Here is a 121,509-nt window from a genome sequence, read left to right as displayed (position 1 = left end):
TTGCTATTGCTATTGCTACTACAGCAGAGTGAACCAAAATGCAAATATTTTTTTTATTATTTAATTGAAAAGGAACAGATCAGAATTAAAATGTAAACACTGATTGGCTTTCACAACTTAATCTCAAGCAAAGTTGTTGCTTGACTTCAATTTTTTTTAACCCAATCAAAATGAGAATAACTCAATAACTTTGACATATTGGTGTCTTTCGATGAAAATACATGTCACCCACTGCAAATTCCTGCATGTCATTCTGTTGACTTTATAGTCATCTTTGTTTTGTTGAAAGTTCACTGTAAGCCTTTTGTAGTCTATATGTTTATCACTCTGCTACAGGTGTTATAATTATAGCATTAATCAACAGTGTGATTTATGGTTTCTGTCTTGATTGATCATGCAGGTATCTCAGAATTAACTGAGAACATTATTCCATAAGAATTTAGTTTAAAAGAAAAAACTTTGAAAATTTAAAGTCACTCACAATATTAAATTGAAATGTTCCATTAAAATAATTAAATCAATGTATGTCTGATCTGTGTTTATGTGCCCCTTTGTATTATTATTATTTTAATTGTCTGGTCTGAATCGAACAACCAATCAGAGTTAGCATGCACTTTAATCGACTGTCACAGTAACCCTTTACAAACTTGCTTCATCAAGCTTCTCATGTAGAACTCCCTTTAACCTCACATGCTCTCCCATCATCTCAGTGGTGCTGAGAGCAACACACCTGTTGTTACTTCTTCACGTTTTGAAGTGTGATTGGCTGTCAATGTGTCTGTCCTCAGAGGCTGACATAGTGAAACCGACAGTTTTGAGTGACGGGATGACTGACGTGCATCATTCAGTTGGTGGATAGGAGAGAGAGAGGCGGAAAGTTTTATCCATTGGAATGCCCATGTTTTACTTCCACTCATATCCATCATTCACATATACTGTACATATTAGCCTTTTAGGCATCACTTTGATATTTTTGCTTCTGTTGTTTTATGCCAATCTAATTCTTAAACATATAGAAAGGCAGAAATATGGTGTGCATAATATTTGACATGGCCAATCCCATATTCGGTCCATAAACAGCAGAAATGAATCTATAAGGAGTAACATGTGTTCCAAGGTCTTTTCTAAAATTGTGCTCCGATGATTAAGAAAAGGCTGTGCATTCACAGTATAGAACATAAACAGCCAAAATAAAAAAGAAACCAAAGAAACAGACGTATTATAAAAGCAGAAAATTGACAATAGAAAGTATTTATGTGTGATGTTTCCTCCGCAGTGTTACCTGCAAAGGCAGTAGAAAGTCAGGCAGAGCATGTCTTCACATCAATAATCACACTTGTTTTATTTATGTGTTACTTTCTCATGGATTCAGTTTGATTCAGAGAGCAGTATCTTGAGTCTCTGCAGCACACCACAGAGAGAGTCTGAGTGCAACACCATCATGTGTTTTCTTTGCTGCAGGCCTTGAAGGAAAAGAAAGAAAATGGATCAATTATTCTGTCCTGAAAGAGCTACCCAGTCCCACAGACTAAAACTTCCGAAAGTTGTAGTGTACTTCTCTGATCGTGAACAGGATTGGACGTTTTCTTTGTGCTTAGCCCCACATTTTCTTTCCTCTCCTTTTGCTGTATCAGAATTCAGACTTTGATGTGGAGCACACCGCGTTTCAGTCCCACAGTTCTTTACCACCTACTGAGATGTCAGTGTCACCCATCCCACCATGTTCTTTCAGACCAGTACGCGACCTCAACAGGGGGCTAATTAAGATTAATGTAGGGCCTGAAAAGGGTATTATTGCTGACTGTGCTGACACACACATACTGTACACACACTTTCCTCTCCAAGCTGGTGAGCGGAGATAACCAATGGGTTGTGAGTCAATGCAGAATATAATTATATGTATGCATGAGAGAGCAATTAAGGACAATAAAATAAAGTTTAAGTGTAAGATTTCAGAAACTTTATTTTCATGACTGTTGGAAAAGGGTTGGTAATTAAAGGCAAAGCGAGGTACATTAGACCCATAAAATGAATTGAATTTTGTATCATGTCTGCACAACCTTTCTCACTACTGAAATGTTACTTGAAGGGAATCTGGGGCTTTTAATCAAATTTCAGTGATAACCCATTTTTACTACAGCTTTGCTCCATGTTACAATGCAATGTTTTAAGAGTCATTGGGTAACAGTCATAGATTACTCAAAACTTTACACTGAACCTGAACTGTGTCTGTTAAAACACAAGGTAATTGTGCCCTAATGAAAGGATTATAGACACCCCTCAACCCAAATATGCCCCTGTGCCCACTGATAAGTTGCATAACCAACCCTATGGCACTTAGTTGCCACAGCAACCTAAACAGCACTGCCACCTTCAGCAGACCCAGGCTCTGTTGATACAAGCTCTAGGTAGTGACAACTCAGATACAACCTGAACCTACCATACCACATGGCCCCGTCTGGCCCCCACAACTCAACCATGTACACTGATGGGCAGCAGAAGCATCACTGCGGTTGTTAAGTGGGAACCTCCTTTAACCGGTGTTTGTCCTAACACCTCCAGAAAACCGGACATTGAGCTCCCTAATGGCCCCCATGAACAAATGAACTATTCCTGGTGCTAACACTACACATAATAAAGAACCACGAATAATATACATCGTACTCCAAATCTCCGAAATAAAGGTAAGAAAAGTCTCTGACTGATATGAACATTCATACATGTGGAAAACACATTTCAGACTTTTGTCTTAGCGGAGGATGGTTTATCACGATCAAAGGGCAGAGAATTGAAGCTCTAAAGTAAACCAGACAGCGTAGACTCTTACCTATATTAACCAATGACTCTGCTCTTTTCAGCCTTTTCTTCCTACAGCAGAATGCAAGATTATTATAGGATCAGCACTACCTCCTGTCACGAAGAAAATAAAGAGTTTTTCCTCAGGGGTTGTTTGTTTGACAGGGTGGTTTGCAGAGTGCCAGCTTACACACACACACACACACACACACACACACACACACACACACGCTCACACATGCAGAAAATGATGACAGCAGCAGTGATAAAACAACACATGAGCTGAGCTTTTGAAATAATAGTATTCTCGGTGGGAGTTAGGCTATTCATAAAACTGACAAAATGACATATGTATCTACTGACAGTAAATGATATCTTTAACTAAGACAGTATCTTTGGAGCTGAAAAGTGATGGGTTTAATCATTTTCTCCAGCTCTTTGACTTCACCCACTATATTTGACTCTTTTAGGATTATACACACACGCACACTACACACTTACACATGGAAGGATTTTCTTTGATTTCAGCGCACACCATGCCTGAGAACAACTCAGTCTTCACAGGCGAGTGACACACAGTGGGCTGAGACAGCGACAGACAAATCAATATACCTTTGAGAGATGAACTGGACAATCCATACAAGGGGATTGGGTTCTCATATTTAACTCTCTCCAGTCCAGAAACAGTCGTTGTTGTTGTAGAAACAGATAGCTAATGCATATTAGCAAATTTCAGGGGAAACTGTTAGTATTTTTTCACCTTTCTTTTAAAACATTTGTAACAAGCTCTTGCCTAAATACATTAGTATATATGGTGGACTTTGATAAGAAAGCAGCATCCATAAAAGCCTCCCTCTTGCTGTCGCATTGACTTTGTTGTTTTCCATTTCCCAGTTGAAGCCTTCATCCAACAGCAGCGGAAAAGCTCATTATCTGTTGGATAACACGCTCATCTACTATACATGGAGGACAGTATATTCTTATTCATTTATGTGCAATTTTGTTTCGTCCTTCCTCAATCCACACCGCATCTTAGAAGATGATGTTTTAAAATGAGCTGAGAGAGTTGTGCAATTCCAACTTGTGCTGCGGCAAAGACCAGACAGTTTTATTGTTGCTTTTTAAACATGCACTTCAAACAGTCATTGTGCTGCACATCAGTGAGATGAACAATGTGGGTGTTGGGTCACAGCGCTCCCTGCCATGCGCATCACAGCAGATATAGCTTACTGTGTCACACAGCCAGAAACAACGAACAGGAACAAGAGCAGTGTTTGCAGTTAGTCTCCTGGCGTGGTCTAGTGTTGTTGTGTACTCACTGTTATCTCGTTTGAAACAGGTGCCGTCTGTGTGGAAATTATACTGGTGTGGGTACATGGTATAAATGTATGCATGAGGCAGACATCAAAATGTATGCTGATGATGCTATCATTTATATACATGCAACAACAAAACAGCAAGCTGTATCTTAGCTAACAGCAGTGGTGGCCGATGTCACACAGTAGCTGAATAACTCCTGTCTTCACTTAAACATAAAGAAAACACTTTGCATGTTTTTCACAAAGACGTCAACAGATAATTCAACACCCAGTGCTTTTGTCATGGAGGAAGAGTTAGCAGTTGTATCTGATTTTAAATATCTTGGTGTAACACTGGACTCTAAACTCATATTCAAAAAAAACAAACTAAGATGGTAACTAACATAGTAAAGTTGAATTTGTCCAATTTCCGCCATATTAGAAACTGTCTATCTACTGAGGCAGCAACACCATGATTATGTCATAATTGTCTTACTGTCTGACTAGCTGGACACAGGCCTCCTGTACAACACTAAAACCACTCCAGTCATTATATCACCAGGCTCTTGAAGTGCTTGGCAAGAAACCAAGCACTTACCACCATTGTCACTGCCTCAGAAATCAAAATCTACTGAGCTGTAATAATCTCATTACATTTTTAGATACCTGTCTGGTCTATAACATTCTGCATCTCCTCTCCCTCAGATGAACTGATTTATTGTTACGTCTGATTGCTGCCCTTTAAGTGCCCTTTATGTGCCCTGCTAAGTGTACAGTCGTGCTGCTCTGTTTTAACGTACCTTGTGTCTATTGTTCCGTCTCTCACCTGCCCATGCAGGGACTACAGTTGAAAATTAGCCATGATGGTTAAACTGGCCCATTACAGAAATGTTATGAATGTGCATTGTTATACTTTATTGTGCCCTGGGAAATTCTCCTTGCACTCCGTCCGGCTGCAATGTACAAGCAGTACAAACAGTTCCCCAGATTTAAAAAATGAGTAACTGCAGGCAGTTTGCAGCAGACAAGGGAAAAATAAACAATTTCACCGAAGTAGAAGTCGGTGCATAATCTTGTCCACACATACATATTTACTTCAGGCTGAAATAAAGCGACCAATCAGGGTTGCTTTGCACATAACTAGCCAATCACAGTGAGTCTGGAAGGAGAATGTTCGGGTTGCAGTGACAACGATCGGCTGCTTTCCATTGCAAAGTGTCTCCTTGCTTGAATCAAGCAATAGTAGTTTTTCTATTTTTACATTAAATCTGTGTAGGTGTAGGTGCAAAAAAGAGAGAGAACTACTGAGATATAAAAAATGAAGTCATTGTCTTCCAGTGTTTGAACAGACTTAATAAAAAAACAATAAAAACAAAAGTGGAAAAAAAAAAACCCCTGTTGAAATGGGACTACATTGGTTTGCCTGTCTCCGAAGAAGGATGCTATCACATTGCTGTGACACTGCATTTGGTAGCATCATATTACATTATGTTTTAATTGGTAGAACATTCAGAGCTTCTGCTGTTCATATATAATTTATTATAATAGGATTGTAAAGGAGAAAATTGTCTAAGCCAAAGCCTAAAGCTGATATCTCACAATCACATTTTCCGTCTCATTTTATGGCTTCTGTTGCACTGCTCTGTTCTTTCAAGTGTTTAGTTTTCAAATGTGAAGCTGATTTGAAGAGCGGGGAAAGGCAGGTTAAGTGTTTGAACCCTGACTGTCTGACCTGTGTTTTCTCCTTGATGAGTCAGGCGTAAAAGTAAGAAGAAAACAACACAATTAGCTTCTGGCAACTGAGAGCTTAGTCTTGCTTCTATATTACACAAACACACACCGTAAGAGTTATTCATTTAAAAAGGGCTTTAACACTGGATCTGATTGCACTTTCCAAAAGCTGTTCCCTCCTCTTTTCTACATGGTATTTTCCACCTACCCAAGAAGAAGTCAGGACATTACTACTGAACCTTTCGAGGGGCGGATCCAGAAGGATGGCACCGGCATCCCAAAACTTGTGGCAGGTTGATTTCTTTTTTACGAGCCAAACTCAGATTTTCCGCAAGTGAATGCACCACATAATGACGTTTCCTGTACCTTTCTGTGTGTTCAGTTCCATTCGTCGTCTATGTACCATCCTCTCTCTCATTAAACTACTCTCCCCCTACAGAAGTATCAGCAGCAGGGGAGGATGAAGACTCAGCCTTCAGACTACATGTTCTCGTGGGAAAAATACACACATCAGTCTCTTGTGATTGTTCCAAAACAGTGGTAAATGTAAGACGTTAGACCCTGAATTAACTTCTCCAAAAATGACAGATAATGTTTGCTCCCCTTCAACATGATTGTAGGTCGCGTTGTTAGCGTGCCTTTGTTGTGTTTCCACACAGCATGCCTTTGTGTGATACAGACACACAGACAGCTATACAGACAGCTGCAAATGGAAAATAGAGGAGAGAGAAACACCAACAGAAGACAAAGAAAGAGAGAAGACAGAGACTAGCAGCAGACTGTAACAGGAAAAAAAAATGCAGACACTGCAGTGCATTAACTTTGGGATAATTGAAAATGTATAGGTCTAGACCTTTAATAATAGACCTAATATTGGTTCGCATCAAATATGAGATACATCTCAAATGATCTTCAATGACAAAGATGAGTAAATGAATTTAAATAAGCTGCCCAGTGCAAAAAGCATCAAAACAGTAGTTAGCCTAATTATCCCAAAAATTCCATATGAAGGACCCCTAACTCCACTATGAGGTTCCAGCCCCCTCAAAAAGCCACACTTTATATCCAGGCAAATTAAAGTTAAAACATTCCACTCAATGAAATAGTTGATTGTGTGGTAAGATGGTATAAACATGTTTGTTTGTCATAAAATAACTGATATAACACTAACATGGTGAACATAGTGACCCTAAATATGTTTTGTTTTAATGAGTTACACCCGGCCTAAAGACGTGTTACACTATTTAGATGAGGTGACTTTGAGTTGTTAGTCTTCAAAGATGTACTGTTGGGTATGTGTGGATGTTTATTAATAATAATATTATACAGTTGGGACTATGTAGTTCTGTTGCTTTGTCGTTTGAAAAGAGATGACTCAAAATATTATTGTTCAGGAGCTGTTCTTTCCTGAAGAAAAATGTGACAGGGTCTTATGTTGGTCTTTACCTGGCTCCTCCAAATGACTGAAACCTCCTCTGCCTACCACAAGGTGTTTACCAGCTAAGTGGCTGAAGGTTTAAGTGAGGCATTTTCCCCCCATTGTTGAAGTGTTACATGACTGCTGTGCTGATGGCCTGTCTCCCATAAATTGTGTGTGTGGGTTTCCGACTTCAACAAAGAGCAGAAATATAAGGCTACACTTGTCATTGCATTGTAGTTGTTGTGTTTGCATCACAAAGGGTTTTCAGGTTGAATAGCTTAAACACAAAACATTTTTCTCTAAAGAGTTGACCATTTCTCTTTGATCAGCAAGCAGACATTTTTGTTCCATGTGTTTCTGAACTAGCAGTGTCTGCAAAGAGGATGGATTGCTTGCTCTCACAATCTCTTCTCAGCACTGTGAAGCAGAAGTGCTGATGTGAGATTGGGGGGGGGGGGGGGGGGGGGGGGGGGGAGATGTGTTGATGTGTTGCCCTGCTCCTAGAAAAATGAGACTGCTACTTTAATCTGTAAATCCAAGTGAGCTTTTTAAATTTAAGTTTTCAATTATAATTCCAAGTCCACATTTAAAACTGCACATTTGAAATATATTGCACATAGAGGGATTTTTTTTACGTAATTTTGTGCAGAGATGAAATACTGTTGAAAAATAAAAGATGGAAAATTGTACTTCAGCTTTTTAAAAAGGCAAGAAGTGAAAATGCCAACCATCCCAAAATGATTTGAATCCCTCAACACGTAAAGACTTTGTTAAAAAAAAAAAAAAGTCCATTATAGATTATTCCTGTTGGCCAGAGATCTCTTTTATTCATCAATATTTATGATCCAGACTATATGAGACGGTTTGCACCAAAGATACTATGCACCATAGACTCAGTAAATAATTGCCACTGTAATGGAACCCATTGGTTTATCCACTAAACAACAAGGTAAAAGTTGGTTTCCAGAGCCAAAAATGACCATAAATGGACAGGATGTTAGTGGACAGGAGAAAGAGGTTGGCAAGTAATCAAACCCAATCTGCGTCCGTGATTAATTCTTTAGCAGATGAGTGATGTAGTTTACCATCCTGTCTCTGACCCAATAAGATCTTATTGAATATTAATTTATTTTACATCATGGGAGACACAAGACGTGACCTATGCACCATAGCTATAATTGTGATTTTACTCAACCACTTGATTAGACTGAAGTAATAGTGTAGTTCAGTTTAACTCAAAGACATCTTTTTCTGAATTTAACCACTTAATTTGGTGCCTACTCTTTCCAACCTGCAAATGATTAACATGATAATCAAGTGTAATGGAAGAAGAGGTGTTTATTTTAAAACACTCCTTTAGGTCGTATTAGAGGGAAGAAAAGTGAAAAGTGTTTTTCCCTCATTACCATGATCATGGCACTGTAGTTTATTTTGAGTTCGACACGTATTGACCTGCTTACCTACAGTATCAACCAAATGTTTATAAATCTGCTTCTAAAAATTGTCCAAACCGTTCAAATACACAATATAGTAGTTTTTTCTGTCATTTCAGTTGAAAGCCAAGTATCAAGCTGTTTATGGAAAGGGACAATTAATCTGACCTTCCAAAAAATCAGAAAAGTTAAGCAATGAAAGGAAAATCAGAGGGCAGCATCAGCAGGCAAACTGATGGATATATAAAACAGAGAGAGAGAGAGAGCGAGACAGAGAGAGAGAGAGAGAGACAGAGAGAGAGAGAGAGAGAGAGAGAGAGAGCAATTAGAGTTAGATGTAAGATGTTTGAATTATGAAAAGAATCTCATCACTTTGGATACATAAGCATTGGATTCAGATATCTTGAATAACAACACACACTGTGGTACACAAGCACACACTGATGAAGGGAACATGCAGTAGCGGCAATAAAAAATGTGGCTTTTCCTGATATGTGTTACGTAATCCTCTCCCTGTATATGCACACTGTTCACATGACAGCCACTGTAATGAAGAAGACAGAAAGCCTTTCTCACTGACAGTTTATCAATATTAACAAGCTCTGGCTATTCTTAATTAAGAACAGACACAGAGCACTTATCATTCTTTTATCCGTTATCCCAGCATCTACTAACACATTAGAGCAGCTAGGAGTCTACAGGGAGATAAGAGACTTGCCCCGAGCAGAGATTTCCTGTATTTGTTACCACAAATAACCCCTGCAAATGGATAAATTAAATAACACTTCTCATCTGGCTGAAATATATTCCTTGATTTAATTCACAAATGCAATTTTCATTATTTTTGGCTCAGGTCTAAGGCTTTCAGACGAGGAGGGAGACTCGCTGTCTTGTACAATTTGATGAAAGCAAAATGAGCACGAACTCTGAGACTAAATGACAACACACATTATGTGAATCCTTGTCTCCTCTGTGACCTTTGATATCTTATCAGTATAACTGCAGGCTAATCATCAAATGCTGCCACTGTGTCATTTTAAAGGCATCCCGCCAGAATGTTGTTCCACATAGTGAAGTACAGATGTCGACTTTGTGACTAATATATAATCATTTTATGAAACCTTATCTGGGATACGTTTGATGAAAGATGATCAAGAATGATTTTATTGAGAAGACAGGGACGCAGCCAAAAGCTTTTTACTTTTATAATGTTCATGGTAAATAAATATCCATCACCCAACCCTGTCTTCAAAGAGCTGAATGGTCCTCAGTGACTACAATTCCTTCAGTGAATTCAAACTTTTCATCAATCACTTAAAGTACACACTTAGACTCAGCTTAAGCCCTGTACATAGCTTCTTGTAGCTGTTGTTCTGCCAGCTAATGCAAACATGGATTTCAGGATGTTATCTTGCAATAGCAGGTCCTCTTACTATGACCTCATTCATTTGAGTCAGGGAATTTGGTAAACAACTGTTTCCTTAATCTTTATTTTTTTTCTTGGGAATTGAAAAGGCGTTGAATAATCCAATATACAGTGTGTAAGGCTTATCATCCAACAATTTGGCAAACTTGTGGTCTGATCTGCTTTGTTAGGCATATAGCTGATAGCATGTCTGGGCAGTCACTGGAGATATATTTCATCTTTGATTTAGAACTAGGTTCAACTCTGAGACAAATATATTGAGGCGTGGGAAGAAAGTGGGCAATGAAATAAATGATAGAATCAGAAGTAGCGCTCACCTCTCCTGATGGTTAACAACATCTGTCTGGGCTCGAGCGACTCCTGGTTGACGTCTCTTTCGGCATTGATATTAACATCATGCTCTTCAACGTCCTTGTCTGTGCAGTTAACACAAATTGAGTCATTAACATTCACTTCATTGAGTGGTGGTGCTTTCTCTTCCTCTTACCGTGCATGTTCTCTATCTATGGATCTGTCTCTCTGTCTTTGTATAAACATGCAGGTTATTCCAAACGGCTGTGTAAGAGTTACTCTCCTTCTGTGTGTTGAAAGAGCAACGTAGCTATTCATTATCTTTGACAGTTTGAATTAAATTAGCACCTACTCGTTAATAATTATTGCTGCAATGTGGATAGTGTGGCACTGTAAACTGATGCAAATGTAGCTTATTCTTTTTAAACCAGCAATTGTGTGGGTAGAAGTTTGTCTGAAATGGAGCAGCTGATTGTTTCAGAGCTCATTTTCCATGTTGGAAACTTATGTTAAGTATGTATATGTATAAGTATGGAGAAATATTTGACCTCTGCATGTGTAAGATGGGTTACTGACCTTCTCTAAAACCTGCATTAATTACACTTCTAGGGATTGATGATATGATCCGTATGAAAATGAGGTGATGCACCAAACATATTGAAGGGTATTATCTAAGGTTAGCATGACTCTGACAAGATTCTTGTAACACATTTAATTATGGTTTTAGCCACAATTTCACACCTGTCTATATTTACATGTGTATACCCAATGACCAGAAAAAGTGACAAGCCCATGAGTCATCGAAACACCTTCAGGACATTTTCTCAACTTGAACTGATCCCTTGGTGTATCTGTAAGAAACAGTGGGAGTAAGTGTGAATTGAGCGGAAAAGGTGCCATGGGCCTGATAATATTCAACTCATCGCATTTGTTTCTGTATGCCAGCTGCACCTACAGAAGCTTACAATAAACAGATATCCATAGATCACATTTCATGCTTCCACTATAAACAGAACTCAAAAAGCTACCTGCACAAGAAGCTATTTTTTTTTTTTTCCCTTTCTGGAACTCAGAGCATGTTCCGCTCAATGAATAAAACATGAAAAATAATGACCATTGCATAGAAGAAAAGGACAGAAGTGACCTTGCTTGACACAGGCCAAGCTCTGACTTAAGATAATAAACATTGAGAACAGTTGGAGTAAAGGTCTTTGATCTGATATCCTAATTTAAATTAATGGATTCAAGAGAACTTGTTTTTCTTAAATCTTAAATCTCATTAGACATAAAATATTAGAGATCTATGTTTTATCCCTTACAAATCCAATGTTTAGGACGGCAAAGAACTAGACCTAGCTGATTGCTACTGACTTGTAACTGCTATCACCTTACTCCTTCGCCATCCAAATATAGATTCACTAAATTCCCATTCTAAAACCGGTATTTGGTCACTTGGCTATTCTGGAAAAATCCCCAGATAGGACCGGCTTGCCAGGTCATCAGTTCGGTTTGACATAAAATCAGTGGTTTTGTCCAGCACTTTCTCCTTCTAATCTATATGATGGTTTGCATTTAATTTGGTTGGTGGTATTTGTGGTTGCCAGAGAATGAAACCTTTTAAATGTCCTCTGTATCTACTAAATAAATGAATGTATGCAACATGTTATTCAGGCAGTCATGGTTACAAGATGAGGTATCACAAAGACTTTGTTGATTCTTTGACTTTCCGTTATGTTGATGTTGGTGGATTGATGAGTGACAGTGAGAGTCTTAGCAGCTATTAGTTTTATTGCCGTGAAATCTGGGACAGACATTCACAACGTTCTTGAATAGAGCTTTTAGAACTTTTTAAATCCCTACTGCACAGATTTTCATCTTAGGGTCATCAGAGTCAAATTCTTTACTACAATGTTTGAATAAAATCCAGCATTTACGCACACACTTATCTGCCCTTTGTGTTCAGTGCTATTTGTCAGATGTTAAAAGGCAAAAAGGCCAAACTAAAGGGAGCCAACACGGCAATAAATATCTGTTCAACGTCAGTATATCAAAAGTGTGATTTGCACTTAGTACAAATCACATCTTTTGCCAGGTATGCTTACACACGCACACGCACACGCACACACGCACACACACACACACACACACACACACACACACACACACACACACACACACACACACACACACAAATAATTTAACTTCAGTGAACTTTGTTTGTTCTTTCTGTAAAAGTTCTGTTTGTGATTTGTGTTGGAGGTTGTATTGACTTTTCTTGAATTGGACCTGAACCAAATAAACCAAACTCCACTAGAGAAAGTGGATATTAATATATTAATATGATATTTTAATATTTTCTATATACTGTTAAAACCTTGTATATTTGTTCTCCTAGTTAGAGATGTTTTAGGATTACCACAGGGAGGATGATATCATTCATTTATTTCCACTTAAAAAATTGCATATTAAATCAGTGAAGTTAATGAATGATGAGTCATTCATGATTTCCAGCTTTAAACAAGTAATTAATCCTTCATCACTTCAAACAGGGAAGCCCAGACTGCTACAGTAAATGCATTATTCTCATTAACATTATTCAAATTAATATAAAAAAAGAGGTCACCCCACTCTGATTGGCACACAAGGTGGGCAGAGAGGTAAAGGCCAGAGTGGGAGGATTGGAGTTATGGTTTCATATACAGTCTGAGGGATTATGGAAATGCGTCACTCTGTCAGTAATAAGAGCAGAAAGCTAACATCCATACTTCATTTTTTAATTTTGTATCCCTTGTTTTTTCACCCTCATCTCGCTTGGAATGAGACTCTTTTCCCCTCCACAAATGGCCATGCTTTGTTGCCATGGTTACCAAGTCAAGTCAGGAAAAAAAATGTATAAGTTGCTTGATATTGCATTTATAAACTAAATAAATAAATAAAGTTTTCTCACTGATACATTTGGGATTGTATATCATATTTGTGAATGTTCTGTGTAACTGTAATTATAAATAATTTATTATTAGATGAAAGATGTGACATGGTCAATTTTCTCTATAGGTCAGATTGTTTTAACATGCTTCTTATAAACACATAAACATTTGTGATGGACTAATATATCATGGACTAAACAGAAGTAGAGTGAACTGGACTGAACCTTTGATGATGTAGCTTTTGTGAAAGTCTGCAGAATGGAAAACCAAACAAAAATGTGCCAGTGTCCAGTCACATCTGTTGCACCACAAAACAATTCAAAGTTTTTTGCATTTTAAGTCTTAATATTATTTGTATATTGCAGAGAGAGCTTGTTATTTGACGCTATGTTATTGAACAAGACAAATGGTAATTGATTAATTAAAGGAGCAATAATTCGATTCATAGATTCTACATAAAATAATGTAGAATCTGTACTTGGGCGTCTGGGTTTTAGTATGACAAGTTTCACGTATCAGCAGGCTTTAGTGTATGCAGAAAAAACAAAAAACAGTTGGTACGGAGAGCAACAAAAGGAAACTGACACTGATTTACTCAGCTCTATGAAACGATATCAGCATGTAAGTGGAGACATCACCAATAAGCTAATTCACATCACTCTTTCAGGACACTAAATCTTACATCTGCTGTCTGCAATTAGCAGCTTATTTGGCCCACAGAGAATCTACTGTTGCTAATACAGCTGCAGTAATTCAGTGTGAAAAACAGTGAAGTGTGGTAAGGCGCTTTCAGTGTGTGATTAAATGCACGATTAAGCTTTTTCCTCCGCAGTACAAACAAGAACATGACACTTGATAACATAAGGGTAGTGTGCGTCAGTAACGCGTTTACCTGGATGACTCAAGAACAAAACTAAAAGTGGATTAAACACAACAAGTGTTGTTTGGGGATTTACAAGGTCAATGAGAGATCTTGAAATTAGTGAAAAACAGAGCTCAGCATGTGATAATAGACCAAATACTAACAATTTTAAAGCTCCTGTGAGCTTGCCTGTTTTCACAAATGCACTCATGAAAATATCTAGATAATTTCAGGAGGACTTCTCCGAGTCCAGATATTCTCCTGATGTGGCTGTTCATGTATGCACCACACAGCAGGAAACTATAGCTATAAGACGGGAGGGGGAGGCAGGGGATCTGCTCAGGTAAGACATGACATAAATAAAATGATGTGGAAGTAGTAGTGAACGAAGCAAAAGAGTACCCTATACAATACTACAATGAGAATATCTGCCTTTATATCACTGACTCCAGTCACAGTTTATAAACGTCACCACCCTCTCCTACTGGCTCGAGGTGAATCCTCCAGATGATATCCTGCTGCGTAGGGTCTGGCAGGAGAAATTCTGGGTAAAGTCCGAGTGAAAAATGTAGCTGTTTCCCAACTTGAATCATTCTCTACGTATGTCTACTTAAAACTTGAACTTATCGGTTGCTTTTGAAAATCTTCTGGTGCATATGAATGTTCAGGAGTATCTTTATTTTATCTGTGAAAATGATAATGAACTTCTTGTACATTTTCCCTCCTATTACACGGCTACTCTCTAAAGAAAACAATAATTCAACACCACATTTTTAATTGGTTTAAATGGGTTTAAAAAAATAATTGTGGGTGTTGATGGCCTAGCAGTATACGTATGTAAGCTTTTTGTACCCCAAGCGGGCGGCCCGGGTTCAAGTCTGTTCCTGCGTGTCATTACCCCCCCTATGTCCCCTATTTCCTTCTCTATCCACTGTCCTATCTAAATCAGACAAAATCCCCCCAAAATAAACCTTTAAAAAAATAATCACACTTCTTCTGTTTAGGAAATATTCCAATAGAATATATGGTTGTAACCACTTTGATTTGAAGGGTAAACTCTGCAGCATTATTAAATTAAATTAAACCTTTTCAGTGGAAACTGTTAAATATTTCATGACAGTTATTAGTGGAGTGTGTCGCTCTTTGTGAATATTGAAGCCCCCTCTCCTCCGTTTCCTTCCTCTTGCCTCTCTTTCCCCCGGCAGCAGTGAATCTTTGTGTGCATTTGCTGGGATTGGAGGCAGCCTTTCCTTATCTCTACTATCAGGAGCAGCACGGGCAGGCGCTGAAAGAGTCAGAATGGATAATGCAATTGTCGGAAAAAAACCACAGTCCCTTTTTACGTCATCAGCAGGGAGAGAGAGGAGGAACACGAAGACTCAACACATTCATAAAACATTCATTCAGCACGTCACTGTGCTGGAGGGTGGCCACATGCTGTGAATGAAGATGTCAGAGACAGATTACGGGGTTAGTAGGGCTACAGAAGTATTCATATCAAGTAACTTACTCTGAGTTTAGCTAAATTCTAAAGACATGACACAAAGGAGGATCAGCTTTTACGACATCAGATCACTAATGTATTGTGACTCACTGATTTGACCGCTGTCGTTAAGACCTTGAGGGCCTCGGCCTTAAATGAAGCTCACATATCAAGATAACCTCTCTTGTGCTTTAGGTCAATCTGTTTTAAGGTCTTGTGCAGGCAGGGTTTGTGTGCACAATTGTTTGTGAGTATAGTGTTGCCCTTGCCATAATGTTGGTCCATTACTGTCCACGTGCTGGCCCTAGGGCACGAGGACACACTGAGACATAAAACAACAGCCACCTCATTTAATCAGGAGTCTTAATCTTATTTTAGAAAGGAGCAAAAAATAGCAAGAGTAAATATAACCCACTTCCAAGAAACGAAGAACAAGTTGGGTTGTTCATGTGTTGTTGTTGTTGTTGTTGTTGTTGTTGTTGTTGTTGTGGCTAAGCTAACCATGTGGCTATTAAGATGGAGATGAAACTGTATTAACAAGTAATAAATAGATTTCAATAAAATGAATCCCCAGAAAATTAACCCTAATATATTTGTTGACACGTTTACAAAGACTTGAGTATCACGATTTTTATAAGGTTTTTATATACAGTTTTTGTGCATTTATCATATCTCGATTTCAGAAAAACTGGGATAAGCCCTTCTAATATTCAAGTCTGTGGTGACTGAAGAAACAGTACGTACGCAATAAGCCACATTGGTCTCATTTTCTCAGATTAAAATAAACATCACAGGAGTCTGCGCAAATAAGATACACTGATCAGAAACTGTTAAATAGTACTAAACATGTATACAGGGGTATGAATAACCAGGTTTCTCTGTGTGCCACACCATATCATGAATATGATCAAACTGAAGTCCATGTTAACGCACTCATTGATGGTTCCCAGTGGATAAATCCCACCATGAGGTGAACATTTGTGGTTTTCGACCAAAAGAAGGAATCTTCATGAAACTGGAATAAATATGTGCTCCCCTGAGAATGACTTGAAATCACTTTTATGAACGTTCATTTCTTTACTAGTACCACAAACTTAATCCATAAATGATGATTTTCCCATCAACCTCTGCTGTACTTTGAGTTATGAAGATGTCAACCAAAGTTAGCTTGCTGGGTGAGCATGTTAGCATGTTAGCAATGGTATCTAGAGCTGTTAGCATTGGTCCTGTTTCCTGCTTTCTGTCTCTGTGCTGATCTTTATTTTTACATGTCTTCCTGATGTCTACCTTGAAAAACACAGAAGCCCTTATTGAAGCCTTACTTTGCAGAAGATTCAACAGCTGCATTTTACAAGAAATGCCAGTTGTTATGCTTGGGTGCATGGTGAAGCAAATATTAAGGCTTCTGTGAAACATGAAGATGAACATCTGGATTGTAGTTCAAACAACAGATGGTCATCCGCTTGCTTCTGTTTTGGAAAAAGTAAGCAAGCTTGCTTATTCACTGAACACATTAGGATGCAATGAGGCAAAGAGTCTACCAAACATGATTTTGGATTTTGTAACTTTTTTAAGCTAAAATGTAACAAAGTACAATCATTCACACTCAGTGACTTTAAGGCACACTATCTGTGTTAAAGAGAAGCTCCAACTATATAAGACATGCTAATAATATATCATATACAGTACTGGAGTGTACTTGTTCATGAAGAGTTATAGCCTACTGATGGGCTAGCTGGCATAAAACCAGTGTTGCTTGTATGGCTGAAACACTTTTGTAAAAACGGTCCCATTGGTGTGCATCACACTGACACACTCTCCCACTGGCCTGCTGGCCTGTCATTTCAGTAAGAGTGCAACTGCATGTGTGAAAAGCTGTTTTTGTCTCGTGAAGCAGTGGTGAAGCCAGGTGGTCCTCACACAAAAAGCACAACCAGATTCACAGGGAAGATGGACAAATCAAGAAAGAGATACGCTGGGTGTATGATGTGTCTGTCATGTAAACGCCTTAACTGCAAGAATCAGAGAGAGGGAGAAGGAGTGCACAGATACACATGTACAGCGCAGAAGCAAACAAAAACAGGTCATTTGATTAGAAAGCCTAGCATATTATTACTCCTGTGATGGCAATGAAGCACACTTCAGTCTGCAGTCTCTGTCCACAGTGACACAGAGTGACAGCTGTCTCATATGAACAAGTCCTGTCCAGGTTCAGAACGTTTTGGTAGATCTGTGCAGATGCCAGATGGGCACTTCATGTCAACACTGCTGACATATTCGCTTGTTTGTGTCGCTGTGAATGGCATCTAAATCTTAGATCAGGGCAGAACCAGATATATTTAGGAGGACCAGCCAGTCACAGATCATAGCCAAACAGTTTGAAAATCAGCTAATTCAAGTAACGTACCGGTTAGTTGGTGCAGGGCTAATTTTAAGGGACATACCACAAATAATGATCATGTAAGAATGCATTTTCAAGTTATTTGTTGTCTGTTTCACAACTTCATTATTTTTTATTTACTCTCATTACTCTAATTACTGAAAAGCACCAAATGACTCAGCAAAAATAGTTCATGAACATAGTGTAGAATTAAGCCACTATATATCCAATCTCCCTTAGAGTTGGTGGGGACCAAAACTGAGCTGAAGGGTTGACTATTAACCAGCTGGAAAGAGTCAGAGCTCAAAAAATCAAGCTAACAATGCGACACATGATCAATGTGTTCAAAGTAGCTACAGTAGCTAGTTACTACAAACAGAAAGCGAGTCGTGCTGCCTGACTCGGCAGGTAACTAGTTAAGGTTAATTAAGGAGTCTTTCAATCAAACCAGAACTCCACAAGGTTTATTTATTGAACGGTATACCAACGCTTTCTTTGAATGCATGATTATGACCTCATGATGGAGAAAAGTTATTTATAAAAAAGGGCGCTGCCAGTCTAGTGTTCGTTGCACAAATTCTCATGTTTCTGGCGTCAGGTCGCATGCTTTGGGTGATGGTGTTGACTGCACAAGCAGTGGGTGTCAACATTTTATATCGGTCTATTGGTCACACAGGTATATAGGACGCAAGCGACGTTTAAAGGGGTCATATTATGTCCTTTTTGGGGTTCACATATTTAATTTATGTGCCTACTAAAGTACGTTCACAATCGCTCATGTTCAAAAAACGTGTCTGTTTTCATGTACTGCCGCTCCATACACCAGCTCGCTTCTGACTCTGTCTGCAACGCTTGTAGTGCCCACATTCCAGGGTCCCCATGTGTTCCAAGTCTGATCTGATTGGTCGGCTGATTTGCTCTGTCGTAATTGGTCAGTCTCTCTGCACGCTTCTCGGAAATGTCAAATTTTGTATTTTACGATAGATTCATGTCCTCTGCACTCCAAAGACTAATACATTACTATTACATTACAAGACTTATCGTAGGTTTTAATTTGTCATCATTTTTAACATTTTGTCTGCAATCATTTGCATTATTGAAATACATGTGAATGAGAAAATAACTGATTGAGTGATTGAAAGCTGTCAAGTTTGGTATACTCAGAGCATGAAGGAGCAGATTTTTTTTAATATAAATTTCATAAAAACAAAGAAAAAAAATCAGAAGTTACTGTATCAAAGTCCAAAGCAAGGATGAAAAAATATTAAGACAAAAATCAACAAAACAACAAGGTCCAGCAAAAAGGGTAAAAACACAAATAGAGCAATGTTGAAACATCCACACAAGGTGTCAATTTTGGGGGGTTTAATTGGAGACAGAGGAGACAACCGGAGCCCAGGTTAAAAAAATTCAGGGTGGTCAATACAATCAAACAAGTGAGGAAATAGAAGCAACAGGTGAAGGAGGAATGAATGACAAAATATTACATATTTTTACTGAACAACATAAATACAGAACTAAACAGCTGAAACATGACAAAATCTTATTATGTAATAATTTAGTATTTTTCTTGTTTGGAATTAGAATATTATTTCCTCAGAGAAATTTAAAGTATATTTTATTGTAGGGGGGAAAGAACTGTTTCCTTACTGAAAGGCATGTATTAACAAACTCCTCCTCTCTGCTGTGAAGAAGAGTATAGATTAAGTCTCCCCACAAACAAGCCACTGAGACTAATGCAGTATTGTAATTGATGATTCCGCTAACACATGACATGGTGCCATGCTAAATGAGGGTCAGCGATGTTTCTGAAGTAATTCTCTCTGTAATTAGAGCTAGCTGCAGAGGAAGGTGAAGCCTTCAGGTCGTCCTGATAAATCATTCATACTCAGACTTTAGCAGAGAATATACTGATGAAAAATAATATCACGGATGCATTAAGTTTAAAGTACCTCTATTTTTTTTTTTTTTAGTTAAATGCATGGCTAATGTTGCTTTTACAGTAAGGGCAGTTAGACCTGCCTTTTACTTACTTACTCACTTTAGATCAAGTCTGGCGTGTTGCTCTAGTGCATTTCTGTAATAAAGGTGACATGATGCATGAAACCAAAGGGAACCACTGACAAATAGAGCAGATTAACTCTGGTGTCTCCTCAAATTTATTACAGCCAAAAGGCTAAACTAGACCTTGAAATCTCCCTGTGTGTGCGTGCGTGCGTGCGTGCGTGTGTGTGTGTGTGTGTTTACAGTATGAAGGAAACTGAGGGAGAAATGTGATGGATACAGTTGTATCAGGATGAGTAACGGTGTAGAGTAGTGGCATGCAGCCAGGATAGATATCCCTGCAGGGAATGGTGCAGACGAGTGATGCATACTGATTGGTATTGACATATTGATTGATACAGATACTCCGAGGCTCCCTCTGCTTTCATTTCTTCCAAAACAGGTGACAGGACCTGTGATCTGTGTTTAAAGGGAAGCTGTAGCCACAAAGGAATCGTACTGGACAGCAATAGATTTAAGTGCAGGTCACAGTGCGGGTGGCTCATGGAAACAATCCATCTGTGTTTAAGCAAGGAAGTGGTTCTCTTTAGTGCTGAAGCACATTCACAAAGACTCCTCTCTCTCTCTCTTACTGTGTGTGTGTGTGTGTGTGTGTGTGTGTGTGTGTGTGTGTGTGCGTGCATGCGTGCTGCTAATTCGTACCTTGTCACATTGTTCCTTTAAAGAAAATGTCACCCAGTCAACCAGAGCTCTGGAAGGACCATTATTCACTAACAACAGTGACAAATAAACCGAGTCCGACACTCTTTTCTGGAGAGATACTGCGCTGAAGAGACATCATTCATTAAGCTGTAAAAACAACACAACCTGCTTGTATACCTGTATTATTACACTGATAAATATGTGGGTCTTAACATCTTTGTCAATCAAACATGCTTTCAAGTGTAATTTGTATTCTTTTGAAGTTTCAGGTTTAATAGTTTAATTAGATGTAACAATCTACATGCAAGGCATTAAACTGAACTATACACACTGAAATGAATTCATTTAATCTGCTTGTAAAAAAAAAAAAGTGATTAATTTGACCTATTTAAGAATAAGTGAGAAAGTTCAATCCATAGGCTACTCAACTCACACATCAATCACTACCAGTTATCTGCCATTATAAACATGTCAGATCAGCTGAATGGTTAAACAACACATGTGTTCCTGTAGGTAAGTATTATTCACTTGTGTTTATCTTGGCACCATTCTCAAGGACAGCTCTCTTTTAACTGAAACTGAAAACTACTTTCCAATGATCTTTCCAACTAACGTTTAAGACAGCTATCAGAAGCTTTTATCTCTACATTACAATTTGTGGAGATTTAAATTGAAGCACTACCTATTAGTTAGACTCTTGAAACAACAAAACACATAACTAAGAGGATATATAATCTGTATGGAAGCAAATAAAGGAATTTTGCGCACACAAACATAAAACACATGGGTAACAAATAATAATTAGCCTATTTATCAAACATAAGGTGTTGGGCCACCGAGGACAGTAAGAGCAGCTTTAACGCTCCTAAGCAGATATTCTCCCGCCCCATGAAATGCTACACAGGGGAAGAAACACCATCCTTACTAAATGAAAACCGTTCATTTGGTGTTTTTATGAAGGTTGTTATGAGAGACTCATTTTGATTCACATCACATTTTCATATAATCCGAGACATTTGCTGGAGCTCTGAATGTTTCTCCTGGTAAAGAGGATTTGTAAAATGTCTCATTTCATACAAAAAATAAAGAGCAAACTTTGTCAGATCAAAGGAGCTACAAGCTGTGTTCCACTTCTTTCTCACTTGACAACATGCACATACACGTGTTCATGATTCTTCCTTTCCAGGAACAGGCATTTCTTTGAGCCAATTTACATCAAATCCAGAGTTTGAGTAAGTACAAACTCTGCGTTCTAAACCCGTGCAGAGCAACAGCTGCTTCCTCCTTACAAACCGTTATATTTCACCTCATCTGATGGGACATTCAATCCCTGGTTGAACATGAACAGTATATTCAAAAACACACCTTGTGAAAAGTGGACTGAAACAGCTTCTGCTGTGATTCGGAACTGGATAAAAAAAATGGACTGCAGTTCTATGCAGGTATGGTTAGACTTTCAACAAAAGGTACTATTGTTATGAAATCAAACTCTTGTACATGTGTCATTTTGCCAACACAGGAAATGAAATACCTCCCACTCTGAACTCCTCTGCTTCCACCTCCTTCTTAAAACCTGTCCTTCATCCTGTCAGTGTGTCACATCACTCAGCCTTAGCTTTTGGTGCCTGTCAACATGCTGAGGAAAGCCATAACTTCATGAGGAATGTTACCCTTTGCTTTTAAAAGATGAATAATTCAGCATATTTGCAAACTATTTTTTACATTTTTATTTCTTATATCTGTGTAAGACAGCCATGTACTGTAAGACCAAAGAGCTGGTGGATGATTGATGTTATTAATTTTGCACCCCTAACACATCACATGCAGCAGGTGAGCATATGAGAGAGAGAGAGAGAGAGAGAGAGAGAGAGAGAGAGAGAGAGATGTCCTCTGTCCATCATAAGTCTCTCCTGTAATGCATTGGTTGCAGTGCAATGTCTCAGGATTTAATGATACAGTAGGCTTGGGAACCACTGATTTAGAATAACAATTTAGCATGCACCGTGTGATATAGGTTCAAGATAACATGTCATTTGACCCAACTTTATAGCCTATAGCTCTTCTCTTACTGCTACTGTACATTTTAGAAACTAGGTCTTTAAATGAGACCGACTCAATATCTATCTACATTCATTTTTCTTTGTTTGACCCTAACCCTAATTTTCTGGCTTCAATACCTTTGATCAACTGTTGTTTTTTGTTGCCTGTCCTGCTTCTCTGGATAAGTTCACTGTGAAGGCACAGCAGCACAGGGAGGGCCAGTCCATAATGAAGTTGTTACATGCTGCCACCATGTGGCCTTTCTCATAAACTTACTCACACAAGCGTTCAACACACAGCATCGGGGACCACAGCAGAGCTTTCTTGTGAGGGGCATTTTAAATCCCTGAGAGTCGGTCTGTGGAATTCAGTTTGCATGCATTAAATAAGTCATGCTTATGCACTGTGCAGTCTTCAGTGTGATGTTTAGGATCCCTTCACATAGCGGATAGATGGCTGCAGGGCCTTTACTGTATACTGTATGTGCAAATTTCAGCATTTTTAGTGTTTTGACAAGTTTCTACAGTTACATAAAACAAACAAGTAATAAGGTCTTCGTTAGTGTTCATTAGTGTTTATTATTTACAAGGATCTGTGCAAGCGAAGCCAAAGTGGAGGGTATAAAGATGTAAAAAGCAGCTTTGCAACTGTAATAGGATCAGCCCCCTCGTACTTCCACTCACATCAGACTTCATTACTGCTTCCTGTGAGCAGGATTACCCTGCCTGTAGATGATGCATATATGCGTTTTGCTGACGCATGCATTCAATTCCAGAGAAATGCATGTGCCCAATTCCTACCTTTCTCTATATAGAACAAATCTGACTTTCCTATAGCTGTGTCGACTCTTTTTCTATGATAAATCCTTTTCATGATCAATTTCTCACTCAAAATATGCAGCAAAAGCTTTGTTTCAATAATTGCAGTTCCGTCAAAAAAGGTACCCAAGACAGCAGCAAAATTGAACCATGAACCTTTTCTTTAAAAAGTACAAATACTTAAAGACATTTTTTTTTTTGCACCTTTTTTTCTCCTGCTTCCTTGATAATTTCATTATTGCTTCCCTAGCGGTGTACCTCCCTCGATCCCTCAGTTGTTGTGAATCCTCTTAGAGGTGGATTATGGGACTAAGATGTCTGCAATGAGAGCGAGAGCGAGGGAAAGAGAGAGCATGAGGAATACAGACTGAAAGAGAGAGCCAGAAAGGAAAAAAAAGGGAGAAGGAGAAGAAGAAAATGGAGGGAACCCCTCAGCCTGAAATGGGCCAGGAACGGGGTAGTAGATGGTCTGTAATCAGGGTATGTACAACAGAATGAAAAAGTATATATGAGCAGCATAGTGCATAGTTCACATTTTATGGCTTTACAGATACTAAAAACTGTTTATTGCATGTTTGTTATGTTTCCTGTTGAGTGTTCATGTGACTAAGTTAGAAAGATAGAAAACTCAAATTCTGAGTGTGGCTCATTTGACTTGGGCACGCTTGTTTGTGTGTTTAGCCAGTTACCTGAGGACAAACTAGACTAATGTGATAGACTGAGGGCGTCACCTTCTTCCTAATTAATCTCACGTCCCAAATATTGTGTCAGGTTTGACAGGGTGAAGAAGCATGACTGTATGGGCGAAAAGGTGTCTATGTTTCTCTCTTTTTTCCCCAGGGAGAAGCAGCAGAGCCTCACATGGTGAAGCACACACGCCCGTGTCCCACCCCCTCTCTCACTGACACAGCAGGAACAGAGTAACCAGATGCAGATATGTCTCTCCTGTCTCAAGGAGGCCCTCCCAGGTGGGGCTTGTGCTCTGCTCTTTGTTTCCTCATCGTGTTGCTTCCAGAAGCCAAAGCTGACTTCCAGAACACAACCACTCAGCGCAACGGTGGGGGAGCTCAGTGTGGGGAGTATACTAACCAGGTGATCACACTCTGAATACTCGACGAACAGTTTACCTCCTTGTGTTTTCACCTTTAACTCCAGAGATGGGACAGCTTTTTGAAAGAGCATCTCAGCTCTGCAGTAAACAAGTTTCATAAAAGAGAAAAAAGTGCCTTTATGAATGTAGTCAAATATATGTTAAACTACTCAGAGTACAGAATTAATAGGGATATGTCCTCGTATACACTTATACTATACAAATGTGTTATACTGATTAATCAAATATAATTTCAATTTGCAACTAGATGTATTCTGATGTAGTTTGGTGGCTCAGTCCAATGGTTACAAACCTAGATGTCTAACCCCTCCCCCTAAGCCCTTGTGGGCCTTAGACTGTAACCTTTGGTTGGTTGAAACTATATCATTGCATCTTTCATTAATTTGTTCATGGATAATATAGTAAATCTAAATCTTAAGAAGAATAACTGTTAGTTACTTTTGTGGAGTAAAAAAGCAGATGATTTCCTTCTGCAGTGTATCTCAGCAGTACAGGAGCATCAAATTGAAATGACACAACAAGTAGCCTCAAACTACATTACAGTACCTTAGTAAATGTTATACCTTCCTACAAAACCAACAAACAAGCAGGCCTACTGCATCTGCAACTAAAACAGAAGAACCACCACACAAAAATTCACTAGTGAAAAAAATCTGGAAAGTTAGAATTATGCAAACTTTTATACGAGTGTGCAGAGAAACAGAATACGCAGCTATAGGAATGTGTTTGATTTGGTATCACTTTACTTTTTGTGTTCAAATGTCAACAATAGTGACTTCTACTGGAGCCCAGAATAGAGCCTTAAATTAGCTGTCGCAGTATAATATTGACAGCACTAGATTCCTTTATATTGTTACTGCCAAAAAAAAGGTTAGTGATGTAGGAAAATAAATGTCTGTTTGAAATGTAACGGCCATCCCTGGAGTCTTTCCACTTAATTAGAACATCTAATATTTATTAATGAATGAATTCTAGCCGCACGTATCCAGGTTGAAAATAAAGAGTTTGACCTACTAAAGTCCTCTCTGTATGTCATGTAAGAGGATGAGGTCAGCGTGTGCCTGTTTTGTAAGGACATGACATTGAAGCACTTTTTTTTTTTTGCTACCAGTCGGAAAAAAATTCATGCAATTAAAACTTTGTTCTAAAAGTTGATTCCTGAATCTCCTAACAGGTGATGGATGACGGGATGTGTCGCCTGGTGGCCACGCTGCCGCAGCTGAACGAGCAGAAGTGCCCTGACATGTTCCGTTGCTCGGACGAGGTTTCCTACTGGCTGAACGAGAACGAGGAGAGGAAGCAGCAGATTGTGACACTGAAGGAGACCATCTCTGAGCTGCAGGAGGAGCTGAGGAACCATCGCCACCGCATCAAAGTCCTCGAGCTGCAGGTGACACTTTACATATCGACTTAGCAGACCTGGGTCAACTTTCAGCAACAATCCTTTCAACTGCTTTGAGTGCTTGCTTTAGGGCTCACTGGGTGTTGTGGCAATGTGACAGCTACTTGGAACAGACTGAACATGAAAACAGCTCACTTATTTGGACAGTAAACTTGGTGTTTTCTCTGTCTGTGGCACTAAATCTATCCTTTAGGGGGGAAACTTTAAATCACTTTTTTAATACTTTCCCTGCCCCATCTTTTTTTAGTTTAAAGCCAGTGAAACATTAACGTTTTTCAGGGGGTCAAACAGCTGACTCATACCCTGACTTCCTGTTTGCATTTTGGCGCCATGATCTAGTCGAGAAAACACATTACATTAGTTGTGCAGGGTTCTGCAGTGTAACGTCATGACTGGTCATCAAGCTGGCTTCCCCCCAACATGTCCTTGACCTCAGTTGCTAACAGGATTAGCCTCCTACTCCTCCACGTGTTGCCTCATGCATCTCAGGCAGTGATCTATATGCAAAACACACCCAGCTGGACCAAAGTTGGCCAGTGGAAAGGGTTCATGTGTCGAACACGAGAGCAGGAAGTGCTCCAGGGTTTGTGTGTTAATGAGTGTTAATGTTATCCTCAATGTCCAGGCTAGGAATAGAGCACATACTGAAGAGTCCAGCTTTGAGTTTGAGAAGAGAAGGCCCATTCTATTTCCCCAAAGAGCCTCAGGAGAGGTTCCATGTTTTACTTTGTATGCATCGAGAAAGACTAAAAAAACTCAGCGTTCATTTGTATGTGTATTGAGCTGCCAAGTTAAAGACAATAGAATAAAAACTACAAAGATCGATTCATAAGCAGCATTTAAGCCAGGGTATATTGATTTGGGGCGCTATGGGCTCTATGTTTAACAGATTTACAAAATGCCTCAGCTGTGAGTAAAAGCAGCTACAGCTAATCTAGGTTTTTTTAATAGGGGTGTGCATCTCTCTTTTCATAGGCTATCTGATTCAAAGGCTATGATTCATTAAAATATGGAATAATTCACTCCGTTTATTATTTGATTCAGTACATTTTGATTAAATCGCATGCCACTTGATTATGGAATCTCCCTGTTTTTTTTACTTTATGAAACATGAGACAGAAGACTAGGCCTCCTGTATGAAGTATTTTAGCATCATGTATATGGACTAAAGTCATTATCACACAGCCACGTCTGACTTTTACGGTTAGTCAGAGGGAGAAATATGATTTTTGCACTTTAAAATCAAGATTGTTTACTGTTTTAGATCAGTTCATCTTTACAGCCAGATTAAAATAAAAAATCAGATTCATTAAATGTAACTATGCAAAACACAACACTAGAACACAACTTCAGCCAGCCAGCAGCTAACATTAGCTTGAGGCGCACAGCACCACTTCATCCACTTTTTCTCACAGTGTGGCACGGTCCATAATCAGCTGATTAGCACAGATTAATTGTATCTTAGTAAAACTATTCGTAACTTGTTGTAATGTCTACGCTAGAAACTGTGCTAGTGATGTTTGTTCAAAACATGCAACATGGAATCTGTACCGTTCCCAAGCACGTTTGAACAATTAAGTCCAGTTTGTTTGACTCGTGTGAGTGCTTTGTAGCGTGGCACGGTTGAAAGCCTGGTGTGGTTGCTCATGAAAGAGCTAAAGCACAAGCACGGGCGTAATCGTTAGCCGCATTGCAAAATCGAGAAATTCAGGAGTGTTAGAGGGACTCATGAGACCAAAACAACTTAAAATAAGCCACAAAGTCAGTAAAGTTGCAGTCATGTTCTCTGGGTTGTGTTCCATTGTGCTGACCCTGAGGACACGCTTACTTGTGAACCAAAGGACGCGTCATGATGCCGTGAAGTGATGCATGTGTTGTACTATGACATAGTGACGTATTGCAAGAGGAAACCATGCTGAGGCTAGGCCAGCAAGGGAATGGGGAGGGGGGGGGGGGGGGCATCGTGCACGGTACAGGGCAACTGGTCCTAGTGTGGGTGAGCCTTTTGGACTTTCAAAAATACAAGTGAAATGTTTCAACAAGTAGAAAAGGTCAACGTTCATCATCATTTGCGTCACTGGCACATCATAACAAAACTGCAGAACATGATTTTATACATTCTTATGGTCTTCTTAGCACATTTTGGCCAATGTATTAAGTGATGTAAAAAAAAAAAAGTAAGAAGAAAAAACAGATCTCACATTGTTTTTCTTTTTTGTCTGTGCTTGTGTGATTGGGTACTTACATGTCTGGGACAGAGTGAAGAGAGGAACCACTTGAATATTTCTTTGGAGCAGCGTTTTCATGAGCTGGAGATTCACTATGTTGAAGCAACCACCCTGCTGCATCTACAGGGCACTTTGATCCTAGACCTCCAGGTAAGAAACACTGTGACACTTTTTCTTTTAGGCAAGTAACAGTGTTACAACAATTTTATTTCACAGAGGATTTTTTTCTACAGCAACGTAAACCTGAGAGTAAATAACGTTGTTGCTAGCTGTTAAGGAATTATGAAGGAATAAAAACATGAAAATGTATGTGCACTGGTTGGTATTCAATAACTTCCCTTCATTTTACTTTAGAGCGAGCTCCAAAATCTGACACTCATGGTGGACAGAGTGAAAAGAAGCCCTGGTTGCATGGTCAACATCGTCCGACCCAACTCTCTGATGAATACTCAAGAAGCATCACACCCAGGTATGCTCACAGACACATGCACATCAAATACTACAATCACCCAGCAGAGGGCACCAAGCTCAAGGTTCCTCCTACTCATTCATGTCTCACGTTTCCTTCCTTCAGAGCTTCATCATGTTAGGAACTGTCCCATTGACTGTGCTTCCATCTACTACAATGGAGTGAGGAGGTCAGGTCTTTACACAGTGGTGCCATCACTCGCAGGCATGCCTGTGGAGGTCTACTGTGATATGGACACAGAGGGTGAGTCACATGGTAGAACGTTGGTTAAGCACTGATTGAATTTTGGCAGGATTTTCCAAAGCTAGAGCCAACGTGTTGGCCAAAATTCAATCAAGTTTCATGTTATTAAACTCTGCAGGTGTGCCGTGCAGTGTCCCTGAATTCTGCCTTGGCCAAATGGAAACGATATCATCTGATCCAATACGATACAATAATGAAACCTCTATGTCTGTGTGTAAAACAAAACAATACAATACAGTAGGAAGAATTATAAAAAAAACAATGACAACTCAAAGAAAATTATACTGAACAACTGATATTATACTGCATGAAACAATGCAATATAAGATAAGATAATACTTGATCCCCAGTGGGGACATTCAAGTTTTGCAGCAGTAAAAGACAAGAAGAAGAGCATGCATATGAGTACAAATAAAATAAGAATATATAGGAATCAAATAAAAATAAAGATAAATGTACTGTTTACAACTATTGTAAGTAATAATTCAGTAAACTATAAACTAATTAAAATCTTAACTATACACTAAAAATTATACAGGACATTGAGACATATTTAGTGGCAAGTTGAATTTAAAGTAAGTAATTTAATTTGGTAAGATAGGCACTATAAGATAGGATACCCTATCATGTAACATACAATAATGTATACAAACCTGTCCAACATGATACTATTTGATAGGAAACAACATTATAGAAAGAAAATCTATATAAAAGGATCCAATACCATATGGTATACAATTAGAATTGATATAATTCTATAAAAAAAGCACACACTAATGAATGAAAAAACACAATATAGGGGATATATGATATGACACTTTAAGATCATGTTACTATACAACACTGTCCAATAAACCACACGATGGGACACTGTACTTTATCATACAGACCTACATAACTGTGTGATCAGATACATAACTTAATGATAGGAAACGATCCTGAACAATACTGAATGGTAAAATATGTTTATATATGAGGCAATTATATGTTAGGATCCAACAGAATAGGACCATTCTTTACAATATGATACTATGTGTTTCAAGTATCATAACCTATATGACATTACATAGGCTCACCCTTAAGGTGCAATGCCTTCTTTTTGTTGCAGGGGGTGGCTGGACTGTAATCCAGCGGCGCCTGGACGGCTCAGTGAGCTTTGACCGCAGCTGGAGGGATTACAGGGACGGCTTTGGTGACCTGCAGTCAGAGTTCTGGTTGGGTAACGACCACATACACGAACTGAGCACCCAGGGAGAATACACCCTCCGCATCGACCTGGAAGACTGGAGCAACAAGCACAAACATGCCGTCTACCAGAGCTTCAGGTCGGTGTCAGAAACACATGCACAACCATCTGTATCTCTAGAATATTGTTTCCAACTCTTCTTCTTTATGTGTGTTCAGTGTGGAGGATGAAGAGCATCAGTACCGTCTCCATGTGACAGGATTCAGTGGGACAGCCCAGGACTCTTTTAGCTGGTACCATGATAAGCAGGGCTTCAGCACGCCTGACAGTGGGAACATCTGTGCTGAAATCTCCCATGGCGGCTGGTGGTACAACCAGTGCTTCTATGCCAACCTTAATGGCGTCTACTACAGAGTGAGTGCTAACAGATAAATCCCTTCACATTATTCTTTTAAAAAGTCAGAGAGAGTGTTTACAACTCCCTCATCCTGCAGGGAGGCCATTACACACCGAGAAGCCGGGGGCCGCTGGGTCCTGATGGGATCGTTTGGTACTCCTGGAAAGACTCGGATTATTACTCCCTTCGCAAAGTCAGCATGATGATCCGGCCACGCAGCTTCCGAAGCCGTTTGTCACCCTGACCTCCTGCATGAACCAGACAGGCGATAGGGACTCACAAGGGCAATCTCACGGTGACATTGAGGCGATGATGACACCCACTCATCCTTTCAATTGCAGAGGAAGTGAATGTCAATTTTGTAAACAAGAGCAACAACTCCAGCTGTAATTATGAATGACATACTTGATCTTTTTAAAACTGCTGAGTCATATTTCAGCTACATATTTTTGGGAAAAAACACTTTATAAATAGATATATTTTTCTGTCAGTCAAGGGAAGTGAGTTCTTTATTTTCTACTTGTATTTTGTACGTTTAGTTTGATACATGACGTCGGATGCACTTTTAGAAACCCAGCCAAAGGAAAGGGATGTGTGTATGATGTGTTGAAGGACTTACAGTTTTCCAGGCACATCATGGAATTTTACCGCCTACATATTTTATGCTCTGCAAGCGTTGCATGCTTATTGAATATTCATTATTCTATTATTTTGAATTTCAGCCAAGTAAGAATTTAATGTGTTATGAAATATATTTTTGAATTAAGGAGATTTTAATATTGTTACTCAAACAGTGAGGACATGAGAATATTCAGAAAATTCATATAAATATATAACCCAGAGTCCTTGACCCTTTGATTTGATTAGTGTCTAACAGAGTCAGGCACAGTGGACTGTGTATACATGCATACACTCTGTGATCTGTACAATAAAAATCCAGTATATGTGCAAAACATGGCTCAAAGAATATCATTTTTTATAAAAAAAGAAGCATCTCAAGTGAAAGGAAATTTCTGACTGACATGAAGAAACAACTTGATAATTCTTATAAAGAAAACGCCTTTGTTTATCTGTGGCATCCAGAAAGTGATGCTCAGATTCAAATGACTTAACGCTTGGGTTACCAAAGACCTTCAGCCCATTGGCAGGTCAGTGTGGATATAGCAGGCATGTGTTGGGAAGAGGTGAAGTCTATAGGGCAAAAATGAGAGAAAAAAGTTGCAGATGTATACTCAGATATCTTTACACTAGAACACAACCTAATAATGAAAAAAAAAACCCTGATGTTTTACAAGGTATTTAAGGCAGAGTAAAAGGCTGTTATTAACTGCAAAAGATCACTTTAATGATCCTAAATAATGCTCTAAATACGGCAGTGATCAAACACTCTAAAATAACTAAAAAGATAACGCATGTGTCGTCTGGGGTGTAAGGTCTTCCTGACTGGCTACTTTATGTGGCTGACACATCCAGATGCACCTAATTGGAGCGCGAGCTGGAACGTGAGGTAAAAGAGCTCTTTCACTTCCTCCACAAACACACTCTTTGACCATTCGCACAGCCTGCCGACTCATTCTCATTCCTATCCATCTCTACGCAGAGAGCCTGCCGAAGTGAATAAGGGCTTTACTGTGAGCGCAGTCAGAGAGAGAGAGAGAGTAGTAGTGTGTTGTTGTTGTACACTCTGAGCCTGCAAGCTTAGAAGAAGTGGTTGCTTTCACACACACTCACACAAAGAGATAAATAAAGTCCCAGATGAGTACAAATCATTGTTTAATAAATCAAACAGAAATTTTGCTCCTCTTTGAGTTACACTGTATTGCAAATACTTCTATACATAAAATAGTATCTGAGTGACAAGAAGCACCTGATAGCTCATATAGAATATATATATAAATGTATATTTTTTTCATACTTCAAGTGATAAGAAAACAAAGGGTGTAGAAGATTAGAGACTGATTGAAAAGTGGGCAGTGAAAAGCGAAAGTTAAACTGCATACGTGACATAATCCATGTCTCCACCCTAAACTCTCCTTATAGTATAAATTCTTACATTAAACATTGATACTACGCCTTCATATAGAACAACATCTGGTTGTAAAAAAAAGGACAAATATTCTTCAGGAGAACCGGCAGGACAGAAATCATGTTTGGTAATGAAATAGCCCCAGCTTTGAGTATCCGACATTTTTTGTCTTCTCTTCTGAAATGTAAACTACAGTGTCACGGTACACAGGCTGGGGATGGCAAAAAACCAAGTCAATGATTTCAAATTTTTCCCTCAAAGGGATAAGGCACGCGTGCAAGACAAGGAAAGGGTGGTGCTTCCTGTTAGCTTTTGAAGAAGTGCAGAAAAGAAAAGAGGGGGCTAAGGACTGCCAGCAGTTTACATACAGAGGATACACACTGTTGCAAGAATTAAAAGAGCACTTACTGAAGATGTTTGGGGTCTAAAATGTTAATGATACTTACTTGGAGACAAAAATAACCCAAACGGGAATAAAATTAGTTCACGAAAAGACTCTTGAGAGAGCCCTTGTTTTTTTTGTCAATGCTGCATCTGGAAATCCTCCCCTGTGCTCGAGGAGAGCATGGCTTTGGTTTTTGGTGTCTGTGTGTTTTGCATGATGTGTAAATCCTCTCCTTTACTTTCGTTTTAACATAAAGATCATAACCTGCCAATATTGCTTAGATATAATGCAAGAGTGTGCATATTTGCATTAAGTGTTTGCAACACATTAAAGAACTCTGGGTTTGACTCACATCCATACACTGTGATTTAGATGTTTACTTCCTTCATCTCAAGCTGCAGGTATTGGGCAGAAGAAAGAGGGTTGGTTAATATTGTGTCTTGCTCTTTTATCATTGCTGGCCCTTCTTGTTTCAGCTGCTGCACATGCTCTTCTGCTGTCCATAAACATCTGAGAGCAACAGATAACAAGGGCAGTAGAGGAAGAGATGAGGTACGTATGAGAGAAAAGGAGAAGTGAAATTTAATTTAAAGGGAGGGAGCAGAATGCAGAAAAGCAAAAATCTTTTGGATGTAGAGCTGTCTTTCTTTTTTTTACTCTTCTTGTCTTGTAGTGGAGACTGAAGGCAGCTGCTTTCACATCGTAGTGAACTGACCGTGTGCTTGTCTCAGTTTTTCAGCGATCTGTCGAGTTAAGAAGAAGAAAAACATGCATTATAACAAAAGCAGCAGGTGGTCATGTAATATCTGAAAGCACAATGGAGCTCACCACGTTACATAACAGACTGATTGTTACAGATTTCAGTTAACTCTGATAGATGGTGGAGAAAAAGTCTTTACCGTCTCATAAAACTTGACTTGCTCCTCCAGGTACAACTGCATGACCCTGTTGTAGTCATAGATACGGTTGCTATGGAAGTGGTTCATCTCAGCTGTGGGAAACCAGAGGGGAAGCTGTCTGAATCAGATATGGTGTTATCATGAACACAATCACTTCCATATTTCTAAGTGAGTGTTTTACCTTGTAATGTGTAAGACATGGTGCTGACTCGTTTAGCCATGGTGACTTTCTCCTGAGCGGTAATTTTACTCGTAGCTACCAGCTTGTCGCCCTCTTTCACCTTGTCTATGGCTGCCTGCAGAATGTAAAAACCTGACATCTTAACAACAGAAGTCACACATGTTCAAAACATCTTGCCTCTTCTTGACAAAGTCAGAACAGCCTTTCAGCCTCCACACTCTTAACACTCACATACCGTTACATACTGTTAGTGTACATAACAGCACATTGAAATGGAATTCAGACACAGCATACATTTGTGTTTTAAGTTCCTACCAAGTAGCAAGTATTTAAACTCTGCTTTCGGTGATTTATTGCATTAAGTTGCATTTTACACTTTGAGAATGTCACTAAAGCCTTTAATTGGCAGCAGTGCAATCCAATTAAAATCAACCAAAACATCAGGAAATCCCTGTAGCATCATTAGCAGTAACACTACTGCCGTACATACTGGTAATAGTTGTGTCTGTTGAAATGTGGATATAATTATAATATTAAGTGTAAAGAAGATATTCACAAGAGTTAACCAACATGTTTTGTAGAATGAGGTACAGTGTTTATTGTTGTTTACTGTAACTAAAAATAATTAACATCGATGTTGAATATTATTTTTCATGTTATCAACAAGGCGATGTGTAAGCTTAGCACTTAACTAATGATAATGAAGTCTAAAACTGAACTTAGTAAGTGGGTGAATCTTCAACTTCAGTATGGAGGGGGGGGGGGGTTAAGGGTATATAAATGAGACATCCCATTATATCATTTTTTTTATCAAACCTTTGAGTAACTATTTTCCTGTGTACCTTATGAACTCCAATGGTGTCTGGGAAGCATCCCAGAAGACCCTTATATTCATTGTTAGTCTCCATGAGGAAGTGGAGGTCTTTCTTGGGCTAAAAAAAAAAACAAAACAGATGGACAAAGTCAATAAAAAGATAAATGTTACCTAAACTTGGAACACAGATGGATCCAAAACAGGAAACATCACACAGGAAAAGAGTTCAGGAACACAAAAGACCTTTTTTTAAAAACAAGAACAGGGGGTTACAAGTTCAAAATAGTGTAGATAACCATTTAACCACAGGAGCCTCCAGCAGACGGTGTTTCTGCATATAGCATGTTGTATGTACATTCTGCAGTACATACATCTGGTTATATTTATATAAAACACCTACAATTGTCCCTTAACATTCAGTTAACAAGAGAAAGCTGTATGCAGCCTCTGGGGATGAATACACACTGCAATCACAGGTGAGGCTAAACTCAAGCTAATGTCCACAGGAGAGAAGGTGTCTGGAGCAGCACAAGCTTACCAGATGAATCATCCTCCTGGAAGCTGCTGGAACATCAAGAAAAAAAATGCCTAGGTTTGATTTGAGCATTGCAACGCCACACTGATCAGACTCATCAAGACAAGCCACACTTGGAAATACACGAGATAAGTTTCCCTGTGGCTTTTTCCTGATACTGATACAGACTTCACACACAGGATGCTTGGTTACAAGGGTCACTGAAACACCACATCACGGATGTACACACTGACGTAAGCAGGAAATGTTCACATACTGTCTGATGTTGTGATTATTCAGAGTGAACACGTAAAAAAAATCAGCTCCTTTGCTGTGTTTATGAGGGGAAACGAGTGCAGGTGTTCAAAACCCCCGAACAGGATCTTTGTAGAAGTTTAGGTCAATGATAATAAAATAGGTAATAACATGCAAAGTGCCTACCTGCTCTGCCACCATCTGAGCTATCTCTTCATAGGTCTTTCCGGCTGCTGTCATGGCATCAGTCAGGGTTGACTCACCTACACGAGCAAAGGGTTTCAATTGTGTCACGGCCGTGTTTCTCAATAGCTTTCTGTTTGCCAATTTGTTTCCTGACAGATTTTGCACGTAAAAAATGACAGCAACTGCATTTTGAAGGTGGTACCAAGTAAAAAGCCAATTAGCATGAAACTTAAACATGTTGGTGTACCTTGGTATCCACTGCTGGTGAAAACAGATGACAGGTTTTGGAAGGCCTTTCCGATTCGCTGGTACTCTTTTGGCAAAGCTGTGGAGATAAAAAAAAAAGAAAAAGAAGCAACATTAATAAAAAGCTGCAGTGTGAATGAAAAGTTCCTTCAGATGACGCTCAACACAATGAACCACTGTATTATATAAACAATAATTACAGCACAAAGTAAAGGGGAGTCCTCTTTGTGTAGTAAATCATTTATTTAGCCTCAGTGCTGTGTTTACTTACGGCCTGTGCATCTCTTCCAGTGCTCGTTGCCAACAGTGAGGATCTCCTTCACTCCGTCATCCATGGCTTTGGTAAACCTGCTGAACTGCTCGCATTTCTGTTCCCTGTGGACACATTTTACAAACAGTCAGGAGGTGCCAGGTAGGTCCTTTTGTAGCCAAGTGTTTCTTGTACTTGAGTATATTTGCTTCACACTCACACTTCCACAGGATCCAGGTCTTGACCTTCAGGTTCTATCGTGCAGAAAATCATGACTCCGACTGTTTCGTCTTTTTCTGCTTTTCTCTTTCCCGTCTTCCAGTCCTGCACCAAGAAGTTATATATTTGAATAAGGTCTGGACTTTAGTGACTTGACACAGCTGCTTGAGCCCAAGTAAGATCTACACATCATCAAATATTACATTTTAATAATATAAGCAGGAGCTTTCAGTCCTTGCATACATTTTTCCAAAGCACAGTGTATTCAAAACCTTCAAAAAGGGGAGAGGAATTGGAGGAGGACTCACACACCTTTTCATCCTTGTAGGTGAGGAAAGTCTGGAATACTTCACTGCTGGAAACAATCGGATGCCTGCACATCCTGGTCATCCAGCCCTGCAAACGCTCCATACGCATCTTAATAAACTCTTCCTCAAACCGTCCTGAACAGAGGGGAGGGTACAAAGAAAATGCAATGTCGATGTGAGCAATCTTTATCTTTTTTTGTATCATACATTTTGTGCAACCTGGCGCTTACCTGTCACCTGCTTGTCTGGTAAAGAGGGAATGGGGATGGCTGACCCAAATTTGTCTAGGAGCCTCTCATACAACCAATCAAAGTGCTTGTACCTGTGATTGACAGGTCGATTTGTGGTCTGCAAAACAATAGCAAGGAGTTACAGAAAATGTGAGTCAGAAGAAATAGGGCAAATCCTTTAATACATTATCATAACCTTATTGAGCATATCAACTTCAATAAACAAAACACAATTCAGACAGGGCTTTTTATCTCTAACAGACACATGAAAAAACAAGGGTCAACAAGGTTTGGATGTTATGATTTTTTTTTTTTTTTAAAGATGACGTCATTGCAGTTATCAAGTTTCAGCATAGTTCAATCCCAGACTTAAACTACTGACGGCTAAATGAACTACTGGATACTCACGTTGGGTGTGATTTGGTACTCGATGTAGCTCTTGAGGCCGTACATCTTTGAGCCTTTCTTGGGATCAGCGACCACGCAGTCGAGTTGACCTTCAGGGTAAGACCACACGGGACCAACTTCTCCAATCTGAACAAAACACATAAAGGTTTCAAAATCTGCCACTCAGCAGTTTATGGAATCGGAACGATCCAAAGAGATGGAACCATGTCCAACCATACTGTAAAACGATTTAATATACTGTAGAGAGTTTAACACCAATAACTGCAATCATATAAAGAGTACCTGGATCTACCTGTACGTGGGCTCATCATTAATTTATGTGCTATGATCATCATATTTTCAGTCGGGCAGGTGAAACTAGTGCTATAACAAGTAAACACAGCTGTCAAAAATCGTTAGGATGTTTGGAAATCACCTACATAGATCGGTAACTTTTCTTTGCTCTTGGCGAGCTGCTTGCACAGGAGGTAGAGCTCTGGACCGGACTTGGAAAACCCAGGAAACCTGCTCAAAGAAAGACAAAAACGTGATAAGTGATGCACACTCGTTCAATCTTTCATTAAGTAGCGAGGGCAGCTCCCTGTGGCTAAGACGTTTTTTTCAACTCTTGTAAATCTATGCAGCAGTGTGTTCATGACTGGTTGTCGATCATATACAAAGCTGATGCAACACACTCTCCTGCAAACAATTTCACAATGTTAAAACTGATCTACAAGTGATGGCAACACAGCAAGAGATGCAACAACGCAACGGCAAACACAGGGAGGAAGAAGACTTCTTGTCAGTAAGCGTGAATCTGAACAAAATAAGATTCAAACCGATGGTCTTTGAAGAAGGAAATCCATCCATCCCTTTTGATTTACCCCCTCTTTTTTTAAACAAGGGTTAGGGTTAGACAATGACATGACAACCGTCCTGCAGCTTACATTTTCGAAGAAGATTATTATGTTTCCTGCCAACTTCTTATAAAATACCTACTTGTTGAGGGATATTTTCATGGTCGATGCATGAGCTCCTCCTCTCTGCATCGCTCCGCCATCTCCAGATTCTGACTCGGCGTAACCTCCAGTAGACTTCACGTCATCCCATTCATCGTCCCATTCATCGTCCTCGGCTCCTGAGGGCAGATATATAACATGAGTGCATTGTTGTTGTTGTTTTATTTAGAAGTACAGAAACACTTCAGCTAAAAAGTTTACAACCCACCTCCCCAATGTGATTTTATCAGATCTGTTCATCAACCAACTCTTAAATGACTCAATTACCCATCATCAAGAGACAGCTACATGTTGCAGGAGCGTCTACCCATTGTTATCTTAAGCATATAAAAATGAAGAATATATTTGAATATCAATGTCCTTAAAATGTCTTAATTTCTAAGAGTCTCAAACTTTTTTTAATAAATTGAAAATAGGCACCTAAGCCGGACTTTGTGGTTCTAAACATCCAATTTTCATAGGTAACAGATGCAACTTGAGAACATGCAGTACTCCCATGTCAGCTGACCAAAATACATTTCATTATGTGAGTAAACAGCATGCATCTCTAACAAATGCTTAACATGTCTATCCGTACATAATGCACACGCACTTGCAATAACACGTATTTAAATGCATGAGACTCCTCAAAGGAGGGCAAAATAATCTGACTGCAAGGCACATTAACAATTCCTCCTCCTTTTACAAAGTTTGGCTAACAAGCCTGTCGGGCAGACAGAACCCAAACTCATCATTACATAATAAAAACTGAAACAAGAGTATGCAGGACGTCAACACCTTCATAATGGGATTCTAAGAATACACACACACTAATCCAGCAAGTTGCCTGAAACGTTTCAGAGGTTAGTCACACAATTTGATCTTTCACTCGTCACACAATACAGTTAATAAAATGTCAATAGCAAACTACAATGAATGATTCACAGACATGCTTTCAAGACTGTTGATGATTCCCTACAACTCTTCATAAGTATTCATTCCAGTCCACACACAAACATTAGGGAAAAAGCTCCACCAGGCGCTGAACGGGATACCTGTGTAATCGATAAGGTAAGGATACGGGTAGATGTCTTTGGCAAGAGAGAGAAAGGAAAGTCTGTTAATTCTTCTTGTCATTGCCATTTATTCCCCAAGTCTTCTTATTACAATAACAACTGGAGGATTTAAAAAACAGGTCCAGTAATCCATCCTTCTGAGTCATTGCATGAGGCTAGCTTTTCCATAGTCTGACTAAAACAGAATCCTGACATGATCGTCTGATGCCACGTGCTGGAGCATCTGTGGTAAGGAGAGGCAGACGGAGCTGAACTGCATCTGGGAAGTCACTCTACTCCACATCTGTAGGGAGCTGGGTGAACTAGTGTTTGTAAATATACCACCGGATAAGAGGGTTATTATATAACCTCAAAGTATTTGAATTAGTATCAGTTTTAGCTAGGAAACAGGAGGACATAAAACTCTGTCCTCAGTGTAAAGAATAGTTTTTCTAATGCTGTTTAATGAAGCTACCCGTAAGTGACACTTTCTAAGCTCAAAACATCACCATCCATTTCAGCTGCACTGTCTATCCAGTAACCAAAACTACAGGTTAAAAAGTAAAAAGTGTTTTGTGCCAAAAGCTCAAAACAGTGTGACCGCCCCATGCCAATGGGACATCTTCATTTATAATCTCTCTAAACTGTTTTAGCACCTCATTTTCAGCAATGCTGCCTGCTATTTCAGCACTTCAATATATACAGAAAAAAAACTAATATGATACCTAAACCAAATAGCTGGCCCTCATTTTTGAACTTAGGTTATCCTCAGGTTTTTAAAATAGCATAACTCAGTAACCTCAGTTCAATAAGAGCATAGTGATTTGAATGTGCTGACATAAGACTGTGTTTACATCATCAAACATCGTTGCTAACTAAATAGTTGTTCCTACCCGGGCCCTGGTAAGCCTGAGGGTGGCCCTGTGGTACGGAGCTCCAGGGGTCAGCAGCGCCCTTTCCAGTCTGGGTGCCCTCTGGATTGGACGCCCAGTTGTTGTTGTTGGCTCCCGCTGAAGGGTCTGCGTTCCACACCGACCAGGGATCGTTACCGTTACTAGCCTGGAAGAGACGACACAAGAAAGTGAGTGATGAAAGAAGCAGAGAAATCACAGTTGCGCTATTGGGAGTAGCGTGCCAACCAGTTTTAAGACGAGACTCTGACTTTACTCATGAAACAACATGCTTTTTCAAAACACATGATGCAGACCTGGTCTTGAGCGTGAAATCTGTTGGGATAATCAGCTGTACGGTAGCAGTGTGGCTGCTAAATGCTAGCAAACATGTGCAGAAGCTATACATTTCCAGATAGCACAAAATACTGCTTATTTGAAAAAGTCACATGCGTGTTATGTGTACACTCAAACACGGACCATTCTTAGGTCTGAGCACAATTTCTTTTCTCTGCAATACTTAAGAGCTGCATGCCATGCTTCTAAGGCATACATACTGTTTAAGACTTCCATTAAAACAGCGGAACATTGCATGCAAGAAACTGTATGTGTGCCTTTTGTAAGGTGAAATTAGCTTCATGCTAACTAAGCACTGAGGTGCCTGAACACAAAACTATTGCAGGGTCACTTAATGCAAAGAGACATAAGGACTGTGAATGAATGAGATGGGCTTTTCTTTTTTTTTTTTTTTTTTTTACAAATTGACTGCAATGACATGCAGCAAGGCATAACACTTCAACATTTCAGCATTTACCTGCAGATAAACGGGTTAACATTTTATACAGCAGCAGGTCACAGTGGCATCACACATTTCTGATTTTATTTGAGCGATTGTAATCATCACCTGGAGTACATTTTTGTCTTCTGGTCTGATTATTTGTCTGTGACATTATTGAATTATATGTGAGATAAAGAATCGTAGGCTTCACAGTGGCACTGATTCATACAACTGTGATCATTTGTAGGTGTGGATTGGTTCCATGTGGGTACAAAGTGTGTTTGTACGACAGTGCAAAGTGAGGTTGAGATCATGCTTTCTGCAGGCAGGAGGAGTAGGGGTAGGAATTTGCAAATCAGAGCAGAGGTTGCTACAGTAGGGTCAGCGATTTGGTGAGGGTGGAGGGCTTGGTTTCATGCCCCTGGCCTCCACCTCCCCTGATTTGTCGGTTACCTCATCAGGGGATGAAAGATAAGGGGAAACGGGGGTATCAGGGGTCTCCGGCTGGGGACTTAAGCCCCTAGCATCCACCTTGAGAGGAAGAAAGGGTGACATCATCACAAAGCGCCAGCAGTGAAGGTTCACACTCAGCAGGTAATGGGTTAAAGTGATGCCAGATATAAATGTGTGTGAGAGAAAAGAGCTGAGGGATGAAGGCTGACACATTTCCTGTGCCCACATTTCTACTGATCCAGCAGGACAGCTCATAGTTGAGGAACTTCCTGCCTGCTGCCTGAGATTTCACTGCGCTTATTTCCTCTTGGTTCTATTTTCTTTTAAGCTAAAACCAGAGTCCGTTACAAATGACATGGCCGTGATGAACATCTTCCACAGCAGCTGCTCTCACTTCTGCATCTCTGGGATTCGCACATGCCGAATGAACGTCAGCAAAAACACTAGTTTCACTCACTTCTGCTTTTTCTTCAACATCAGCCCACGATACAGTGTTTCGAGTGGGAGAATGCAGCCTCTCTAAATTTCCAGGAGAATGCAGCCTCTCTAAATTTCCAGGAAATTAATCAAGTCTGTACATTAATTTACCGCTCTGGTGACTTAAGGTCAGTAAACACCACACTAAAAAACTCATTTGATTTGATGCTTGTATAGGATTTAATAAACACTGTCCTTCATCCAGTGAGTCCATTACCTGGTTTTGTGCAGGTGCAGATGGGGGAGCGTAGGCATCGAAGATGGACAGATCTGGAGCGCCAACATTTCCTAAACTTGGAGTAGGTGCTGTGGGTGCTGCTGCTGCTGCTGCTGCTGCTGCTGGGAACGATGGAAACTGCAAAAGACAGAGAACAGTCCCATTAGAAGATGAAATCCAGATATTCATGTTCAATTCAATTCCTTTTAACAGGTACATTCTTCTGTGGTAACGTGATCATGTCTTTGTGACATCCCCTGGTTTTGCAACCTGGCTTTTTAATTTTCTCTGTTTATACAAGGTGGGTAGAAACCGACTGGTTGCACATTTAAATCTGCTTCCTCATTTTAAAATATGAATATGTTTGAACACATCTGGCATTCTTTTGGTTCCACAATCTTCTCTATTTTTTGCAGAACTTTTTATCCAGCAGGGTAAAGCATAACAGAAGATAGTTTTTTGAGAATCAGACTGTGCCCCTCTGGTTTTCATTAGATATTACAAAAGCTGTGAGTGAATACGTCATCATTGGGTTTTTAAGACTCTGCAACACGATCAACACCGTGCAGGGACAGCTGGGGAGGTAACTTCAGGTCAAACAAAGACACACATCTACATGAGCTTGTTAGCCAAGTGAAGCAGATGGATAATATCAACTTCTCTCTTGTTTACAAATAGTCTGCACAAACTTTTCTTTTAATCCAACTTTCTGTGCCTCTTTCTGAATGTCTTCAGAGTGAATCATATCCCCACGATGAAGTCACAGTTACAGGATAAAACTGGACACAAACACAAAAATACCCTGAAGGAGGCACATCCTGTTGTCATTTAAATTCAAAGAACGAGACAACACCGCAGGCTGCAGTCGTAGCATAAACACATCCTTTTCTAGTTCAAATATCTCACTGATAGAGACACAGAGAGCACAGTGTTTCTTATTTGTTCGCACTTCTGTCTACTTAGCACATACTGTTCAACCTGTTAACAGAGGATGATTGAAGATGCTTTTCAGATTTTACAAAAAGGTAAATGTATAAAAAGAATAATGCTAGGGTCGGGAGATGTAAGCGGTTAAAACACCATCGAAAACACAAAGTGTATCTCACCTCGATGTAGTCCTCTGGCACAAGTCCAAGTTCTCCTCTGGAGTTCTGTGCTTCAATCCAGCCGCCTCCTATACCCTGAAATAGAAGGAGAGCCAGAAGAACAGAAGAAGCATAAACAGCTTAGACCGACCAAAACCTGCGGAGAGCTCAAATAGAACCATGCTACTGAAAATTTCACATTAATATACAGCTTTTTGAAGTACTGCTGCAGCTTAAAAAAAACTGTACAAATGTAAGAAAACATTTTTTTTGTTGCCCTACAAACACGTTTTACATCAATTCAGAAATCAGACTTAGTAAAGTAAGTTGAAGTCACATTTATATATTCAATATTGTGTAGACACATAGCTGCTTTGCTGCCACAGCAAATCTTGTAACTGTATCTGTCTAATCTGTTTAAATCTAATAAGTAACTGTAATGTAAGTTTTTGTACAGCTAATGTGACATGGATTTTGCAGAAATGCTCGAGGAATCTGTCTCAATGTAACATTGTCTACATTGTAAGTTTCTGCACTTTAATGTAATTTAGGAGTCGAGTAAAAATGCTGACAATAACCAGGTGACCAAAGTATCTGTAAACACATCTAAGGCTCACAGGAAAAATTCCTGCACAGACAGTTTATTCAGTGAGGAAAAAGTACATGCTGTTGTTGTCCTTACACAGTAGGTCCCGATTGGCTTAACACAAACTTTGATTAGAAAACTATGTAGGTCAGCACACAGTGAGTGACCTTTGAACTGCTGTGACTCGCTTTAATGACATCATGTTCGCTCCTTCCTTCCTCTCTACATGTTCTTCACTTAGGGACAACCTAAGATCATGTGATCTGGGCCTGTAAAGGACTGTTAGTTATCAAGAGCTATATGTAAGAAGAGTCACACGTCAACAGTTAACTTTGAGGTTAAAACACACAGAGTGTTTTACGTTTCTTGTAGAAATACAACAATTTAAAAGTTAACGTAGTAAAAAGGTAAACAGGTTTCTACTATGAGGCCACTTCTTTTTGTCATCCTTTAAAGTGTCACACTCATGGGCCAAACATGAATCCCCAAGAAAAGATCCCAGTGATAAAACGTTATCAACAAGTTGAATACAAACCACTTACTATCCTTGGCGGTTATAGATTAAAAAAAAAATTATGAGTGTTTGTGTGGGTTTACCTGATTAGTGATAGTCACTGTCTCCCCTTCTTTCACTGTCAACTCGTTGTTTCCTGGCTCAGCAATGAAGTCATATAGAACTTGTGCCTGAACACAATCAAGAGAAAACACAAAACTACTGCATGTTTAATAAACACTTTAACGTAGACAGCACAATACGTGCACATGAAATGTATGAACACATTGAAAAGAAGCCCCATTATTTGAAAGCTAGTGGAGTCAAACAAAGGCTCAGGGAAACAGGACAGACTAGTTATTCAGGCCATGTTAGGCTGACTCTTTATTTGGGACCAGTATTAACCAAAAACAAGGCCAGAATCATCATGTTACCTGATTCACTTTAATACAACCACCTGCAGTTCATCGCACACTGACCCACATCTACTGCCCTCAACATCGGCCGCCCAGAAACAAACATGCACACAAACACACTAAACACATGCAAGGTAACAGAGGGGAAACAAATATGGCTTCACTTTTCATTGTAATTAACAAACCTTACAACTATCATCTTTTCAGAAATATGACTATTCAAATGAGCTGTGATTGCCTTGCCAGTCCTGCATGCCATGTCAAAACAGCATCAAATTCACTGTGTTTGAGTATTTAACTAACAAGTTCATTAACCAATGACATTGACAACAAGGCCATTTGTTCTCCCCTGAACAATCAACTATTTTTAGTGTCGGCATGCCACCTCCCAGGAGTTAAGGAAGCTGGATGGTTGTTTTTTTAACGGGAACTCTGGCATGTTTCTTACCACAACTCTGCTGACACAGATGTTATTTGTTTGTAGTGTAAAGTACTTTGTTTCTGTTACTAAGTCTGCATGACAGAATGATGAGTCTTGTATAAGTCTTATTTAGATGTAAAGTCTCCCTTCAATCGAAAAGGGTCTAAATTATGCTCATTTCACAAGCTGCTTTGACTAGAAAAGCTGCACACTCCAAAAGTCTTCTGTGCCTACCTGAAATCCGACTTCAATAATTCGTACCAACAAACTTTTTGACAAAGCAGCTAGTTAGAAGCTACCAAGCTTTAACTAGATACATGATAAACATGATATCTATATTTTCTTCTATGAAAATAAACAACACAAAATTGGTGCAAGTGTTTGTATTTGTCACTAAGCATTTCTTGAGGGTATGTTAAACATCAATGGAAAACCCTTCGCCCTACTGCAATCACAAACCTATTTCCTGTAGAAATACTCATGTGCTGCTATTAAAATTCATGCTTGGTTACTCAAATAACTGTGTGAATTATATTAAAGCCAACTGTGTCAATAATAGATATATAACGTTGTCAATGATATCTCTAATTCACAATTATTCTGTACAGACTGAATTAAATACTGAACGCACGCAAAAGACTACATTTCCCAGCATTCCACGGAGGTACAATGACCCGCACTGGAAAGGTAGTAAAATGTCACAAGACACTTTCTTATGAGGCACATTTTCCATGTACACAAAAAAAACATTGGCTTTGCATAATCTGAAGGCAAAAACAAGTCTCGTGTGGCCATTTCATGCTGTTAAACACAGTATTAAATGTTTTTTTTTTCATTTAAATCTGTAGCTTATCGAGTTGGCTAACTGTGAAACTCTACAACTACACAAACACGTACTATTCGTAAAATGGATACAAGTGTCAGGGGAAATTGAAGGAAGTCATACGCTCGGTTGACGTTAAAATAGCACAGCAGAGTAGTTTGACTTACCTTTACCGCCATTATCGAAGCATTGATGTATCATTAAAACACAGGCCCTGTGGTTTTCAGGAGTTTCAGTCCTCAGCTGGACATTTCCCCCCCACTGCCTTCAACTAAAAGCCAAGATCTACGCGGTTATTCCTGCTGGTAGACAGCAACAACTCCGACGACTTTAACAGGTTACTAAAACCACTAAAACGCACAAAAACTCAAGAAAATGAAAAACAGGCGGTAGGTAGGAACAGACGAGTTCGGTAAGACTGTTAAGTTTTGACCGCGTATTGAGCTGCTGTCAGCACGGAGGGAGTGACCTGCACCGCCGAGACAAACCGGAAAGGTAGTCTCGCTCCGACAAGACATGACTTACGTTAAACAAATATGACAATTTAGAAACGGGCTCACTTCAAGTAAACTTACTTATTAAACTTGTATCATGAAGACCTTTTTACGTAGCCTGTATATTTATAGCTAAAAAAAATTTTTTTTTTAAAATAACATAGGCCTAATAAGTCATTGAAATAGGCTATGTCAGTCAAATTGCAAATGTGCAACAATATAGCAGCCATTCAAATTAAAATAATATTTTATTTTTTACATAACTGTATTTTAATATTTTTTTCCAGAGGTATTTTGCAAGGATAGACAAAATACGATGACATCATGGGTTTTTTTTTTTATAGGCTACAGAGTCCAAACCATAACCTAGTTAAAGTTCCGGTGTAGCTTATTATGATGATTATTATTATCTAAGGGCAGCTTCTATGGTATGAAAGTTGACGGTACACATCTGACTCAACGGATGAAAGGGAGGGACCCTGAATGTCTTTGTTGTGGGCAAGTCGGCCTCTGCTGGAGTCAGGCTGCTGTTACATTAATGTGCCATTCACTGTTCTTGAATATCAAACGTGTTATTGATGGCCCAGTTTTTAGAAATCATATCAAAACACAGTTAATTATAGCCTTTCAGTAATGATACAGTATTCATAAATGCGTTTCCTCTGTCTTTATCTTCAAGGATAACTTGAACTTTAAATATTTCTTCTTAGTGCCCTAATAAAGTTTTTTTTTTTGATTAAATTAAATGATACTTAGCAAATACTAAAAAAAACAAAATGTAATGGCATTTCAGTGTTCTTTTAAAATGAAGTGTGTTGTTTAAATGTAATGCAGAAAGAGTGTGTATCACTGAAGGTGACTTGGCGATGTCATGCAAGAGGGAGTGCTGCTGTTGGGCTGCATGCCCTCTGAATGAAATTCACAGCAGTGTTGATATTTGATGTAAAAGCACAGCATTGATTGTGAAGTTGTTTTAACAGTTCTCCAAGCAGCACTTAGTTGTAAACAGAATAATCAACAACAAAAAATAATTAATAGCCTACATGTGATTCCATTTATTGTGCAACCAGTGAAACAAGGGTCAGTCCAGTTGTTTTGGTGCATAATGAGCATACAGGCTAGAGAAAGACCTACTGCTATGATGTAAATGAATGTCAGAACTCCTGAGGTGGAGTAATATAGTTAAAATTATAAATGCTGTTGTACTCAGCGCTCTTGGAATACCTCTTATCCAATCAAAAACAATGGTCAGAAATAACTCTGTTAGTGTTAAACCGCTAAACATCTGAATACAGCCCCATAAGAGTGATCACAACATTCACATTGCTATGAGATAACATTGTTTTGATAAGAATGAAGCGTTTGATATTTGAGACAGTTTGAAAGTAACAGAGAAAAATAAGTATTTAGCCCATTTTGTCCAGAGTCCATACACTGAAAAACTTGAATTTGGCCAAATTGAGAGATAAAACCTCATTCCTGATCCCTCCTCGCCACGTCCTCATATATCAAACACCTGAGTCCAGCAGCAGTCTCTCTTTTCTGTCAGTGGGAAAGAACCGGTGGAACGGGTTGTTATCAATGGGCTGAGAGGGGGATACAGTTAACTGTTAGTAGGTGAAGTCCGCAGGCCACCTGACCACAGCTTTTGGAGAGAGAGTCTCACATCAAAGACAGTGAGACTGCAGATTTAACACTCTCAATTTCTTAGAAGAAATCCGTACATTTTAATGTATCTTGAAATTTAGCATAAAATAAAAGAGGATCCACGGTATTGGTTGCTTCACAAATGCAAATTCTAAAGGCGTGAGTACTCTGCCTGTATCACTTCAGTTCATCTAGCAACACAGGTGTGTCGTAGCAGGGTGGGAGGGAAAGAGGCAGGTAGGGTATCAGACCGCTCCTCACACAGTAAGCTCAGTTTGAAGATCTCCACCGTCACACAAACAACATGCGCTCTCTTCAGCCTTTCCTCTATCTGGTTATTTTCTGGACAGTAGGAGCGGAAGCGTCAGACCCTAACTTACCCTTCATGGAGTACCTAGACCAGAACGAGTTGGTCTGCTTGAAGTGGGGCTTTGATAGCCTGCAAGGGGACATAACATTCAAACTGGTGGTCAACACTACAGGCTGGGTGGGCTTTGGTTTAAGCCCGAATGGAGGAATGCAAGGAGCAGATATCGTCATGGGCGGACTAGGACCAAGTGGAAGCTACTTCCAAGTAAGTTTTTTTTACATTCGCTCCATTCTAAGAAATGTTTGAATATACCCTCCATGTTCAAAAAAGAAAATATCAAGCATACTGAAAGTTTCTGTCTTTTGTCCAAAGGACTATCATGCCACTGGGAACTCCATGCCTTTGGTGGACAAGCAGCAGAGCTACACTCTCCTCTCCGTAATTGAAAGTGAAGGTCAAACCATCATGACCTTTAAGAGGGCGATTCAGTCGTGTGATGAGCAAGACTTCCGCATCACTGTAAGAAATTCACTTGTAGTTTTTGAAAGTGTATTCTACAGGAGTGGTAGGAGATACAGAGATGTGAAGCACCTGCAGCATATTGCAAGCGTCATTTCGACTTTGTTAAGTTTAAAAAAAAATTGCAAGTTAAAAAGTAAAAAAGAAAAAGAATGTAAAATGAGGAAGAGGTTATAATGTGAACTTTAATTTAAGTAAAAATAAAAAAAAATTAACAGTTTAAAGTAAAAGAAGTAATCATCTGTTTTGAGTACAAATGTATTGAAAAGTAAAACAGCCTTTGCTTTACGTAAAAGATGAAGTTGAAAAGTCCAATATCAACTGTTTTGAATAAAAACAACTTGAAAGGTTTTCAAATCTTTTTTTTTTAAACTACGACTTTAAATGACAAGTTCAAAACAAATGTCAACCCCATTTTCAGATAAAAAAATAACTTTATGAAGTAAGCCTTTATCTAAAACTAAAAATATCAATTTTAGGTCTGTGACTTAAGGAAAAGGGTTTTAAAAAAGGGAGAAACTAGAGTTACCACTGTAACTGTTAGAATATTACTCAGTTGTAAATCTATTACCAGTATAGGCTTATTAAGTTTTGATCACCTTTTATTTTAAGACTATTTACTGCTCCCTGAATGAGTGACAAAATTCTGTCACTCTAAACTAAAATGTCAAAGGTTTTGATGTCAGGCTGCTTTTTAAATGTACAGAAAAGATAACATTATCTAGGAGGCTGCTGTTGCCATGATAACAATGCCATGCCAATGCGTACCGTTAATTATATGACTACTCACTCTAACACTGTTTGCATAACACCATGGAGCTTGAAAAGAACTGAACGCTTTATGCATTTTCTTCTTTATGTGGCTCATTATTGGTAATGCTATATTCTTTTGTACTGTTGCTCTAATTCTTCCTGGAAAGCTCAAGTTTCCTGCCTGTCCCCATGTTATCACTGCTATTGACGGTCTTTTGTTTGGTTCCCCTGACAGTCCCTGTACATTGCTGTGAAATGGGTGTTTTCAGGTGTGAAGACAATGGCAACAACAAAGAGGGGCGCACAAGATTTAGTTTTACATTGAACACCTGAAATACTATATGGTTTTGGTAATAAAACCTGCCACATGTTTTGACTATTATGGTTGTTCAGCAATCTGCAAAGTAGGAACATGAAACTGTCTCTGGTTATTACTTGAATCGTTATATAACTGCAATATATAACTTTAAAAATGGCGCATTATTATAAAAAAAATCTCTTCTCCAGGCTCAGGCCGCTAAAGTGATCTATGCGTATGGAACGACAGATGACATCCAATATCATGCATCCCGTAGAGGAACCAAGGAAGTCAACCTGCTGAACTACATGCCCAAGTCAACGATAACAGGCCCCAACTACTTCATGGCCAGGGTGGATAATGTATGTACACATTTCCTATCAGGGAAGAATGAGAACATTTGATGAGTCTGTTTTGTTTTTCTATTACTGTAGAATATCTTACAGGAGAACTTTTACTGTGTGGAGTTTGGATGATAATTGCAATTGTATAACATGTTCTGGTTTGAGTACTGTAGTCATCCAAATGACATTTTTTACCTTTATTTTCATCGCAGATCTCTGTCCCACAAAATCATACCTACTACCACTGCAAGGTCATGAAGCTTCCAACCTTAATTAAAAAACATCACATATATCTGGTAAGTATCATTTCTTTATTTGTCATCTCTCTTCCGCCACATTTAACTAGAGAAGTCCAGATAACATCACTCTCCCCAATACTGCTCCGACATCTTGTGCAAAGTTACGGTCCTTTTTGGTCGCCCCGGGCATGTAGTTCAGCAGGTTTAATTAACTGGTGTAGTGGCCTACTTGCTTGTGACCTGATACAGCATTTTAGGCAGAATCTGACTGTACCTGTCTCTACCTGTAATCAAAATCGGCATTTAAAAACAGCTTTTCGCTTGCTAGCAATACTATGGTCAGCTTTTGAGTAAATTGGGGTTTTAAATGAAAAACAAGCCACCCAAATCTTCAACCAGTCCAGTTGCCATTGGATCAAGCTTCAATTTTTCTATTTTAACCTTTGTTCACAATTCTTGTACCAAACCTCTTCTGACTTGTTCTCAGGTTGAACCAGAGATTGAGCACCCTGACATCGTTCACCACATGCTGCTGTACGGCTGCCCCTCCTTTGTGACAGAACCGTATGACAACCCGTGCTTCATTGGCGACATTGGTGACGCCTGCTTCCACACTGTGGCCTCATGGGCAGTGGGAGGAGGGGTGAGGGACATTTATGCATCCATCTCTGATTCTTTGATCTATATTCCAGTCTGTGTGCTTCAGTATTTATATAGTTCAGTGCATGTTTAGGTTCAGTGCAAAATTCATTTTTCTGCAACCTCAGGTGTTCGCGCTTCCAGAAAATGTGGGGTTGCCTATTGGAGGGGAGGAGAGTGATGTTTTTTACAGGCTGGAAATCCACTACAATAATCCAAATGGAGTAAAAGGTTAATACTGTTGATCCAATTACATTGTACTGTATATATTCAAGAATTGTGATATTACAGAAGCTACATACATCATTTACAGATTAGACTTTTTTATGCAACGATAAGTCTGTCACAGTTTTGCTAAAGGGCTGCATAAGACTTTATCAGTTCACATGATATCAAAGGAATATTGAGGTTTATATAGTCCGGTTCATTCCCTTTTGACAAGGGGTCTTATCAACAGGCAGAGACAAAAAAAATCCCCTGGATATTACAACCAAATGGAACAACAGATCAATCAATCAATCAATCAATCTTTATTTGTATAGCGTCAACTCATAACAAGTGTTATCTCGAGACACTTTACAAAAAGCAGGTAAAATACCTTACTCATTGTCTGTTAACATTACAAAAGAGCAGGTAAAAAGACCTTACTCATTGTTATGTTACAAAAAGCAGGTGAAAGACCTTACTTATTGCTATGTTACAAAGATCCGGCCTATCCATCATGAGCACTTTAGCAAAGCAGCAAAAGTTACAGTGGTAAGAAAAAACTGCCTTATTAAAAGACAGAAATCTTCGGCCGGATCCCCGGCTCATGACGAAACAGCCTTCACAGGCCTAGACTGCGCCGGGCTTGGAAAGGGATAGGGATAAGCAGATAATCAGCTTTTTACAACATCAAATTCATACATGACTTCATTCTCCACAACACTCAGACATTCGGCCGACATGAAAACACTTGTCACTTGAACAACAAAAAGCTCGAACAAATTTTACACAACATCCCATTTTTTTAGGAATTGGTGATGTATATTCAAAGTATTTTACCTTATCTGTTATTTTGTTCACTCTGTAATCTATTCATTCATGATCAATATGTATTCTTTTATCTCGTGTTCTATGTGTATAGGAAGGACAGACAGCTCAGGACTAAAACTGTATTATACAGACCAGCTCCGGCAGTATGATGGGGCCACCTTGACTACAGGTGTGCTGCAATTTCAGAACATGGAGTATATAATCCCCCCAAAAGCCACTAATTTCCACACCTACGGCGTGTGTAACACCAATGTCTTCTCTCAGGTCTGTAGTGGTTCAGTCCAAATTCCATACTGCAACAGTGACTTTTGATCTAACAGGTATGTTATCGTTAATAACTGTGTTTACTTTACTTTGCACCCATAGCTTTTGAATCCTCTTCCTGACCTTCAAGTGTTCGCTGTGATGCTGCACACTCACTTGGCTGGGAGGAAAGTCAGAGTTGGTCACTATAGGTAAGAATGACAATGTCAATGACGAAGCTGGTTTGAGAAGAGGTTTATATTTGATGATTTTATGTAAAATCTCAGTCAAAACTGGTAACTGGAACATAAATAATAACTTGAGGGAAGTGTTGTTTTGGAATGAAATCCTAATGTTTTGAATAGAGGTTTCTTGATTATTATAGATTGCACCTTTTTTTCCAATATAAATGGTTCATCTTTTATACTTCTTGTTCTCTGAAGAGATGGAGTGCAGATAGACTTCTTGGCTTTGATTGAAAACTACAACTTTGAGTATCAGGAGATAATCAGTTTGGGAAGCACAAAGACCATCAAGTCGGTGAGTTTCCATTCAGTCCATGCCTAATTCAAATGCTTATTTCCTAAACACTAAAGTGAAAAACTACATGTTAGTAATTTTTAAATATGTCACATTACCTGTCTCCACATTACAGGGCGATGAGATCGTAGTGGAGTGCACCTACAGTACGAGCACCCGCACCAAGACCACTAAAGTGGGTAAATACTGTACAGTAAGATCAGTGCACCTGCATGTATAAGTGTTAATATCTACCATGTTCCACATGTTCTTCCCTTAGATGGGGCTAGGAACTACTGATGAAATGTGTCTGGCCTTCCTCCTCTATTACCCTGCAATCAAGATCAGCTCATGCATCAGCCACCCAAATACAATGCATCCATCACTGAGCACCAGCAACCAGTAAGACCTGATGCTTTCCTGGTTTAACCAACAACGTACAGGTTTCATACAGTATGAATAAACTTCCATGCAGATGTGTCTCGACATGCTGAGGTTTTAATAAGCTCTTTGTTGTTTTCTCACAGGATGATTCAGGGAACCACAACTTTAAGCGAGGAGGAAATTGTTGAGTATGAGCATTTGCTAAAGACCGTACCACAATTTCAGTTGGTCACGGATGTCGAGGTGTGTAAAAGTCTCAATTTTGCCTTTTCATTTCTCCTTTAAATCAATATGAACAATCAATATCTTTGGGTGGAGTTTATTTTTCTAAAGGCCTTCATGTTCCTCTGTCATTGTTTCAAGTGAGTTCCTCACAAGGTTAATCACCTGTCCTTAAGCTATAGCTTTACAGAGTAGACATATAGTTTAGACATATTTTTTTACTATTTATATTGAGCATAGAACCTCAATACTTTAAGAATAGTTGATTCCTGTGTGCTGTTTTGTTCATTAGCAATCTGTATTTTACAAAGATAATCTCAGACGCACTGTTTGGACTTCAAGAGTTCACTTTAAATGTGTCTTTTCTTTTCAGTCTCTCAATTCTGCCTCTTGTATTTCTGCTTTGGTTCTTTATGTTGAAGTGTATTTTGGCTTTTGTATAGCCTTGTTTCCTGCTTTTCACATGTCCACTCCATTTACCTCTAGTTTCAGTATCAAGTGTTAATGTATTGATCTAATAACAATGAACACAAAGTGTAATTCGTCTTTTCTGCTTTACAGTTTTCTTATTTGCTAATTTGTGTAATTTTTCTTGTTCACAGAGTAACTTCTCATTCGATAAAAATGGCATTATCAGAGACATGAAGACCACACCAACTGTCATTTGTCAGAACACCAATAGGTCAAGCAGACTCTGCACTACCTGGATCATGAGCGCAGCAGGAATCCTACTTTTCTTAATTGCAATAATGTAGATGATTGAATAAACAACAGAGCCACACCATCACAATCTTGGCACGGGTGATACATTTTAGTTCTCTACTATCCACTTAAATATTCAGCTTAGACATGTGATGTAGAATGTTCTTTGTTTTGATTGACGCTGTTTTAGCATATCTTACCTCTTTGATATTCATTATTGGACAACAAATGCAACTGTCATTTTAATGATGACCCATATGTACATTGTTGGCTAACTGTTAAGTCTGTTTTATAGAGGCACAAAAAGCGTCACCAAACTACTGCACTCTCAGTTTAGATTTTTTAAAAGTAGTTTACCTACATTATTTAGACTAAGATCAAATGAATTCCTGAACAACTTTAGCACTATACACCTTAATATTAAAGTAGCTAAATAATAGTTAGACATTTATAATGATTTTATTTAAACCTGTTATATATACAAGCAGATACACAATTTAATTTTCCTCATTCTGTCAATATATGCAATGATTATGTATGCATTTTTGACACTTGCACGTACGCACTTATCTGTCCCTCTGTTGTGTTGTTTACATGCACTATGAGCCTTATTCCTTATTTTGTTATAATAGTTGGAAAAAGCCAATCATTTGATACATCTTACTTAATAAAGTATATCCAAAATGACATACTCGTCTGATGTTGTAACAATTCTTCAAAGACAGGATGTAAATTGTAGTGGCATGTAGTTTTGAAGTACTTCCACAGGGGGGCGCTCTAACATATTTGCCTGACTGCTTCTGCTACCAGGGAATGAATGTGTACGGCTAGCCGGCTGGTAGCTTTGGCAATGTTGTCATTATCAGAATGATATCGCAGCGGGACAGAGGAGAATTTGCTCGGTTTTATACTGTCACAGATCCCAAAAAGCATCAGAAAGGATATACAGTCTACAAAGTCACCGCAAGGGTAAGTAAAGAGGAAGACGGGCACTCTGACAGCAAGGCTAATGCTATGTGTTATTAGCTCGCTAGCTATCCAGCTTGAGCTAATATGATGTAAACAACACTTACGTTACTTCCATCTTATTAGACAATGATAACTGCTCTGGTTAACACAGAAGTTGTAGCAGGAAAAACACCTTCAAATGGCTATCTGAAAATAGCTGTTTTCTTATCCAACGCTGCTAATTTAGATTAGCATTGAATCCTCCATAAACGATGTATTAACAGTGAGCTAACGAGCTAGCATTGTTATTGTTAGAAGATGGTGATAAATTAACATTATGTTAGATTAGATTAGATTAGATAAGATAAACGTCATTGTCTGTCCCAACAGTGACAGAAAATCTCTTTTGACAAGGCTCAAACAATAAACACAACTTACATTAAAATCACATTTAAATAATATAATTTATTATTATTATTATATAATAATATACCCTAACACATGTGCAATACTGTACAGGATCATGGCTTTCACATGCTGTCTAAACATGAATGGAAATGTGTCAAAGCCTGGATTTACTCTATGACTTAGCAAGATTGGTGTGACAGTGGTTTAAATCCCAAAGTAGTTTGAAATTCTTTACAAGGAATAACCCCCTGAGATGTGTCATCCAGTTTTAGAGTACAGAAATGAACAATGCACAGACAAAAGTAGACAGGACGTTTGACAGCACAAGACAAGAAAGAAAAAAAACAACAACAAAGTGCTGTTTTATACTGAAAACATTTTATATAGGGAGATAAAACCCCAAGTGAATCCCTTTGCCGTATCAGACACATGGCTTTACTTGTAGTGCTTTATTTTGAAGTTGTCTGCCTGCCACTCTGCTTATTTTGATTGTTGGTGATGTCTCGTTTCTACTCTGAAGGCTTCCGTCATTCACTATAATAATACACTCATTGTCACTCTCAGAGCTGTGTCCTTGCTCATTCATGTGTCAGCAGCACAAGAAATTCCTTGCAGCTAAACCAGCACTGAAATCTTGTACTTTTAGAGAGGAATCACCGACATACAATATACCAAATCGTCTCTCTTTGCCACACAGATAATCTCCAGGAAGAGCCCAGAGGATGTCCAGGAGGTAAGGAGTCAGTCATTGTGTATCAAATACAGTGACTCTGTGATTATGCAAAGTAGGGGTTGGCTGGAATACTTGAGATTAATTTTTTCATTTCTGTTTTTAGCTTGTTGGAATATAAGCACTTCTACGCTTACAGCTTTATGTCTTTTATTTTAATTGGTTGGGGCCTTCTGTTACAAAATTAATTTTTCAAAATAAAATTTTGCAAAAAAAAATAAAAAATACGAGTGAATGGTGACATGGGTAGTGAAATTATTATTATTAAAGAAAATGTAACCGCACATTTGACTTTTCTATTTTCCCATGAAACTTTGATTACCATACTGGTAAACACGCATGCATACTCTGTTCCACACTGAGGAATGCAGTCCAGCCTGTAACCAGCGCAAATGCAGCAGGCATGATGTCAATTACTGTCTGGAAACGCACGCATACCTCCCTTATTGAACAGTGGTCCTGTTTGGGAGCTCAGTCCACTATTCTCATAGTGACTGGCTGGCCAGGATTTTAGCAAAGCGCACTGGAATCTCAGCATTATGAGAAAGTTTTTGCTTTATCCGAGAGGAAGTGCTTTGTTAAGGTTGGTGTGTGAATGTTACAACTTATGTCGGTGTAAAATGAAGTTGTTGTATGTGTTAGTTAGTTTGTGTTCGCTTTGGAGCATAGTGGATTTTCCTTTGAATGTTGTTGTTGTGGTTTTAGTTGGAAGTCTTTCAAATTGTTTTTTCTTTAACAATGAAATAAATGTTTTCACGATTTACATACTTCAAAAAATTTATAACAGTAATTTTTAACAGACGGTTATAAAGTCAAGTTACAAAATGAATTCAAATTCACAAAAGTATTGATTCTCCATTACACTCTCCTATCAGTCTTCATCCATTTCTCCTCTCTCTCTCGCTTCCTATAGATAACAGTATGGAAGAGGTACAGTGATTTCCGCAAGCTTCATCAAAACCTCTGGCAGCTGCACAAGAATGTATGTAGCCAGTCGGAGCTGTTCCCTCCGTTCGCCAGGGCCAAAGTCTTTGGTAAGAAACCAACCCTCTGATTCCACTTATTTTAACCAAAAAAAAAAAAAGAGACAACATGTTTATCTTTGATTGATTGAAAATGTTTGGGTCATCTGGTGCCTTCAGATGTCCTCGTTAGTGTGAGACACTAACAGCAACTATAAATCCTGATCCTGAATAAATGGAGGAGTGATGACTCTGCCTCCTGGTGGCAGCTCAGTGTTATTGTTCAGTCATCAAGCACTACCTTCTAATTGATCTGCCTCTCCATGTATGCAATGTGCAGGGCGTTTTGATGACTCAGTAGTAGAGGAGAGGAGACAGTGCTCTGAGGATCTCCTTCAGTTCTCTGCAAATATCCCTGCTCTCTACAGCAGTGAGCACATACAAGATTTCTTCAAGGTACACAAACATACATATTAAAAAAAAAAAAAAAAAAACATATTCTCAGACAGACCACTGAACCCAATGTTTTTTAAATTCTTTACAAGGGTGGCGAGGTGCACGACGGTTCAGAGCTCATCGGACCAGCGGAGCCATTTTCTGACTTCCTGGCAGACAGTTTATCGGACTGCAGCTCTGACGGTACTCTCACACACATTAACCCTCTCTCTGACTCGGTCTCTCTCTTCATTTATATGAACTGTTCATCCTCGACAGCTCAGACATTTTGAACATGTTTTTCAGTGCAAAGAGACCTAAGTGGTGCAGATGATTTGACTATCACTTCTGAGTATGGAGGTAAGGTTTCTTCAAACATAGAAAAAAATTAACAAAATGACAAAAAAAAAACCTCTGCAATCTTCTGTTCAAATATTGGCTTGTTACGATGTCTATATATTTATTTTTCTCATGACCCCTATTTCCTCCCTCAGGCCCGTCTAGCGACAGCGACCTGACCTCCCTGGCTGTGGATTCAGACTCTCTAACTGGGCTGGATGATGGCATGGCCTCAGGCCGCACCTCCCCAAACCAGCCACAGGGGGGAGCCACCAACATTAGCAGCAGCTGCAGCCCTCGCTTGCCCTCCCTGCACGAACCTCGCACCTCATCTCCTGCCCCGGTTCCTGCCTCCTCAGCCCCAAACCCAGAGGTCAGCTGGCCAGGCCGAACGCCGCTCTTCTCCAGCAGCCTGAAGAAAGCCCCTGCTGGCAACCCGAGAGACGTGAAGTCAGATTACTTAGACGGAGCCAGTGAGCTCATTTGTTTGGCTGTACAAAAAGAGAAGGAGCAGGACTTCCAAGCAGCCTTCTCCTGCTATCGCAGCGGAGTGGACCTGCTGCTGCAAGGAGTACAAGGTCAGTGTGGAGAAGAGCGGGGAAACTGTGCTGTGCTCAAAAATGAAGATCAGAAGGTGTTAAAGTGCTGATGCAATATTGTGAAAATCACACACAATGCTCTTATTCTGTTTTTATAGCTACATCCTAATCTGCTTTTAACTTAACTACACATGCTGAATAAAAAAAATCAGCATATGTATTTATTTGATCAGCTAGTAGTGTAGAAATTGACTTTTAGTTTGGCACTCTTACTTCACAACCCAATATGGAGGGGACAAGCTAAACTGTCACTCTCAGTTTTGTATTTCAAAGCTTGTCACTAAAAACCAAATATTTTGTGTCAGTAAACAATCGCCAGAACAGAAACGTTTAACTCTGCACTTTAAAATCTGCTTTCTATAGACAAACTCACTGAACTTGCTCACCTCTCTTCAGGTGAGCCCAGTCCCACGCGGCGAGAGGCCGTGAAGAAAAAGACTGCAGAGTATCTGATGCGAGCAGAGCAGATATCCAGTCAGCATCTGAGAAGCAACATGGGTCAAGGGTCAACGCAGACAGTGGTGAGTGGGAGGCCTGTACGCTGCCTGTGTTAGATTATGCTAATATATTTATATGCATGCATCCACCAGGGTCCTCAAACCACTTGAGGGAGTACACCAGAGTGCTTCTGGGTTTAATACAGATGAAAACTTTGCTGCAAGTCTGTATAGGAAAATCTCATCACACTTTATTGTATAAAGAACATTTGCTGTGTAAAATTATCAATATATTTATCATCACAGTGTATTGGATGATAACTTATAAGGCAGTGAGTAGGGAGTTTTTGCTCCTTAAAGGGGCTTCAAAGTGAGCTTCACTTTACTAATGCATGCTTTCCTTTAAGTTAGATTCCTTGTCAATAGACATTGTGTGTCATGTGATTCTCACAGAATTTATTTGTTGGTGTTTTTACTAACCCTTGCTGCTGCTCTATTCTACACAAAGATAATATTATGTGTAATTGTATTACATTTACATTTCTTTCCCTCTAAGGCTTTGGGGGCACAGTGCTGCTCGTCCAGCAGCAGAGGAAGCCAGCAGAGTCCGTCTGAGGAGCTGAGAGCTTACAGGGTGCTCGGGGTCATAAATAAGGTCAGTTTACTGTAAATCTTACAACTTGCAGCCGAGTGTTGGGAGTCTGCTCTTACGATGTTGTTCTTTTCTTATCATAATAAAAACAATTCTGCAAAGGTGCAGATTTAAAAATCAGAAAATGCAATTTGATGATTGTTAAAATTCAGTATTTCACTCAAATGTTAATGGTGAAGAAGGGAATTCTCAGGATGTAAACAAATACAGTGAAACTACACAGTGGTGCGGCAGACGCTCGATAGTCACCCCAGACGAGATACATTTCTCCCCCTCGTGTCCTTTCCGTCTTCAACCCTCACTTTGATGAAGCTATAAAACATAATAGATTTACTAGCTGGTATGGTAAGAGCTGAGTGTGTGTATGTTTAGCATCAGTTATGACGACCCCAAGGTCAGTTTAGGTTGCTGGTCCTCTCAACCAGCTGCCGGCGAAGCAACTTCACCACTCAGCCATGAAATGACTTGGCAAGCGACGGGGAGAGCGGCACACAAAACACTGAATCAATGATGCTCGTCCTTAACACACACACACAAAACCCCAAGGAAAATGTTGACACAACACTAACATGTGTTTCTCAACAGAGGTTCACGCAAAATCCACAATATGTCCCAAACGAACCAGACACACAGCAGGAAAACTCTACAATAAGTGGATACTGCGCTGAAATGACCCAGCTATCCTCTCCACCTCCTCCTTCCTCCTTTCACTTTTAATGGGGACAGAGGGGACAGATGGAGAGAGCTCCTCACCCTGATGGCCCCGCCTGCGCCCTCCACCTCCCCCTTCCCTGATGTTTGTGTCTTAATTATATTAGCGCCCTGGCCGGCACCGCCACTCTGTTTACTCACAGCTCCATTCATATCCATTTAGCCTGCACCTGTTTGGTCCCCGCCAGGGTCACATGGAGAGAAGGCACTCAACATAACATACTCATGCACACACGCTGCGCTACCCCGCACACAGGCAGGTTCACGCACATATGTTCAAGCCCTTCCCCGGAGACCGTGAGGCAGCAGAAGAGCAATGGAGACGTCCGAGAGAAAGAGGGAGTGAATCAAGATGTCAAATAGAAAGAGAAGTGGAATTAGAGATGTTGAAAGCTTTACGCTAACTTTATGTTTTGTAGTTTAGTTTGTTTAGTTTGTAGTATGTTTCAGATTAGAAGAGATGGGGATTTAGAGATGGTACTACTGCTAGCAGCTTCTTTGTCTACATTGAAGCATTGAAGGTGACATATTTTATTATTATAAGAGTATTAGAGGAGAATAAATGCATCTGTAATAACCTACAGTGCATATTTAATGTGGCAGTTTGGATTTCAGATTCATGTAACTACTCTATTTTGTGTTATTTAGGGTTGAAAACTAAAGATAAAAACTCATTTTTTTTCAATATTTAAGTGCAGTGATAATCAAAAGATGTTCACCTTTACCGTCTCTGTAGGATTCTTTTTTTCAAACTTTAACGTTTACAATAAATGGTGGTCATGTGGACTATTGTATTAACATTTTTTCCTGTTGTGACTTTAAAACGATTTGAGAATCCAACAACACCTCAATTATTTCCATTGTCATCACCACTATTACTATAATACTTTTTAAATAGTAAGGTATTCCCTGTTTTTATTGAAGAAATACAGACATTAATGAAATTTTTAAAAAAAATTAAAGAAATCTCTGCACATATCAAACATTTAAATGAGCCGGTGGGAAGACAACCATGTACCTCTTTGGCCCTAATCAAACTAATCAGGGAACCCTGGACTGGTTAAGAGACTCAGTCTTCAATGATTCATCTCAGTGTGAAGAAAACTTTCATGATATAGAAAATGTCAACCGATTGATAGATTAATAAATGACTTGCATTTAAGATTACAGTATTTGTCTTGATTTAATTTTCTCCGTTATCCAATTAATGGAAGCATCAGGTCAGGTGTGATGTATTTGTAAAGATATGTGTCATTTTGTCAGCTTTACTCTAGTCTTTGTTTTGTTTTTATAGTTTTTGGCAGCTGGTATTTCATTTTACTCCTTTTTTATGCTGATAAACTACAGCGTTAATATTCCTTTATGTCATTGTTATGTGACTGATTTAGTTTGCTCCACACAGCAGGATCTGATGTGCTAATGCCAAATTTTTTTGTGTGTATAATTTAAGTTCCTACATTTATCTTGCAGTGACCTTTATGTGTGCCCTGACCCTGTGGTTAAAAAACTCTGCTCTGGAGGACATAACCACTACATCATGTTAGACCTTGTATGTCTGTTCATGCCCATTAATGGCAATCTTCCATCACAGGTTCTTCTGGTCATGGACAAGAGAACGCAAGAGACGTTCATCCTGAAAGTAAGTGTAAAATACCCATGTGTGTGTGTGTAACTGTTAGTGTGAAGTGTGCCAGAAGCCCCTGTGTGTGACTGGTGTAATTGATTCTAATGGGCCTGTCCCTGTCAGCTCCTCTGCTCTCAGGTGTGAGACGTGTGCCAGATGCCAACACACAGCGCGGGCACAGATGACTACACACACACACACACACACACACACACACACATGTACGCACATACTTGCACACACACTCTGTTGGCCAATGTGAACTATACGTGTAGCGCTGATAGATTTGTGTGGCTCTGTTAAAGTCACGCGCTGTATGTGGCTTGATGAATCAAGTGACTTTGAGTTGCCACGGGGCATAGCTGGCAACTCTTTAATGGGAGGTTTCTCCTTTGCCACACTCTCCTTCATCATTTTTCTTCACTACCTTTATCTTCACGCACACACACACACACACACACACACACCTTCCTTTTCCTCCTATCACACCTCCTTAAATTCTCTTTTTAATGACTTTAATTACTCACCTGCTTCTTCCGTCTTATTGCAGGGTTTAAGGAAGAGCAGCGACTGTGGGCGGATTAAAAGGACCATCATGCCTCACTCCGTGCCCCACATGGTGCAGCTGAGGAAGTTCATTGTTTCTGAAGACGTAGTTTTCCTCCTGCTGCAGTATGCTGAAGGTAAAACACAAACCCATATCTCACACTCATCACCTTCTTCTTCTCATTTGGCTTCCCCCACCCCCCTCCCCTCTTCCCCTGCATCTCTTCCAGCTGTCTCTCTGCCCTTGTTTCAGACAGATGTTTGATAGAGATGGGTGTGTGTCACAGGTCGTTATTCTGAATACCAGGTGGCACCATGCTTCATTAGCTGTGCCAACACCTGGGCCTCCTTACATCCCACTAACTCCAGGATGTGTGTGTGTTGCTTATGTGTGGGTGTGGGTGAGTGCGTACAATGAAATGCAGCCATATTTTTTAATGCCCTGTAACCTTTTCAATCTGGTGCACTCTATAACCACCCTGCGCTAATATTAGTGGACAGTATTAAATATCATGTGGGGCTGTTCAACATGATCTAATAAAGCCAATCAAAAGCCAGAGAAAGCGTGGGTGAAACACAGTTACACCTGGATTCAAAGAATACAGGTTTCACTTTATGTTTGTTTAGTGATGTAGAAGTATATATATATATATATATATATATAGTCTACAGCAGCTGATGTGTTAAATGAGGATAGTCAGGCAGATAGAGGCGAGGCAGTGACCTGAGTGACATTGGACAAAACAACATGTGGATGTTTTACTTTCTAAGCCATCGAGCTGCCCTGCTATCATTATCATCACTGCACACTCCCTATCTGTTCTCATCACACACAACAGATGCTGGCTTCCAATTGCTCACACTACAGCTGTGTGTGCGTGTGTGTGCGTGTGTGTGTGTTTGTGCATGTGTGTGAGCAAGACAGAAAAGTCAAAACACGAATCCAATCCCTGATAGTCCAAATTGAGTTAAATAATAACTCAATAATAATAACCCAATTTGGACTATCTGCAAGGTGTTTGTTTCCCTTGGTAAACAAACACCTTGGTAAACAAAACTTGGTAAATAAGTAAGTGATGAGTCTTTAGAGTTTTCCAAATAGTGCCAGTAACTAAGGAGCTGCAGAACCCAAGTGGACTGTCTTCTCTGCATTTGGTTGTTCAGAACATTTCTAGTGTTAATTGCCCACCAGGTGGCGCAGCACTGGAACTGGCCAGTGGCCTCTAGACATTAAGGAGGCTTCAATGGCACCAAGGTTTTAATGTAGCATGTTTTGGGACTTTGACTGATTACAAATCCATGCACTAGTTCAAAATTGAAATCACAAGGTCCTTAAGGTGCATTTGTCACCCTCTTTAAAGTGCAGAACAATCCAAGAAATCAATGACTTCAAGACATGATTGTTGTTTTTGTGTCTTGAAGAAAAGTATTACAAACTCACAGATTTTCACATCTGTGATTTTGTATTAATATTTGTTGTACACAAATGTACATACATGATCCGCTTTGAGACTTGTGTTTTCTAAAGCACACGTTATTGATGGGTATAAAACACAATGAGCCACATTTTCGAAAAAAAGGTTATCCCAGTTGAAATAATGTTTAAAGTTGTATTCATGAGATAAACTTATTTTTGTTTAATGTCCTTTATCTTTAGGTGGAAAGCTGTGGTCACACATTGGAAAGTACCTTCGTTGTTCAAGCCCAGAGGAGAGCTTTGATATTCCTTTCATCCAGAAGAGCCACACAGCAGCTGTTCATTCTCCGAGACACGCTGTACCAAAGCTGGATGCAGGATCGGCCAGTTCTGGTTCTGTGCTGCCTGCTGGTTCTGAATCTGCTACAGGGCTGCAGAACGAAGAGGAGAACCTCGACAAATCTCCTCAGAAAAGTGTTCTTCCATCCAGGCTTACTAAACAAACCGGGGCCCACTCGGACTCTGGAGCCACCTCTGAGGAGGAGTGCACCAACAGTTATCTTACACTTTGCAATGAATACGAACAAGATAAAGTAGAACCAGATGCACTAGAAGAGGAGGAAGAGAAGAGCGAACAGGAAATGCTGTCGCTAGAGGTCCCCAACGCGACAACCACTACGTCCTCACGCAGCCGCTCGCTGATTAGCAACGACAGCCTCTCTTCTCCCATTAGCTCTCAGGATCTCAGCTTTTTTACAGATTCGTTGGACAAAAGCGGCCACACTGCAGACACCGAGCAATACTGTGGGGATGCCCAGGACAACAGTGAAGTCTTCAGTCCTCTGCCATCCCCTGCTGCACCTCTGTCTTTGGACCAGTCCAAGCACACACCAATGGAGTTCTTCCGTATCGATAGCAAAGACAGCGCAAGTGAGGTGACCTGTCTCGACCTAGGAGAGCAGCGTCCCTCTCACAAGCAGGTCTCTGTCTTTTCTACATCCGACCTTGGCTCAGACGTCACTGAGGATCTTCCTGAGCTGGCTCAGGAGGTCAAAAGCCAAGGCTTGGAGCTTTGGGGGTTGGACTGCAGTGATAAAGGCTCCAATGAGTCGGTGCCAGTTATTTCATTCAAAGAGGCTGTGGTTGAGGATGAGGGTCACCCACCAGACCTTTTGGTCAACCTGCCTGAATTGAGCGGGACGGAGGATTCTTTACAAGAAGAGTTAGAGTCTTCAGGGGTGTGTTTGGGCCTCGAGGTTACAGCTTCTCCTCAGAAATGTATCCAGCCCGACGTCTTACAGCTTCACAGCCAGCCTGAGGCAGAGGAGGAGGAGCAGACGCTGGAGCAGGAGCTTTCATCTTACTGCACAGCTTCTGCAACCTGTGACATCAGTGTTGCATCTTCCTCCCCCTTTAATTCGCTGTGGGATGACTGCAGCTTGGCGTTTGCACAAGAGGCCTCTGAAAAGATGGTAGTGGATCTCGCATGCCAAAAAAATAGCGCGCCCCTCGACCTCCCAGACATCGACTCACTTAATAAGAAACTCGAGACCAGTATGGGCGTTAATAAAGACTTGATTCCAGATCCCTGTGGTAGAAACACTGATTCTATCACAGCCAAAAACGGGAGTGAGGCCTGTGCAGGGGTTGAGAGTTTACCAGGGCTTAGTGGTGAATCACAAAGAGTTATTAGTATTAAAGGTGGCAGCGAATTCGACAAAGACGTATCAAGGCTGTTCAGAGAGCTGGACGAGCTGTCGTTGGCTGCATCGCAAGCTCGCATCCCCGAGGAGTTTGTTCGATGCTGGGCCGCGGAGATGGTGACAGCCCTGGACTTTCTGCACCAAGAAGGCATCATCTGTCGAGACCTGAACCCCAACAACATCCTGCTCGACCACCAAGGTGAGACATCAGTTATGAACAGAGGATTACCCACAACACTATGTCGATTCAAACTTAAGATATTTACCCACCGAGACAAAAGAATATGTAAATGTTTGTGGAACAAGATCTGAAAATTCAAACTTTTAACCTAACTCTTTTAATTCAAATTGCAATACTGCTTACTAAATATAATATTAGAGCCGCATTATAATACAGTTTATTTACAGAATGGTTAGACAAACCTGTGGATGAGCTTAAAGCAGAATACAGCTGTCTCTTTAATGTTCAACCAGGTAAGCGAAAGCAAACATCCTCTGTCTGTTACACGCTTACACATCATTCCTCTCACTGCCACAATGACTTCATTGAGACTTTTTAACAATAAATACAACGTGTTTTTAAGGAAGGCAAAAAAAAATGTACTCATACAAGAAACCCAGTAGCTTTAGATCAATTTGATAATGGCTAGTGAAACTTCCAAGACACAAGATGTAAAAAATGTATGAAAAAGTTGCTGTAGCAGAAACATTAGTTGTAAACTGAGTAAAGTATCTCTGATGTGATACTTCCGTAAAGACTCAAAGTTTTATTTCATAGAACTTTAATCCAACCCAGTGCCCATTTGGAATACCGGTAAACCTTAAATTGCAAAAACTGGATGACTGCAAACCATCTCAGAAAAGTTCTATAGGGACCTAAATTACATTTTTGCAATGCGTTGCTTTTAATCATCATTTCAATGATAGGACGCGAAACATCCTGTTAATCTGACTCTCCAATAAATTGTGGATGTCATTTTTTTTCTTTACTTTGTTGTCAAGAAAAAAATGAAACTATGGATTCAAGTTTTGTATTCCTTCCTTACAGGGTAGATCCCTTTTGGGCTGTCTCTGTCAATCAAACATGATGTAATGTATTTCCTTCAGCGAATGCTCCTCAAGAGATAACAGTGTTGTTGTACCAGGAGGTCACAGATCCCCTCTCAACTTCTTCTTTTGTCATCCTACAATCATCTCTCCCCACCTCGTTATCAACAAGCGTCTAATTAGCTGAGTGGCTGTTTTCGTCTCCCTGCCGGTAATTATTGTTCTAAAGGGCCCATCAACGGTGTAGTGTGGTGCATCAGTCTGGCTAGCCTGGGCTAATGGCCACGGCTACCTAATGACACCATTAGTTCTAATGATAGTGTTAACGGGTAGCCGCTAAACAGGAGTAATCGGTGGGGCTGTGTGCTTGAAGAGCTTGCAGGGGGATGTACAGAGGCGGAAAGGAGCAGAGGAAGGAAATGTTGGAAAGGTGAGTAAACAGTTTGAGAAGCAGCGAGTCGGAGCGACGCTTGACTGCGCGGGGTTGACGAAAGGAGGATTAGATGATCGCATTTTGAGATGTCTTCCTTTCTGTCTCCCTAGGTCATGTTCAGCTTACGTACTTCTGCAGCTGGAGTGACGTCGAGGAGTCCTGTGACAAAGAGGCCATTGCCAATATGTACTGTGCACCAGGTACGACATCTACAACTGTACTAATCCATTTTTTTAAATCTCTGATTACTCTTATGCACTAATTCTACACTGATTAATTCAGAGCCTATATTCATACGTGTGTTTGTGTGTCAGTCCGGATGTTTGTGTGGGGTTAATTCTATGCAGGCATGCAGGGCCATAAGTAGGTTACTTTCCCATGGTCACAAACCCCTCATTCATGAACAGGCATGAATAAACAACCCAAGTGAACACAAACCCCTCTGGAGATCAGAAAATGAGTATTCTTCCTGCCTCTGAAACAAAGAAATCTATAGTTTCATGTCCTCTTTAGTTTTTTTTTCTTTAATACGTTGCCTTATTGTTGCTAAAGGAACCTCATCAGGATGCATGCAGTACTCCTGTTGTTAGGTTTGACGTTTTCAATGAACACTCATTTGGTTGCTAATAGTAGTGAATACACATTTAATCAAATTTTCTTAAAATCTTCCAGCAACATTTTGGTGATCTTGTAGTTCTCTAATTGTCCTGTAGAGTTTGCTGTTGTGCAGCTGTGAAGCCCGTAGTGCAGTAACGCTGTGCATTGCCCCCAGCAGGCTTGTGGCAGCTCTGGCATGCTGTTTACAAGCTGCCGAAAACAAACTGCTGCTAGACTACAGCACCATGTCCCCACTTAGCACGTCTGTGTGTATGGGGCCTGTGTTTGACATATAGGCGGATACGTATTCTAGTAACTACAGCTTCACAGTTGGGTTGTTTCTTACATTATATGTGATTGGCTGGATTATTCTTTCTTAAATATGCAGGATGTAGAACTGCTAGCTGGAAACACTCGGACACACTCTGAGACATATACGATGGCCCCTTATACCCATTCTCTCTCCCACACACTCATATTAAGCCACTCACTCATATTCCTCCTCTCTCTTAAGCCAGAAAGGTCACTTCAGATTGAAATCCTCCTTGTGACTACAACATACATATGCAACTATTATAATTAATCTGAAAGCAACAAATGCTCTATCTAATATTTCAAGTATGCATATATATATATTTTTTATTCCTGGAGCAACAGTCTGTTTAAAAGCCTGATAATGGAAGCACATAGAGGCATGTGTGGTTGTGACCGGCATGAGGTGACCTAAAGACACAGAACGAGGATCGTAATGCTTTATGAGGCTGGAAATGTTAACTGCAAAGCCGAGATAAGTTTTCTGCTTAAGTTACTGTGGAATTATTTTGTTAGGAATCTTGTTATGAGCATCAAGTGAAAACTGTCTTATCGTGTGGATGGTAGGTTTGAATATAACGTGTAATCTTTTGAAAAATCCTCTTTAATGTAAATTTTATTTTCGGATTTCATAATGAATTCTTTTTGAACGTATTTCAGTTTCAGTTATATATTTAAAGTTATATTTATAATTTCTCCAGTTTTTCCTTTTTTTTGTCTCTTCTTATTTTTTACAGCTGTATCTGTACGGTTAATAGAAAATGAAAATGAATGAAAGCTGGATTTTACGATGTTTTCTCCAGTTATAATTACTTATTACATCAAGGAAATGTCTTAGTTTTGGCTGCAACCATTATCTATTAATTGTTTATTTGCTTTAAGTAATTTTCTGACTATGTGCAATTTAAAAAAAAAAAAAAAGAAGTTAGTCCATCCGGCATTGAAAAGAACTCGAGGGAAATCACTTTAAACCCATATAAATAAGAAAAAAATAATCAAACAATTCCAATTGGTACAACTATAACCAAAAAGACAAATGAGTACATGATTTAGTGACAATCAAAGTTGTTGTTGTTGAACGTCTCTAAAAGCTGATGAATTTGTCTTTTAAAGACGGCATGGTTCAGCTAGAGGCTGTGTCTAAATGTTGACCACAATGTCTGCGAGTGAGTCACACAAGAAATGTAATTGTTTTTACAGCAAAGTATTTCAAAAGGGTTAAAAAAAAAAAAAAAAAGCATCACCTTTTTGTCAAATGAAGTGGACATGATTCGACCTCAGCCCAGTTGTTAAAGGTCTTGTTAGTTAAATGACTGCTGGGCCTGCGTGGACCAATCCATGTAATACATAGAAGCTGCCAGCAGGGGGTGTATTACCCTTTAGTTGAGCGATAGGAACTCATACACATCCGTAGACAGTCCTAATCAACCAGTGGCAACTTTTTCTCTTTTTTCTTGCTTGTCTTTAATTTCCAACATCTCTGTTGTTACCTTTTAATTTTTAATTTTTTTTTACAAATGATACAAACTAATATTCCCTATTTTTTTGGATTATATTTGTTTACAAACCTGCAGGACAACTACCTTAAGTAATGCGTGTGTCTGTAGATGTATGTGCTTGTGAAAACACACACACACGCTAACACAGAGGTTAGTGAGTGTGTGTCTCTCTTGCCCTTGTTATGTATTGCTGTTTATCCAGACAGGGTCAGCTCTAGCGATGGCTTCATTCCTGATGACAGATTTATGACTGTTTGCCAGAAAGCTAGCAGGGGGCCTGCTGTGACCGTGTGTGCGTGCGTGTGTGTTTATGTCTGTGTGTGTGTGTGTGTGTGTGTGTGTGTGTGTGTAAGAAGAAGGAGGGAAACATGTTTTGAAAGCGCACACATTCACACCCACAAAAAAACAGGGGAGTGGACCCTGAAAATACAGCAGTAGGGAATTAATCTATTTATCCTACACTACTGCTTATTTCCTTTTCACCATTACGTCATCATTGATAAACATCAGATGGCTCATGTTTTTTTTCTTTAATAAGAAAAAGTACAAGCTGTTGCGTCGCCTGATGCGACATCATTTGAGCAGAAAAAGGGAATTGTTTTATTGTTCTGTTGAGGGGGAAGGACAAAACTGATTGTCTTCAACGTCTAGGAAAAGGGAAATTCAGTATTTTCTTCCCCTCTGAGGTAACAGGCCAGTAACTGAGAACTTCATTATTATACACACCTTTTTTTCTTTTGCTGTTTTGCTTACTCTTTTACCGACTAAGCCACAGAAAGATGTAATAGAGGATAACGTGTAGTTCCCCTTTTTTTGAAACAAAGCTCTCACATTGTTTAGAAAAGTAAAAAGTTCACATTCTGGAAACGAGGGAGATGAATTAAAGGTTTGTGTAAGGTCTGTTTTAGACTACTTAACTTACAAGATAAATACTGTAACTAAAAAAAACAGAGCCTAACCAATTCATAAGACACAAACAGTCTTGGGAGATCATACACGGATCCTTCCTTACTTCCTACCTGCGTGCAGTCTACTTCCTCTTTTAACAATGACTTTCAGTTAAGTTTTTAGGGAAGTTTTGCTGAGAGGAGAAGAGAGAAAGTTCCTTATGGCCCCCGGGAGAGAGGAGATCGAGTGTGATTAAGATACAAAGCAAAAGGGAACTGCGTTGTGTGAGGGGAAAGGGAAGAAGAAAAGGCCACAAGGTGAACGGAGTGTGTCGTTGTAGTGGCGAGTCTGAACTTCTCAGTATTCCCTTTGTCTTCTTTAAACTGCCATTGTTGATTTGAAAGTTTTCTGTGTGCTGTCTAAGAACTGAACTGTGTGTGGAGGTTGGGTAAGATTTGAAAGTTTTACCCATCACACAGTGTAACAGCGAGGTTTGAATGACCCATGGCCTCTGGACGCAGTTAATTCTCCCTTCTCATCCTCTTGCTCTCTGTCTCCTCTTCGCCCTGCCTCGCTCTGACAGAGCGGTAAGTGTAGCCAGCTCCACTGTACTCTCCCTGCAGCTCCTTAGACATTAATCCATTGTGATGACATCGACCTTGCTCTAAGATGTGTACGATTGTGTGTGTGTGTGTGTGTGTGTGTGTGTCCAGTATCTCCCCTCCAGCTGATAACTACGCAGGTATCACTAGTCCGTTCAATGACGATCTTCTCTCCTTGGCTGTCAAAACAGTCGTCCTAGGGAGCCCTGAAGACTGGTTGCTCAGTTGGCTGTGCGTGCGTGTGTGTGTGTGTGTGTGTGTGTGTGTGTGTGTGTGTGTGTGTGTGTGTGTGTGTGTGTGTGTGTGTGTGTGTGTGTGTGTGTGTGTGTGTGTGTGTGTGTGTGTGTGTGTGTGTGTGTGTGTGTGTGTGTGTGTGTGTGTGTGTGTGTGTGTGTGTGTGTGTGTGTGTGTGTGTGTGTGTGTGTGTGTGTGTGTGTGTGTGTGTGTCTCTCTGTGTGTGTAGGAAACATGCAAGTCGTATCATAACCTCTGCTGGAAGAGAACCTCACTGCCCTCTGGAGTTCCCCTCAGCCTCCAGGAGACGAGGGGGTCTTTGTCTCCTATGCTCCCCCAGCTGAGGAGCCTGGTCTCTGGGCACACACAGCAGTGACCCAGGGGTCCCGGCCCCTCTGGAGAGAGGGAAGCTGAGCGGCACAAGAGGCCATCTGGTACCCAGTGGAGCCAGTTGCGCACACACACACACACACACACACACACACACACACACGCACACACGCATACCCTCTCTCTGTCATACATACACTTTTGACTTTAACAAATGAGTATCACTCTGAGTCTCAGGTCTAGATTTAAAGCCCATGTGGATCCTCATAAGCCTTTCAGAGAGACGGTTCTGGATCAGAACACTATACAACAAGGAGTGGGATTGGAAGTGGTCAGACCGCCGATTCAATGCTCTCCTTGTGCACAAATTTGTTTGCGTGAATTTGAGGTAATTTATGAATATTACTTAAGGAAGTGGTGGTAAAGGTGTCCGAGAAAATTTAGAGCCCGTAATTAGTTGTAGCTGTAAATAAAATGAAACAGAATTATGTTCTGTCAGCAGGTTAAAGCTGCAATCATCCACAAATTCTCATCATTCGTAACAGCAAGTTATTTTTCAGGCCAAAGATTTGCTGCTTCTCTTTTTTCTGAAAATCTTTGGGGTCTGGATGTTTTACTGACAAACAAGTAAAAGATTTGTGAAATCAAGATCAGTGAAAATTGTCCTGAAGATGGGTTGTATATGACTTCTGATTAGCCTGACAAAAGACTGGGAATGTGCATCCTTTCAAGATGTAAACAAATCAACAAATTTAGGGAAAAAACGAAGGAAATCAAAATAATCGTGACTTGGAGAGGCGTCTGGGTTGTAGTTTTCTTCTGAGGCTTAAAATAGTATCCAGTTAAAGAAAACTGAACAAATATGTTCTCTATTCTTCCTGCCTCCATGTCTTGGTGTGTGTGCGCGCCTGTGTATATGTGTGTGTGTGTGTGTGTGTGTGTGTGTGTGTGTGTGTGTGTGTGTGTGTGTGTGTGTGTGTGTATAGCACGAGTGTGTTTGTGTTTGAGGTCAGGTCATGCAGATGGTGTGAAGTTGCAGCAGACGGTTTCCTCAATTTAACTGCTTTTTTATTATGCAAATCACCCTTTTATGAGACACACACTTGTTTGTGTGCGCGTCTGTGTGTGCGTGTGTGTGTGTGTGACTGTGTCCATGTTTTTGTGCCCATTTTCAATTGATTGTGTCAATTCAATGAAACATTAAGTTATCCAAGATGTCATTCTCAAAGTGTGTAATGTTAGGGCTTTAAACGCAGAATGATTCTTTGAAGGGGTTTAGTGCATGGGAGATCAAGATCAAAGAGAGAACGTTTTTAATGCTACAAATCTGATTATTTAACATCTAGCACTGGTTGATCTTCTTTCCTAGGTTCCTCCAGCCTCATAAGCTTGTTTATTTATTGATTATTTCTGTGTTTTTTTTTGCTCCTGTTCCAGAGGTGGGAGGTATCAGCGAGGAGATGGCAGCATGCGATTGGTGGAGTTTGGGTGCCATCCTGTTTGAGCTACTGACAGGCATGGTGAGTGAGAAAGTCGGGAAAAAAAATGTTATCTTTGTTGCGAAGGTGTTGTGGGATGTCTGTAGGTGTCTTGGCTTTCAACTCTCTCACACTCTTTATGGTGCTGCCAGGTTGTGTGTGTGATTCTGCGCGCGTGTCAGTATATGTCTGAGTAGGAGGAGTTTATTGTTTTTTTTTCCCTGTGTGTGTGTTTGTGGATGTGTGTGAGGTGCGTCTTGGCTGCCGTCTCGTACTCTGGTTCACGGGGAGTGCCAGGGGTGCCGGTGTGACTTTCTCCCCCAGCCTGAGCTCCATCTGCTGGGCCAGGGGGTCAGCTCTCGCTGGGCCTCTTCGCTGGCTCCTGGCGCAGCGCTGAGCTTTGAGCACACTGCTCTGAGGTCGGCGTGGAAGGTGAGGAGCAGGGCGGCTCTCAAGGTGCCGGAACTCGCCTGGTCCAGGATCAGGGACCCTCTTTTAAGACTGGCTTTTTTTGTTTGGAAGATACAAATCAGCCTGCATACATGAACTTAAACGCATGCTAATTATAACTTACAGCTCTCTTGAAGGACAAATGCACACACACTAGCAGCATGCACACACCCAGTGCAGGTGCAAAGCATCCCCCTTGATTTATTTGTATTATCTATTAAATTTGAATAAATTCTAACTGATTGCCAGTGGGCATATTTTCATATCAGCTATCAGTTTCTCCCATCAATGGCCGAGAAACATGTGTCGGGGGGGGGGTGTTATGTTTGTGATAATATATTGAACGATACACACCCACTTACCTGGAAAAAAAGAAAAAAAAAAGGAAAGTCAGTCACACAGATGTCTCGTTTGATGATTATGTCTGGGTACAGCCCTGGCAAGGATACACACACGCAGGCACACACAGTGTCTCTTGATCCTTGCAGGATAAGATCTCGCCTGGAGCAATCTTGACTGCTGCTAGGAACACAGCCAGAACTCCTGCAGCACGTACAGGAGAGAGAGAGAGAGAGAGCGGCAACTGATCTAACTGATGGAAAAAAACACATCCAGGATCCCCCAACAGAAGCAGTTTATGTTTTTTCTCTGGCTGCACTTTTTCTGCCCCAGCGTTTTTCAATTTGTAGTTTTAGATGCTCTGAAAGATAGACTGATTACGCTTATTATTGTCAATTATTCAAACAGTAAGGCTACTTTCTGTGGTTAGAAGAGAACTACTTTCTGTGGTTAGAAGAGCACTCTCAGGTCTCGTGCTCATTTTATCTTGTTTTGAGTTTTATGTGAATGCAACAACTCCTTTCATCTGACAATGTGACCAGGTCAGACTTTACCGACTAGACAGCTGTTAAACTGTCAGCCGTTTCCAGCGAAGTTGCGGAGTACAAACAAAGTATAAACATGTTGTATTTGTTCCAAGAAAGAGCAACAGTAGTTCAACCCTGGCCTTGTTGTGGTTGATGTGATCACTGTTGTTTCAGGGGCTTTAGCTCTTTGGTCTCCTCCTATTTATCCAGCGCTGATGCTCTCACTCTGAACTGTAAGGCCCTGCGGGTGTCACTGTATTTGTCCTTTTAGAGTCTTTGTTTTGACTGATAGTTATCTCTTTTTTTTTTTCCACCCCTCCTTCCTCTCCGTATACAGTCTCTGCTGCACTGTCATCCAGCAGGAATCGGTCGCCACACGGCTCTCAACATCCCGGAGTCTGTTTCAGAGGAGGCCAGGTCTCTGCTGGAGCAGGTGAGAGTTCCCCTGCTAGCTCGTTTTGTGATGTTTTAACAGTCAGCTCAGAATTAAACTTCTGGCTCATTCAAAAAGTTTTTAATGAGAAAATATTTACTTTTTTATCATCTATTCTTTATAAAAGTCACATTGACTCTTAAGTGACTAATAAAGAACGTCAACATGGGAATCTCGCCTGTAGATGATATTGATTCTGTTGAATCTTTTAAAGAGAACTCTCTCTCTTAGTAATTATAAAATGTATGTATGTGATTTTTGAAAATAGTCTTTGGCAGTCCTTTTCAAGTTGGAGAAACATGACTTATAGGTGACTTACTGCGGCAGAAGAAGTTGTTTATCAGTTTATTTAAAACAACATTAACTCTAAAAAGAGCTCTAAAAAGAGCGGGCTAAGTTTGGGCTGCTGGGTGTGTCAACAGACACACAAAAAGAGTGTTATCCAACTTTCATTGATCAGTAAGAGAGAAAATGACACAGCAGTACTAAAAACTACCGGATACACAAGCAATCTCTGGGAACATGGTAACAGTGACATCACAAACCTAAAGAAATTAGAACAATAAAAACAGGAGCTGGCTGTACTTACATCAATGAATAGTGGTGTATGTATGTGGAAGATTATATCAGATAAAAAAAACAACACTTGGTTCACATGGTGGACATATCCTTTGTCAGTTGCAACATGCTCGTATCTTAAAGCTAATTCAAAATACACAACTCATGCCATGTTGATGTGTATCAATATGGAGAGAAAAGATCAACATTTTCTTAATGTGACAAAATCATATTGCTGAGGAAAAACTTTCAGACACTATGGAATCACTATAATCCATTAGGAGTGCCTGATAACTACATTTCAAAGTTGTTGTTTCATCAAAGTGGGTTTGTCCATTTCTGTTTTCTGTCTCAATATCTTTTCCAGTTGCTCCAGTACAATCCAATGGAGAGACTTGGGGCAGGTGTTGGAGGCGTGGATGATATCAAATCCCACCCTTTTTTTGCCAAAATGGACTGGCCCAAATAGCCACTGTGCATTGTGGGACAAAGGAAACCAGAATTGCATTTTTTGAGGGGGGGGGGACTAATTGCCCTGGATGAACTATTTTCAGATTGGACAAAAAATAGATACAACGTAAATAACAATGCATTTCTGCACATGTCGTCATATCTGTGCTGCCACCCGGTCACCACATACCCCTTTTTCTTACTTCATTTACCAAGAAGCAGTATTAACCTCTGCGTATATTGTGCATTTCTTTATCATGTTTACCGTGTAACCTTATCTTTTCGTGCGGGGAGCATGTGGTGCAATAATTGACACAGGAAGTGCTGGTACTGAGTGACGATCCACTACAGCATTGTTGCTTTAACACTCCTTGTTCTTTAGCTTTTGAGCCAAAATGTCAACTAAGAGTGGCAGGGGGACTTTTTTTGTGATTTAGGTTTTTTTGCATACCATAACTAGTGCATGCTAAACATTAAACTGACACCTTTCATAAAGATCAATGTGCAATACCCTCAGTCTGTTGCTACCTTTAACACTTACATCATTCCTTACCCAGCCCACTGAGATTAGCCATGACTGAGACAAGTTGATGTGTGGTTTTATGCTCTGATGAAAAAACAGACATAATATCTCATTAATTACAACATCGTCCTTTTTTTGTTTTTTGTTGCCAACTCTTCTTACTGCCAAACAGCCCACATACAGTCGCAGAGATGGACACTATGCAAGGGGAATGAACAGGAGTAGATTTTTTTTTCTTCAATTGAACAATTAATTTATATTTAGATTTGATGTAATGCTTATTTAAAAGATCATGTCTGAAAAAAGGGCCGGTGTAAAATAGTGAATGAGTGTTTTCAATGACAGAGTGTTTCGTACATTTAAAAAAAAAAAAAAAAAAAAATGAAGTAAAGAATGAAGAGGTTTGAACAACACGGTTGAAAGTCACCCTTTCAAAGATTTTGGTTGTTTTATGAATATCGCAACACTGATTTTTATGCTTGAACAAATTTCATTTATGTAAAATACTTAATGCTCTGAACAAGAAATCTATGGAACAATAAATAATGTGTGTCCTGTAAATATACCTTTTAAAGGATGTTGTGCTGAGTGGAAGGTTCACCCAGGTGTCAAAAAAACATTGATTATGTTGAACGTGTCAATCACTTTCTGCCGCTTCAATCAAACCCCCCTTTTTGTTTTAGTAACACATCTAGTAACTTATCAGACCGATCAATTTCTGAATTTGTAATGTTTACAATGACTGAATTATATGGTGAACATTTCATTTGTTACTTTGGGAACTTTTTAACACTTCTTGTATAATGGGATGAGACTTTGGAGACTTTTCAAACACATCTTACACATTTCTGTAACAACACACAGATAGTGACTCTTCCACTGATGCTGCACACTATTGTACTTCACAATACTGTTGGCAGATTCTGGCAACTACAAGGTCCATACTCCACTTATTGATCGCTTATTATCAGACATAAACGTCACATGATTTTTTTTCTTCTGCTGAATGTTCACCCTTGTGTGTGCTCCATGTCTATACTGGTCTGTCAGTCACTCTGGAAAAAAAAAAATAAACCTACCTGGATGAGTTCATGTTGTGAGGTGTGTTTCTTTTTTTTTTTTGTACACATTGGGAGTGTGTTTGGAGTGTGTTTGTACTGAGGCTATAGCCCCTCTTATCATCAGGACTCGTGATACTCCTAGAAAGCCCCTGTCACCCATACTGAGCGTCACCGTGACAGTAATACGAGCCAACACACACACACACACACACACACACACACAGAGCAGGATTAATCACCAGCACTTATTGATGATACGCATTGGTTGCAGTTTAAATATTACAAAATAGGCATTATAAAAGTGTTGGTTAAATCTAATATTAAACTTTAACACAGTTCTAAATATATCTACAGCGTTCCCTGGGTCAGCAGGGTATGGGTTCACCCAGGCACTGAATATAAAAGAGACTGAGGACGTTTCACCTCTACTCCAAAAGGCTTCTTCAGTTCTAAACTAACTGGTGGACAGAGCTACAAATTGTCTTGATGATTAATACAAGGAAAAATAAAACACATTTCAATGACCAAACAAACCTGGAATAAACAAGGTATTTTTGGGGGGCAAAACTAAAATGACAGCCTATAAGTAATGAGGATCTTTTTTTTTTTTCTCTTGCCAAGAGTTAGATAAAGATTAATTGAAAAAACATACACAAATATTGGTAACAGTCTAGTCTCTATTTTAAACATACAAAATTTAAGTAAAAAAAAACATACATCTCCTGGTTTTACACTTGACCACCACATTTGTAATTCAACCAAAAAGTAGTTTGGTACTTAACCGTGGTGGTTTGATGCTGTTTGTGGGTTTCTTACTTAATTTAATTATTTAAATATAACAATAGCAGAAGTTAGATTTATTTACTGAGCCAGGCTTGCTCTTTCTCTCTCATATTCTCGCATATTTCATCATATGTATATTCTTTTATTATCACAGTGTGCAGAAACTGACTGGCAGGATCTCTCTCTCTGATAATTATTTAAATATAACAATAGCAGAAGTTAGATTTATTTACTGAGCCAGGCTTGCTCTTTCTCTCTCATATTCTCGCATATTTCATCATATGTATATTCTTTTATTATCACAGTGTGCAGAAACTGACTGGCAGGATCTCTCTCGACTCTACTCCCGGTTAAAAAAAGGTTTATCCTAAAATTTCTGTTCAACTTTGGGAGAATTATATTTATTTTAAATGAACTGAGATTCTTTAAGTATTTAAAATCTATATTATTTTGAATAGAATGAATCGCTAAAAATTCAATAGTTAATCGTGATTAATCACTTTTTTAATCACATGTTTGAAATTCTATTTTTTTACATTTAGAAAAAAATGGTTAGGCTTTTATTTTGAATTCTTGTACTGTCTTAAGCTTAGAGTAATTTACCTGCTGTTTGAAATAAAGTAAGGACCTTCTGTTAGATCGAAGGTTACAACATTAACTTTACTACGGAAAAAATAACTCGTTATGGATAAAAAAAACTAAATGAAATGAGCTAAAAAGAACTGTAAAAAAACAAAAAGTTTCATGTCACAAGCTGGATATCACTTTGGACTTATCAACTGAGCTGTTTGGAGTTTGTGATTTTTAAGTTAGATGAAACATTAAAAGATGCAGCAGTGTCATTGTTTTCCATCACTATGACTACAGGGAGACACTGCAGAAGCTTATCCATGTTACGCCTAAAGGGACAAAATAACCTTAATGTATTCATTTCAGAACCTATTTAATCGCTCATACATAGTTAATGCTGATAGTCTGTTTGGTTAAATAAGATCACCTAACAATGTTCTTACTCTAAAATCCTCAAAACAATCATATCAGAAGATTTGTGAAGGAAAATCACATCTCAGCTTGTCTGAATTGAAAGTGAACTTAGTCCTGCATTGGCTCCATTACCTGAAATCACACACACACACACACACACACACACACACACACACACACACACACACAGGTCGGAGGAGTTGTTAGCAGTGTCAGGGTGTATTCCCTTGTGTCAGCCTCACTGCCAAAGGGTCGAGAGTCTGGGCTGATTAGTGCTCGTCATAAGACCCGTCTCTCATTACACACACACTCAGGGCAAGAGGTGCACTTCAGCTCAGAGAAGAAACCTGTCAATCTCACTTAGTGTACATGTGATGGGCCTTCAATGTGTTCACTAAAACCGAACCATCCCTCCGAGCAGACTATACGATGCTTCACATGAAGAAGTTCTTCCACTAATGGCTCAAACGCCAAATGTTTGATATTATCTGATATGTAGGGAAATAGCACATCATAGAAATCTATCTAAATATCAATCAATCATTTTAATAAACATAAATGTTTAACTCACCTTTTTGCATTAGGATGAATAAATCAATGAAGACCCAAAGCAGATTCTCTGTAAGTGTGCAGAACGTTTACTTGTGTCTGCCTGCAGACTCTGTGAGTTTTGCCTTTCGACAGTCATCAGCATCTGAAGACTTTCAGGGAACTAGCCAAAGTCTACAAGACTGCAGGACCAATGAAGTCCAGACATTTGGATTCAGCCAAACCCTCAAAAACAACTTGAGTGTAAAGATGCATAGAGTAACCTATAGTAACCTATTGAGTACACTATACAAATAAAATTACAATCTTTATTATTATTACAAGATTTAGTCCCACCAATGAGGCGGTGTCTATTTGAGGCCTTTTGTATTCTTTGGATGACTTTGAGTTTTTAGCACATTCACCAAAAAGCGGTTTCCCCTCCAGACTTCTCAGGGGATTTCTTCATATAACTTTTCGTCCCAACAAGGGGGAAAACTAGATTACCCTTTTTTAATGATCTCACAACCCACAGAACTATTCTGTGTCCATTTAAGGGCCCCAGCCTTAAGGTTGGAAACCACTGGACTACATTACTCAGAAATGCATAACTCTTGTGCCAGGATTATATAAATACTAATCCCACAAACTACAAATATAAAACTACAACAGGAGCCAGTAAGTTTAGCATACTAGTAGAAACACCTCCGTCCAACATTAACAGAATATGCCTCCAGCATCTCTAAAGCTTAGAAATGAACACAGTTCACAGTTCACTTATTGTCTGTTTAATCCGTACAAACTGAAGTTTAGAAATAGAAAATTGCTTTACGGACGTTCTGTCTCTTACTATTTGTTGGCTCAGAACAGTTTCCAGTCAAACAAGTCTTCATCCTAACCAAAAAACAGTACGCTTTAGCAGTTACCCCTTGTTTCCATTCTGTATTTTAAGCTAAGCTAACAATCCACTAGCCATAGCCTGAAATAATACAAACAGATTTTAGATGAATTTAATTCATCTCAACTTACTCCACGCAATGAAGTCCTCAAAACTTAAACTCTAAATATCTTTAACTGTACATAAGTTATGCATTGCTTCATCATCATAAATGATTGATAATTATTCTTACACAAACTGACTTGTAGTTGATTGTTTTAACTTTAACCTGCTGCTGCTTTTGCCTGAATAAAGAACCTGAATGTTTCTTCCATTGCTGTCCATTTGTTTCCACACACACAAAGAACCAAGGTGCATGTGTTTTATTTTGAGTGTCTGTGTGTGTGTGTGTGTGTGTGTGTGTGTGTGTGTGTGTGTGTGTGTGTGTGTCTTTGTATGGGTACAAAGCCACAGGGAAGGATCCGTCTGGTCAGAGGCAAGATTAAGAGGACACACCAAGGACTCCGTGATGCAATGAGAGCCTCTCGTTCTGAGCTCTGAAAGCGCCACTCGGGCCTGCAGGCTGAATTGACCCCTGAACCCCTTCTGCAACTTCCTGGACCTCCCTCTCTCTTTCTCTGCAGTCTTTTCTCACCTCTCTCTGTCTCTCTTTCCCCATGCCCGTTGCGTCCACACAGAGGCTGCATCGAGCGGGCAGCAGCCAAATGGCCTGCCCTCTGCTTCATATTGCTGTTGGTCAGGTTTTGTTTTTGTCTTTGACGGTTTGACTTTCGTTCACAAAGCCCAGGAGGACTCCTATAGCCCAGGGACGGACACACTCAAACACTCACACACTCGCACTTGCGCCAAGCTGAAGAGTTCCGCTCGGAGACCCCAGGCATCTTCTCCAGCTTCTGTCAGAGCCATGATGTCATTATGAAGAGACACAATGCCTCTTCATTATCCCCCCCCCCCCCCCCCCCCCCCCCCACATAAAACACATACATCCCTACCACTTAAAGGACACACACACATGCTTCATGGGCAAAAGCACATGTACAGGTAAACAAAATTAAATAATTACTTTTACGATTTTGAATTGATCACTTTTTCCAGGTTCATGTGTATTTTCTCAGGCTCAAAATCTTTTCCTTTTTTCAATGTACTTCATATATTGGTTAGTGTGGTTTTGTTGGGAAACATGCATAGTGTTAAGTGTCTTCAAATGGAAAGGATCACGACAATAGCAATCAACAGAAGAAAAGAAGCAAAGCCATAAGCAAAACCTATTTCTGTTCAATTTTTACGAATCATCACTCACTTAACAACGCAATTTAAAAATAAAATGTTCTGACACACAAAGGCCAATCATTCAAAAAAAAAAAAATAAACCAACAAGGTGTCTTTTTCTGTAGCTGCAGAAACTATACAAAGAAACTACACAAATCTAACTGCCTCACAAAATGTAATAAAGAGCATATATTAACAAAAGTGGTCAGCTCCAGATAAAAATAAAGGTCTAATTAAATCTTCTCTTGGTCTGCCTTTAATTAACTGCTGTAATACTACTTGTCACTGCTGCCTCTGGCTGTCTCACGCCTTAATCTGATCAGATCGTACAAAGCAGCTCTGTCTCTTACCTCCACTCTTCCAACAGGCTGAACAAAATAAAGCTGTGCTGTAGAGACGAGGTAAATGTAGAAGACATGTCATGTGTTGTCAGTAGAATCAGCTTGAGTGTATATCAGAGTCGGTAAACACAACCCCAAAATTAACCACTAATCAGCCTGAAGGGTTTGGTGATCATACTAACAGGTCATTGACCTACAGTTCGCTGGTAGACCTTTATTATCTGTGTGGCTTCTTGCTGTAATGCAAAACAGTACAACAGTCAGGGAGAGGTCAGTGGAAACATAGGCCCAGCAGGACATTGTAAGACATCCCTACACATGCTCTGGTTTATATGTGACCTTTAGAGAAATATGTAGAAATGTTCAAAAGAAAACATATTTACTAGTTTAAGTTTGTTTGCCAAAAAAATGGGGCGATCATGACAAAAAGCTTTCAAAGTTAAGGAATGACTAAGGCTCTGTGGAAACAGTTTATTAAGTGTGTGGATCCTGAACACTGTGCCACTGGGTAGAGTCAACCTGAGACCAAGTCAAGACCCAGACAAGACCAAGGCAAGCCACACGGTGTAAGCCACACAGTGCATGACACACAGTGCATGACACACAGTGCATGACACACTTAACTTAAAATGAAACACAAGTTCTCCTCACAAATTGATTGATGGATTCTATTCTGAAAAAAAGAAAACACTTACAGAACACAAATTATTAGAGTTACAAAAAATGTCATTTAAGAAACAAGTGAAGTTATCTATTCAAATTATAGCAGGCCGTTTTTGCATCCAGACACAGAGATAATGATACAAACCACAAAATGTATATTTGATTAGTCCTCTGTTCGAAACTGAGACTAGACCTAATAGAAATGACTTCCAGTCTTAAAAGGGGCAGTGGTGAGCACTATGACACTGCCAAAGGAGCAGAAGATTAAGGAGATCTCCAGCATTCATTAGAGCCATCTTTTTAAATCCTAGGGGCTTATTGAATGGAGAGCCATGGTCTTCTCTTTGTGTGATTCCATGTAGGTGTAATGCTGGATGGACTTTTATTTTGACATGTGTTTGTCATGCTTACGTACACAGGTCACTTCCTGTTAGTTAGTTAGTTATTTCACATTTTAAAGAACTAAAATGTTTGAATGGAAAATGGTTTCACTGCCATATATTTACATGTGAATCAATATAACTAGCAAGTTTGTAGATCGTCTGGTATAGTAACAACTCTGTCGCTGTAAGAAGATGTAAAGATGTAGGCCTACCATATAAGAAGAAGGAAAAGCAAACTACTTCTCAAGTTGTCCCTTTTGCTAGCAAGAATTGTCATAGCTACAGTGAAGACAATAAATGTTTTACCAAGTAAAAGCATGTTAATTTTACAGTTCATTTGACTGTTACTTAAGTATTTGGATTTAGATTTGAAGAACAGTCTCAAGAGAAAGAGATGCTGAAAAAGGGGTTAATGCAGCCTAAATGCCTGAGAGATGTCCTTTCAAGTCAAATTACCCAAGGTGCCTAGCTGCATACAGCCTCCTCTGGATACCTTGATTAGAAGTGTGGGTTATTTTTCCTGCTCTGAGCGCTGGTCTACCTCACCTTCCCTGCCACATTGGATTTAAGCGTCTCTTTATATAACCGACAAGCCTGCGTGTGAGTCACGATGATGCGAGAGGCTCAGATGGTAAAGGAGTCCCAACCGGTGCCCAAAAGACGTGTCACTAGTAATACCTCCCCCCCAGACCTGAGGTGTCTCCTTTCATTGTGCTGTAGGCCTCTGTGATCCGTGTGGAAGGGCGGTGCGCCGGGGCCCAGGCATGCCGTTAGCAGCTCACTAACATAGCATTAGCTCCACAGTCATCTCAGTGGGCCTTCGCTGTCTCAACCGCTTCCTCGCGCTCGGCTACACACACCTTCTGTGACTCCACACCGCTTGTTAGCCGACAACCCCCTCTTCTCCCCTTCCCCCAAACTGTGTCTCCGCCTAGGCCTTTATCCTCCCTCCGGTTTATCTCCTTACTCACTCTGTGCATCCTCCTTTTTCAGGGTTTAGACGGTATCAGCAGGCGCTCTTGTTAGAACTAACAAACACATGCTAAAAACTCCAACACTTAAGGCATTTGACTGTCCTGCTTAAAAAGAAGATAAGGAAAAAGAACAGAGAGCGCCATCAGATCACTTTCTCCCCTCCTTGTGTTTGGGGTTGTGGGGGTTTGCCGCAGGCGACCTGGAGGGGAATGAGATGCTTGTTAAGGAGTGTTCCTGGGAATGCAGCTTGAATGCCACCCTGGGAGCTAAAATCTACCCGCTAATCTGTCTGTTCCTGCGAGGCCGAGTCTTCCTGGCGAGACACATTCTGTTACAACACACACACACACACACACACACACACACACACACACACAGTGCACGGTACAGTCCCAGCCAGATGACATCTCACTCACCCTTGAGGGAGAGAGCAAAGGAAGAGGTTCAGAGGAAGAGAGAGAGAGAGAGAGAAAGGGGGAGTCTCTGGGAAGAGGGGCTGCAGATTAGAGGAGGTAGATGACATCTCACACATCCTGACGGGAGGGCATGAGACAATCAGGTGGGGGATAACTTTGTGGCAGGGGAGGTGTGGACATTTTGATGGCAGAAAAAGATGAACAGAGAGGGGCTAGTTTCAGAAAGTTTGGTGTTTTTAACTAGTTTTGGGGGGCTTTTTTGGGTAGCAGAGGACAAACCAAACCGAGGGTGAGGTGTGAAAGGGGGGCAAAGGGGTGAACGGGTGGGGTGAGCAGGGCTTAGAGCAGTTGTCTTGAGGGAGTGCGGAGGATCCTTGGAGTCCTGGCACCTTATGGCATGGCCTGCAGTCAAACAGATGCTGCAGGCCTCGCCAGCCTTGAGCAGGGCACAGATGAGACCGTTTAGAAGCAAAGGAGGGACGTGCCTCATCTTACAGAGCAGTGTGTGTGTGTGTGTGTGTGTGTGTGTGTGTGTGTGGACCTGTCTCTCAAAGAAAGGAGAGCGTGAGTTGTTTGTTGAAGTTATGCTAATATGCGTCTTCTACGGTTGATTGCACATTCGGTGGTTTACGATCATGATATACTTGCAGGTTCACTGTTATCAGAAAGTGGAGTTCCTCGCAGTTTCAGCAATAAAAACGTACATAATTTCCAAAACAAGTACTATCACTGTTATACTACTTATACACAATCAATTCCATTATTAAAAATAAAAAAGGTCTCTGTAGGTCTTTGTAGTTCTTCTATAGGTGACACCGAAATGCAATATCTGTGAGTGGAGCCACACCAAGCACTGAGCACTAAGGATCTGAACACAAAGGGATACCTTGAGATTCAACAAAGAATACATGTAAAAGCTTTATAAAGCACCTTTTTTTACTTAGTGTGTGTAGAATCTGGTGTTAAAAAACTTGAGCCATTCTATGAACTAAAGATTTTAGTATCTCTTTAAACAGGTTATGACACAGTCTGAAGTTAATACTGACGTCTTTATTTGACCTCGAAAAGCAAACGAGAAGATAATCAAGATCTATAAGGTTATTTTGAATGCCTGTAACTGCAGCTCAGGCTCAGGTGCCAAACAAAGTCCTGTACCGTCAAAACAGCCTCTCTTTATTTCGACGTTTCCATCGCACAGATTTACCAATGTGTGATATTTATGACTGTTAAAAGAAAGCAGGATGACATTTCTTTGTAAAAAAAAACAAAAAAAAAACACTACTAACAGGTACAGGGCAAAATAAGCAAAGAGGTACCACGTTTCCACAGGGGATGCCAAAGTCAACACAAAGCAAAAGTTCCTATAAAAAGTTTCTATAAAGGTTTAAAATGCAACATTTTATACATTAATCTAGCAGATATCAGATATATCCTCACTGAATATAACATGAGTAATGCCTTTGTAAAAAGACTGAACTCAAACTCCCACTGGGCTTGTTGTCCTTGTGCTCTGTGCTCATACGGGATGTGACGGTGCTTCCTTCAGCTTGTTTGTGTTTTGATCGGAGGCTCAAACATTTTTCATTCATGTGAACCCCTCTCTGTCCAATGGTTAGCCCCGCCACCACGTGGGGGGGGGGGGGGGAACAATTCAGTGAGAACCAAATGACTATCCAAACCGAAGATACAAGAACCGAATCAACTTTGGGCTTCATATCTGAATCAAGATCAGTGGAAGAAATGGCTGCACTCAGTGGTAACACTATAGGAGGGGTGGGGGAGTGGGCAAAGTGGTGTGCTGAAGGGACAGTTGTGTTTTGGATTGAGAGACCAGTGGTATATATTATACCTTCAAGAATAGCTCATTTGAGTCTGCCCTTTTTCTACTTGTAATTAATTAAGCTATTTTATTTTTTTTAGATATGTCACAACAACAAAAAGGACATTTAATGAGGGGATGAGTCACCAGGGGAATAAGTAATGGAAGAGAATAGATTCATGGTATCTAGGTACGGCCATTCCTGCTCTCTTTTCATTCCTGTCTCTCTTCACAAATCAAACCTGCATTTTTAAGGATGGTAGACAGGTTATGAAAAAAAAAAAAAAAAAATCCATTGTATCTTTACTTGAGAATCTGTGCGTCTGTTTTGGAAAACTACCGACTCTAGTGGGTGGAAGCATAAAGTAAGTGGAAGAAGAGCAGCGCCAACTCGCTCCTCGCTGTCTATTCTCTCTCCTCCATCTCTATTTTTTCAAGTGTAAGTGATAATATCCTCCCTTTTTCTACCTCTCAGCGGCTTGAGTGATTTGCTAAGGCGGTGCGTTCATGTGTGTGTGAACGTGTACATGTGTATGTGTGTGTGCGTCTCACATTAGCCTTTTTCCATTAAAGCAATTTCGCCGCCCATTGTATTCCTGAAGAGGACCTGGGAAGTCACTAATGGTGCCTTGCGTCCACACTTGCGCGCTCACACACACACACACACACACACACACACACACACACACACACACACACACACACACATACACACACACATACTGGCCTCACGCGAACACAGCAGAACATCTCTCAGTGCGTGTGCTATCATCACCTGTCGCCTGATTGCTGTAAAACACACACATTAGCATAGAATGAGACACATTATCACTCCTGATTATGGGACGCTAAGAGGTTTCACAGGAAAAAAAAAACACCTCACACCTTTTCTCCACAATGCCGCCTGCTAGTGAGATAAATGCATGTTGTCCAACATCTATGACGCTACCGAAACAGCCTGAAGACTGCGCTGATGGATTTAATGGCCTCTTGTTGTTCATGATCATAACTGCTCCGATTTGTCATATCAATACTAATTTTTTAAATTTGTGGTCCGGCTGCCTCCATCAAAACATGTACTTTGTATGTTTCCCGCTGTTTTGAGAGTGGAGTGAAAAGGCCCTCACTGGTGGTGATTTGAAAGGGTTATTACTTATTTTACAGGGGAATAACCTAAGTAAGAAGAGCACACACACACACACACACACACAAACTCACACTGCATCCGCCATAACAGAGTTGACAGAGCATGGTTAGCAAGTGGCCCTCTTTTTTTCCCTGTCTTGATGATTACAGGAAGTGTCAGCCATGTACAGCGGAGGCAGAGGACACTTGTTTGGGTCTAAGGTCACCCATCTCTACACTTTGCAATGTTATTTTAAGTCTTGGGTCCCTGATGAGGTTTGCCATTTTTGAGAGGCCACGCTCATTTCAGGGGTGCACAACGTACAGAAGGAAGGAGGGAAGACATTGTCATTGATGAGTTTTGACTATTTTCTTAAGCATGTCTGTTGTTTTTTTTTTTTTTCATCCGCATCCTGGAAACGGAGGAAGGGCCATGTCTGGATCCATATATAGCATGGCAGGGTCACAAGGTGACGGGCAGAGGGCTAAGATGGGAATCCCCCGGCTTTGGAGTTCAAGTTGATGGTGTGTCAAGAAAACAGACGACTCCAGATGACTCAAAGGGTTAAAAGAAGGATTCAAAATTCCTTTCTGTGGTGAAGTAGTCACCATTTTACAAAAGAACAACTAAAAACACAAATATTTTCTGAAGTTTTGGGTTACAAACTAAAGACTACAGACTGCTTTCCCCACAAAAATCCCATTAGTTAAGCTCAGCTGTCATCACATCTTTGTACATATTCCACGACGGCGTTAACATAGCGTTGCGGAGGCACAGCACAGTGGAAGCTCCACATACACACATAATCAGAGATGCATGCACACACAGCGCTGCGCTCCCCCAGCTGGCTCCGCTGACACTGTCTGACCTCTGTAAAGCCTCTGTTACTACCTCTGAAGACTACCCCCCGCCCCCCACCATTACGCCTCCAAAGCATTAAGATTGAAGGCAAAATACACAAGGCCGTAAATATCGGGGCTTGAAACGGAAGACTGAATAATGTTGTCATTGTCAAGAGTTTGATAAGGAGATTGATACTTTACCTCTTAACCGGAAGGTCGAGGGTTCGATCCCCAGCTGAGCAACATGTCCGATGTGTCCTTGGGCAAGACACTTAACCCTGCATTGCTCCCGTTGCTTCGGTGGCGGTGTATGAATGGATTAGTGTTGTACTTACTCTCTGATGTACGTCGCTTTGGATAAAAGCGTCTGCTAAGTGAATTGTAGAGTTGTAGAATCTAGCAGCCTGTCAGCTTAGCTCAGCCTGGTGCAAAGCCTGGAGTGGGAAAAGGTTTCCTGGCTCTGTGCAATAGTCAAAAGATTCACCTGCTAGCATCTCTTACCCTCACTGATTCACAACTTTGTTTATTCTATAAAACCATCGTTGAAAATAACTTATTTCTTCCCCCAGTGGTTATAGGTTTAATGACTTTGCTATAGTCTGACGGTAAGCCAACCCGTCTGTCCGCTAAGTTCAGCTTCATATTCAACAAAAAGACATTAGAGTTGAAAAACTGTCAAAACATAATAAAAAGGTCTGCATTTTAGAGGGAAGTCTGGAAGAATTAATCAACTAAGATTTTGACGGGTTTTGATTAATAAAACAGAAAAATTTAAAATACCTGTACAGCCGGAGAACTTAGTATTAAAAGCGATTTTTAAAATCAACCAAAAACTAAATGTAAGTTCAGATTTCCTTGGCACTTAGCAGCTTCGTTAGCCCACCTGTCATGCAGCACACACATACAGAAAACACACACACACACATACACATACACACAACGAGGTCTGTGATAATGACATAATTGTCCCGGAGCACACAGCCATGCAAATAGGGAAGATGGCTTGTGTTGCCATCCGTAGGTCTCCGCCATCTATTTCCATTATTCTAATGCACTGCTACTGATGACCTCCTCTCACACAATTAACAGTCAGAGAGAGAGAGAGAGAGAGAGAAAGAGAGAGAGAGAGAGTGAGCTAGAAAGAGAGAGAGAGAGAGAGAGAGAATCTGTGGTATTAGAGAAAAGCATTTTTCTGTCCTCATCTTTCTACCCTGATCTCCTGGCCTGTTTTTTAAAAAAATGGCGTACCATCTGTAACATATGGTACATTTGTCTCTCTCGTTTTTTGTTTGACTTTTGTCTCCTCTCTTCATCCATCCCTGGAGGCAGAGATGGAACTAGTTGGACAAAAAGAATTAAAGTTGAAAATATCACCCGTCTCTTTTTTCACATTCCCAAGCCATTCCCTCCTCCATATTCTTTTCTGTGTCTCTTCTTTCCCCCTTTTCATCTGTGTGTGTGTGTGTGTGTGTGTGTGTGTGTGTAATTGTGATCTTGGGAGAATGGGCTGTTGATTCTGGTCTGTTCCTTGGCTCCCCGTCTCATGGTCTTGGCCCGGGTCTGATCCCCTCCGATTGGATCGGGGGGCTTTTGTGGTGGCTGATGGGACAGAATTAAGCCAAGTGGCACACACTGAGCACGCTCCGTGGCGGGCAGATGGAGGGAAAGTGAAAGAGCTGTGATTTCTCATTGTGTCCCACCGTCTTTTGGGGTGTGTATGATACCCCTAGAGCACGTCGTCCATCCAAGAGCTCTATTCTTCAATCAGTGGCCACCGCTTCCTGGGTCCAGAGACACGCCTCTCCAAGATTTCATCTCGGTATCAGACCACAACTGGGTTGTAAGCAGCTTAGAGAAGAATAATGCAGGATAGCAAGATACAGCAGGTCAGTTAATGTGTAAGGCTCTGAAGTGTAAATTACAATGACTTACTATTATGAGCAAGTAATTGTTTCATTTGCAAAACTTATTTTTAATAAAAATATTTATTGTTAAGAGAATAATGCATGGCAGATTTTTAATAACTTTATAAACTGAAATGACGCAGCCCACATGGAAATCTTTAAATAATCTGGGGCCATCCATACCGCTAGGATTAAAGCTCTGGGTTCCCTTTCTATTGTATAAACCAAAAGTAAAAAACATGTTAACTAGCTTAAGGCAATACAGTGCCAATAAAAAGTCCATACACATTCCTACCACTATTTGAAAGACACAAAATAAGTGTTTAAAGTAAAATGTAAAACTGTTTCTCAGGCATGACCCCGCGCGGCCCACCTACAGTAACCTCAGGGCCCACCAGGGGGCAATGGCCAACACTTGGGAGTCACTGATTATTGGATAATTTATAAATATACAGTTGTTATTTAAATGAAGTCTCTGCATCAGTGCACTTGTGTCCAGCTGTTGACAATGAGCTTGTATGCTCAAGAGATTTAGGGAGTAAACAGATGCCCAAAATGTCTGTTTAAACATGTTCAAAACCCGATTAAAAAGATATAAAGGGGTTAAATGACCAATGCAGTAAAAGTTCCCACAGATCATATTTAACCTTTTACCTTTGGCGCCCAACCCCTACAGCTTAGCCTCAATGGGATTTACACCACTAGTGTGTCTAATAGTTATTTGACCCACTGCTTTTCTGGACATACATATGTGAGTGTGTTTGGGTGAAAGTGACGATTACAGCAGATTACTTACACCCATGTTAAAACAGGAATTAGTGCCCAATAAGAAGTGCTTACAGGGTCTAAAACATTAAAGATAATCATTTGTGCCAAGGGGAACATCACCCGTTGCATCACGCAAACACCAACTCTTACCAATGCATGTTTAAAAAGAGTAAATGTGCCAACCTCGCCCTTTCTCCATCCCCTTCATCCCCTCCACCCCTCCCTTAAAGTAGCAAAGCGAGCTGTCCGTGTGGTGCTTAACTGCTCCTCTGATCTGGATATTAGCAACGGGGCTTTGGAGTTTAATACTGAGGTGGGAAAATATTGAAAAGTAAACCAAAAAAACCTGGATGTCTAGTAGGAAAGGTTGAAGAAAATGCTTTCTCAAACCTTCATCTAGGACTGAGATGAAGCAGAGCCCTTTGCCCCCTGTTCTAAGGGGGAAAAGATAAAGAGAAAAGAAAGAGAAACCATGAGAGATAACAGCAGTATCATTGCGTCCCCAGTAAGGGTTGAGTGATCTACTTAGGAGGGCCACGGAAGGACTGGCCAGCAGAAGCCAGATAGATGCCTGAGCAGGCTGGCAGAGGACCAGACACCCCTTTAAATCTGCTACTATGGCTAATCTCTAATCTGGAGATTTACTATATCTGTTCCCCTCTGCCCCTGTGCCTCTGTTTCTCTTTTTTCCTCTCTATTCCTACCTCCCTACATCTATAAATGGAGCAATCTGTGAGTATTTCAAAAATGCATTTATCCCCAAAATGTGTTATTAAAGACTGTCTAATTCCCTGCACATCCCTCGGCTGACCAAGCCCCGCCCCCCACCCCTGCCAAGCAACACACATAAATGCACACACGCACACAAACACACACTCAACATTTTTTGCAGATGGTCGCATAATGCACAATCAGCCAAACAAGTCGGCTGATTTCAGGGAGGAATGTTGGACTCCCTCTCTCCCTTGGAGGGCATCCTTGGTGGACATGGCTTGCTAGAAGCCATTGCTGGCTCTGTGCAGCGAGCTAGCATTGGTCGCAACAAATCCTGAGTCTTCCCTTTACTGGACCAGCTTACAGGTTTGTCTGAGTAAGACAATGTAGTAGGATTGGAGCAAGAAAAAGGGAGTGTCTTGCTTATCTATCAGGTGATTAGGACATGCTAGAGCTCGTATCCTGATTTCAAAGGAAGGCTTTAAAATGATCCAAAATAAGGGAAAAAAATGAAATAAAGCAGTGCAGTTAAAAAAAAATAGTGTCTCTGACACCATTGGTAATGTCACTAACTTATTTATAAATAAATTACTGTTACTTTTTTTATATAAATAATGAACTAATCTTTTAGGAAAGCAGAATTCACCTTCACTTCCATCAGGCTTTTTTCCTTTTAATTTGACTATTTTTTCCTCTCTTTTATAGAAGTCAACCACTCTCTCGATTGGCTGCTAAACTAATGCTTTGTCAGCTGGAAGTTAGCATACACTCGAGTGTACTGCATGTGAAGTATTCAAGTATGTGCAGCAGAAAACTGCAGACTAACTGGCTGCTGGGGCCGTTTCTATTTGATCTTTCCATATTGAGTAAAAATGTCCAAAGTGTAACATGGTTATTAATGGAAATACAATCCCACAGTAAGACTGTTTTACTCTCTGATCTTATCTCACATGCCTCACAGCAAATAGAATCCATGAAAGCCTTATCCATTCAGACGTCTTGATAACACATTTTCTGTCTTTATAATGATTTCGCAGCGATGTATTTGAATTTGAAGAATGCATCCTTTGCGGCTGAAAAAAAGCACCTTTCCATAAGAAGCACTCAACTCATGACAGTTTTGAAACTTGCATGTTAAAGACATGATGTGTCTTCATATTACGGAGGTCGACAAAGGATCTGCTATTTAACATGGAAATGTATGCAGTCCACTGTGTTTTTCGATCAGGCTCAATTCTTGCAATTCTCCCCTTGTTTTGCCTTCCAGGTCCGGATTTGTTCAATTCATTGTCACCGACTCTCTCAATAGGATAGGTGAATGTTCACTGACACTAATGTGTCACGGGTCAAGAGAGGAAGGGTCCCACTTCATGTGCATCTTCTTCCCTGCTCTGCTCTTTGCTGCCGCCAAAAAACAATGCTTCCCTCCTCCCTCATTCCTGCCTCCCCGTACTTAGGCCCTCGCAGCAATTATGCCCAATCACAGGGCCTCAATAGGAAGCAACCAGGGCTTGTTTGTGCCTCTGCGGTCATTAAGAGGGGGGCGAAGAAAGGAATTAATGACTTAATTGAGGAGGAGAGAAAAGAGGGAAATCACACAGACTCTGGGAGCGGAGGGGAGAGTATGAATGGGGCGCCTGGAACGCTCCTGGAGCAGGGGATTGTGGGATTGCTGAAGTGTGTCAAGATTTTGGTCGTCCTCCAGAGCAGATGGCGGCTTGTCGTTCGCATACCATCTATTCTCCTCTTTGTCAACCCAGAACAGCTTCTTTTGTTCCTCCCCATTGCTTTGCTGCAAAAGTTCATGAGCGAAGGGAAGAAAAAAAAGAAAAAGAAACAACACAACAAAACTGAAACATTGGTCCAGTTTGCTCCAGATTAACAGTCTCAACGTCTCTCTCTGTCTCTCTCTCTCTCTCTATGCCGCCTAAGTTTTGACCAAATCAGAAAGGATGCTGTGTCTAAAGTGTTGCTGTGCCAGGCTTGGCACATTGCTATTCATTCCTCTCTAATGTGGCAGGGTCCCCGCACTGCCAAGCCTCCACTCCTGCTTCACAGACTCCTGATTACTGTGGATAAACACGCAGGAGGAGATCCCCCTCCTCTCCTCTATCCACACCAACTGAGACTTGAGAGATACGCTACCTCCAGGAAATTCTGGCTCTCGCAATATCTCTTCTAGTCCAAGATTTCAAATCGATAAAGTAATCAGGAGGAAGCTGAAAAACAGCTTGCTGACTATTCAACACACCTCTGAAATGTTCCACTTTGGTAGTTGCATCAGAAAAGTTAAACAAGGATGCACACAGCACCGTTAAACCCAGGGGTCCACAGAGCTGATGATGCTAAGCCGTGGCGCCCGAACAGTTTCCTTTTTCTCTTTTTTTCTTTCATGTTCCTGATTCCTGGAAGCATTCCTTGTGACAACATCGAATGAAAAAAACAACTGAAGCTTATTTGGAAAATAACTAGCACCTTTGCGGGGCTGAATAATTAATGTATGCTAATGCTAAACAACGTATTAGTTATTCAAATGTGATCCTTTTAGACAACAGCACTGTTTACCCCCTATTACTCCCTCTGATCGTCCACTCCAAAAGGGCGGGACATAAAGAGAAGAAAGACGAGGAAGAGAGCCCAGATGAATGTATGTGACACTCGCAGACACCAGCCAACACAACAAAGAAACACAGTGAGATTAGCATGACAGAGAATACTAGCGCTTCAGACATTAATACACAGCATGAACTATAGACACACACAACCCTCAGGGGCCCGATGCAATATTCATCTCCTCTACCTCCTCAAATCGTTCTCTTTTCACACCTCTCTGTCATTTTTTTGTTACATTTTCAACCCTCTCTCCAGTCTTTTCTGTTCTTCTACTCATCTCATCTCCCTCTCTTTCCCACCCCTCTGCTCTTTCTCAGTAGACGTCTGAAGGGCCCTTAAACCCAGAGGAGATGGGGACTGGTCTTACCCAGGGCAGGGGGCACTGCGTGGGCGTGGTTTGGATCTCTGTCTGGAGGATGGTTATGTGTCTGAATGTTGGAAGAAGGGCCTCCCATTGACAGATTAAGGACCAGGTTGGCTGTACTTGAAGACTATGGTTCTCTATCGCAGGAGGTGAGACTGGAGTGCCAGGTCACACATTAGCATGTGTTTTGTTTGCAGCTCTGCTGTCCCAGAGTCCGTTACTCAGTTGTATCATTAACAACCAGCCGCTCGAAGAGGAGGGTAGATCCACTGTCTTGTTTGCTGAGAGGTATTTGCACAGCCTGTTAGGCTTATGTAAAATATGTTAATCTTTCTAACACACATTTATACTACACAGACTTGGGAGTGTTTAATATTGATACCCCATACTCAGTAGACTTAAGAGTATCCTGCCTGTGTCTACATTTCTTGATAGCTAGTACACCCAAAGTACTAGTTATTCCTTAACTAAACTAACCTTTTCAGGAGAGTTTTGATGATTGCTGTTGCACAAGGTACTAATTAAAACAAAGTGTATTACCAACAGTTGATCATTTGGTTAGTCTCTGTTGGAGAAAACAGCTGTAGACTAGGCATGGAGGAAAAGCATGGAAGAAAATATAAATAACTCTGGGGATGGGGTCAGAATCAAAACCTACTCAAGTCACCTAACAAGCCTATTTATCCCTACAAGTTTTGTACTCCGACACATGCTGTATTACACTGCACATTACATGTAGTGTTGGCTTCAGAAAGTTCTGCTGCAAGCTAAAATGAAGCCACTTTTGGAAAAACATCTGAGGGATAGAAGGTAGACTTTAAATATTTTAGGTACCACAAGCCGGCCTGTATTCTGTGAACTAGAGGGGGAAGAGGACACTATGTTCTCTTTAAGACATGATGGTCATTGAGAACTTCATTGATGTGAATAATGATTTTAGATAATATTTTAAAAGGAGCCACTTTAGAGAAGCTCATATTGTAGGGCAGCATGTTGGAGCAGCTAAAGAGAGTCTTTAGGTACTTATTAAAACTGACTGATGATAGAGTATTTCAATAATCCAGCCTTGAAGTAAAAAATACATGAAAATCATCATTGCCATGTTAAGTTGAATGAGTTAGAACAATGTGGTTCATTGTTAAGTACAACTGATGTTGTCTGCATAATAATAATAATAATAATAAAGATTTATGTTTATAGTATGTAAAGGTAACATAAGGTGAACGATATCTGTTTGCAGACCACTCCTTGTGGAAGCCTTGTGTATTGGTCCCCAAGTTTATGTAAACTTTGCTGCCCTAAATAAGTGAGTATATGATATTAAAATTTAGCCATCTGACATCCAACACCTGCATGAATGAAACATACCGGGGAGACAGAGGTTGTGTGGAGCAGTCACAATATCTTAACACGGGTCCTTAAAACATATTTTTATGCCAGCTCCCGTCTGAGAGCTGCTTTCATGTGTGCGTCGGCGGGGCTAAGAATCGCCTGAAGCAAGCTCCTCAAGTTAAATCAGTCTGGGAATGTCTTTGAACATCCCTAAAGCTACTCCTGCCTGCACAAAGGATCAATGCGTCTGTGAAAAAGGCAAACACAGTGGAGTCAACCCCCCCACCCCACCACCACCACCACCACCCCACCTTCCTCCTCTTCGTCAAAGATGGGTTTTAATTAGGCACAAATTAAGGTATTTCCACAGCCGCCATAAAACAAAAACCACATGATGGGAGAGCTGTGGCTGCACCATTACCAATAATCACACACTAACTTCACACATTGTCTCTCAGCAGCAACAAGGTCAAAGATGTGAAGCTGACCTGGTTTTGACACATATGTCACCTTTTAAACGCTGACAGCTATAGGCCCCTCCTCCCTCCCCTCTTTTGATTATGATATCACTATTAAAGTCTTTTGTGTTTGATAAAAAGGAGCTGCTATTTTTGATACAGAACAATAATGTATAGCTATTACGGTATGTGGACTGAATGACAAACAACACAACTTAGCATTGAAACACACACATTCTGTCGGTCTGTAATTGTGGGGTTTGATAGTGAAGTGGACGGATGCGTTTGGTCAAATGTCCTTGGATTTATTGTAACTGGGGAAACAATGAAGTCAATTTAGGGTGTTAATCATAGGCTTTCATCCAGAAAAAAAAAAGTCCTGGTTGTGTTCACCCTCTGATAAGTCTGTTCTCATGCTAATTGTACAGTAGTATAATAATTAAGCTAATGACTTGGAGGTGTTCGCATGTGATTTAGAGACCATGTTTACCTCTGGCACTCTTAACGAGTGACTCGAAAGTCAGAAGGTCTAGATCACTTTTACTTTCATAATTATCCTGCTGTAAATTTTTCATCGAACAGAAATCTCAAAGTTAAATGAAACATTACAAAAGAAATATTTGTACGCGAAAGAGATTGACCAACTAATCAACTGTTGCAAATACACTATGTTAATAAAGTTATCATTTTACACTGCAATTAGTTCTACAAAGATGAAAAACTTTTGAACAAACTTTCTGTTGCTCTTGTTGCCTGCCAACTTCAATGACTCCAGCTGCGACTGCCAAAACACTGATTCACAATGTGACAGAGCTGGATGATGACAAAAAAGGCACATTCTTAACTCAAAACACTGTGCCGATGCTTGAGATAGTATTTCTCTCCTTTGTGGGATGGATGATAATAGGTGAAAACAAAGAAGCAGGGTGTAAAATGCTTCAGCTGAGCGTGATTACAGCTGTGGCCGTCATTAGGCAGCCTCTTTAATGTAATTGATGGAGTGGATTCTCATAACAGACCTCAATAGACTGGGCAGGGTCTCCTCGTTTATTTGGACTCATCTGCATTTGGTGTGTGTGTTTTTGCATGTGTGTTTATGTATTTATGTGTGTGTGTGTGTGTGTGTGTGTGTGTGTGTGTGTGTGTGTGTGTGTGTGTGTGTGTGTGTATGAGGCATGAGGTAGAGCCAGAGTGTGCAATAATTACAACTTCACACTCTTCAGACACTTAGAGAAAAGAGCAAAACAAAGCTCAGTAATCAGTGTGTGTGTGTGTGTGTGTGTGTGTGTGTGTGTGTGTGTGTGTGTGTGCACGTGTGTGATACGTTCTAAGAGCAATTGTGCAAATGTGGTCTCAGTGTCTGCAAGTGTTTGCGAACACACAAAATTGTGAATGTGTGAGGCAACTGTGAACAAGTTAGTCCCATAAGTGTGTGTGTGTGTGTGTGTGTGTGTGTGTGTGTGAGAGAGAGAGAGAGAGAGAGAGAGAGAGAGAGAGAGAGAGACTGTTTGCATTTGCTCAAGGATCCTGACCCTTCAGAAATGACACGTTTTCTCTATCCACCCCATCCTTTCCCCACACATTAGGTGCTTACAAAAGACAGAGCACTAATGCATCATCTAATTGGCCTAGGCTCCTGCCTCTGCCTCTCCCTCCATCACTCTATTAGCTCAGTAATTACCCATATGCCTCAGCGAGGCGGGCGTCCAGATAATGGCCGCCTCAAGGGCCCTTGAGCGCGGCAGAGAGGGGCCGCAGTCTGTCGCCGCAGGAACACAGCAAGCTCTCCAAACTATCCCAGAACGGCACTGGGAAAAACACAACGGGAAAGGAGTTTGGCAACTTCATCCCAATCCACCTTTATCTCCCCATCCTCTACCAAAAAAAAGAAAAAAAAAGTTACAGGTTGAGGGATTGGAAATGCAAAATTTGGCTTTTTAAATTAGCTGATATGTAATTGTGTGTGTGAGTAGACCTCAGACATGCTATTGCATTTCTTCAAAGGAAAGTCGAAATTCAACACCCTGGCCAAGTATCCTTGCAATCATATCAACATGGAATGATGTCTAATTTTTTTCCCAGTGCTAGAGTCCTGCTATGTTGCTGGGTGTCATAGGCCTATGTTTTTATGTTCAAGTCTGACAGTCATGGTTATGATTTTAAGTTGTTTTAAGTGGGTGAAGTGTGAATTTGCTGACATTCAATCAAGAACAGCCCCTGCTAGTACAATGTAAGGCTCTAACCTTTTTTGGGGGGCGTCTTGTTCCAGCTATGGCTCAGACAAGACTCACATGCCATTACCTCTGTCCTCCTCTCTATGATACCCATTCTTCCTTCCTTTCTAAATCTCTCGATTTTTTCATCCTTTTTAAAATGCAAATCATAATTCTTCAATCTACAATCTTTAGCCTCTTAATTGAAATCTCATAATCTGTGGCAGAATAGAACCGACTGCCCTCATCCCATCCCCTGATGACACTTCCAAAAAGAGTACAACAAAGAGCTTCTTAAATAATTCCCTTGCTCTCAGCATGATATAATATGGATTACAGAGCTCTCTCCCTCTTTCTCTCTCTCCATCTCCCACTCTTGCTCCCTCAAGCTGGGATATAGTCTCATCCCTCCATCCTACCTAAGGCAGATTTTGTGACACTCAAACTGACCAGGCAGCATTATCTGTTTTTTAAATCAGATAAATATATAAATAAAGCATCCTGCAGTAATGCTAATATATGCCCTAAGAGGGTCTAAGGCTTCAGATCTGTGGACTTAATCTGGGTTTTGGGTAGGTATCTTCCCTTGGCCGTTCAGAGATTTGTGAGATCACTGTCAGTCCTGGGCCGGCTGATTTATCTTTGCGTATTGTGTTAATCTGTTGGCATACAGATTGTGGTGGACTAAGGTTCAAGTGGGAAGGATTAGGGGAGATCTGAGCAAAGCTGGTGCAGGCAGCCTTCTCAAAAAACGCTTCATGCATTCGGGCCCCTCTGCGGGTTTTTTGAACACTGACCAAAGGGACCACTGAAGCATCGTCGCTCTCCCTCTCTCTTTCTCGTACACACTCTCACACAAAGATACGCACAAATCGCCTTCACTCCACCCTCTCCATTCCAGATTATTCCCCTCTTAAAATCTCCCCTCAGACCAACCACTGCGAGTGCAGGACCCAAAATGCAAAAACCAGTGGCCATGCCCACTCCACAAATCCCAAAACCTTTTAGAGCTACTTGACAGAGAGAAATCCATCTGCAGGGGATATCTAGCGTCCATTACTTAGGGACTAATGTCTAGGTTTAACTCAGCAGTATTTATTTACATCAAAGCATCTAAATAAAGCATGTTTTGTGCACCAAACCCCACCGCAGTAAAACCTTATTAAGCTGAAGGCTGAACATGGACAAGGTTTTTAAGTTTGTTAATTGTTCGTTGTCAGTTCAATAACCCGGCACTTTGTGTCGGACTCTCCATGATTATCTCTGGAGAGTGATAAAATCACTTCAGGTAAATGAGTGATTGGACTGGAGGACTGCTGAAGTACAACTCAGCAGTCCTTTAGCAGCTTCTGTTTGCTAAATGGAGCCATGGAGTTGGAAGTATGAAGAGGCTGGAGGGGTCAGAGGGGTCTGCATGGACCAGCAATTGGACAACTCTCGGAGGGACGAGCGACCAATCACATCAATCATTCTCTACGAATCCTCGACCCGGAGATCCAGCAGGAGAGCCGAGATTTCATTTCCACCAATCACTTGGCTTCAATGAAAGCTAATTGAACAATTCTTATCTCTCGAATCATTTCATATGGTTTAAGTTCTCGGTGACAGAAATAACAGTGGTTGAGGTGCACTTGTCTTTATGGAAATGTAAGAAAAAAATCCACTGATGATTGTTGAGTTGTCCAGGATAAATATATTGCCTGATTCTTAGGAAGACACAGAGGAATACTCCACTGACAAGCAGATTTAGCGCTTGTAAAAATATGACACAAGTAAAAATGAGAGAAAAAAACACATTTATAAAAAAAAAACAAGCTATATAAAAGATGTCCTCAAAAAACTCAGTGTTGTTGTGTTTTAGATGGAGACTAATGAATCTACAAGACACTACAACAGGGAGATCGCCATTGCATCCGTGTAATTCAATCAACCCAATGTCTTCGTTTGTGCTCCATCTCACGATCCTGCTTCATTAGAGGCAACATCTTCTGGGTCTTTCTGCCTGCGTTGTTAAGGTTAATAGGTCTCTAATATGGTAATTGTTTGGCCAGGGAGAAAGGAGACCAAAATTTTTTTAATTAAGGAGTGAATGTCCTTTTTTTCTCCCCTCGCTTCGTTTGTACTCCAGCCCTTGAATTATCTTCCAGATGTCAAGACTTCCAGTGAAGTTGTTTTGTCATCTCTCCAATTAAAACCAGCTGACCGTCAGAAGAAGTTGCTGGCTAATTTCTTTTTTGCGTTTGTGATCCATGAGTGAGCAGTAAGGATGCTAATAAAGTCGGATTAGCAGCGGTGATGGGACTCCTTGATTGATTCTTGTCCGTTGTTGTTTTCCACAAATATAATTGGGTCTGGAGAATAATGTAGCTCCTTTATTTCATCACTACAGCATCCGTTAGCTCTCTTCATGTTTTTGTTACTAAATGTTCTATAATTACCAATTATTCCGTCCTACTTTCCTCTTATAACTATTTTTTAAAACAAATAAAGGAAATGCATCAGGAGGAAAAATGATCAAGCCGAACAGAGAGGAGGGGGAATGTGAAACAAATACTTAGAAGTCTGGCGGTGAAGTTACAAAGCAAGACAAAAGCTTGATTAGCAATAATGTCAAACGATTGAAGCAGGAGTATTCATAAAGGGAAAGATCTTATTAGCTGGAGAAAACAGAATGAGACGGACCATTTCTCGGCCCGCTAAAGCCTCAGGATTACTCAACCTTTCGTGGCAGAGGGGAACAATGTGGCTTTTTAAAAACCCATTTTGGAGAGAAGCATCTGGTTGACAATTATATGCCTGTAAGCTGTTTAATAGGTGGTTTGGAAGAGGTCTTTAAGATCCTGATTTGGGGCTAGTGATCTGGGCCACAGTGTTTGAGGCATCTCAGAATGTGTGTGTATGGGGTGTGTGTGTATGGGGGGTATGAAAAGGGTTTAGGAAAAGACATAAGACGGAGTGAAAAGAAATAGGGAGAGAGAGAGTTTTAAGCCTGCTAAGCAGATCAGTGTCTTTGTGTGCGGTCAACAGAGGCACTTGAAACTTTTCGCTCGCCGAAGTAGTCTAATTCTACCCTTTTTTATTCCTTTTTGGGGAAAAGACTGAAGAAGGGCATTTATGAAGTGCGGACAATCTTGTTTGTTGTTTGTTCTGCACTTATCAAAAACTGGTGCTTTTTGCTGAAAATGTCACATATCAAGGGATAAGGGTGAATCTGAGGGATCAAGTACATCTGACCTATTAAACTGATGCCTAATGTCATTTTCTTTGAAGTGAAGTAATACCTAAATTAACAGATAAAATGTCAACTGTTTCTGACCCCTTCTGACTCCTTGGAGCAGGCTGTTTGTGTTTACAGATTGATTAAAAACGGGGGGGGGGGAGAAAAGAAACAGTCAATAATCTGTTTTCCCAAACGATTTTTAATCACCCTTTCAAATATTTGTGCCGTCGCTTTCGTGGAGTCGTGTACTTTAGGATTTGAGATGGCCACAAACAACAGGAGGGGGGAAAAAGGCACAACCAGAAAAAAAAGATCAACAAACAGGCGAAGCATAGAGACAGAACAGTTTGAGGATGAACGCTGCTAATCCTGACCTCGGCTAAAGCTAATGCAAATGCATGTTTATCAAATATGTAATCGACATTAGTTAGAAAAACAAGGATCTGCCAGCACTCTGCTCTTTGTTCCGTGATTGTGGAAGAGGAGGATTAAGATGGGCTTTAGTGATGCTCAGATGAATGGAAGGAGAGAGGGATGGAGGGACGGCTGGATGCACTTATGCTCACTGTCAAGAAAAGAAATTAACCTTTGCAACTGAATCTGTTTCTTTTTTTTTTTTTTCCCAGTTTGCACTTTTATCCACGTTTACAACTCTGGCTCCAGATTTTAATTTACATTTGCTCTTTTAATAAAGTTTTCTGTAGATGTTTAGTCACATTAATTATTTAATGTTATTGAAAATTATTTTCAGTTATGTTTTCCACATTGACATGTTGAGTAATTTCATGTATTTTTTCAATAATATGTCTGTTACGTAGTATAAGCTATAGCCAGTTACATTTAGAATATATTCTTTCCAGAAGACACAAATCCAAACACCAGTATCTCTAAAACTCAGAAATAAAAAAGGTAATGCAGTTTCAAGGAGAGAGCTACTGTATATACAAAACAGATTATTTTAGACATTAGTGCCACTGTGGTTCTTTACCAGTGTTGGGCAAGCTACTTGTAAAATGTAGTGAGCTAAGCTACTAGTTACTCTAATTAAGCTACACTACACTAACGCTATCACCTGCAGAAATGTAACAAGCTATACAGCAATACTGCAAAAGACTTCTATGCTGTTTTAATTTATTATACTCACCTATTATTATTATTATTGTTGTTGTTGTGGTTGTTGTTGTTGTTGTTGTGGTTGTTGTTGAACCAATTGTGGTCACTGTCTATGCTTTGTTTTGTATGTTTGGTTTCACTTTATCTACATTTGATTAATCTATGTGTGCTTTTATGACATTGTCTTTTTATTTTCTGTTGCCATCTCTTTGTTTTGCCTTTTTTTAAGCTGTGCTGCACTTTTTGTCGTTTGCTCTGGAACGGTGCTGTTAACTCTGCTTATTTATTTACTGACAACAATTTCAAGCAAATTACTTTGGAAAGCCTCTGAAATGTTACCTCATTGCCCCATAATGGAGGTAAGTTTTACAACTGTAATTTAATTAAAACATTTTGGTTTAACAGACAAGGCATTTATTTTGCTGAAATGTTTCTGTTACAGCCGATACAATGCTTGTGATTAAACAGTCAGTCCTTAAACTGGTAAATAAACAAAATAAACAAAATTCACAGTTAGCTACATACTAGTGGTGGCTCAATTTACCTCACTAGCTCCAACCATAGGAGATCCAACTCTATGATTTCATATGTATTGTGCATCTCTTACTGGCGATGATCACCTATAACATTAGCTTACCATTTTTATTTTATAAAGGTTTGTGTTTGATTAAGTGATGTATCTTTAATCTGATTTTCTGCATGAATAAAACTATAATACAATTAATATCACTTTACTGTCCTTGATTCGTTGCCAATCAACTATAATCTTCCGTTGAATATTAATGGACTTCATAAATGTGTGGGTTCTTCATTATAAAAACCTGTAACATCAGCATGACATGACTTAGTGACCACAATGTTTCTTGTCAGGAGGATACAATGTGTGAGTCACAAAATGAGTTGAGATATAAAAATAATACTTTAAAGTTCTGTTTATCTGTCTATGATTCATGCGAGTAGTCTCAGTTAGTTAAAAATGTTAACCACTGTGTTCAAATAAAACACATTTTCTGTAACATGCCACACATCGTGCTGTGGTATGAGGGAAGAGTTTGGTGTGTAGTGTTGCAGGGTAGTTTTTTGTGGTTAAATGTACAGGATGACACAGGGGCACAACTCATTGTCAGTTTGTGCTTCCCCTGGGCACCAAGAGAAACAGAGGTAACCTATTTTCTTTGGCAAGGTTGAGCAGTCACACGCAGACTGTGTTTGTGTTGTTTTAATTGCATTGCTCCTTTAGGCTCTCTTACCTCGCTGTCTCCATCTCTCCTTTCATCACTTCATATCCCTGTTTTCTTTTTTCTCTCAGCCAACACTTTCTCCACATCCTCTCGTTTCCCATCCTCCTTTCTTATATCTATGTGTCCTTCTCCCCTCTTTCCTTCCTTCCTTCTCTCTCGATCTCTCTCTCCATCCTTTCCCCGTATTAACAGTCACACAGGGATAAAGGAATGGTCTGGCTGTGCTGTGAGTTTGCCATCCTGGTTGTTAGTAAATGAGGTCATTAAAAGACACTCTGACTTAACCCAAGGCATTTTTTCATGCTGTATTTCTTTGCCATTTTCTTCTCAGAATAAATATAAACACCTTTGATGGAACTGATAGATGCAGGGATCGTCATTATATCACCCCCAAAAAAATGAGGGTATACCTTTCCAGATTCCTTTTACCTTCTTTAACATTAGATAGCAGATAGAAAGGTAAATCCATTTCAATCAATAAATACCCTATAAAAAACACTTTTTCCCATGCTGAAACCCTTGGTTACATTCAGATGTTATCTTCTACTTATCTCCGTCCTCTCCTGACCTCTTTCCCTCCCCTGGGTGTTTTGGTACATCTCACAGCAGGGTGGAACCTCCAGGCAAGCTTCGGGGGCCTTTGGGTCCTCTCTCTGTGGCGTGAGGCCAGATCCCTGATGACACCTGTGAGCCTTGGCAGAGCTCCTGGTTTACAGTAGCTGTTAGCAGGCTTTTATGTCAAACAAAACACCAACACAATGTGTTCTCTCTCACTGTAACTCCACAACTCCCCACCCCTAATATGACTCCGGCCCACTTTCTCCTGCACTCAAAGTGTTTGCAGCTCTTTTTGCAATCATATGCTACTGTAAACATTGCCAGTGAATCAGTCTTTTCTCACCATGTCAACAAGCTTTAATTATTGTTGAATGTCAAGGATGTCTGCTGGGCCCACCTCATTTCTCTCAGAGCCAATCCCCATTTCTTGTGTTGTGTAACATCGTCCCCTATTGTCCAAGCACACTCATAAACATACTTCATACACAGCATCTCTGAAGTGTATTTCATTGTTCCTCAAGTGGGGAGACGAGTGTTGCTGCTCTCCAAATGGACATTGGCACATCTCCTGAAACAATACGGTACTACCACAACACATCACTCACATGCGTTTAAAAACACCGGACCTTGACCACTTACGGCTGGAAAGAAAATTACCTGAGCACAAAGCGGGAGCTCTTGTCTACACCCTAAAACACATCACAGCACTCTTGTCATTGCAAGTGGAGGGTCTATTATAAACAATTATTTTAGCCCTTCACGGACAGTTTGGTCTTTGTGATGCATTATGTTTTGAGCAAAGAAGTACAGGCAGTAATCAATGGAGGAGCCGTACGGTCAAGGAAAGGCTGCCGGGTGATCTAAACACATACAATCAGGGGTGGGAGGAAGGGAGGGAGGGGCTGGTAGATACTGATGTGTTGTTGATTGTATGCATAAAGGCTCAGTTTGGTGAGGAATACACCTTGCCTCTTCAGTGGACAACCATGGGACCTTATTTCTTTAACAAAATGTACTGTAGTCAGTGGCTGGAGACAGATAAATATCAAGTATGCAAATGTGAAAGTTATTGTTATAAGCCAAGAAATTCCAGTTTATTGAAAAATGTAATTGCATACTGTAGAGTAGTGGCACCATCCAAGCTAGCCAGAGCCTCTCAAACATGGATGATAGTAAGTTTGGTGCTGGGATGTCGTCCAACAAGCATCGGATCAAGCTTGCTCTAGGAGCAGGGTTCGCTATAAAACATATAAGGTAAAATTACATACTGTAACATCTACATTTGCATTGATGGGGAGTGTTGTGCAAGCCAAGAGATTCAGTTAACTGAGCTGTTTCACACAAACTTAATGTGACTTTACTCACAGACAGGAGGCTAGGTTTAGGTTAACCTTGTCTGTCCGGCAGCCTGCCCCGCCATCTGATCCAACGCAACACCAGGTGGTGATCAGTTGAAAGCTCTGCTCCTCTCTTCACCCGAGTGGCCAAGACATGCTGCCATAGATATGATGTCACAACTACAAAGTCGATCATCAATCTCTGGCCTAGGATGTTCTAGTACCAGGTACACTTACGAACATCCTTATGCTAAATAAATGATGTTTGATATGGCCCAGCACAGAAGTCCATTAATAGAACATCACTGAGGTTCAGATCAGGCAGTCTGTTCTTCCCTATCATCCCCGTTCAGGTTTCTCCACCCCTGCCCATGTTGAAGTCCCCTACCAGAACTATGGAGTTCCCAGACGGATCATCCAGTGATGCCAAGAAGGCAGCATACTCCCAACTGCTCTTTGGTGAAGATGCACAAACAACAGTCAGTGCCTAACTCCCTGCCACAGTCGCAGATAGGCAACCCTATCGTTCACCAGGGAAAACCCCAACCCAGCGGCGCTCAGCTGGGGGTTTGTAAGTATCCTTCTCCTGCTAGACACCTCTCACCTTAGGGGAATGACAACCAGAACTGTGTGCGGATGTGAGCCCAAAAATATTTAGTTGGTAGCGCTCTACCTCCCGCTCCTTTCCTGCAAGCGTAGACCAAGTCTAGGCTTCCAGAGATCAACACCCCAAGACCACCACCTTCCTTTGCTGCCCGGTCTCAATGCACCCGACCATCCTTTCTACGGGTTGAACCATACTGGCCCCCATGGCGGAAAAGCCGGCCACAAGATGCTCACCGATCTCAGGGGTGGAGCTACATTCAGGTGAGGTTGCTGTGGTGCCGCTTCGTCAGGGTTTTTGAATTTATGTATGACGTTATTTTCATTGTTTTGTGAGATGACTGTATTCAAATAACATGTACAAACTCCATGCAGTTAATCAGTCAAGGTATATGACTATGTGCAGACAAGGTATATTAATGTTACTATGGCTTTTAAAGGCCTGATTATAATGTAATGACATCATACTCAATGGCATCCTCAATTTCCTGGTAATGTAGTGTTATCTTTCGCTGGTCGGTTTTCCACATACAGTATTGCTAATTTAGTTTTATGTACATAACTTGTTATAAGACACCAAGAAAAAGAGGAATTATATAGGGACATGGTGTTTTTTTTTGTCTTGGTAAACAAAGAAATTGGTGGCAATGGCAGCAACTACTCCAGAATAAACGATTAAGTCATTGATAAAAAAGGGCAACTTGTAATAGACGTGTGTGAGGACGAGTGCAGAAGGGCAGATTAGGAATATGAAAGAGAAGAAAGAACAGAGATAAGAGGAAAAAAAGCGAGAAAGAGAGGTGTGAGACGTGTGGGTGGACACTGGGCATGGTGGCAATGGGCACAGGGGCTTAATGAGAGGTGAGCCAGAGGAGAAACCGAGCAAGGACAGAGAGAAGGTAGCAGGGAGAGGGAGAGGTGAGAAGGAGGGAGTGAGTGATAGATGGTGCAGCAGGAGAGAGGTGGGGGTGCAGAGGAAGAGAGGAAGAGGACGGGACTTTGGAAAACAGAAGTAAACAAAAAGCTAAGAATAGAGTCCAGGTGTGAAAAGTGAAGGAACAGGTGAGGGAGACGGGGATGGGAAGGACGGGACAGAGGAGAACACAGAAGGAGGAGTGTGGCAGGGTCAGCAGGAGGTGTCCTTTTAGTAACAGCCTTGTAGAAGAGAAAACCAAAGAGAGGCTGTGGAATTTGTCTTTTATTTGTCTTTTCATTTCTAGGCTTTCATTAAACAGTCGTTTTAAATTATTTTTAACTTGGCAAACAACAAATTCAAGACATCACAAATCGTTAAAGAGCCTGGTCATTAAGGCAAGCACGTCTCTAGATTTATGTAGAATTTGGTTTGTAGTTATTTAAACAAAGAGCAGTTGAAGAAAAAAATGATTTCGTATTATCAGAATGTATACCATAATAAAACATGAAAAACTTCAAAATATTTAGTTTTGCGGGTTTGATGACAGATTCGCAGAGGCAAGCAGGTGTTGGACTAGCTCAATGCTAATAAGTTAGCTAGCCACAAACATGCTTTTCCGGATAGTAGCACAACAGCGCAACGCATCTTTAATTTTTCTCTGAACTGTTTCTTTTCTTTTTGACATTTTGTTCTTGCGTGGTTACATCATTTTATTTAATGATGAGTTTTTCTTGGGCTAAGTGGAGATAACAAACGTGGTATCACATCCTTGGTTGCTTCTTGCAGTGTTTTTCTTTTCAAATTGTTAGCTTGGTCACAAAAAGGGAAATAGGTTCACAAAATGTGTTGCAAATTTTTACCCTCTACTTCTGTCTCATTAGTCTTCAGTTCCCCTTTTGTTTAGCAGTTTTTCGCTAACTGAGATATGGTTCAAATGTGGATATTGCAACACAGCTAATAAGCTAAGATAGCATTCTCAATGTGAACTGACTGAACACTCTGTTACATCGATGGTAGACATTTACCAGGCCAATACTGCTGCTTTATTCACATTATAACATGACCGCTTAACACCTACAACATAATCATTTAAATAAAGACTTGTTAAGAATACTGATAATATGAATATGGGGACAGCTAGGGGGACGGGGGTTATAAACAAAGAAGCCCACTTCTCACACAAAGGAAAATGGGAAAAGGACAAGCAGTAACTTGGCTCTGCCCCAACTTGTGAAGGAGTTTGGGACAGTACTGTGTCCCCCCCAACCCCCCCCCTTCTACACCGACATCCCCTCCACCATCACCCCCCATAAAGGTGATGTATGACCAGGGGATGGATGTGCCCTTGTCAGAGCCCTGTGTCTGAAAATGCTGATGGATGGAGGGATGGAGAGGAAAAGGCGAAGAAGGAGAAGGAATGCAGGTGATGGGGAGATGACAATGATAAAGAATGGGTTCGCCACACTGCCACATCTCAGACAGCTGTTTAGCGACGGGGGCTAACACTCTAAGTGTGTGTGTGTGTGTGTGTGTGTGTGTGTGTGTGTGTGTGTGTGTGTGTGTGTGTGTGTGTGTGTGTGTGTGTGTGTGTGTGTGTGGAGGGTACAGGGGACACATACATGAACGTGGCAACAAGAAAACCTAAAAACCATGACAAATCACAGGAGAGTGAGAAGAAAGGCTGCAAAACAGAAATCAAAAGCAATTCTTCCTCATCATTCTTTTTATGAACTATTCTCTAGCTTTTGTTTGTTGCTTGATGACTGTTGTTGGCTTGTTGCAGGAGAGAGGTAGCATCTCTTGTCTGTGTATCTTTTGTCCTTCAAGGTCTGGCTGTAGCCTCCAGGCAAGCCTCGGGCTCCAAGGCCTCCCTCTGTGTGGCAGGAAACCAGATCGGACTTAGACACACTCAGCTATGGCCCAGGGGCGTTCACTCCCTCCCGGAGAATGACACTCAAACTCCCCAGAGCCATATTTAAGAGCCACCCTAAGTGATTATGTGGGGTGACCAATGTATATGTGTGTTTTTCGTGTCTGTTACTCTTAGACCACAGCCAGCAAGTTTTCAAGGGCCCTTTCAAATTAGAAACGAGGTGAGGATGGGGGTAAAGGGGGATCGTCAGACCCCCCTCTGAGCCTGGTGGGTTTCTGAGAAGGACTTTGGGAATATCAGGGATACATGTCACAGTTGAACACGGCAGAACATCACAGCAGCGGTCATAAATCACACAGCTTGCCTCGCTCATCATCCGCCAGTCACAGGTGACACTGTCTGGGTTTTACTTGACTACAAATCAGGAATAAAGTACAATAACAAAGGAGTCTGGGATTAAACTGAGCCATCGGGTTAACATTAAATAGACTAAGGGCTTGACTGGTCCTCTCAAAATTTGCCGTTGGGTCAATCGACTTTAGGGCCGGTGTGATTTTATCTTTCATCTTTTTTTGCTTTAATTGGACATGAAATGTGAGTGTTTAAACTTTCTCTTGAATAAGCAATGAAGCGTAAATTCAGAAGACTTTTTAATTAAGATGCTGAAAAATGTGTAAAGACTGCGTTTCCTGCAGCAGGTCTGGTACTGCAGTGCCCACTGTCATAAAGCCACAGGTGGAGACGTGTGTGGCCCTGACAGGTAGAGAGCAGAATGATCCGGTGATGTCAGGGAAGCATATGAAGCCTACATCATTGATGATGAAGACACTATTGACAATGATGTTATTGAGGATGGTGTTGTCAAAAAGTCACGAGAAGCTGTCGTCGTTGATGATGATGACTATTAAAAAATATTCTGTCCACCGTGTGCATTGCTCTGTGTACTGCCTGTCAGCACAATCGGCTCGTGGTTCTGCTTTCTCTATGCGATTGTGTGCAGTCGTACGACCAAAAGTTAAAAAGTGCCAGATAATCATCCGACGGTTTGGAGCAGCTGAAATCGTACACTGTACACCTGGCTTAATGATAGTCTGGCCTAGCACTGAGCGAGTAAGCTCCGTATGGTATCATCATATCCCGAACATTATTAAGCTTAAGATTCCCTTAAAGATCTTGGGAAAAGCTGTTTGAGCTGAGATCTGTTGATCATCCGTGTCCAAATGTATGCCAGGGTTCTGCATTCTAACCTCAGTTAAGTACATGTATGTCAGTATTTTCAACAAAATGAAGTTTGACTTCAACTATATGATACAGTAAAATGTTCCCTGTAAGTATATTTACTATTATATCAGTATCACAATATGTTGGGTTTTATTGCTCAAGATGTTTCAGGTTTGAACTGTGTCCTTGACGTGAGTTTAGAATTAACAGTTCATGCTAAAGAAATAACCTCTGAGATTGAATGGGGTACAAAAATAAAGTACTAAACTATAAAATGTTAATATAAGAAAAGTAGCTATTTATGAATTATTTGAAATGATCTCTTTATTCCAGTGAATGTACTTAATCACAGTAATTGGTTATACACTTGATTATTACATTTATTTTTAAATTAGACTGAATCTTAGCAGGATTTTTTTAAATATTTGCTTACTTTATATATCCTTGTACTTCATAAAATGTATTTGTAGTCCATACTCACCTCTGACCACAAGGGAGTAAGTTTAATACAGTTAATAATACACACCATTATACAGTATGTGTATATGTATATGTCTATGTCTATGTATGTATACTTCTCAGCTTTGTAATGGTTTGGGGGAATGATGTGGTAGACATTTCAATGCTAAAGGCAACACATGGAGGGTGTTTACACTTATTTAGTTTTTGACCAGTTGTGAGTGGCTGGTTTGAGCCAAAATTACCAGGCCAAAAAAAAAATCCCCAGTGCATCGTTGCATAGACTTTTAGGTTTTGTTCTGTATTTGACATCTGACCTCTTCACAGAGAAGCCAAAATAGAGGCTTTACTAAGAATTCATAAAGATTTGTCAAACATAATTTTAAAAGGCTTCTGGTCAAAATTAGAAATAATTTGATTTGCATTGCTCTGATGAGTGTGTGAGGCAATGCAGAGATAGCATGAACTTCTTATCTTCATATATATTTTTCATAAAACTCTTAACTTGAATTTTCTTTCTTCCTTACATTCTTCAGTTCGGTCACTTCCTGTTCCCTGCAGTACAAGGGTCTCTCTAGGTTGGAAATACACAAATGCACATGAAATTTTTTTTTTGCCAAACTGCTGTATAAAGGGTCAAGAATCAAATTAGTGCTTAATGTTTTGGGTATTCCACTATCTACATGTTGCCATGGTATTGGTTGCCAAGTGATTGTAATTGGACAGACCATCTAGATATTTCTTGTTTTCTTTTTGAGTAAGGGGCAGGCAAAATAAGATTTATTCTTCTCCCTTTTCCAGAACAACCCTTTTTGTGCAGAACAAATACAAATGAATTGAAATAAAATCTCAGAGAGTATTCAAAACATTTCTGGAAACAAAAAATGTACTAAGAAATCACTTTTGACTGTGTTAATGAAATGAGTAAAATTTCTACTGATAAGAAAAGCAAAGACAGCTTATTGTAAAAAGTTACCTCTGTGGGAATAAAGGGAGGACATGGTGGTGCAGATCATAGAAGGAATGTGGCGGGGGAAATTAATTGAGGACCTGGTAAGCAGGATGTTTCAAGGGAGATGTTGAGGAGAGGAGGGGCAGGGGAGAGGTCTGGCTTGGGACAGTAAACTGGAAGTGTGAGTGTGTATGTGTGCAATGTGTGTGTACAAAATGCACTTGTGACACAGAGCAATATTGACAAGCAGGGCTGATGCCCCTGAGAAAACCTTCAGAATTCAATCTCATTGATTCCCACAGAGGAGTGGAGGACGCTGCCTGTGGTCCATACCCTGAGTCATTACACACACACGCACACAGACACACATTTGCACACACAAATGTACAAAACATAGAGGGGCACATTACTTGAATTGTCCCATTTCAGTCTCTTTTCATAAAGTATGCATTGTGGAAATTCAGCAGGGATAAGCCAAGTTTTTAATTAAGAAAATATCTTGACGTAAACACTGCTACTGTTTCAGACAAGAGACAGAATTATCTAAGTTTCAAAGAATTTGCAAATCCAGCCCTGAGCCCAATGAGTTTTTTCTCTACTGCGCGCCACTCTAAGTCATTTGGCTCCCACACTTTCACAAGACTTTATTAATGCTTTTCTCTTTGTTTAAGTATGTTAATATAGTGGATGCATCAACACAAGTCTAATTATACATGCATGTGTGCACACCAGAAGAGTGAGAGAGAGACATGATGATGATGAGGAGGAGGTGGAGGAGGAAGAGACATTGGGTGGGGGTGGGGGGGGGGGGGGGGTTGGATGGGTGGGCACAGAGTCCATGTGTTGTATGACCTTGGTCACTGCTGAGGGGACCTAGTTTCTTGCCAAGCCAATCAATAAGCTAAACAGGCGGAGGATGGCTATTTGGAGCATGGGAAGCCAAACTCAAATACTGATAGGTTATCTGCCTGTCCCAGCACCACTTCTGTGCAAATATTGGACCAGCACATTTTTCACGGTGACTTGCATTTGGAAAAAAAAAAAAGGAGAGGAGTGGGGTGGGGGGACTGTTGAGAACAGACATGGTTGAGCGGCTATGTTGCAGAGGGCGAAACCTCCCTCCATGTGTCTCTCAGAACCCCCCTCTTTTAACCATCCCCCCCAAAAAGCCTTCAGCCAACAAGTGCATCTCCTCTCTCTCTCTCTCTTGCTCTCTCTCTCTCTCTCTCTCTCTCTCTGATGCTCTTGGGTCAAGTGTAAAAAGCAAAATGCACAGAAACTGAAAAAAATGAACAGGAACAGACAATGGAAGATTCAAAACTTGAAACTGAAATCAAAAGTGAAAAGTATTATTTCTTACTCTTAGGCCATTAGTTTCTATCTTGTTGTTTCAAATTAAATTCTTATGGACTTACTTGTATTTTCTGCTATTTTATAGGCTACTTTTAAAAAAATTTAAAAAGCTGCTATGATATCGCTCCACAGATAAACCTATACTAAAATGAACTGCTATTGTAGTCCTGGAAAAACTTGTTTTTAATATTCCCCCTCATTGTTGTTGATAATGCATTTTCCAGAATTACAACTTTTCGTCTGAGAATGGTGTGATCCTTAGACTCAAAGTAGTGGAGACCCACTTATCCTCAAAGAAGATGTACTAAACATTTTTCATAATATTGCAACCCAAAAGTTGCCTGAATCAGCGGTAGAATATGACAGTAAAGATTTTGTTAAAAAAATGAAGCATGATTATATCTTTAAAATCTTTTGAAGGATTTGGTTTCTGAATAACTTCATATCTATGAATTTCTAATCATTGCCCCCCTATTCATTCGTTTAGTTCTGTCATAAAGGAGCATGAAGTGGGTGTGCAAATTCATGGGTGTGTGATTGAAGCTTTTATTTATTTAATGAGTTAACTAAATAAGGTCTTCACTACAGAGGCACATTGCTTTGTATTTTAAGATAAATCTTACCCCTCTCTTTCAAACAAAATGAGAATAAATCTAAAGACAGTGTCATAGTAGTCCAGGCAAATACATAAAAATGTGAAATGAAAACATGACAATAAACTAAGAGGGAATTCAAAGAAACATACTGAAACAAACAAGCAAGTTTTCTTGTGTCTGGGTGTGTGTTAGAAAGTGTAAGACAGGGACAATTGTGAATCTAAGTGATCTGTAGCTCATGGCAGCTGGATCTGATCAATAATGGATGTATGACACATGCCAACCACTGTATCCCAACCACTCTGGAGAGACACCAGACAGTCCAATGTGTGTGTTTCTGTGTATGTGTGAGAGCGAGTGTAAGTACAAATGTGTGGTAGCAACAGTGAGACCCCTTTGAGATGTTCAAAAGCTGAGAGGAAGCTGGGAGAAAGTAATAGAGAGGCAGATAAATGGGGGAAAGAGGGTGATCTAAGGGGAGCCAGCACGGTGCTTTTCCCATCAGGTGTAGAAGTCAAAGCCAGCTCGCGTTGAGACTGGAACAATGACTTCAAGAGCGGCGTGCAGCAAAACCACATTAATTATTAGAGAGGAGCGATCAAAGCACAACTGTGACATGAAATAAATGAATTAAAGCTGGAAAAAAATGCTGCCATCTGGACGAAGGGTTTCACATCCCAGAATCATCTCACTGCTCAGATGCCTGCCTTTGTGTTTTATCCTCTTAATTTTCTGTATTTGCTCATCAGTTAAATACTTGTGCAATATGTTAGCTGAACTAGATGAAACTAATGAATTGTTTGAAATAGTTTTCCTGCTTGTTGATTTCCTCGAAAAAGAACACATTTTATGTAATTTAAACAATCACCTATTTAGCTGTTGAATCTTATGAGGCACCCATTTTGTTGCCTTCTCTTTTTTAAGTCAGACAAGAATGTTGACGTTAATCACATGAACGTTAACTTCAGAGTTTAGCCTAGCTTAGCTTAAACACTGGAAGCATGGCAATCCTGTATCTTGGCTAGATCTGTCCAAAGTAAAAAAAAAAAAAAAATATGTCCAATCCTCTAAAGCTTAGTTATCAGGACACCAGTAAAGTAGTTATTTGTCATGTTAGCAAGTTCAGTAAAAGTTGTTCTATCCCTCTAGCCCTTCTGCAGAATCTCCCGTTTTAGCATTTCATGGACACAGGTTCTTGTCTCTGCTTAAACAAACCGTCCAAACCTTGAAACCAAAGTGAACTCAAGACATTTGGAAGCTTTGCAGACTTATTGTCCTTGGCTATGGATAGCAAATAAATGGTCCACACTACCGAAAAGGAAAGTTCAAAATGTTGGTTAATACATTTATTTACTGTCTCTCCGAAAGGTGCAGGAGGAGATTGATACCAGTCTCAAGCTTATGTTGGAAGTACAGCGCAAAAGCTGTAAAAGTATACTGCGAGTATTTTCATGCCGTGGGAGTTACATGCTTGAACGATCTCTTCTTTGTGAACAATAGCAGAGTTCAGTGACTTCATGGTCTTGTTGTGGCCATGAGGTTACTTGGCAACCTGTGGACATGCTGCATAGAAGTGCCCGACAGACAGAGGAACTGTTCATGTAATGAAAGGTAAACTAACTCCACCTAACATGAGAAGTCTGGTAGGTGTAGTTTCAAACTGTGGGTAGAGCCTTGCTAGGTTCTTAGGTGCGTACACAAAAATAAAGCAAATTAACATCCAAAACACTATAATTGTTCAAACCGTTTAATGTATTACCATCCATACTTTGAAGTACTGGTGAAGGCCAAAGCTGAGTAGAGGCATGTGGTTACAGATTTTGCGTGTTTGCTAACAGAGATGGCCCTGTTTTCTGTCTGTCTGCGGCTCTGGCTGGCTGAACTGGTGTGATGTTGTCTTCCTGTTTCTGCTCCTCCACTTGGGTCTGGCTGCCGTCCCTCCTCGTCTCTCTCTTTCCAACTATCTCACTCTCTCCTTATCTTGCTTGCTCTCTCTCCTCTCTCTCTCTCTCTCTCTCTCTCTCTCACTGACACTGGGCACTGCTCCCCTCCCTGACCATCTGGGCCTCTCCTCCATGAAAGTGTGTATGTGTTGGTGTTAGTGTTGGTGTGTGTGTGTGTGTGCACACGCAGACAGGCATGTGTAGACGACTGTTTGTGAGCAGTTTTTCCTCAAGAGGGCATATATGTGCATGTTTGTGTGTTTGTGTTTGGGTGTGCGTTTGTGTGTTTGTGTGTGTGTCAGTAGAAGGGTCTTCCTTCGCCAGGTGGACAGCTGCTACTTAGTAGCCTTACAGCTCAGCCAGCAAAGTCAGGGATGGTGAGCTGGTGGACTTAACCCTTTATAGTCCAAAACAATGTTGAACATGGACAACACACTGGAGGGAGAGAGAGAGAGAGAGAGAGAAAGTGTCTGTGACATTATTATATGTAGTTTTCTTTGTTTGACTCTGGTTTACTGTTTGTGTGATCTGTTTGGGTGTGTGGTTTCTTTAGTTGGGCATCCTGGGTATTCTCCTAAGCCAAGTCATGACGTAAAAAGAATGACTTGGAAGCAGCATACGAAGCATCATTCCGCTAGTCAACTTTATAATGACTATAATTGCTTCTATATCAATGTGTAATTCGACAGAATGGCAATATCAACAAAAGAGCGAAGAAGAACATACTGTCAAACAGAAAACATAATGCAGCAGTTAAATAATGTGCAAGGAGATCGTATCAGTCATGTGCATACAACCTATGGTCGTGCACCGATCTCAGGGAATCGATCCCCTCCCACTCGATTGAGGTAAATTACCCTCATAATATCCTGATGCTTCACTCGGACGTTCTGCCGATAAAAAATACTATAGGGGTTGGCAGGAGAAACTCCAGATAACGTCTGAGTAAAAAATGTAACCCTCAAAAATCTAGATTACAGAAATAAGCTAGGCCTCTTTCTCCCACAAAGTAAAAATAATATCCATTTTTGAACGATGGTTGTTGCAGTTGGGACTAGATGGGATGGGATCATAAAGTTTGAGATGTTGACTAAATTGCTTCCAAATTTTAACATTATCATAATTATCTACATTTCAAAATGACAAATTCTCCAAAACAGGACAAATTACAGTGCTGCAGTAGTAACCTAAAACTCAGTATCTCAGAAAGTGTTCTAGCCTTACTGTACAGTAAGTCAAAAGTAATCTGAGTCATATTAACCAAGGATATATTTAGGAATAAACAAGACAATCTGCTGCTGCTGCTGCTGCTGCTGTGTGTGATGTACACTCTCACCATCACCGGTTGGCTGTGTGTGTGTGTGTGTATACAATGTGCACAATCTACATCTGTGTGTTTGTGAGCCTGGCAGTCAGATTTAATACTCTTATCCGTCCCGGCGGTCCTGTCTTTGTCTGGTCCTTAAATGGAGGTTTAGTCTATGCAGTGCAGGCCGAGCTGGATGAGCTTAATCAAACCATTAGAGTCCTGAGCCCTGAGGAGCATCTCACCACCTCCTACTGAGATCTGCTTTAAGACACGGTGGCAACAGCAAACACTCAAACCTCTGGATTAGATCGGCTCTCAGCGACTTAGTGGGGTCCCTCTCGTTCTTTCTCTCTCTGGGCTCTCTAACTGGCTTTATCTGTCTGTGGGGCTAAAAGCATACAGAGTCAATCAATCAATCAATCAATCGTCATTTTTACAGCATCAAATCAAAATAAACATGAATAAACACAGTTCAGATCTATTCTCTGTGGTATGTCATTTAAAGAAAACTAACTTTAATCCAGCATGAGCGAGCACTTGGTGAAAGCAGCGAGGAGCATTTCATTTGAACAGGCTGAAACCTCCAGCAGCACGAGGCTCATGGTTGAACAGCCATCTGCAGCAACTGGATAAAGAAGACTTTTTGTAAACGCTAACAAGCAAATATAAATACAAATTACATCACAGGCATACAGAGAGAGATTGAAGTAAACAACAATCTTACTCAAAACCTTTAAACCACTCAGTAAAAAACTAGGTTAGGTTCTTCCCCCCCAAAAAAACTTTAACTTGTAAACTTGAATCAGAAAACTTGACTTGAGTAAAGAAGTGACCTCTATGTATCCCCCCCCAAAAAAATAAACTCCCATGTCCTTGAATATACAAAATTCCCACTTCACAAATATTTGGAACTTGTTAACAGCAATCACACAGAGAGTCCCGCACAAAGTGATCCTCTGTACCCATGTTTTCCATGGGCTCTTTCCTTAATTGATTTCACAAGCGACAACTGAGGATTGTCTTTCAGAAATGTTCCTCTATGGCTAGTGTGCAAATGACAAGCAGTAACAATGCCAGTTTTGTCCCCGGCCCCTTTTCTTGGCTGCTTGTGTTTCACTGTTCTTGCTTTGATAAGGGCTATCAGAACGCATTCTTCTTCGACCCCAGAGGATGATGGGTATTAGTGTTTTCTGAAGGGTCTGGGTCCACTTCCTTCTGTCCAAGGGAGACAAGCATATGAAAATACTTCCCCTCAGTCCAGCTACTGCGCCATGTTTAAAAGATTAGAAACAGAGGCTTAATTTGAAGGGGGAGCTTTGGAAATATCAAGAAGAGACCATCATCCCTTGTGTTTAGTTTGTAGGAAGTGGATAGAGATATCCCCCATTGTAAATCTTTCACTGTGACATTTGTTCGGGAAAAAAAGGGAGAGGGGGAAAGAAAGAAATGGGACATATTCTAAAGCCTTTCTGTGTTACAGGAATTAAACAAACGCAAAAAAGGGATAAAATCGGCTTAGACTGTTGAGACAAGTACATCTAAGAGAATGCACAAAAGGAGGGGTGTAAAAGACGGATTCTTCCCTGCTAAAAACTTATCAAGCACCGGCTTTGTGCTCAATCCATTTAAGTGAGTCCCTAACACGCCCCTATTGTATGCCTTTAATGGTCGAAAAGTGACTTGTGCTGGGCTATCGCCTCTTCATGGGGATTATGGCTAAGTGCTTAAGTTGTAGTGAAACCCGGATTTACTGATGGCAAAGAGAAAAGGGCCAGGGAGGGAGGGCAGTAAAAAGGACCCTTACCAAGGATTTGTGTCAGGATTGCACTGTTCCCCTCGTCTGTCGGTGGCAGAGTCGAGGGAGGACAACTGGTGCTCACATGCAAGGCGAAACACACACAACAATGCTTTGCACAACATCCTTTTACTGTTCATATCTGTGTTTTCCTTGTGATCCTTCTCTCTCTCTCTCTCTCTCTCTCTCTCTCTCTCTCTCCCTTTGACCCCCCTCTCTTTCCCTGATGCTCTCTCTCACTTTCAGCCTGTGTTTTAATTAATTTCTAGCTGTGCTGCCGTATGAGTCCTGGCCAAGGAAGTGTCTGCTCCTGCAATTTCGGCCCGCTTCTCCTGCGGCTGCCAGAAAATGACTCAATGCTCCTTCAGTTTCAGGAAGGAGAGGTACACAAGGCCAGCAAAAGAAAGAAGAAGAAGAGGGGCAGAGAAATAATCTGTTTTCATTGATTGTGCTCCATGATCTCTGTCCTCAGTGCGATGTCCGCCAAATTTCTTAATCTGCAATTTAACTTGAGCTTCAATCATTCTTAACATCTATCATAAGAAACGTATGTCTTATATAACAAATATTCCTTCATCTCCAACGAGTTGAGCCATGTGAAGGCGATGGCGTGATCATTTCTAAATGCAAACGTACTTAAAGCTATATGGCACACTTGTTGCCTAAAATGGTGAGTTTACTCCATTAGAGTGTAGAATCATTGTACACGTTTTAATTTGGGAATTCGGAAAGTATTGTGATCATTCCGGGTAACTTTCTGACCTTCTCGTCCTCTTCACACAGTAATTGCCCAGGTGTGCAGCAGTGGAAGTTTGCCACTTTGCTGAAATCACTTCTGCCCTAAAAAAAAACAACAGGTTTTTTCACTTTACTTAAAAGCCCCTGTGAGGAACTGTTGGTTTGTGTTGAAAGGTTACCCCTTTCCACGCTCATTTTGTACATGCACAAGTATGTTTTCTATGATTTAAATATCTAATCATGTTACCAATAAATGAAAATGAACAAACATACTACTCACAAAGGCTGTTTCTCCAGCTATTCAGTGGAAGAAGTTATCAACATACAAATAAAAACTGTGTTGAAATGATTTATCCTGTAACAAATGGTTTAATTTGCTTATTATGTCATGTAGAGACATCAGTGTTGGTTTCAATGTGTCTCATAACCTGGTACTGTAAGAACCAGTTTAAACACCCTGCCTTGACTTTGCCTGCACATGATCAGAGATCTTTCAAAGCAAAATCTTGTTTACTTTCCAACCTTCAAACACATAAAAAAAACATTAAATCTCCTGGAGAGATGACTAAAAAACCTGCTTACATGTGTTGGACCATAGGCTTACTTTTAGTTGCTAGGGCTGGTCAAGTTCCTCACACACTGAAAACACATTTTATCATAAAGAAATCTGACAACATCTAAACTTTGTAGGTTTCAAGCAGGTGAGGCTAACATCCTTACAAAGGTTCATCCAGAACCACAGAAGACATTGAAAAGCTGTTTTCACAGGCTGGGTATTACTCCTCATTATCAGTAAAGTGAGACTGCCGAAATCTGTGGAGTGTCCTTTTTTTAAATCAATTAGATAATGGGATTCTAAGATGGGTACAGTGTGTTATGTACATTTTCAATACAGGAAGTGGCTGCTTGTCATCTTCCAGTGTTAAAAGCACCGTCACCTTCAGACGTGAGGGATATGAAACGCGTTCATTTGAAAGAGAAAGGTCCTGATGACACCGCTGATGAACAAGTCGCTGAGAGAACGCGTCTA

The 121,509-nt window shown here is 40.3% G+C and overlaps 4 protein-coding genes and 1 long non-coding RNA gene across 9 annotated transcripts; 4 read left to right on the top strand and 1 right to left on the bottom strand.

Annotated features, from left to right (window-relative positions):
* The first annotated feature begins 23,909 nt into the window (after positions 1-23,909).
* On the top strand, positions 23,910-31,600 carry si:ch211-203k16.3 (techylectin-5B). The gene is made up of 9 exons (XM_061052089.1): positions 23,910-24,091; positions 24,452-24,703; positions 25,897-26,112; positions 28,383-28,502; positions 28,707-28,821; positions 28,927-29,064; positions 30,173-30,389; positions 30,469-30,664; positions 30,745-31,600. The coding sequence occupies exons 2-9, from the start codon at positions 24,548-24,550 to the stop codon at positions 30,889-30,891; spliced, it is 1,305 nt and encodes a 434-aa protein (XP_060908072.1). The 5' UTR covers positions 23,910-24,091; positions 24,452-24,547; the 3' UTR covers positions 30,892-31,600.
* Positions 31,601-32,403: 803 nt separating this feature from the next.
* On the bottom strand, positions 32,404-46,726 carry snx9b (sorting nexin 9b). Of its 4 annotated transcripts, none has more exons than XM_061052085.1 (19): positions 46,407-46,726; positions 44,684-44,770; positions 43,522-43,596; positions 42,416-42,553; positions 41,722-41,799; positions 40,494-40,659; positions 38,547-38,685; positions 37,988-38,075; positions 37,569-37,694; positions 37,161-37,278; positions 36,935-37,065; positions 36,624-36,727; positions 36,425-36,528; positions 36,155-36,232; positions 35,908-35,984; positions 34,981-35,070; positions 34,139-34,253; positions 33,958-34,049; positions 32,404-33,801 (listed from the first exon to the last, which is right to left on the bottom strand). In XM_061052085.1, exons 1-19 carry the CDS (start codon positions 46,416-46,418, stop codon positions 33,754-33,756), a joined length of 1,866 nt encoding a protein of 621 aa, XP_060908068.1. In that variant the 5' UTR covers positions 46,419-46,726; the 3' UTR covers positions 32,404-33,753. The 4 variants fall into 4 exon arrangements, with proteins under 4 accessions (XP_060908068.1, XP_060908069.1, XP_060908070.1 ...); XM_061052086.1 differs by having other exon boundaries at positions 37,988-38,072; XM_061052087.1 differs by lacking the exon at positions 41,722-41,799.
* A 1,905-nt stretch (positions 46,727-48,631) lies between these two features.
* moxd1l (monooxygenase, DBH-like 1, like) lies at positions 48,632-55,276 on the top strand. Its single transcript, XM_061051419.1, has 13 exons — positions 48,632-48,954; positions 49,063-49,209; positions 50,470-50,622; positions 50,817-50,900; positions 51,331-51,486; positions 51,611-51,713; positions 52,609-52,781; positions 52,884-52,972; positions 53,204-53,300; positions 53,416-53,475; positions 53,560-53,681; positions 53,807-53,906; positions 54,488-55,276. The coding sequence occupies exons 1-13, from the start codon at positions 48,685-48,687 to the stop codon at positions 54,638-54,640; spliced, it is 1,707 nt and encodes a 568-aa protein (XP_060907402.1). The 5' UTR covers positions 48,632-48,684; the 3' UTR covers positions 54,641-55,276.
* Positions 55,277-55,386: 110 nt separating this feature from the next.
* On the top strand, positions 55,387-77,888 carry rps6kc1 (ribosomal protein S6 kinase polypeptide 1). Of its 2 annotated transcripts, XR_009675011.1 has the most exons (17): positions 55,387-55,556; positions 56,641-56,676; positions 57,587-57,707; positions 57,976-58,091; positions 58,181-58,274; positions 58,377-58,430; positions 58,565-58,987; positions 59,405-59,529; positions 60,002-60,100; positions 62,400-62,447; positions 62,983-63,115; positions 64,636-66,297; positions 67,689-67,778; positions 73,478-73,560; positions 73,769-73,950; positions 75,172-75,267; positions 76,193-76,291. XR_009675011.1 is itself a non-coding variant. In XM_061052082.1 (16 exons), the coding sequence occupies exons 1-16, from the start codon at positions 55,455-55,457 to the stop codon at positions 76,292-76,294; spliced, it is 3,384 nt and encodes a 1,127-aa protein (XP_060908065.1). In that variant the 5' UTR covers positions 55,387-55,454; the 3' UTR covers positions 76,295-77,888. The 2 variants fall into 2 exon arrangements, 1 of the variants encoding a protein (XP_060908065.1); XM_061052082.1 differs by lacking the exon at positions 73,769-73,950 and having other exon boundaries at positions 76,193-77,888.
* On the top strand, positions 70,024-73,458 carry LOC132984990 (uncharacterized). Its single transcript, XR_009675012.1, has 3 exons — positions 70,024-71,741; positions 71,940-72,988; positions 73,027-73,458. It is a non-coding gene; the product is annotated as an uncharacterized LOC132984990 (long non-coding RNA).
* Positions 77,889-121,509: the final 43,621 nt, after the last annotated feature.

This window comes from Labrus mixtus, chromosome 12 (genome assembly GCF_963584025.1).
Source record: "Labrus mixtus chromosome 12, fLabMix1.1, whole genome shotgun sequence".
Lineage (NCBI taxonomy): Eukaryota > Metazoa > Chordata > Actinopteri > Labriformes > Labridae > Labrus > Labrus mixtus.
The sequence above is the reverse complement of the archived record's forward strand: the minus strand, read 5'-3'. Positions and strand labels throughout refer to the sequence as shown.

Bases quoted from the DNA above. Each gene is read 5' to 3' on its own strand.
- si:ch211-203k16.3 (XM_061052089.1), top strand. From the start codon at position 24,548: ATGTCTCTCCTGTCTCAAGGAGGCCCTCCCAGGTGGGGCTTGTGCTCT. The intron at 28,822-28,926 runs GTATGCTCACAG...TCCTTCCTTCAG, and splicing joins TCAAGAAGCATCACACCCAG to AGCTTCATCATGTTAGGAAC. The intron at 29,065-30,172 runs GTGAGTCACATG...TTTTTGTTGCAG, and splicing joins CTGTGATATGGACACAGAGG to GGGGTGGCTGGACTGTAATC.
- snx9b (XM_061052085.1), bottom strand. The intron at 43,597-44,683 runs GTAAACCCACAC...CTTCTATTTCAG, and splicing joins CAGTGACTATCACTAATCAG to GGTATAGGAGGCGGCTGGAT. The intron at 42,554-43,521 runs GTGAGATACACT...TGTCTTTTGCAG, and splicing joins TGCCAGAGGACTACATCGAG to TTTCCATCGTTCCCAGCAGC.
- moxd1l (XM_061051419.1), top strand. From the start codon at position 48,685: ATGCGCTCTCTTCAGCCTTTCCTCTATCTGGTTATTTTCTGGACAGTA. The intron at 50,901-51,330 runs GTAAGTATCATT...ACTTGTTCTCAG, and splicing joins AAAAACATCACATATATCTG to GTTGAACCAGAGATTGAGCA. The intron at 53,476-53,559 runs GTGGGTAAATAC...TTCTTCCCTTAG, and splicing joins CCCGCACCAAGACCACTAAA to ATGGGGCTAGGAACTACTGA.
- rps6kc1 (XM_061052082.1), top strand. From the start codon at position 55,455: ATGATATCGCAGCGGGACAGAGGAGAATTTGCTCGGTTTTATACTGTC. The intron at 58,092-58,180 runs GTACACAAACAT...ATTCTTTACAAG, and splicing joins ACATACAAGATTTCTTCAAG to GGTGGCGAGGTGCACGACGG. The intron at 59,530-60,001 runs GTGAGTGGGAGG...TTTCCCTCTAAG, and splicing joins AAGGGTCAACGCAGACAGTG to GCTTTGGGGGCACAGTGCTG.